Here is a 144,179-nt window from a genome sequence, read left to right as displayed (position 1 = left end):
GGCCTGGTGGCCAGGAGGATTGTATTTCTGGGCCCCAAGGGTCTGAAACAATCAGAGACACAATTTTTGGCAAGCTACCACCCCCTGAGCAGACTGAAACACACCGCCATTCTTCATGTGGAAAAGGCCTATTGCTTGTCCTAGAGATCAGCCTGAGGAGCAGTTTTGTGTTTGCAACACATCCAGAGACTACTAAGCTGCTCCCAGGGAATGTAGGTGGAAACACACCACATTAGCGTCCTCCCATGGTCTCATCACAGCTCACTGATAGCTCCCAGAAAGAGTTTATATATATCTGAAGCTGTAAGTTTTGAAACTGTCACCTAGGGGACACCTTCCATATCTCCTAGTCTGGATGTAAGCCTGGTTTATAATTGCCAACCCACAGGACAGTACATATTTGCATACTTAAAAAGCTGCTGCCTGAGGTTCTAGGTTACAATGAGCCTGAAACTGGGCATTGCCTGTGATCCCTCCCTCTGGAACACTCACAGGTCTTGACACATCCTCAACAACTGGGAACTATCAAGGTCAAATAAGGCTACTGAGACAATAACAAAGGTCCAAGAAACAAACAAAAGCTAAGAAAAGTTTGAATGATAAGTTTCATCTCCTACTTAAGTTCACTCCTTCAAGACTAGGAGAGATAGTTGTGTTGCCTAATACAGAGACATGGAGAGTCAAGCAAAATGAGTAGACAAAAAAAAAAAATGTTCCAAAAGAAAACAAAACTTCAGAAGAAAGACCTTAAAGAAACAGAAATAAGAAATCTACCTGATAGAGGTCAATGTAGTGGTCATAATAATACTCACTGAACTCGGGAGAAGAAAGAATAAACAGTCAGAACTTCAACACAGAGAAAGAAAAGATCAGAGAGTACCAAACAAAAATTACAGAGCTGAAGAATAAATTTCTGAACTGAAATATACAGATTAAAGAGCTGAAGAATATAATTTCTGAACTGAAATATAATTTCTGAACTGAAAACTACAGAAGTTCAATGAAGCAGAAGAATGGATTAGTAACCTGGAAAGCAGGGCAGTGGACATCACCTAAACAGGGCAGCAAAAAGAAAAAAGAACTTTAAAAATAAAGATAGCTTAAGGAATATATATATACACATATATATGTATATAAGGTATACATATATATGATATATAAGGAATACATATATATATAAAGGAATATATATATGTATACCTTATATATCATATATATGATATATTAATATGTGATACATTATCTATAATATTATATTAATTATATATATAATTTATATATTATATATAATATATATATTATATATTATATTATATTATATTATATTATATTATATTGTATATTCATATACATTTATATGAATTATTTCTATATAATTTATAAATATAATATATAATTTATATATTTATAAATAAATATAAATATATATAATTTATATATTTATAAATATATAAAATATATATTTCATATATTATATATAATATATATTTATAAATATATAAAATATATATTTTATATATTATATATAATATATATTTATAAATAAATATAAATAAATAAATAAATATATATTTATATATAAATAAATATACAAATGAATACTGTTATGCTGAAAAAATAAATAAAATGGAAAAAAAAATAAATAAATAAATATACATAAATATTTATAAATAAATATTTATATATTTTATAAATATATAGATATATTATATATTTATATATATTTATAAATATAAATATATTATATATAATTTATATATTTATAAATATATAAATATGTTTTATATTATATATAAATAAATATATAAATATATTATATATTATAATATATAATAATACATAATATTATATAATAATATATATATAATTATATATCTATAGATAAGTATATATAGATAAGAAAGCATATATCTATAGATATATAATTATATATGATTATATATAATAATATTATACATATACTCCAGTTAGAGAGATTATTATAATATAATAATTATATTAATTATATATAATTATATATTTATATATAAATATATAATAATATATTATATATTAATATGTCATATATGTATACACACACACACAATATATGAACCTTATGGTAACCACAAAGCAAAAATCCATAGTAGATACACAAAAGATGGTGAGAAAGAAATCTAAACATAACACTAAAGGAAATCACCAAACCACAAGGGAAGAGAGCAAGAGGAGAAGAAAGGAACAAAGAGGAACAACAATAACAACCAGGAAAAAAACCAAAATGGCAATAAGTACATATCTATCAAAAACAACTTTGAATGTAATGCACTAAATTCTCTAGTCAAAGGATGTAGAATGGCTAAATCGATTAAAAAAAAAAGACTAACCCATATGTTGCCTACAAGAGACTTGCTTCAGATCTAAGGACATACACAGACTGGAAGTTTTACTTTATCCCTTTAGGGATAGAAAAAGATGTTCCATGCAAATGGAAGTGAAAAGAAAGCTGATGTAGAAATAATTATATCAACCAAAATGAACTTTAAAACAAAGGATGTAAGAATAAACAAAGAAGGGAATTATATGATTAGAAAAAGTCATTCCAAAAAATATATATATTACTTGTAAATATATATGCACCCAACATAGAAGCACCTAAATATATAGAATGAATATTAACAGACCTAAAGGGAGAAATTGATAGCAATACAATAATAGTAGGGAACCTTAATACCCTACTTTCATCAATAGATGGATCATCCAGACTGAAAATCAAAAATGAAGCATCAGTCATCTGACACATTAGATCAAATGGACTTAATAGATATATACAGATATATACAGAAAATTTCATCCCAAAGCAGCAGAACACACATTCTTCTCAAATGCACATAGAACATTCTCCAGGATAGATTCCACGTTAGGCCTTAAAACACACTCAACAAATTCAAGAAGATTGAAATTGTATCAAGCATCATTTCTGACCACAATGGTCTAAAACCAGAAATCAATTACAGAAAGTAAATTGGACAAAATGGCAGTTATGTGAAGATTAAACAACACGCTACTGAAGAACCATTAGATCAACAAAAAAACCAATGGAGAAATTTTTTTAAATACCCAGAGACAAACGAAAATGGAAATAAATTCAACAATACAAAATAAATTCAACTGTACAAAAATAAATTCAACAGTACAAAACAGTACCAAATCTATGGCATATAACAAAAGCAGTTTTCTTTTTTTTTAAGATTTTATTTATTTATTTGACAGAGAGAGACACAGCAAGAGAGGGAACACAAGCAGAGGAGAAGCAGAGGGAGAGGGAGAAGCAGGCCTCATGCCAAGCAGGGAGCCGGATGTGTGACTTGATCCCAGGACCCTGGGATCATGACCTAAGCTGAAGACAGACGCTTAACTACTGAGCTACCCAGGTGACCTGCAAAAGCAGTTTTAAGGGAAGTTTAAAACAATACAGGCCTACCTCAAGAAACAAGAAAAATCTCAAATAAACAATCTAACTATAGACCTAAGGGAACAAAAAAAGAAGAAACAAAACTCAACTTTAACAGGAAAGAGGAAATAATAAAGATCAGAGTGACATTAAATGAAATAGAGACTAAAAGACAATTAGAAAAGTCAATGAAACTAAGAGCTCATTCTCTGAGCTCTTAAAAGGAAAATTGACAAAGTTTTAACTAGACTCACCATGGAAAAAGAGAGGGCACAAGTAAATAAAAAATGAGAGAGTAAAAATTATAATTGATATCACAGAAATACAAAGGATCATAAAAGACTACTACAATTATAAGCCAAACAAATTGGACAACCTAGAAGAAATGGACACATACCTAGAAACATACAGTCTTCCAAGACTGATACAGGAAGAAATAGAAAATCTGAATAGACTGATTATTAGTAAAGAGATTGAATCAGTAATCAAAAACATCCCAAAAAACCAAAGTCCAGGACCAGATGGCTTCACTGGTGAATTCTAACAAACATTCAAAGAAGATTTAATACCTACCCTTCTCAAACTCTTCCAAAAAATTAAAGAAGAGGGAATGTTTCCAAAACTCAGTTTATAAGGCCAGCATTACTCTGATATCAAAACCAGATAAGGAGAGCACAAAGAAAGAAAATTATAGGCCAATATCCCTGATGAATATAGATGGAAAAAAATCCTTAACAAAAATATTAGCAAACCAAAATCCACAATACATTAAAAGGATAATATGCCATGATCAAGTGGGATTTATTCCAGAGATGCACGGATGGTTCAACACCCAGAAATTAATCAACATGATATACCACATTAACACAATGAAGGATAAAAACCATATGATCACCTCAATGCATGTAGAAAATGTATTTGGCAAAACTCAACATCGTTTATGATTAAAAAAAAAAAACTCAACAAAGTGGGTATAGAGGGGAATGTTCCCTTAATATAATAAAGGTCATACGTAACTAACCCACAGCTAACATACTCAATGCCTTTAAGGCCAGGAACAAGACAAGAAAGTCCACTTTCACCACTTGTATTTAACATGTATTGGAAGTCCTAGACATAGCAATTAGGCAAGAAAAAGAATAAAAGCCATCTAAGACCCAAAGGAAGAAGTGAAATGTCACTATTTATAGATTACATGATACTATACATAGAATATCTTAGAAACTCTATCCAAAAAAATGATTAGAACTAATAAATGAATTCAGTGAAGTTGCAGGATACAAAATCAATATACAGAAATCTGTTGCATTTCTATACACTAGTAATGAACTATCTGAAAAAGAAATTAAGAAAACAATCTCGGGTGCCTGGGTGGCTCAGTGGGTTAAAACCTCTGTCAGCTCAGGTCATGATCCCAGGGTCCTGGGATTGAGCCCCACATCAGGTTCTCTGCTCAGCAGGGAGCCTGCTTCCTCCTTTCCCTCTCTCTGCCTGCCTCTCTGCCTCCTTGTGAGCTCTGTCTGTCAAATGAATAAATAAAATCTTTAAAAAAAAAAAAGAAAGAAAACAATCTCATTTACAATTGCATCAAAAGGAATAAAATACCTAAAACAAATTTAACCAAGAAGGTAAAAGACCTGTACATTGAAAATTATAAAGCACTGATGAAAGAAATTAAGAAGACAAAAATAAGTGGACAGATCTTCAATTGTTCACGGATTAGAAGACATTATTAAAAATGTCTGTCCTACTACTCAAAGCAACCTACAAATTCAATGTAACTCTATCAATATTCAGGCATTTTTCACAGAATTAGAACAAATAAATCTAAAATTTCTATGGAACTACAAAAGACCCCAAATAGCCAAACTTGAGAAAGAAGAACAAAGTTGGAAGTATCATGCTTCCTGATTTCAAACTATACTATGAAACTATAGTAATCAAAACATTGGCATTGTCATAAAAATAAACAAATAGATCATTGGAATAGTATACAGAGCCCAGAAACAAACCCACACAAACATGGTTAATTAATTTATGACAAAGGAGTCAAGAATATACATTGGGGGAAGGACCATTTCTTCAGTAAATGATGTTGAGGAAACTGGACAGCTACATGCAGAAGAATGAAACTAGACCACTATCCATATACCATACACAAAAATTAATTCAAAATGGATTAAAGACCCAAAGTTAAAACCTCAAACCATAAAATTTGTAGAAGGAAACATAAGTGGTAGGCTCTTTGACATTGGTCTGAACATTGTTTTTTGGATCTGACTCCAAAAGCAAAGGAAATCAAAAGAAAGAATTTAAAAATGAAACTATACCAAACTTAACAGCTCCCGCTCAGTGAAGGAAAGTATCAACAAAACAAAAAGTCAACCTACTGAATGAAGAGAAGTCAGTTGCAAAAAAGAAAACCTACTGAATGAGAGAAGACATTTGCAAGTCATCTATCCAATCAGGGGTTAATATCTAAAATATATAAAGAACTCATACAAGTCAACAACAAAAACAAACAAACAAACCCAATTTAAAAATGGGCAGAGGATCCAAATAGACATTTTTCCAAACAAGACATGTAGATGGCCAATAGGCACATGAAAAGATGTTCAACATCACTCAGGACTATTATCAAAAAGACAAGAAATAAGTGTTGGAGAGGATATGGAGAAAAGGGAATCCTTATATACCATTGGTGGGAATGTAAACTGGTGCAGCCACTATGTAAAACAGTATGGAAATTCCTCAGAAAATTAAGATGAGAAATACCATATGATCCAGCTATCCTACTTTTGGGTATTTATCTGATAAATATGGGAACATTAATTCAAAAAGATACATGCACCCCCATGTTCATCAGCATTGCTTACAATAGGCAGGATATGGAAACAACCTGTGTTGTCCATCAACGGATGAATGGATAAAGAAAATGGATAAAGAAATTGTGGTATATGTACATAATGGCATATTATTCAGCCATTAAAAAGAAGGAAATTTTGCCATTTGTAACAACATGGATGGACCTTGAAAGTATTATGTTAAGCAAAATGAGTCGGTCCAAATACCATATGATTTCACTTATATGTGGAATCTAAAAAAACAAAACATATGAACAAACAAAGCAAAAACTCATAGATGCAGAGAACAGATTGGTGGTTATCAAGGGGGAAGGAGACTGAGAGGGAGAAGGGGCTCAATTATATGATGACGGATGGGAACTATACTTATGGTGATCACTTTGTAGTGTACATGTATATCAAATTATAGTGTTGTACACCTGAACTTATATAATGTTTTATACCAATTTTATTTCAATAAAAATAATTTAAATATAAAACCAAACTTAGGGGAAAAACTATTTGGTATCTAAAAGTTAAACTAGTCAAGGGGTTATAAAAATGTCTATAAAATTTTATGTCAATTATACCTCAATAAACAAACAAACAAAAAATAAAGGAAAACCCCATGTGTCTATAAAATATTAATTTCATTTTATTGTTCCCCAATCATTTGTCTATTGGGTCATTATAAGCAAGAAGATGAGAATGTTTTGAATGTGTTCAATTCCACTGAATTTGAACACTAAACACAAAGTACTAAGATCTTGGTATAAAACTGAGGTCTTCCTTTTCCTAGCTGTACACCCTTGAGTAAGTTTCTTATCCTTTCTGAGCCTCAGTTTCCTCAGCTGTAAAACCCATAACACTTACCACAAAATGTTGTTCTGGAGCTCAAAAAGCAAAATCCCTGTTACATTTAAATGAGATGCTTCTTCTTTCACCGCACTCATGGATTCTTTCCCAGAGAGTACCTTGTTTATTATTTGGAATTGGTAGGGTCCAACGCTCTTGCTTCCTCTGCTAACAAATTATTAAAATAACTATAATTAAAAGGAAATTACATGGGAGATGTATCAAGCCAATAGATATCCACGGTCTTTGAAAATTCCTCTTGCTGCCCCATTCTGCATGTCTTCCACCTGACTCATGGGCTAACAAAGCGAGCACCATCATGCTGCAGCTCCCACTGTCCCAGATGTCCCCAACATATCCACCTTCCCACCAAGCAGAGGGTCTCCTTTCTCCTCCTTTCCGGGACTGTCTGCCCCCAGCTCTTTTTGCTGTATGCTTACCCCTCCCCTTTATCCTGAAATCCACAGACCTTATGGAGAGAAGGGGCCTTGATAACCTTAGCTGTCTTTCTGCAGTCACCTCCTTTTGTCCCTCCTCTGGTGGAAAGGGACTCCTTTTGGCTCTTTTCAATGTCTGGGTCTTAGGAACACCCTGGCCCCAATCAGTTAGCTCATCTTATTCTCTAATGGCAAATTCTCTTCCCCACATTGTCCACCCACCCATTCCCAATGCTATTGTGGCTTCTAGTTCCAGGTTCACCTTCAACTACCTCTCTGAGGGTTAGGTTCTCATTTACATATATTTAAATTGCATGTAAATTGTATGTGTGTGAGTTACATATGTATTATATATAATACATACACATGTGCATATATACATCTAACATAGCACTTGACACTTTGGAGGTCTTTGATTTTGCCTTTGTGTCATATTCTCTATCTACTTGTTCAATACAGTAGCCATCAGTCACATAGGGCTATTTAAAGTTTAATTAATTAATTTTGAATAAAATTTAAAATTCAGGTCTTCAGTCACACGAGCCTCATTTCAAGTGCTCAGTAGCCCCATGTGGCTGGTGGCTCCTATAGGAAGCCACCTCTATTAGGCAGCATTCCTCCACATCATTTCTCCATATCTTTCTGTGTCTGTCCATATTGTTATCACATTTAGGAACCCAGAGGGATCTATTTTCACTTCTAGGAAGTACTCATTCTTGTTCAATTCCATTCAGCAAAACCCAAGACTAAGATGCATCTCAGCACAGACAGGACCTTACCCCAGTTTCTGGATGGGGGCAGAATGGAGAAAACTGCCAGCAGTTAGAAGGAAACACGGGTTCGCTGCTTCCAGTCGCCAAGCTTCAGCCCCTGGCTTCTGCGTGGGTGCTAGGTACTCTGCGTGAGTGGCAGCGATGACATGTTTAATGAAAGGTAAATATTTATGGTCCGTCTCCAGCAGATGTACTCTGTGGGTGGGTGTGGGGGCGGTTGGGTCAGCAAGGCCATTAGCATAGAGGCTGGGATCCCATCGTGGTTGCCCTGTTTCTCACTTGATATGTTGCTGTGTGCCTAAACTTGACCCTGTTGTTCTGAGATCAGACCAGGTAGGGAACCTAGCAATCAAGATGCTGTGAGCAGCCATCCGACTCCAGAGGACAGCAGTGTGCTTGGACCTGGAACAACACGCTTTGTGCTGCTCCTGGAAACTCCCAGAGCTGCACGGCCACCCAGTCTCCTGGGATGCTGCTGGCATCTAGTGGAAAGAGAGGGAAGCCACTGGCACATAAAAGTACTTGGCACTCACACAGGGAGGGTCCCACCCAGACCTCACTCTATACTGTGAGATTTGCCTGGGACACCCTCTGCTCTAACCAGAGCACTGGCCAGCAAATAGAGAAGCCACAGGAATGGAAAGATGTCACTCCAGTTGTACCCACAGCATTTGTTCTCAACACTATTAGACCCAACGCCCTCTTTTTGTAATATATATTTAGTTTTTGCCCCCCTTTACCATCCTATAATTAATTTCATAGGTAATATACCTACCTATGCACATTGTTATAAAAATCAATATGATGTCTTAACTGTAACAGAAAGGTGAAAACATAGTAGCATGTGACTTTTAAAAATGTGTTTCAATATGTATATATTCACACATGAACAAACTAGAACATATAATTGGATCACCTGTTTGCACCTGTGTAAAATGATTGTGAACCTAAGAGAAGTAAGAACATCAGAAGCCACCCTCTGTGAGAAATGCAGCAAAGTGAAAGAAAATACAGGAGCACGCTGGAATAAAATCTTGTACTCCGATAAATCCTAACAGACCAACCTGGTTATTTGTATGTAATAAGATAGAAGGAAGTCACTTTCATGGAAGAGAAAAGGAGATGGGTTTTCCATTGGGATCGGTGAAGAGTGAAATGAGAGAACAGTGTCGGGAGGGAAGACACAAGGCATGATCAAGAATTCAGCAGAAGCTGGAAGTCAGGAAGAACGGGAAAGAGAGGCAGGTGCTAAGAATCCATGGAAGCATGGAGGGGAGGGCTGAGAACTCCCCACTCATGGGGGATGGGAGCTGGAGCAGGCTTATCTGCTCTTTAGTGTTCAAAAGAGGGTGGACCCATGTGACCCGGGTTACACATCACAGCCCAGGCACTGTTGCTGTCACCTCGTGAGCTTTATCGGTGGGATGTGGTACCTAGTTCAACAGAGGTGGGTTGTCAACTGAGTAGCTGTGCCATTTGAAAAAACTGCCATCTGGTTAAGGGAACACTTGAGTGTCCCAAACCAGTAGCCTGCTTAACAGTGAGGCTCCCATTTGCTGAGCACCTATGGTGACAGGTGCTTTACACACATTACCTGATTCTTGTTAACAACCTTGCAAAGTATCTTCTTGTTATCTTCACTTAACAGGGATGAAAACCCAAATTTGGAAAGTTAAGTAAGTAACACAGTCAAGGGGCACCTGAGTGGCTCAGTCAGTGAAAGGGTTAACGTGTCTGCCTTGGGCTCAGGTCACCATCTGGCAGGTATCCTGGGATTGCCCAGTCGGGGACTCTCTGCTCAGTGGGGAGTCTGTTCCTCCCTCCCCCTGCTCTTGTGCACGTGCACACGTGCTCTCTCTTTCTCCCTCAAATAAACAAATAACATCTTAAAAAAATAACAATAACGGCGTCAAGCTTTTGGTAGGATGCGGCAGTCAGGATTTGAATGCAGCTGTTTCTCATTTGAATCTCACACCCATCGTAGCAGGAAAGTGGAGAGAAATGAGAACTATGGTTCCCACTTTGGTTTTGTGTCACCTGACGCCAAGAGAGGTGATGTGACTTCCCAAATGCCACACAGCTGTCTGGCTGTGTCCCCATCCTGAGGCCAGAGTCTGTAGCTTTCACACCATTTATGTTTTGTCTGTGATCTTTACTTCATATCTTATTTTAGGGATCTCAGACATCAGCCGAGATCTCAAACAAATTAGTCAACTCTACTGGCAGGATACGAGCATGGTAAATCATCAACTGTTTCATAACAGACCAGAGATTTAAATGTCATTCAGGGCATTTAATTAAGATCTGTACTTAGTATGGGAACAACTAGCTAACGGACTGCAAATAAATTTCTCTTGATTACTCAGGAATGGGATAGTGACTTGTTGCAAAGGCACCCTTCAGCTGGACGGTGATATGGCTTGAACATCTGTCATCAGATTGGTTGTTGGGTTTGATCCCGGATGCTGGGCTGAGCCCTATCGCCTTCCTCCTTTACTGCTTCTCAGACATCCTTCCTAAATCTGCATGCTGTGTCTAAGGTGCCAGTGACAGGAAAACCCTTTTACTAACAAGGGTACTGAAGCATCTCTTAGGGAAAGAACACTCAGAAATCTGTTCCTGGTACCCAGTGTTCTGTTCTGTTCTAAGTGGTGTTCTAAGTGGTGATTATGCGCTAACAGAACAAACCTACACGAAGACAAAGGACTGAAAATTTTGTAACCTGGGGTTGGGAACGTGAAATGGTATGACCACTTGGAAGGAGTTTTTCTAACGAAGTTAAAAATATACCTACTCTGTGACCTACACTGTGACTGGGCAGTTTTACTTTGGGGCATCCAAAGAGAAATTCGAACGTGTTCACAGAAGGGATAACAGAGTGGGGCACCGGGCTGGCTCAGTGGGAAGATCACACGACTCTTGATCCTGGGTTTCTAGTTCAACCCCCATGTTGGGTGTAGAGATTACTCAAAAATAAAATCTTAAAAAAAAAAGGAATTGTGTAGGAGAGAGTTCATAGCACTTCTATTCATAGTAATCCCCAAACTGATAACAACCCAAGTGCCCACCTATAGGGTAATGAATAAACAAATTTGAGTTATGCTAATATAGTAGAACAATCCTAGGGTTGCCAGGGTGGCTCAGTCAGTTAAGCATCTGCCTTCAGCTCAGGTCATGATCTCGGGGCTCTGAGATTGAGCCCCGTGTCCGGCTTCCTTCTCAGTGGGGAGTCTGCTTCTCTCTCTCAATAGCTCTGCCCCGCTCCACTGTTCATTCTCTCCCTCTCTCTCTCTCAAATAAAGAAAAATCATACAAGCAACAACATAAATGAAACTCAAAAGCATTTTGTTGAGTGAAAGAATCCAAACATGCATAAATAATCACTTAATGGATTCCCATAAACTGAAGTTCTAAAACAGGCAGAACTAAGCCACAGTGACAGAAATCAGAGCAGTGCTCGTTGCTGTAGGTAGGAAGGCACTGACTAGAAAGAAGCAGGAAATTGTCTGTGATGGAAATATCCCACATCTTGATTGTGTCAGTGATTATACCAGTGTTGTCAAAATTCACCAAACTGTACATTTAAAATGAGTTTGTTTTATTATGTGTAAATTATACTAGAACTTAAAAAAGTGAAACCTAAGATGGTTTCAGCGACTGGGAAGCCGGAACCGTGTCTATTTCTGTGCCTGCCTTCTCTTGCATTTCTTTTCTCATGCCTCAGGCTTCAAGTGACCAAGAATCATACAGTAGAAATAATAAGGGGGATCCTGGGGCAATGGGGTCCAATTGTAGCTTAAGGTTTTAAAATTAGAGTCAACCCATGATTCTAGGAAGTCAAGCTGGTTTGTGAATCAAACCGTTTTGAAGCACACCCAATGCTTGCTGCCACCTCCCAGCAGAGTATAAGAACAGCCTGGCAGCATGTTCAAGAGTCTGAATCTCCCTACATCAAGGAATGAACCTTGAGCGCCCACAGAATACTTTCAGGGAAAGAGGACTCACAAATTCAGTGTGTCAAGGGGTAAGGAGAAGGGTAGTTTCAGGCAGCTGCTTTCCAGAGACACCAAAAACTCCTCTTACCCAAAGTGGTATGGCTTAGAGGGTCCATCTGAGCCCAAGGTAGCTCATTCAGCATTCATAATGGCAGACTCCTGGGAGTCAGTGGTGTGTGGGCAAGCAGCTGGGGGGCTGATCGGAATCTTGGGACTTAATAAAGCTATCTTCCAAGAAGCTGATTCAACAGAATGTGTGCTCACTTGAAATTCGCCCCCTGGATCTACTCATGTCATTGCAAGTTCAGAAATGTGAACCTCGGGCAGTGGTCCAGAAACCAAAGCTATCCTGACCTTTCTCTTCCGGTGGGACTCAGAGTAGTAAGGAAAAACGCGGAGGGTAAAGTTGGTAAAAATGGGAAGGAATGATACTGGCTGCATACTATGCCTGTTTCTTTCAGAACTCAGGTTGTAACATCTGTTTCTTAATTCTACAACAAATTATCGTCCTGTGCCTACCATGGGCCAGGCCCTACACTGGGCCATGGGATTCAAGAGTCAACACAACATGGTTTCTGGCCTCAAAGAACTGAAAATCCTGCAAAAGCCGCCACCATAATGGACCACCTGGAGTAGAGTGTGGCGAGTTTCACACACATACACACACACACACACACACACCCCCCACACACTGCCAGTTCTGCCTGGCAGACTGGGGAAGGCTTCATGGATGAACAGACATACCAACTCAGTTTTAAGGGCAAGTAGGAGCAATGAGAATATTCTAGAAAGGAGGAACAGCATGTACAAGGCAGAGGCGTGAAAACAATGTGTTTTGGTGCAAGTAGAGGCAAAAGTTAGTCATCTTGGAAGAGATGATGCTCCTTAGCTCAGTGATCAGATTCAAAATGTCCCCAAAACACTGTATTAGACTCAAATTTGAGAATCTACTTTCAACCAGATTCAAGCTATGAATCTAATTATGGGACCTATATGTTACATCTATTACGAGACCCTTAAAAGCTTCACTCATTTCCTTCTCATTAAAGCGTGGGAGACGTTATAGGAAACTGAAACACAGAGAAATTAAGCGGCCACAGATTTGAGCTCAGGCATTACGCTCCAGTACCTGTGTTCCTAACCACTACACTAATGTCCCCTGAAGAGAAGGGACAGAATCCAAGATTGGAAAATGGCAATGGAAAGTCTGGATCAGGGGACAGTGAGCAGGCCAGGTGTTGGGGGAGCTGACTATGGGCATGGCCTAGAGACTTGACTGCGGAGGAGTGAAAACTGCTGTGGAATTTCCAGATTCCAGAGTATGGGCCCTTTGAAAGCATTTCTGAGGTCACACTGCCATCTAGCCGTAATACCACAGGCAGCAATTACTCTCCAAGCGAATACAGTATGGGGGGGGGGGGCGAGGAGGGGGGATAAAATCCTAAAAGACAGACCGACAGATCCCACTGCCATGGTCCACAGAATTGCCTACAATCTCCACATGCCGCCAAACGGTAGCCGCAAGCTCGAGTCAAATTCCAACTCTGCTCCTTAGGAGGAAAGGGTGTTATATAACTTCATTTTCTTTTCTGAAAAAATGTGGAAACTAATATCCACCCACATGGCTGCTGGCGAGGATGGAGTAAAATAATGCAGGCAATATGCGAGGCACACTGTAAGCACTTAGTGTTGTTATACTACGAAGGAGATGTGACAAGAGCTGGGGCAGGTCCAGAGGGAAGGACCTGGACAAATTGTTTAATTATTGACCTTCGGTGAACCTCCTCAGACAAGCCTTTCCTTTATAGCACCGAGGCTTTTGTAATTCTCCACCGGAGATCACCTGCTCCCTTCCCGAAACCATCTTTGATGAATTGGGAACCTATATGGCTTGGGAGCAAAGAAGCAACTATTTTATTCTGAAGTTTCATTTTGTAATGAACTCGCTCAAATTTGAAGTGACTTTGCAAAACCCACAAAGTTCATTTCAAGATTAACCTTGTGCTGGCCTAGTTGCTCATTTACTTCCAAGCTGGAAAATTATTACCATGAACTCATAGAGTTTGGGGTAGGGATTTAGGTTTCCTGCCACGTCCAGCAGTGAGCCAGGATTTCCACAGCTGCCTCTGGACACCACTCTCCCCAGGGACTGGAAGACATTAACATCAGGTTTGTTCCTGGGCATTTTCTGTGTGCTTGGAAGAGGGGGAGCAGACCAAGTGGCGGGAGTTCTAGAAGAGAGACCGGAGACTGTGGGGGCATCAGAGATGTTGACTGTGAGTTTTCAAGGGGAGAGATGTGGCCAAAGGGGGCTCTATAGAGACAGGTCAAGGGACCCTGAAGGCACTGGCAAAGACAGGCTTTGTTTCAAACACACTACAGAGAAGCTCTTGCCTATCAAAGTTAAGTCTTAGAAACTACTCAATGGAATATTTACGGGTGTCCTTAAGAGGGAAAAGTTCCAGCCCTTGGGGAAGTACACTGTAACTTGACCATTGCTTCCTGACTGCTGGCAGAAGAAACCAGTGACATGGCTGTCACTCCTAAAAGGCAAAGAAGTTAACTTTTCTCAAACAACTGGACTGGGGTTGTTTCTTTGAAAAATAAGCTTGCACGGAACTAGTTAACAATTCTCTCCAGTACAAAGCCTTCTGGGATTGTGACTGGGTCAGACCAAATCTGTAGATCAGTCTGGAGGAAACTGTCCAAGAACGGTGATGGAGTCGGTGCGGTATTGTTAGGTCCGTTATTAAACGAAACGAGACTGAAACAAAGTTAAAGTTATGCAAAGTTCTATTCTATGCCAAGCTAGAAGTCAGACTGACCCGCAAGGGCCATCTCCGAAGAGAGCGATCACCCCCAGCTTACAGGCTCAAGAATCGACTGACTGACCAGTCAGGGCCGTCTCCGAAGAGAGCAACTCCTCCCAGTCTTACAGGCTACCTTTATTGGGTGAAACTGCAACCCATATCTTGGTATCTCAACCCACCAGGTTTGTGTGTCTCTTGTTGATTGGCTAGTTTCATCTGGTCTGGTGACGTGTTATTCAAGATTACTCCATGCTAGGACAGTTACAAACAGTACTTTCTGGGAAGGCTTAGTCAGTTAACATATTCAGTGTGAATAATAAGATCGTCGTCCTTCCCAAGATGGAGTCATTTAGGTTTGGTCCCTGTGGGATAGGCCTTAAAATTCTTCTTTCATGAATCTTTTTTCACACAACCATGGGGAGCAGGTAGCAGAGCTGAGGTTTGAGCCAAGTGGGCCTTAGGAAAGTCTTTCTTCTCCTTCTTCTTCTTCTCCCCCTCCCCCTATTCTTCCTCCCCCCCCCCCTTCTTCTTCTCCTCCTTCTCCTTCTTAAGATTCTGTTTATTTGACTGAGAAAGAGACAAGAGACCGAATATAATAAGGGAGAGGGAGAAGCAGGTTTCCTGCAGAGCAGGGAGCCTGATGTGGGGCTCGATCCCAGGACCCTGGGATCATGACCTGAGCCGAAGGCAGACGCTTAACCGACTGAGCCACCCAGGTGCCCAGAGAGTCTGTCTTCTTGATTCCATGGACTCCCTCAGCTGTTAATGCCTTAGGGAATATCATTAGCCCTGAAGGCAATGGCCTTCAGAAAGACAATCTGGAGTCATTGCCATAGTGAGAGGTGCTAGGAGGAAGGCAAGGAGAGACAGGGTTCCATTCCATAGCTGGTCTTCCTCATTTCCAATGGCTCTCTCCTGCTACCTCGTCCTAGCGACTACCGCTATCTGGCAAAAATGCGCTTACGAGACCTAAAGCCAGTGGAGAAAAGACTAGAGTTCAAAGCTTGTTCTGAGCATTTGCATAGTCTGTGAGGTCTGTTCCACACACGCCATCTGTTTGAGCAAACGCAAAGGCAGGAGGAGTGATCTCCCTCCGGGACACCTTTCCCAATAGGCTGGATTGTGTGGGAATTGGCCAAGCTCACTTTATGCAGTTCCCCCAACCCTGCAAGACAGAGACCCAAAGGTGCCCCAAGGCACCACTCATGCTCTATTCCAGCTCAGCCATACCCACAGCAAGTCAGAAGGATTCCTGGTCAGGCTTCGCTATTCTCATCATGTGTGCATACACATAATTCCCCTGGCTTCTCTGGGTTTTATCTTTTTCCTCTCTAAGATGGGATTGTGGCACATCTGCTTTTTGATCACTGTCTCCCCGGAGGCATCCAATGGCATAATGTATTTAAGAGTGCTTTTAGACTGTTGGGTTGCTTCATCGCTTAACTGGTTGTTGTTTATGACCAGCCAAATAAGGAAATTTTCTTACTTTCTCACGGAGTTGCAGATTGTTGGGGGACATTGGCGAGCAAAGCTACATATGCCCATGGCATTGAAATGCCAACTCTCTCATTCTAGAAACCACACTTGGCTGTATACATTTGCTTTTTTTTTTCATGGTGCTTAAGAACCAGGCCGTGGAAGTCAGCACATATCACCCCATGTGTGATGTGGGGCAAAGTATTAATTAATGAATCTCTCTAAACTGCAGGATTCTCACCTGTGAAATGGGAATAATGACATTTGTGTTTGGGATTTGTTATAAGGGTTGAAGTAGGGATGCACATAAACGATCTACAGAGTTCACGACACATTGTAAAACAATTGATAAATTATTGCAATTTCATTGTCATTTTATTATCAAGGGACCATCATGCTGTCTCCCAGAGTCTTTGTGTAATCAAATTATTTCACTGCTCAATAGAACTGGGAAATCCCCAACCTTTCAAAACGCCATATGAGCACATGTATCAAGGTCTCCCACGATGCCCTCAACAGTCTCCAATGCCCCCAGAGAAAGCACGCAATTTACAACATGGCTGTGCTCCAAGACTCTACTTGGAAGTTATTTGTTTGGAACTCAACACATATTTTCCCATAGAAAGAATGCCATTAAAGTAGTGGTGGGGTTCCCAGGTCACTGGAAATACCCACTTGGTGGACAAAGTAGCAGAAAATTGGCATATTTGCAATGCAAAAGAGTAGAGAGCAATGCAGTTGCATTCCTAGTCACAGGCCGAAACTGAAAACTAAGAAAATTATGTAATACATAACTTCTTTTATTTTTCATGAATGAGGACAATGAGGAAAAGTGGGCTTAATTAGAGGAAGAGAGAATTCAGAGGCCCTTTAAGTAAAGAATCATAACTTTTTTTTTTTTAACATTTGTGTTCTTAACCCAAGAGACTACATAGCACTAATCTCATTCACCACAACGGAGCTATTTTTGGTTTGTAAATGGAAAAGGGAAAAGAAATGGGAAAGATCCTGGAAAGGGAAGCAGAGGGAAGAAAGACTTTCGGTGTGGGGGGGAGAGGGAGGAAGAAAATCAGCCAATGGTTTGGATAAATACTGAGGAAGGAGGAAGAAGCATACACATGTAGTAAGATGGAGTCCCTGGGTCTGGGAGCTGGGAACACACGTTGGGTGAGAGCCCACACCCTCTCGTAGAAGGGAAGCTGTACTGTGACCCGTCAAGCAGTTCCCCACTGAAGCATAAGGTGGCACTATAGGGCCAGAGCAGCTTGTAGAAAGAGAGGCCTCAAGGTTGGGGGGCAAGAGGGAAGGAAAGCTGTGAATACCCAACTACTTGATGTTAGGAAATAAGCCCAAAGGGTATGCTGGTTCCCTGTTCTGAACTTTACTGCCACAAAGTAAATGGTGAACTAGTAACAGCCTCACTTAAATGAGGTCTTTGCATTTAATGGCCAGAGAAGCACAGAATGTGAAGACCACCCCCCCACCAAGGCCCTCAGTCCAAGCTTTAATTTCTGATGGCTTCAAACCTGGTAAAGATTAAAAGGAAGTATATAGAAACCTATAGTTTTCAAATGAGAGACTGAGGCCCAGGGAGAGGAAGTAACTTGCCTGCCCTATCCTCTTGCACCTACTAATGGTCAGTAATCTCCCCGAAGCAGGCTGCCTCCCGGCCTGCTGCCATCACTAGTCCACTGACCAGTTCACTGGTCCCATTTGGGCTCTACCTCCAACCTCAGCCTTTCTGGCTGGTATCCATTAACCGAGTTGGATCAGAAGGAGTAGAGGAGGAACTGGAATGATGAAATCCAGTGTAGATAAAACTCTGGAAGAGTTGGGATTTTTTTTTTTTTAAGATTTTATTTGTAAGTAAGCTCTACACCCAACATGGGGCTCAAACTCACGACCATTCCACCGACTGAGCCACGCACGTGCCCCTGGCAGCCTCATGAGAAGCTAGTCCTCAAATAAGGTGCAGTGAATCCAGGGACCATGGCCAGGCTATCCAGGGGAAGTTGCAAGAGTCACCCATTATGTCAGCAAGAGCACTGAATGTAGAGACAGAAGACCTGGGTTCGTTTTAAATTCTGCTATGTTTTAAGGTGGCACACATCTCTCCCTCTCTTTGATGTCCCTTGCATCTCTTATTGTCTGCTAATCCTCACTGGGCAGGAACTGCAGTCTTGAGGAGGTGGGAGAGTGGGTAGTTCATGACCTTAATTATGGTCACAATGGCTCCAGACAGAGCATATCCCTGTAAAAATGTGCTTCCCCTCAGAACCTCAAAAACACCTTCAACTTGTGATAAACAAAGCTTCTGGAGTAAAACAAAGACACGAGTCATTTCCCATCATTCCTGCAGAAGAGGTTCTGGAAAACCAGAACATTCCCCGTCTCATGGCAGGATATGATGACAGGTCAAGAGAAGTTTAATTCCTGAAAAGGAAAACCAGCTAATGGGAGTAATGGAGGGTTGGTAGGCTGGTAGGTTGGTAGGGTTGGTAGGAGGAGAGATGATTATTACATGAAACAGAATAAAATTTTTTTTAAAATGGCTGTCGTGGCCCAGGAGGCTTCCTGAGTCTTCCATTCATGCCGTGTGAGGGCTAAGGAAAAAGACCAGAACTGACCCTGAGCTGAGAGAAACCTAAGCCCATTCTCATAGCATTTGATGAGGCTGGTGTCTGTCAGACCCACCCTGGGCCCCTTGTTCCCTTGTTCCCACACAGACGTCATCTTTGGTTCCTTAGGCCACCCCAATGTTATGGACACTCTGATATCTGACCAGATGTTTCCAGAAATCCAACTCCTTTACCCTGACCTTTCCTCCCCATTTGGAGGACTCTCTAGGAGCTCATGAGCCTCAGTTATAGGCATTGCCAGTTCATGTCTTCTCTAGTCCTGACACTGACTGTGGTCTCAGCCCTTGGCTCCCCCTCCCTCTGCCACCACACGTTCTACTACCAGGGCCTCCTCCTGCTGTCATGTCTCCCCTCCCAATGCTACAGTTGCTATGGTGATGGCCGTTGGCTTTGCAGCCACTCTCCTTGAGGCTGTCACCCCACATACAGTGATTAAAGCACTTTCTGCCAACCTTGAACAGTGTAATCCCTCAGACAAGGTCCCCAAAGTATAGCCTTGATGTTATCTCTCCCACTCCATTGAGAAATTTGGCAGAAGTTCCCAGGGGACCAGGCCAGAGGGTCTTCAAGGACACCACCTTTCATCATCAAGCACTTGCACCTGGAGCTGGGTCCTCAGAAGCAGCCTTTGCTCCCCCTTGTATCTCAGTGACCTGCCCTGTGATTTCCACCCTGACATTTTTTATAGAACACCTAGGGGTTTCTCACACAAGTGGAAGCTCTGATAACCCAGATTCCTAAAGTGACACCAACATGAATTACGAGTCATTTAAAATCTTCAAAGACAGATAACTTGTTTATCTAGCCTAACTGCATTCGAACAAATGGCAAACTCGAAGAAAAGGTCTGCCTTGAAATGCCCACTGGTCATAGTCTATGTCGTTCTTCTCTCTCAGTCGGAGAAAACTACTTGACCTTCCAGTCATGAGCAATGTGTACCACTGAATATCCTCTGCTCTTATGTTTGAACTTTCTCATCTCCCGTATGCTAATCATACCTCACTGTTTTTAACCAAGAGGCAAAATGCCTGAAGAAAATAAATGGCCGACAATAAGCTAAAGTTCTCGCAAAAGACTTTTACCCTTTCTATCCTTTTCTCCACTTTCTCTTCCTCTTGGGTGGTTGAGATAGAGGAGAAAAGAAGAAAAAATACTGCTGCGGAGATCAATAAAAATGGGAATACAAGAAAACCACTTGATAATTTGGATCCTCCCTTGAATTCCTGGTGGCTTTAAGTCTGGTATGGATCAAACTGAGATCCATAAAAACATATAGTGTTAAGTCTCCCTTCCACATGTGGGGAAGGCTTTGAACAATGAAGTTGCCCTTCTGTTCAACTAGAGGCCTCATATTGGACCTCTGATAAAAATCTACTGGGCTCAGTACTTTATTAAGATATAAAAAGACAAAAATGCATAATTATATTTTCACCCTGTGAAGTTCTTTTAAATTCAATGAAACAAGTGATTAATGTCAACCAACTATTCTGCTCTACACCATGAAATCAAAAGAAGAAAATGCCTGTCTTTAGCGGCTACCAGAAGACGTGACTCTGAGCCTTCCTCTGTCACACTTTACTGCCTGATCTTTCACAAGTTATTCCATATCCTAGGCCACAGTCTCTCCAAATGCAAAATGAAGACACTAATGACTTCTCTGTCTACTTCACAGGGAAGTAGAAAGGAAACTGTAGACAGAAAAAGAAATGGTAAATAGAAACATGGTAATAAAATGTTTGGTGTATACAAAGATTCTGGGCTATTTATTTCCAAGCAGTTTCCAGATGCTTTCATTCTCACTATTCCAGGCAAGTACTTCTGAGTCCATCTGAGCCATTTCTCTTGGACTAGACTTGAGTTTCGTTGAGGTTTTACGCTAGAAATCTGCGGAAAAGCATTTCTGTGAGTGTGTAATATATAGGAGATGGAGATTTGTTGAGACATTGGAAGTAGAAACCTGGTGGAGAATTCTCATCCAACAGGGCAGAAATGACAGATAGGGGAATGCTACATTCAAATAATGAACATTCGTGAACAGCAACTCACTGTCACATACCATCCTAATGCCTGGGGATAGAAAGCATATTGGGGGGCTCTTGGGGTGTTCAGATGGTTAAGCCTCTGCCTTCAGTTCAGGTCATGATCCCAGGGTCCTGGGACTGAGTCCTTCATCGGGCTTCCTGCTAAGAGGGGAGCCTGCTTCTCCCTCTCTCTCTGCCTGCTGCTCTGCCTACTTGTGCTCTTTGTCAAATAAATAAATAAAATCTTAAAACAACAATAACAACAAAAACCAAAATAAAGTGTGTTGAGGGTCCCAATTCAGGGATTCCCTAGGGAGACTCATAGGACATAGCATGTAGTTGAGGCTATGACTAATTACAGAGAAAGAACGAGAAGAAAATTTGCACAGGGAAAAAGCTCATGGGGCAAAATCTAGAGGGACACAGGTACAAGCTTCCAACTGTCCTCTCCCAGTAGAATTAAGCAGGATGCACTTCATCCTTCCAACCATGTGTTGTGACAACACGTGTGAAGCACTGACCACCGTGGAGGCTCATTTTAGAGACTTGTTGCCCTAGGCCTTTTATTGGGGGCTGGTCATATTGACACTCTCTGCCACACCCATGCCCAAATTCTAGACCCTCAGAGGGAAAGCAGGTGTTCAGCATAAACCACGTTGTTTGTACAATTAAGACCAGTGAGCCATGCCATTCTTATCAGGGAGTAGTGGGAACCCTCTTGAAGTCCAAGTTCCCAGACTCCAGCTGAGATTCAGCTTTGCAAGCAGGCCTCTCAAAGGGTGGCATTCTCAAGCCTGGTATGTTAACTCTTAGGCACACAGAGGTTTAAATCAGTGATCACGATACTGATGGGTAACTACAATGAGAAACGCATTTGACCAAAGTCACTGAGACTTGAAGGGTCTGACAGGAATGAGATAAATTAGACATGGTTGCTCTACCTTGTCAAACTCAACTCAGCATCTCAATAACTCCCTGCCTGCTCACTGACAAAGTGCATTGCCTATAAAAGGCTCTGTGGCTGTGCTCCAGATTCCTCACTGCACATCCCAAGGGCTCTGCCATAACTTCTTTCTGCTCAGCCCCTTGGGAAGGTGTTTGGGGTCACTTCTCTGTTGCACTTGACTAGATTCCGGCATGGCCCTGGATTCCCTCCACCAGTTCTGGCCCATCCTTATCCCCACAAAGATCCCCAACACTCCATATTTCATCTGGCTTCCTTGGCCCCTGTGTCCGTTAGAGGAGCCGGCCCATTCACGTTTGAAGCCCTAGACCCTGGAGCTTATCCCTATCCCTCAGTCAATGACTTAAAAGTCATTCCATTTCTACTCACAGCCTCTGGCTAATTTTCACCCCACTGCCTGCTGTCAGGGAGACAGCCAAGACTCTGGACTATAGAGTCTCACCCTTTCCTGCTGGAATCCTCTCCTGCAGGAGCTCCACATGCTGTCCTCAGCTGCAACAAGTGCCTTCCGCATCTCTGTAGTTAGAGTTCCCACTCCCCTGCCCCTACTAGACAGATCTATCCCCAAACCATGCTCTCTTTCGTCTTTAGGTGGGGCGGAGGGCGTACCAAAAGTACCAAGCTCCAGATCTACTTTGGTTTGGGGGTGGGAATGAATGGAGGTCACACATATACTGTTTTCTTGGTCTCAAAGTGAATGTGTTCAATGTCCTTGCCAAGGAGTCAAAGACCGTAAGCTTCTCTCTGATACCAACCAGAGCCCCAAGCAAACCATCCTTCTAGAGATTCCCGGGAACTCTCAGGTAATCATATCAGCCTAGCCCCAATTTTCCCAGCCTGATGATCTCGTCCCGCAAAGGGCGAAGAGGTAGGAAACAGCCCTTGGGAATGTTCAGGAAACACTTGTAGTGCCTTTGGGACTTGTAGTCCCCCAAAAAAAAGGAAAAGCTACCCAGAAATGAAGCTGGTAAGATCATTAGGAGCTGGTCCAGGAAAGCTGTGAATGCCATGAAAGGGGCATTTGATCAGACTTGCATTTTAGAAAGATCCAAGAAGCTGGAGGGAGACAAGCTAGAGAGTGAATATAGAGGCTCAGAGACAGAGAGAAGATGTTTTTGTAATAATCTTACAAGAGGAGGCAGGGCCTCAACTCGATCTGAGGCTGTGAATTGTAGAGATGAGGGGATAAACATGAGGGATATTTAGAAGACCGGTTACTCAGCATTTGGATATGGGGGCAGGAGAATGGAAGCGTGGGGATCAGCATCTTTGGCTCTACCTTCAGAGATAAGGAATGCAGGGGGGTTAATGTTGAATCCAAACAGCTTCAGGACATAGCCCCACATTTACCCTCTCCTCTACATCTGACGTAACCTCAGTGTCTTGTTTGGTTTTGGTTTTTCCTTTGAAGGTCCAGAAATGCCCTTGGTGTGTTTGACAGATTTTCAGGCTTATGCCCAGGAGCATCTATCTAAGTCAACTTGGGATTTTATTCAAGGAGGATCTGATGAATGCTTCACCCGGGATGATAACATCGCAGCATTTAAAAAGTCTGGTCCTCTGTATCCTTTCTATTGTTAAGCTAAGGTGCACTGGGTGAGGGGTCCTTGGAAGGTAGCAGCCTAGCTCTCGGCCTCCAAAGAACACAGAGTACTCAAGATAAATTCTTGGGTTTTGTTGTTATTGTTTTGGGTTTGGTGGATTTGGGGGGCGGGTGGAGGCATGTAGCCAGGGGAGGATGAATGGAAAAAGAGTTTATCTTTGTGCCTCTGCAGAACTGGCATGCGTGAACCTCCCTCTGCATCCTGGCAGCTCTGCCACCTAACAAGACAGGAAAAGAGTCCAGGGTCACCTGGGAGGGGAGGAGAAGTCGGCAGAGTAGGCCTAAATCTCCTGAGTTCCTAAACTTCTGGCTTGAAGGGGATAATGTCTGTTGGGAGAGGGGACACAAGAAATACGGAGACCCAAAGGCTCTTAAGGGTGAAAGGAGGTTGATTTCAAAGAGGAGCTGGCCTGGAAGAGCAGTGAGTACAGCTCAGGGTGGTGAAGGCCTCAGGCCATGGCAGGCCCACGGCCTGTGTTCGGTGGTCCACAAGCTACGAATTTTTGTTTTCTGTTTTTAAATGATTGAAACAAATCAAAAAGCAATAACAAATTGTTATAGGTGAAGATTATATGAAATGCGAACTTCAGTGTTTATAAATAAAGTTTTATTAGAACCAGCCATGGTCAGTCATTCACATACTGTCTCTGGCTGCTTTTGCATCGCAACAGCAGATCTGAGTCAATGTGACAGACTGCACGGTCCACAGAGCCTGAAATATTTACTCTCTGACCCTTTACAGAAAAAGTTTGCTGCCCCTTGTAATAAGAGAGGTGAGGAGAAAACAGAAAAATGGGGATACAAGGTGAACACCATGTTCGGTATTTTCATAGTTGTTCACAATTATACTAGGCCCCTTACTTGCTTTGGCTCATTTTGCCTTCATGAGACAACTGGGAAATTTGGATTATTTCTCCCATTTCACAGATGAAGTCTGCATCTTCCCCAAGTTTGTACAAACAATATATCTAGCAAAACCTTTCCACGTTTGTGTGTAGGAATAATAATATTTTGTGAAAAACAAGCACTTTTGGATCCTGAGACTCTCTACTGGACTTAAAAGTGTGTTTTATATATTTACTATTTGTGACTTTCCCTACCCTTTTCTAAAGCAGTAGTTAAGTCCAATTGTCAAATGAATTAGCCTCTAGCAAAAAACAAAATAACAAACTAAACAAAACAAGCCCCCATCATGATCGTTTTCTGGGATTTGTCCTCCATCAGTGGAGACTTGTTTCTAACCCGTGAGGGAAGAGCCTAGAACTCCTTCCTGCTTATTCTTCTCTTTTCTGATCCCCGTTATGGCAATCAGTCAAAACCTCCAAGCACTGAGAGTCTGCTCAGGAAGGCAAGACTCAAAGACACAGACCTGTGCCAGTGCAAGGCCGGAGGCCGCATGGACCACATGTGCACTGGGGCTTTAGAGAAAGAGGGGTTAATGAGGGCCAGGGTATGGGGAAAGGCTTTCTGAAGGAAAGTCGATCTATATAGCCTAATCAGCCAATTGACCCACCACGGTTTCTCGGGACCTAGTCTGGTGTAGACCTACACCCGAATCTGGAGGCCCTGGTCCTAGGCAGCTGCATGCTGGAGAATAAGCCCACTAATAGAAGATCTTTGTTTCTGAGCGCAGAATCCGCCTTCGCCCCCGGTACCTGAGAGATGTGCGAGAGGTGGACACCCGGACCACAATCCAAGGGGAGGAGATCACGGTTCCCATTTGCATCGCGCCCACGGGTTTCCACTGCCTCGTCTGGCCGGATGGAGAAATGAGCACAGCCAGAGGTATGACCCAGCGGCCCCTCGAGCCTCCCCTCCCAGGGTTCCTGAAAGGTGCTGGTATCCTTCAGAACAATGGCGGGATTTCTCCCAGAAGGAGCTTAGGGATGGCAATCTGGTCAGGCTTGAGGAGGGATATTTGCATAACATTTCATCTGAGATTGAGAAAACATCCATTTCCATCATAACGAATGGTTAGACAGGGCGGCTTCAGAGGAATAGATGTGGAAATCAAGCAGGCCATCCTGCAAAGAAGGGATACGGGCCACTCACTGTCTGTGGGGAAGAGGTTCTCAGGGTAGCTTCAAGGACAGGGCTCTCTTTGACCTGACCCCTCATGGGCCAGGGCTGGGGCTGAATGGTAAGTCTCTGAATTCAGGATGAGGAGAGGGTCGTGGCGTGAAGTCCTAACAAAGCCCCTGGCAGGTGCTCCTGCCCATATGTCACATTTCCGGCCTCCTTGACTGTCACTTTTTTTTTTTTTTTAAGATTTTATTTACTCATTTGAGAGGGAGAGAGACAGGGAGAACACAAGCAAGGCGTCGAGGCAGAGGCAGAGGGAGAAACAGACTCCCTGCTGAGCTGGGAGCCTGATTGTGGGGGCTCAGTCCCAGGACCCTGGAGATCGTGACCTGAGCCGAAGGCAGATGCTTAACCATCTGAGCCCCCCAGGTGCCCTAACTGACTGCTATCTTTTTTTTTTTAAGATTTTATTTATTTATTTGACAAAGAGACAGAGAACACAAGCAGGGGGAATGGGAGGGAGCCCGATGCAGGGCTCGATCCCAGGACCCTGGGATCATGACCTGAGCTGAAGATAGATGCCTGACCAACTAAGCCACCTAGGCGCCCTGACTGTCATCTTACATGACAAAAAGTTTCTTATTGCGTATGTCTCCTTCCAAGTAGCCCGTTATTCTCTTCCCTTATCCCTCTGCTCCAAAAAATAATGAGAAGAGAAGGAAGAGGGGAGGGTCTGAAAATAGTCCTGTGACTCCCTTTATAATCTTTTTTTTTTAAAGATTTTATTTATTTGACAGAGAGACACAGTGAGAGAGGGAACACAAGGAGGGGGAGTGGGAGAGGAGGAAGCAGGCTTCCCACCGAGCAGAGAGCCCAATGTGGGGCTCGATCCCAGGACCCCAGAACCATGACCTGAGCTCAAGGCAGACGCTTAATGACTGAGCCAGCCAGGCACCCCCTCCCTTTATAATCTTCACTCTAGGTCACATCTAGGAAATATATTATTTGCAGGTTCCCCAGGACTTCCCTGGGATCTTTTCCTTTGACTCCGTGATACAGGAAGCAATGAATCCAAGGATTCATTGGCTGGTTAGGAGCCAAGTCTGGCTAGGCTAAAATACGAATATCCTGTAGAACTATGACTGCTTTACTAAATCTTCATGGTGGGACATGTCGTGTTTTTGTAGTGGGTCCGAAGAATAGGGTATCTCCTGTTGATGTTGGAAGTTGAAAATATTAAATCCTGATTAGGCCAGGTTCTCGGCTCATGGTTTGCAGAATGGTAGTGACATTGACCTAGTGGAGAATCTTGCTGAAAACAATGATCACAGTAGGCAGTGAGTGTCAACATCACTGTTGCCATCGTCCTCGGCAACCTCGTTGTCACTAAGCCTTGTGTACAGCACATAACTTAGGAATTTTAAAAACACTTCCAGGGGCGCCTGGGTGGCTTAGTCAGTTGTCAACTCAATCTTTGCTCTGGTCTTGATCTCGGGATCATGAGCTCCCTGCCAGCCCCTACTTTAAGAAAATAATAATAATAAATAAAATACATAACAATGCTTCCAAATCTAGTACCTTGTTTAATCTCTCAGCAACCTTATAAGAGAGGTATTGTCATTTCCCTCCATTTTACAGAAGAAGAAAATGAGACTCAAGGCACACAGCTAAGTAGAATGAGCACTCTTCTAACTCAGATATCATGCTTTCTCCAGTACAGAGTTCAGTCCTCTCCACTGGCATTACAGTTCCTCACCCTTTGTCCTCTTTAGTTCCCTTCTGCATCGTTCACAAGTTCATGAGCAGCCCATTCTCCCATCTGAAAGTGACAGCATGTCCAAGAGCATCCTGGAGACTAAAGGATCCCTCCAGCCGGGAATCTTGACAGAGTCTGGAAGACAGGCTATATAGCAGGGGCCCTCCCAGGCTGACCAAATGCTCCCCTATGCCCGCTGCCCCAGTGGAAAGCAGAATGAGGTCAAGCTTTGTCTTCCCTCCCAGTACAAACAGGTCAGAGGTGGCACAGACTCTGAGGGCATCTCAGCCCAGCCCAGAGCCCCACCCTCCCTCCAACCTGAGCTGTGCCATTTGCTCTGCAGCTGCCCAAGCGGCTGGGATCTGCTACATCATCAGCACCTATGCCAGCTGCGCCCTTGAAGATATTGTGGCTACTGCCCCCAGGGGCCTCAAGTGGTTCCAACTCTATGCAACGTCAGACCGGCAGCTCAACAAACATCTGGTCCAGAGGGCTGAAGCCCTGGGTTTCAAAGCTTTGGTCGTCACTGTGGACACACCCAAAGTGGGCAACAGGAGATGCGACATTCGAAACCAACTGGACTTACAGAGGAACTTACTGCTGAAAGACCTTCGCTCGCCAAAGGAGGTAGGAGAGATAGCAGATCCGATGGGCAGGCATGTCAGAACAGACATCCTCTCCTCCCTCCTCCCTTCCCTCTTGTCACAAAAAGTCACTGAGTGTCTGCTCTTGCCAGACACTGTAGGGGCCATGGTTCAAAAAGCAGAACTGGTCCCTGCTCCCCAGAGCTATCAGGTGAACAGCAGATAACACAGAATGTGCTCACTCCTGGAGCTACCCAACCTGTCACCAGAAGTGCTCTGCCAGAGCTGGGTGCTAAGAAATAGGAAAGCTATGGGAAGGAATTTTCCATGGCATAGGAGAGGAAATTCATCAAGTTTTTCCAATGTTGTCTATGCTGCGGGACACTTAGAAAATGATAATTCTGGATGGCACATTTAAGTAAACTGATCTCCTGAAGAGGATGCTCACAGATCAGGTGACTAGTTCACAGAGCAGTAGCCAGTCCAGGCCCCTCCCCCCGCTGCCTTGAGAACTGAGGGCAGTACCTCTCTACACCTAGAACTCCTCCCTGGAGCTGCACCACCCTTGTTTGGAATCTCTGAAATAGGTGACTGCAAAGGCTACTTCCCCCTTAAAATCCTACAGTCAAATAGGATGGAGTGCCCCAGAGAGAGAAAGTCACGGTAACACTGGGGCCCCTTGGTTAGGCTAGAGATAATGATAACAGCCTTTTCAACCAGTGGGTGGCTATGATACTTAGTCAAGCGACTGCACAGTTCTACTCATTCACCACAAATTAGCCTTGCAGTTTTCTGGAATCCTTATCTCAGATTCCAGAAGCACATTGGGATTTACGGGTATTTGATTCACATGGTGAGCCAAGGTTAGATATAAGGTAGTATCTGATTCAGGATCATCAAGTATTTCTTAGTTCTTCTAACCTTGGGCATATCTCAAGCATAACATGTTATATCAGCCTATAAATGCTTTTGTTTATCCCCTCCACGTATTGAACTCCGAGTTCTTTGGGAATAGGGGCTGAGTCACTGAGTGTTATACACAACTAATGAATCACTGAACCCTACATCAAAAACTTATCATGTACTCTATGTTGGCTAACTGAACTTAATAAAAAATAAATAAAGGAGGGACTCTGTCTTATTTGTCTTTGTGTCCCCAGATCCTGACAGAGCAGGGACACAATTAATGGTTAATGAATGAGCAGTTGAGATAGTTCATTCTTTTTTTTTTTTTTTTTTGAGATAGTTCATTCTTTTTGCACAAATTCTGTTAGGAAAAGGAGCTGGAAGTGTCATTGGTTTTGTTACTCCTCTTTTAAGGCTTATAAAAGGTGGCTATCTGAATGGGTCTCATTTAGGAGTGGATCAAACAATCCTAAAGGAGCTCAGGTCTAAGGTTCTACTTTCTTCCCCACAGAGACATACAACGCCTTATTTCCAGATGTCCCCCATTGACTCATCCTTCTGCTGGAATGATATCACCTGGCTTCAGAGCCTAACTCGATTGCCCATCATCCTTAAAGGGATCCTGACGAAAGAGGATGCAGAGTTAGCTGTGAAACACAATGTCCGTGGCATCATTGTTTCCAACCATGGCGGGAGGCAGCTTGATGACGTTCCTGCTTCTGTGAGTAGGGTAACTTCAGAGGTTGTGCGTGTGTGTGTGTATGTGCACGTGCATGTGCACGTGCTTACAGCATGGTACTCTCTGCGCTTTGGCTCACACTCCCCTCTCCCTGATCACATATGCTGGTAATCGCAAGAACTTTTAATTATTAACAGCCTAGTGTGTATCAGCTCATTTTTACAAACTTCACATATATCATCTCTAAATCTTACAACCGACCTGCAAGACACATATCATCCTCACTCTTCTACAGATGGGGATCCTAGAGCTTAGAGATGTTACATAACCTGTCCAAGTTCACACAGTTGGGAGAGACATTCCAAAGACACTGAGGTCTCCTGCCTTCTGGGGAAAGCATTCAGCTTAAAGATTCCCTGTGTGCATGGAGTGTGACAACATGTTTTCTCATATGACACATCCTGGGAAGGAGCAGTACCTCTCTTAAGCAAATAAATAATCATCTTTCAAAGTAAAACAAACAAAAAAAGTGCCATATAAATCCTTCTTTAAAAATCTATGACAGTCTGTGATTTTCCCCCTATCTTTTTTTTTTAAAGATTTTATTTATTTATTTGACGGACAGAGATCACAAGTAGGCAGAAAGGCAGGCAGAGAGGGAAGCAGGCTCCCCGCTGAGCAGAGAGCCTGATGCAGGGCTCGATCCCAGGTCCCTGAGATCATGACCTGAGCCGAAGGCAGAGGCTTAACCCACTGAGCCACCCAGGTGCCCCATCCCCCTATCTTTTGAATCTGTGTCCATTACAAATGAAGAGGAGGCCGGCAAGGAAAGAATCTTTAAGTGGGAACTAATTGTTGATTTATTTTCCTGGAGATATATAGCTTATATTTTCCAAGAGATTCTTCTATCACTACTTGATTCATTCTAAGAAAAAGGAAGTGTGGGGTGGGGACATTTGGGTGATGCAGTGGGTTGGGCTTCAGATTCTTGTTTTCGGGTCAAGTCGTAGTCTCAGGGTCGTGGGATTGAGCCCCACAGCAGGCTCTGCTATCCCCACAGAGTCTGCTTGGGATTCTCTCTCCCTTTCCCTGTGCCCCTCCCTCTCATGCTCTCTCTCTCTCTCTCCCTCTCTCTCGTTCTCTCTAAAAATAAAAATCAATAAATCTTTTTAAAAAAAGAAAGAGGGGTGCCTGGGTGGCTCAGTGGGTTAAAGCCCCTGCCTTTGGCTCAGGTCATGATCTCGGGGTCCTGGAATCAAGCCCCACTGTGGGTTCTCTGCTCAGCAGGGAGTCTGCTTCCCCCTCTCTCTCTGCCTGCCTCTCTGCCTACTTGTGATCGATGTCAAATAAATAAATAAAATCTTTAAAAAAAAAAAAAGAAAGGGAAGTGGGTTTTTTCTCTCTCAAATTCTTTCTATTATGTAAGTAAAATATGTTCACTGCAGATAAATATAAAATGTACATATGCAAAAAGAAGATAAAAATCATCCCTAATTTTTTGACAATATTTTGGGAATTGTTTTTTGATCAACTTCTTTTTTTTTTAAAGATTTTATTTATTTACTTGACAGAGAAATCACAAGTAGGCAGAGAGGCAGACAGAGAGAGAGAGAGGGAAGCAGGCTCCCTGCTGAGCAGAGAGCCTAATGTGGGGCTCGATCCCAGGTCCCTGGGATCATGACCTGAGCGGAAGGCAGAGGCTTTAATCCACTGAGCCACCCAGGCATCCCTTTTGACCAACTTCTTAATGCAAAGATGACATGTTAGGTTTGAAAAGCTACATACTATTTTGTAACTCTTCTCTTTTCACTTTGTCAATATATTAAGAACATAATTTCATTTCAATGTATACACTTCTCTCATTTTTTAAAGATTTTATTTATTTTCTTTTTGTATGTGCACGCACATGTGCACATGAGAGAGAGAGAACACAGGCAGTGGGGAGAGGCAGAGGGAGAAGCAGACTCCCCACTGAGCAGGGAGCCCAATGCAGGAATTGATCCCAGGCCTCTGGATCAGGACTTGAGCCAAAGGCACAAGCTTCACAGACTAAGTCACCCAGGCACTCTCATTTTTAATAGTGTAGAGCATGAATGGAAAATTTATATAATCAGCTGCCTATTATTGAACATTCGATGACTTCCAAGCCTTCGCTATTTTAAGCAATGCAGCAGTGATCATCCTTAAATCTTTAGCACAGTCTCAATTACTTCTTTAAAATGAACTCCAGGAAGTGGAGAAGATATATCCACTGGTTTGTACATTTCAAGACTTGTGAAGCTTGGAGGTTTAAGGTGCCGATGACTCGCCCCCTCCCCCCCAACCAGGCTCTCACGGAGAGAGAACAGGCACAGAGTAACAAGCCCACTTGGAGGATAAGGGGCACTTTACTGTAGCTCTCCATAAGAACTGATTGAAGGGAACAGTCAGGCATCCTACTTCCCATGCCAAATTTTGACCTGTGACCCCAGGAGAAGGTAGATACACAGAGCACATGCTAGTTCTCTCACCCGACTCCTGCGAGGATGTCCACAGGCCACCTCCACACACCCAGAAATTGGCAGAACAAGATGCAAAAAAGTATAGCAGGCCCTGAGCAGTCCTATGGGTAGGAAGAGAAAGCAAAAAAGAGCCCACCACCAGAAAGTAGCAAAAAGAGTAGAATGCTTGACTCTCAAAATAACTCTAATGAAACATTATGTAATAGGCTCGCTCTCTCTCTCTCTCTCATGAATCAGTTTAGCTAGTTTTGTTCCTTGGGGGGAGGACTGAGTAATACATGGAGAAAGAGGCTGACTAATTGCTCCCCACTGCGTTTCCTCAATAGAGAATGACTGTTGGCAAAGGCAGGATTCAGAGAGAGAATTTCTCCTTCCCCATCATGCTGATCAACATGTCATTCTCCCAAGCCATCTGACTTAACAACCAAACCCACCCAAGGTCATCTGCGGACAGTGCCAAGATTGGTGTGAAGCTAGTGAGGTACCTCTGGCTCATAATTTGAGAAGGTGCCAGAAAAACTTAGTAAGGTAAATAATAGTTAAATGCACTTTTAAAAAAATTTTAAATCAATGCAAAAAATTGCATGGTGAACAAAATATCAACATTTTAAAGAAAGATATGATCTGTCCCTACACTCAAAGAACCCCCCTCACTGTCAACCTGGCCCCAGATCCAATAAAACCTTATTTATAAAAACAAGCACCCACAGCTCTCAGGTCAAAGTTTGACAGTATTAAAATGTTAGTTATCTGAGTGTTTTGGCATTCCTTAAATTTTGTGCCGGAGGCCAGTGCCTCACTCCTCTCACCGCAGCCTCACTCCTCTCACTGCAGACCCCTCCATGTGAGGGGTATGACTCTTTGAAGTTCCCATCTCTAGAAGTTTCCATATACTTCCTGTATTTCTTCCTGGGACCTGGGAAACGGGTCAGCTAGCTGTTGTTTCCAGAAGGCTCTAATGAATGTCCTATCGTGACCTATAGAAATTAACTCTAAAGCAATACTGGACCCTAGGTTAAAATTCACTCCCTAGTCTTTCTCAAATTCCATCAGCCCCATCAACCAGTCTGGCTTACTGCAAGAATTTACACAGATATGTTTATTTCTTTTTTTCAACATTATCGAAATATTCCAAATAATACCATGGTGGGGCTATAAAAATACCCTTATCTGGACATGCATTCTTACCAGTTCTCACATGTACGTCTAAAATGTATTCAGTTCTCTTCCACTTGTAAATTAGAGTACCAAGTTCTTTCCTCCCTGATTTCATATTCTGCTCAAAGGATCTCATTGAGATAGAATTCCCATTGATTCCTTCTGCAGCAGAAGTCCTCCGGGGGCCCAGTTTCGCCTCCTCTCCATTTGTCTGACCAAGAGGCAGAGAACAGGAGCCCTGAGGCAGTTCCAGAACTCTGTCCTCAAGGACCCTGCCCCCAGACTCTGCTGTCACCCCTCCTCTTAGACTTGGAGGCATTCAGGCTTAAGCTCAGTCTGGGGCACTGTGGGTTGGCAAGGCCTCGTAGCTGCAGAGCCTGGAACTGGGGAGGCAAGGTGAGAGACAAAGTCTGGGACGAAACCAGGCCAAGTGGTAAGCTGCTTTTGTTTCACCTTTCAGAGTCTTCAACCCTGCCTCGACAGCACTGATGCTTGCATTCCCAACCCACGTCGTAGATAACCCATACAGGAGTCAGGAACAAGTTGTTCAAATGCGGTGTGTAAGGAACAGTGTGCAACACAGTTACACAAAACAGGCTGTGGTCCAGACACATTTACTTTGCCAAAAAGATTCAGTGCCTTAGCAATGGAGAATATTCCTAGCTGTGCCACCCTGGAAACAGAGAAGGCAGGAGAAAATAAAAGGTCAAAATGTACTTTGAAAAGAACATTAAAGTGAATGCCATAAATGGAAAATATCCCTTTTAGGTGAAGAGGAACCAAGAGTTTCTTCCGAGCTGTAGATAGTCAAAGAAGTGAGTCAGAGAGAAGCTTCACTCTGTCAGGGAAGAAAACGGCATGAGGGAGAGCCTGCAGAAAGTCCCTGGGCTCCCAGAGCACCTGGGGGGCTGTTCAAGCATCTGTCTTCCACTCAGGTCATGATCCCAGTGTCCTGGAATAGACCCCCCCACATCATAGTGGGCTTCCTGCTCAGCGGGGAGCCTGCTTCTCCCTCTCCCTCTGCCCCTCTTCCTGCTCATGTATGCACTTTCTCTCAAATAAATAAATTAATTAAATAGTTTTAAAAATTAAAAAGAAAGTCCTTGGGGCTCGGGAATGTGGCTGCACTGCTCTGGTAGGACAGAGGCATCATAACTCAAGCATGGGAGGGGAAAAAAACTCATAGACATCACCAACATCCGGACTTCCTATTCCTAACCCACACTGAGGGGGCACCTCTGCCCCATGATCCCTGAAAGTGAAAACGCAAGTCCCTCAAGCCATGCATGTCTCTTTCTCAGATTGATGCCTTGACAGAAGTGGTGGCCTCTGTGAAAGGGAAAATGGAAGTGTACCTGGATGGTGGGATCCGAACTGGTAACGACGTGCTCAAGGCTCTGGCCCTTGGGGCTAAGTGTGTGTTTCTAGGGAGACCAATCCTGTGGGGTCTTGCCTATAAGGTGAGAGGTAAACCAGCGGGAAGATACTGGGCTTCTCATTTGCCCCCACGCTTTACTGAGGTTTGCATTCCAAGCTGAGCTGATGTTCCAAGTGCCACCGATCCCTGAGGGACAGCTCCCCACTTGCCCACATCTCCTGCTTCCTTGGCAGCACGCTGCACATTCTCAGGCCCCCTCACCCCCATCTTTTCCTCTTTGTCTCCCTGTCTTCCCAGCATAGTTCCAATTTCACAGACACCCTTGTCCTCCCCGCTGCAGCTGAGAGCACACCTAGAACGATACTCAGCACCTGCGCAGAATGTACTTCATGCTTCTTTTTGTCTCTCCCCAACCCCCATCTTGGGAGCAGGGTGAACATGGCGTTGAGGAAGTTTTGAACCTTATAAAAAATGAATTCCACACTTCCATGAGCCTCACAGGTAAGTTTTCACAATTCTTTTCCTGCCTTGGAGCTGAAGGCATGAGGGCTACAGAAAAGGAGTGGCGGCCCCTCCTTCTAGCTACCCTTCCCCAGCCCAGTGGCTGCCCAGAAGAGAGGCCCCAGACGAAGACTGAACACAAACTTCGAATGTGATTCCTTTGCCATAAAAGCAAATGAAATTTCAGATTATGGGAAAGAGGGTCCTCTTATGCTCCGGCCTGCTCAGATCACATAGGCAGGCTTGTTGGGTGTGGTTCTGTGGGTCATCTTTTCATATTCATGGGCTGTGAGGAGTTGAGAAATTATGGCAAGGAGGGGGCATGAGGAAGTGGGGAGACAGACACAACAGGAGGAGAGAAGCGGGAAGCAGGAGAAGTACCGTCCTGTGTAATCACAGCCAGAGAAATGTGAACATCTGGAAGTTACATGCTGGTGGACTTCAGTCAAAAAGGAAGTTATTATAAAGCAGTGCTCCTAAAAATTTATACATTTTTAGCAAAGTCTGGGATCCTGATGACCTAGAAAATAGTAGTTCTCAACTAAGATCGTCGATGATTTCCTTCTTTAGGAAGATGTGGTTTAGAGTTCCAAGTTTACATTTTTCCAGTTGGTGCAAAGACTGAAGGATGGATGCTTCCAGTACTTAGTGCTCAGAGGCTAGGGACACTAACTGTCCTAACATGCCTGGAGCAGCCTCATAGAAAAGAGCTGCTCTACCCAAATGCCAGTGGCCAATGGCTATCTCTGCTTGTCTTTGTCTGCTGTAGATCTAACTGATCACAACATGAAAGGACAGACAAGATGAACCCCATTGAGACCTCCGTTCCCTCCCCAATTCTAAAATTTGGTAATAACAGACGCCTTCTCCAGAAGTGAGGAAATAATGAATCAAGAGCTCCAATGTGGAATCAAGATTATCTTTATGCCATTAACTTTTCCCCATAAATGTTACAGAGCATTGGTTATGTGCTGAGCCCAAGATAAGATGTTCAGGTTCTTCTCAAGTCTGGCTTCGGTCTGATATTTAGACAAGAGTCTTATACTCAATGTCTAAATTATCTTCATAGTGTCCACTGGGGCCGCAGATTCAAACTTTTGGGCTTGAGTAATACAAGTTAGAAACCTTAGATCAGCATTAGAGCCAGCACCAGCCTCCTTCCCACTGAGCAAATTAATTAAAGAAAAAAAGGGGGAGGTGGATAGATCAAGGCATGGAGGACAAGGGCCATCAACTTTGGACAAGAGCCATAATCTTCAGAGCCTATGAAGATAAGTTAGTAAATGACCTGGTATCCCCAAGGCTCTCCCATAATGGAGAGGATGGCATGAGCATGAACAGATAACATATTGGTGTGTTTTGCCCCTGGGAGAGAGGACGGTGAAGGATAGCTAGACCCATGCACTTCTGCAGATTCCAGGAGGTTGAGATGACTTCTCCTGCTGCCCCAAATATTTTCTCCCATCTTTGAGAAATGATGACTGATCCTCTTTTAACAGAAGCCTGTTGGAGGAATTCACAATAACAAAGCTTTTTTATTTTACCAAAAGTTGACACTTAACAATTGCTGGGGTAGAAATAGTGGTTGGAAAATCTCCTTCCGAAGTCCTTTTTAAAGGGGGCAGAGAAAAAACAGAATTCTGAGCCCATTTAGGGATAACAGTTTATACTCCCCTCCTTCTAACTGTTATACAATGAGAATGTGTTGTTTTAAATGCATGTATGGAAAAATGAGTAATCACAACCAAACATGGGACAGCAATGAGAAAGGATAGGAAACTCAGGCAGCAGGGCATCTGTTGGCATCCTCTGCATAAAAGTCTCTCCCCCAGGCTAGTCCTTGGGAAGAAGGGACTTCTGGCGGTAGGAAGGGGGGCCTGGGCTTTTGGTGGAACTCACTAAAATGCAAAATCAGAGCATGAAAGCCCCAAGATTCTGTCACCCCTTATCCCTTCCGCACACAATGCACGTAAGATGCCTGACACAAAATTAGCACCCAGGAGGAATCAGTTAATATCGTTTCTCTCTCAGAATTCCCATTAAGATGTGTGACATTTTCCACTTATGACCCTGTAACATCACAACCCTAGAGGAACCTCTATTTATACTATTGCTGAAAGCAAAATCAGCTTAAAAAGTCATGGTTTTTCTCACTGTGAGACCAACTGCTGAAATTATACTTAGAGGAAGGCTAAAATCATCAACTGTCTTGAAAAACGTCCACATACAAATCATGCCAACAGAAGCGGCAGGGACCTCACTAAAGTCTTAGCCTTCATAAGGGGAGGAGGCTGAATTAAAAAGTATATGAACCTTCATGAGGTTTATAGTTTGGAATTTCCACTTCACTTGAAAGTAGCCAAAACATGTTAGTGTAAGTATCCTCCTAATTTACAGTAATGAAAAAATTATAAATATGCATTCTCTCTCAAACTTCCACTAAGCCTCTGCCAAGGGCAGGGCAGTGCCCATGGGACTGCAGGAGACCCAGAAGCCAATCTGATGAAAGGCGAGTAAGTACAGAAACATTACCAAGGTTTATGTGTCCAATGGTCTCAAAATGGAGACATAACATAACTTGGATGCAACTGTGAGACATTTTTACATCGTCTAAATATTACTTTTATTACAATATAGAACCCAAAATCGTATTTTGGTCTTCTCTGTGCTCCTTGAATAGGTCTGCCTCCTGTGAAGGCCTCCTATTCTCTGCCCTAGGGCAAACCAAAGTTTTTAAGACCACTGTCCATTCTGAGGAAAGCTGTCTCTGGCACCAAATTCTTTCTTCTGCTGAATGAGTTTGGTCTGTGCATTACTTATATATCCCATGCTTGCCATTTCTATCCCTTGCAATGGACCCAGGTGTGGTTTTTAGAGGGGGAAAGAACCCTCTCATTAGTTATATTTTGGCGAGTAATACATTTTGCTAAAGTTGTGTTTGGGGATGTGCAGGTGCACACATCATATATGTGGAATAAACTTTGAATTAATCATTACACATTCTGGCACTCAAGTCTTTCTGACTCATCACCGGGGATTTCCCATCGACTCAAGGTCACAACTCTCCAGTCTGTACCAACGGACTACCCCCTCTTTCTCCTTCTTTTTCGTGCTTCTTATCCGACGTCGCTCTCTTTAATCCCTGCTTCTAATCTCAGCTACAGTTCTAATTTTGCATTTTAATTAAGATCCTCCACGAAAAAATGTTACCTTTTGCAGCACTTTCCCTTAGAAGGCAACCGCTGTATGAAATACCCATCCCATCTTTTATTCCTGACACATATTTTTCCCTGACACATACTTCCTAGATCCCTGAGCTTTATCAGCACTCAGATAAAGGCCAAGTATATCTACGGCACATATGAATTGATTTTTCAAATGCTAAAATAATGTTTCTATATTTTTACTATGCCATTTTGGCATGGCTGTGTTGATAGAGGACTCAGGCACAGACTCACAAAGTAATTCTCAAGGCAGTCAGAATCACATATTCATCTGCTATCCATAATGTTTTTTCAGGGTGAGTACCTCAAGTCAGGCTTATTCCCATTGGATCATCCCCTTATCCGTGAATGAGTGGGTTACTGGTGTTTTAAAGAAATAAACTCTTTAACTATTCTTTTAGGTTGCCGGTCGGTTGCCGAAATCAATCAGGACCTGGTCCAGTTCTCCAGGTTGTAAAGAAAAATGGCTAATGATCAGACTGCTGAGGTTGCCCAGGGGGAAAGACATGCCCAAAGCATGGTGTGTGATGTCTTCCTGCCTTGGCCCCATCCTGTCCAGAGGCTCATCCCCCTACATCTTCGATCATTCTACCCCTTGTGCTTCAGGCCCTCCAAACCCCTCCTCTTCCTCAAATGTGACATGCTCTTCTTTGCCTCACTACTTGTTAGATGCTCTTGCTGAAAACCGTGTTCTGAAAGCAAAAATGTTAAAAATGTGGATCAACAATGACTAAAAGAGTGGATTAATTTTTTTTTTTTGCCTATCCTATGTATCTCTATGAACCAACTAATGGAATTTACACCCTGCACAGAAGGGCTATATATATAAATATTCTCCTAGTAAAATAATACTCCAATCTGTAGATAATAGGGAAATAATACAGTTGAAACATGGGCTTTGGAGTCATATACATCCTCTATACCTCTATGAAATAACTATGGGAATTTGTACTCTCAACAGAAGAGCTATTCATATAAAATATTCCTCAACAAAAATCATACTCGAGAGCTGTCTATCAAACAGGACAAGACAGACCAACCAGATGAAAGATGGAAAATAAATCAACTGTAGTTAGAACATTTAAAACAGTACTAGATACCTCACGGAATCGTGGTCTTTGAAAAGAGGCTCAGGACCCTGTTTTAGACGGGGCTTGGTGCTGATGGCTAGGTCATCTCTTCAACCCTGAAATCACCAGCTGGGGTGCTTAACTGTGTCATTCCAGATTGGTCTGGGGTAAGAGTGAGACAATCACAATAGCATATGGCATTAAGGCAATCTGGTCTACAGATAAGGATGTTAGCTTACTTGTACTAGATTCTCTAATTGTACTTCTCTAGTACTAGATTCTCTCTTACTTGTACTAGATTCTCTAGTACAAGTTCTCCCTGCACATATCTCTTGGTAATAACTGTACACACATGTGTGTGCTATTTTTTTAAGTTGCTTTTCCTGCAGACTCAGAGAACTAGATGCAAGATTCCAAGGGAAACGTGCAAAAATATCATAAAATAGTAACAAAGTGCTGCTCTCATTGCCTCAGAAGTGTGGACAGAGGAATTTCTACCATCACCTTAAGAGATACATATTAAATCTCAGAAAGTACTTTTTGACCCCTAGGAATGTCCTACATTAGAATGGATGGGTAAAGAAGGCAAAGAAAGCTTCTCCACAATTGGAGAATTTCAACAATTGGACAGAATATTGGGTACCTAAGAGATAAGCATTGTGTTCTAATAAAGACAATCAGCTTTAGAGTCGTCCCAGGGTTAGGATGCTTGGACTCAGACTACAGTTCCGCTCAAGCTGTTTGGCAAGACTCAAAACATCTTTGTCTTTATCTATCAAATAATAATAATGATAATTTTCTTGGATTCTCACTGTGAAAATAAATGATTTGGGGGACTTCCGATTCCCAGTCTAGGGTGTAGGAGCTTGGAAGTCACCAGTCCATCCCAGCAAAATAAAAAGCTGAACAAACTGAAAAATCAACAATTCCTCTCGATACCTCAGAAGAGTGAAGTCAGAGGGAAAAACCACTGCCCCCAAAATTGGAGAGACAGGCAAATACACAGAAGCAGAAATCTTGAAAACCAGCACCAGGGTCAGAACACCTAAACTGTAATTGATGAGATGCTGGAGGCTCTATGTGGGCAAGTCTGAAAGTTAAAATGGGGGCCCACTCATAGGAGGTCCCTACCCTCATACTTTTGTTTTATCTCTAGGAACTCTACCAGAATCTCATGGTGAATAGCAGAGAATAATTCCCTAGAGCTTCCAGCAGGAGGAGGGAAAGGTAACCATTTTGAAATACACCAGAACATTCTGTTCTCAACAAGGCTAACCTCAAGAGAAACCTCTTTACCAGATGCCAACCTGCTAGGGTTTTACCAGAACCTAACTGACCTAGGAGGTGCAAGATAACCAACTCTAGGACCCTGTAGTCACCCTGTCCCAGAAATATTGGTAAATGTCACAGTCGAAGGGTGCAGGCTTACCAAAGACTGTGACTTAATCATAGAACTACACAACATTCCTCCATACACACACCTTACCATCACATCACCATTACAAGCCTATTTACCAGAGCTTGTTTTACCCATTACATCATATCTGGCTTTAAACAAAAAAATTTCAAGGCATACTGAAAGGCAAAAGATAATCATTTGAAGAGACAGAACAAGCATTAGAACAAGACTCAGATGTGGCAGGGATGTTGGACCTATCAGACCAGGAATTTAAAACAACTATGGTTAATATACTAAGAGCTCTAATGGACAAAGTAGACAACATGCAAGAACAGAGGGTTATTTAAGCAGAGAGACAAAAATTCTAAGAAAGAATAAAAAAGAAATTGTAGAGCTCAAAAACACTAACAGATCTGGAGAATGTCTTTGATGGGTTAATCAACAGACTGGACATGATAAATATTTCAGGCTTTGTGGGCCATACAGTCTTGTATCTACTTACGTCTGCTGCTGCAGCATGAAGGCAGCCATAGACAGCTCATACACAAATGGGTGTGGCTATGTGCCAATAAAACTTTACTCACAGAAGCAGATGGTGGGCTGGACTTACTTGCAGTTTATAGTTTGCAACCCAGTTTAGACCAATAACACGAATAATATCAAATATTAAGCATAATGTACAAAACATTTGTTCTCATACTCTTTCTCCTCTTTGCCTATCTGGTATCCCTCTAAAATGAAGTAATTGCTCCCATCCTCCTTATTATTATTATCATTTAGAATATTAATACATGGGCATTGTGTTGAGCTATGGGTACTGCATTTTAAAAGGTTAGTGCATTCTTTTAAGGGCATTGTGTATTTCATGTAACTGTTTATGGAAAGTTCTGGCTGGTCGATTGATTGATTGATTGATTGATTGATTTACAGTTCTTTTGACACATGGGAAGAAGGGCTGCTTAGCTAGGCTAATTAAGCTTCCAAGTTTGGTAGGTTATTAAACAAGGGACTATGTGGAGCAAGTGAGCCTTTCCCCTTACACTTGTGGCCTGCTGCCTGTCAACATTCCTCCCACCACCGGTCATTTGCCATCTCCCGAAGGTAAAGTATACATATTGCAACATATCATAAACTGTTTTTCTCCTGCCTCTTATGAAATCAACTGAGCACCAGATAGAGTGTGAATTTGAACCAGAAAGTTCCATTATAGCTAATAATCATGGACTTTGGGGGGTACCATACATTAGACAGTGGCTGTACTCAGATGGTCCATGGTATGTGTGCCTGGGATATGGTCTGGAAAGAGGGCAATATGATGTTTCCTTTTATTTCTCATGAGCCCTTTATCTTCCCTCCATTTCCATACCATGACTTAAATGAGAGTTACCATCCTTTCTATCAGATTTTCAACATTCTTTCTTAATAGGTTTCTCTGAGTCTTCTAATCTAATCTAATCTAATCTGTTCATACGGTACCCAGAGCAGTCTTCTAAAAATGAAATTCTCATCATGCCACTGTGTGACTAAATTCCTTTTTGGGCTTCACTCTGCTCTTAGGAGAAAACCAAAGTCATTGCCATGAATTTTTCTCAAGTCTATGCATGTTCTGGCACCACTTCACCTCTGCAAGTTCATCTAACTCCACTCTGCACGCTTTGGCATTTCAGCCACACTTGCACAGTTTACTTACATAAACGAATTCTCCATATTGGCTCCCACCTAGGAACCTTTACTTCTTTTGACATGCTATTTTACTATAGAACTTCTGCTTCCAGTTTTGATTTCTTAATCCCCCCCTTTTTTTTAACTGTTAATCCCTTCTTCCATTTCTCCTACCCCCACTTCTGGCAAACACTAGTCTGTTCTCTGTATCTATGAGCTTGGTTGTTTCATTTTTGTTTTTTAGATTCCACATATAAGAGAAATTGTACAGTATTCGTCTCTCTCTATCTGACTTATTTCATTTAGATAATGCTTTTGAGGTCCAGCCATGGTATTACAAATGGCAAGACTTCCTTCCTTTTTATGGCTGAATAATATTCAGTGTGTGTGTGTGCATCACAGTGTCTTTATCAATTCTTCCATCAGTGGATGTTTAAGTTTTTTTCATATATTGACTTTTGCAAATAATGCTGTGTGAACATGGGACACATACATCTTTTCAATTTAGTGTTTTCATTTTCTTCAGATAAATACTCAGAAGTAGAACTGCTGGATCGTATGGTAGTTCTACTTTTAATTTTTTAAGGGGTCTCCATACTGTTTTCCATAGTGGTTGCACCAACATTAGAGTCCCACCAACAGCACACAACAGTTCACTTTTCTTCACATCCTTGCCAATACTTTAGATTTATTGTAATACGGTAGACATTAATCCAACTATTACCAATACTATCCTTAAACAGAAATGATCTAAGGCAATAAAAAAACAGAGATTGCAAGAGTGAATCAAAAAATAAGACCCGACTAAATGTTATCTACAAGAAACCTACAAGATTAAAAGTAAAATCCTGGACACACTTTCTCCCATGGACATACCAAAGCAAAAGCTACATGTATTGCAAATCACTCTGGAAATAATCTGAAGATTGGCAGAACAGATCTTCCACAACTCAAGTCATAAAAGGAATGCCACACTGAGAAGGGTAAAAGTGACAGAGACAGTCAGAAACCAAAGCCCCAGTGCAGTGATCCACAAGTGGGAGGGACATCACAGGCAGGAGGAGCAAGGGGATCAAGCCTCATGCTGGGCACCCTGGCCCTGGGGACTCACATTGGGAAGACATGACCCCATAGAGTCTGGCTTTGAAAATCCTGACTCCTGGAGAGAAGGAGGGCTATAGGGAACTGAATCTCCACCCTTAAAAACTCCACCCTCTATCACTCAGTCCAACATTCAGCACAGAACTGCGGTTTGAAAAGTGCCTGGGTTATACATGAAGAAGATCTACTGAGCAATTTTAGGATGCGTGTCAGAATCTCAACGATCTGTATATTTCTCTGGCAACTGAGGTGCCAGCAGGTGCCGTTTTTCTTGCCCTCCCTTGGTCCAGATGGCTTGTGGAAGGCAGTTCTGACACTCCCCCATCTACTTGCTTGTACCACCTGCCCCACCCCAGTGGATTCACTCCATCCAGCACACTCACCTTGGCATGTGCCTCTCCAAAACAGCTCCTATTCTGGCATGCTGAGTCAGGACGAACATTCCCCCCAAAGTGACTACTGTCCCATCATACCAAATAGGCATCTCTAGCCAGGACTGGTGTCCCTCCAAAGCATCACCTGCACCAAGCATGCCTGTTGTAGCTGCTGTTAGGCCTCTTAGCCAGTCACCCCAGGAGCAAACCCTGCCCACAAGTACACCCACAGCAGTTGCAGAGAGTCACTGCAGACAGCTGGCTTGAGGCCTAGCCCACCCACCAGTTTACCTGCAGTAGTCACAGCTCAGCCATAATAGGAGGGAATGTGCAGCTCATACAGAGGATAACTTGTTCCGGTGACCAGGAGTATTACACTACAGAGCACCACAGGGCCTCTTCTACCTAAGGCTATTCCTTTAAGATCAGGAGCTATAGCTGACCTACCTAATACATAGAAAAAAACATAAAGAGACAGACAAAATGAGAAGACAGATATGCTCCAAATAATATATTCCAAAGGAACAGAATAAAACCACATAAAAAGCTAAGTGAAATAGAGATAAGCAATCAGCCTGACAAAAAGTTCAAAGCAATGGTCATAAAGATGCTCACTGAACTTGACTGAAGAGCAGATAAAGTCTGTGACAACTTCAATAAAAAGACAAAGAATATAAAAAAAGATCTAGTTAGAGACGAAGGATACAATAATTGAAATGAAAAAATACACTAGAGGGAATAAAAAACAGATTATAGGATGCAGAAGAATGGACCAATAATCTGGGAGAGAGGGTAAAAGAAAGCAACCAAGCTGAACAGCAAAATTTTTAAAATGAGGATAGGTTAAGGGATTTCTGTGACAATTGCAAGCATACTAACATCCATATTATAAAGTTCCCAGAGAAAAAGAGAGATAAAAGGGCAGAAAACTTATTTGAAGAAATAATAGCAGAAAACTTCCCTAACCTGGAAAAGGAAACAGACCAGGAAAGACAAGGAACCACAGAAACAAGATGAACCCAAAGAGGTCCACACCAAGATATGTAATTAAAATGTCAAACCTAGAAATAAAGAGAGAAACCTAAAAGCTGCAAGAGAAAAGCAAACAGTTTTGTACAGAGGAAATCCCTTAAGACTGTCAGCTGAGTTTTTAAAAAAGATTTTATTTGTTTATTTGACAGGCAGAGATCACAAGTAGGCAGAGAGGCAGGCAGAGAGAGAGAATGGAAGCAGGCTCCCTGCTGAGCAGAGAGCCTGATGCGGGGCTCGATCCCAGGACCCTGGGATCATGACCCGAGCTGAAGGCAGAGGCTTTAACCCACTGAGCCACTCAGGCGCCCCGTCAGCTGATTTTTTAATAGAAACTTTGCAAGCCAGAAGGAAGTAGTATCATATATCCAAAGTGCTGAAAGGAAAAAACCTACAACCAAGAATACCCTACCTCATAAGGTTATTATTTAGAATTAAAAGAGAAATAAAGAACTTCCAAAACAAACAAAAGTTAATGGAACTTATCACCAATAAAGCAGCCTTATAAGAAATATTAAATAGACTTCTTTAAGTGGAAAAGAAAAGGCCATAACTAGAAGCAAGAAAATTATGAGGGGAAAAAAATTCACTGATAAAAGGAAACATATAGAAATAGAGCAATCATTTATAAAACTAGTATGAAGATTAAAACACAAAAGTAGTAAAATCAATTATATCTACAAAAATTAGTCAAGAGATACACAAAATTAAAAAATGTAAAGTGTGACATCATATATATAAACATATGTATATAACAGGGAGTGGAGAGTAAAAATGTGTCTTTAGAATGCATTCGAGAACTTAAGCAAATATCAACTTAAAATAAACTGCTATGTGGGTTAAAGCCTCTGCCTTCGGCTCAGGTCATGATCTCAGGGTCCTAGGATCAAGCTCCGCATTGGGCTCTCTGCTCAGCAGGGAGCCTGCTTCCTCTTCTCGCTCTGCCTGCCTCTCTGCCTACTTGAGATCTCTGTCTGTAAAATAAATAAATAAAATCTTTTAAAAATAAATAAATAAATAAATAAATAAATAATAAACTGCTATATATATAGGGTGTTATATGTGAACTTCATGGTAACTACAAACTAAAAACCTATAATAGATGCACAAAAAATAAAGAGAAAGGAATGCCAGCATAACAGTAAAGAAAGTTATCAAACCACAAGGGAAGAAATCAATAGTAAAGAAAGAAACAGAATAACCACAAAAACAATCATAAAACAATGAACAAAAAGATAATACATACCTATCGATAATTACTTTAAATACAAATTCCCCAGGGCGCCTGGGTGGCTCAGTGGGTTAAGCCGCTGCCTTCGGCTCAGGTCATGATCTCAGGGTCCTGGGATCGAGCCCCACATCGGGCTCTCTGCTCAGCAGGAAGCCTGCTTCCTCCTCTCTCTCTCTGCCTGCCTCTCTGCCTACTTGTGATCTCTCTCTGTGTGTCAAATAAATAAATAAAATCTTTTAAAAAAAAAATAAATAAATAAATACAAATTCCCCAATTAAAAGACACAAGGTGACCAAATGAATAAAAAAATAAGACCCATCCATATGTTGCCTACAAGAGATTCACTTCAGACCTAAAGACACAGACTGACTTTAAGTGAAGGGATGGCAGAAGACATTCCATGCAAAACAAAACAAAGCTTTTGGGGTTTAGCAATATTTGGATAAAATAAGGTTTAAAGCAGACTGTAACAAGGGAAAAAAGGGCAATATGTAACAACAAAGGAATCAATTCACCCAGAGGATATTTTAAAAAATTATAAATATCTATGTATCCAACATAGGAGCACCTAAATGTGTAAAACAAATACTAACAGATATAAAGGGGAAAACTGACAGTAATATAATAAGAGTAGGGGATTCCAACACCCCATTTAACATTGATGGATAGATAATTCGGACAGAAAATTAATAAGGAAACAGTTGTCCAATCAGAAAGTCAATAAAGAAACAATGGCTTTGAATAATGCACTAGACCAGATGGACTTAACAGATATATACAGAAAAGTCCATCCAAAAGTAGCAGAATACTCATTCTTTTCAAAAGCATGTGGAACATTGTACAGGTTAGATAGATCATATGTCAGGCCACAAAACAAGTCTCAATAAACTTTAAAAGACTGAAATCATGCCAAGCATCTTTTCTAATCACAATGGAATAAAACTAGATATTAATTGTAAGAAAGAACTAATAGAAATGTAAACACACAGAGGCCAGATATGTTATAAAACAAACCAATGGGTCAATTAAAAAATCAAAGAGAAAATTTAAAAATACCTTGAGACAAATGAAAATGGAAACACAACATTTCAAAATCTTTGGGGGCACAGAGCAAGCAGTTTTAAGAGGGTAGTTTACAGTGATACAGGCCTAACTCATGAAACAAGAAAAATCTCAAACAATCTAACCTTACACCTAAAGGAAATAGAAAAAGAAGAGCAAACAAAGCCCAAAGTTAGTAGAAAGAAGGAAATAATACATACAAGAGCAGAAACAAATAGAATGGAAACTAGGGATGCCTGGGTGGCTCAACTATTAAGTATCTTGATTTCTGTTTTCCAACTTTTAAGACTCTTGATTTCGGCTCAGGTCATGGTCTTGGGGTTGAGATCCACATCCACAATGGATGTGGAGCCTGCTTGGGATTCTCTCTCTCTCTTGCCCTCTGTCCCTCCCCTCCCAAAAAGAAACTGAAAAAAAAAAAAAAAGAAAGAAAGTGAAGAAAAGATTGATGAAACGAGGAGCTAGTCTTTTGAAAATATAAATAAGTCAATAAAACTTTACTTTGACTAATCAAGAACAAAGAAAGGACCCAAATAAAATAGGAATGAAGAGGGGAAGTTACAAAAAACACCACAGTAATACAAAGGATTAGAAGAGAACAGTATGAAAATTATATGCCAACAAATTGGAGTACTTGGGGAAAAAATCTATAAATTCCAAGAAACATGCATTCTTCCAAAACTGAATCAAGAAAAAAATGGAAAATCAGAACAAACTGACTACTAACAACAAAATTGAATCAGTGATCAAAAAAACTCCTGACAAACAAAAGTCCAGGATCAGATGGTTTCACAGGTAAATTCCATCAAACATTTAAAGAAGAGTTAATACCTATCCTTCTCAAAATATTTAAAAAAAGAAAGAGGAAGGAATACTTCCAAATTCATTTTATGAGGTCAGCATTACTTTGATACTAAAAGCAGACAAAGACACTACAAAAAAGATTACAGACCAATATCCCTGATGAGCATAGATGCAAAAAATCTTCAACAAAATGTTAGCAAACTGAATTCAAAAATACATGAAGTGGCGCCTGGGTGGCTCAGTGAGTTAAGCCTCTGCCTTCAGCTCAGGTCATGATCCCAGAGTCCTGGGATCAAGCCCCACATCGGGCTCTCTGCTCAGCAGGGAGCCTGTTTCCTCCTCTCTCTCTGCCTGCCTCTCCACCTACTTGTGATCTCTGTCTGTCAAATAAATAAATAAAATAAAATAAAAATACATGAAAAGAATCATCCACCATGATCAAGGGGGATTTATTCCAAGAGTGGAAATATGGTTCAATATACACAAATCAATCAAGGTGATAGATCACATTAGTAAAATAGTAAAATAAAAGATAAAATCATGTGATTATCTCAATAGATGCAGAAAAAGCATTTGAAAATATTCAACATCCATCTATGATTAAAAACAACAAAGTAGCTATAAAAGAAACATACCTCACATACAAAGGCCATATAGAGAAACCCACAGCTAACATCATACTCAATGTTGAAAAACTTTCAATTTTTCCTCTAAGATAAGGAAAAAGATAAGGATGTCCACTTTCACCACTTTTATTCAACATAGTACTGGAAGTCTCAGCCACAAAAATCAGATAAGAAAAGACCAAAAGTCATCCAAAGTGGTAAGGAAGAGGTAAAACTGTCATTATTTGCAGATGACATGATAGTATATATAAAAAACTTTAAAGACTCTACCAAAAAAAATTATGACTAAAAAATGAATTCAGTAAAGTATCAGGATACAAAATCAATATACAGAAATCTTTTGCATTTTGATATACTAACAACAAAATAGCAGAAAAGGAAATTAAGAAAACAATCTTATTTACAATTGCATCAAAAAGAATAAAATACCTAGGAATAAATGTAAACAAAGCAATGAAAGACTTGTACTCTGAAAACTGTAAGACAATGATGAAAGAAATTGAAGGCAACACAAGTAAATGGCTAGATATACCATGCTCATGGACTGGAAGAATTAATATTGTTTAAATGTCCATACTACCCAAAGTAATCTGTAGATTCAATGCAATCCCTATCAAAATACCACTATTTTTCACAGCACTAAAGCAAAAAAATCCTAAAATTTGTATGGGACCACAGAAGACCCCAAATGGCCAAAACAATCTTGAGAAAGAAAAACAAGGCTTGGAACAATCCCAGATTTCCAATTATACTACAAAGCTATAGTAATCAAAACAGTATGGCACTGGCCCAAAAATAGACACATAGACCAATGGAACAAAATGAGAGGCCAGATATAAAGCCTTCTATGGTCAATTAATCTATGACAAAGAAGGCAAAAATATGCAATGAGAGAGCCTGTTCAATAAATAGTTCTGAGAAGACTATACAGCTACATGTAAAAGAATGGAATTGGCCACTTTCTTACACAAAAATAAACTCAAAAGATTAAACAAAAGCAAAAATAACCAAATGGGACTATATTAAGCTAAAAATCTTTTTGCACAGTGATGGAAACCATCAACAAAACAAAAAGGCCATTCCTACAGGATGGGAGAAGGTATTTGCCAATGATAAATAAAATAATGGGTTAATAACCAAAATGTATAAAGAACACAGACAACCCAACACCAAAAAACCATATAATCTGATTTGAAGAATGGGCAGGGGACATGAATAGATACTTTTCCCAAAGAAGACATATAGGAAAGAAAAAATGCTCAACATCACCAGTCACTAGGGAAATACAAATTAAAACCATAATGAGCTATTACCTCATACCAGTAAGAAAGGCTAGTCTCAAAAAGACAAGAAATAATAAGTGTTGACAAGGATGTGGAAAAAGGAACCCTTGTACACTTTTGGTGGGAATGTAAATTGGTGCAGTCACTATGGAAAACAATATGGAGTTTCCTCAAAAAATTAAAAATAGAAGTATATTATCCAATAATCCCACTACTGAGTATTTACCCAAAGAAAATAAAAGTACTAATTCGAGAAGATATGTGCATCTCTATGTTTACTGCAGCATTATTTACAGAAGCAAGCTATGTGTTTATTGATAGGTGAATGCATAAGGAAGATGTAGTACATACACAAAATGGAATATTACTCAGTGATAAAAAAAGAAAAATCTTGCTATTCATAACATGGAAACCTAGAGGTTATTATGCTAAGTGAAATAAGTCAGACAAAGAAAGACAAATACTGTATGATTTCACCTATATGTGGAATCTAAAAAACAAAACAAATAAAAACAGAAACAGACTCATAAATACAGAGAACAAACTGGTAGTTGCCAGAGGGGAGGGAGTTGGGGGACAGATGTAATAGGTGAAGGAGAGTAAGTGGGGCAAACTTCCAGTTATAAAATAAATAAGTCACCATGTAAAGTGCAGCATAAGGAATATAGTCAATAATATTATAATAATTTTGTACAGTAACAGATGGTAACTACACTTACTGTGATGACCATTACATAATGTACAGAATTGTCAAATCACCCTGTTATACACCTAATACTAATATAACATTGTATATCAACTACACGTCAATAAAAATGGCAATATGTCAAACCTCACACAAGAAGAAACAGACAATCTGAATAAGCTTATGTCTATTGAAGAAATTGAATCAATAATTAATAACCTGCCAAAACAAAAACCACCAGGTCCAGATGGGTTCACTGGTAATTCTACCAAACATTTAAGGAAGAAATTAAACTAATTTTCTACAGTTTTTTCCAGAAGATAGATGCAAAAGGAATATGTCCTAAGTCAATCTGAGATCAGTATTACCCCAATAGCAGAACCAGACAACGACATTAGAAGAAAAGGAAACTATAGACCAATAATATATCTCTCAAAACATAGATGCAAAATCCTCAACAAAATATTAGCAAATCAAATTCAGCAATATATAAAAATTATTATACACCACAACCAAGTGGGATTTATCCCAGGTGTGCAAGACTGGTTCAATATTCAAAAATCATTTAACATAATCCATCATATTTACAGGCTAAAGAAGAAAAAAATCACATGATTATGTCAATAGATGCAAAAAAAAAAAAAGCATCTGATAACGTGAAATACCCATCCATAACCAAAACTCTCAGCAAACTAGGAATAGAGGGGAAATTCCTCAACTTGATAAAGAACATCTACAAAGAACCTACAACTATCATCATAATTAATGGTGAGAAATTCAAAGTTGTCTCACTAAGATCAGGGTCAGGGAAAGGATGTCCCCTTTCACCATCCTTTTTCAACATCATGTTGAAAGTCCTGACTAATAAGACAAGAAAAGGAAATAAAACATGTACAGATTAGGAAGGAGTAAATAAAACTGTCTTTGTTTGCAAATGACATGATTACCTAAGTAGAAAATCCAAAAAAAATCCACCAAAAAAAAAAAAAATCTTCCTAGAACTAATAAGCAATTACAATAAGGCTGCTAGATATAAGGTTAACAACAAAAGTCAACCATCTTCTTATATACCAGTAATGAACAAGTGGAATTTGGAAATAAAACACAATTCCATTCATATTAGCATCCAAGAAAAGTAAATACTTCGGCTCAGGTCATGGTCTCAGGGTCCTGGGATCGAGTCCCGCGTCAGGCTCTCTGCTCGGCGGGGAGCCTGCTTCCCTCTCTCTCTCTCTGCCTGACTCTCTGCCTACTTGTGATCTCTCTCTCTCACTGTCAAATAAATAAATAAAATTTAAAAAAAAATACTTGGGCATAAATCTAACAAAATGTGTACAGAATCTACAAGACTCTGAATAAAGAAATCAAAGAGGAACTAAATAAATGGAGAGATGTTCCAGACCCAACATGTCAAGACGTCAGGTCTTTCCAACTTGACCTATAGACTGAATACAATCCCAATAAAAATCACAGCAAGTTATTTTGTGGATACTGACAAACTGATTCCAAAGTTTATATGGATATTCAAAAGACTTGGAATACCAACATAATATCAAAGGAGAAGAAAAAGTTGTAGGACTGTCACTACCCAAGTTCAAGACTTACTATAAGTCTACAATAATCAAGACAGTGTGTATGCATGAAAGAAAAGGTAAATAGATTATCATGGAACAGAATAGAGAGCTCAGAAATAAACCCATGTAAATATAGCCAACTGATCTTTGACAAAGGAGCAAAGGCAACACAATGGAGAAAAGATCATCTTTTAAACAAATAGTGCTAGAACAACTGAACACTCACATGCAAAAACAAAAAGTAATCTGGACACTGACTTTCCACCCTTCACAAAAATATTTTTTTTTAAGATTTTATTTATTTATTTGACAGAGAGAGAGATCACAAGTAGGCAGAGAGGCAGGCAGAGAGAGAGGAGGAAGCAGGCTCCCCGCAGAGCAGAGAGCCCGATGCGGGGCTCGATCCCAGGACCCTGAGGTCATGACCTGAGCCCGAAGGCAGCGGCCCAATCCACCGAGCCACCCAGGAGCCCCCACCCTTCACAAAAATATTAACTCAAAATGGATCACAGACCTAAATGTAAAATGCAAAACCAAAAACTCTTAGAACATAATGGACAAGGAAATCTAGGCAGCCTTGGGTATGGCAACGACTTTTTAGATACAACACCAAAGACACAATCCATAAAAGAAATCATTGATAATGTGGACTTAATTAAAATTTAAAAATTCTCTGAGAAAGAAATTGTCAAGAGAATAAGAAGACAAGTCACAGACTGGGAGAAAAATTTATAAAATCAGGATCTAATAAGGAATGTTGTCCAAAATTTACAAAGAACTCTTAAAACTCAACAATAAGAAAGAGAATAACCTAATTTTAAAATGAGTAAAAGACCGGAACAAACCCCTCACCAAAGAAGACATAGAGATAGTGAATAAGCATATGAAATGATGCCCCATATCATAAGTCATTAGGGAGCCACAAATTAAAATGAAGAGATACTACTTCATACTAATTAGCTCAGCAAAAAAATCCAAAACCCTGACAAGACCAAATGTTGATGAGGATGTAGAGCAACAGGAATGCTCCATGTTAGTAGTAGGAATGTGAAATTATACAACCATTTTGGAAGACAGTTTGGTAGTTTCTTATAAAACCAAACATATTCATACCATCAGATCCAGCAATTGCATTCCTTGGTATTTACTCAAATAAGTAGAAAACTTTGTCCCCACAAAAACCTTCATGTGCAGGTCTGTAAGAGCTTCATTAATGATCAACAAAATTTGGGAGCAACCAACAGTTAGTAGGTAAATGGATAAAATGGGGTACATCCACTCAGTAAAATACTGTTCAGAGTTAAAAAGAAATGAGCTACCAAGAAGGGCCATCTGTATCCCAATGTGGCAATGGCCACCGTCGCCAAACTGTGGAAAGAACCAAGATGCCCTTCAACGGACAAAAGGATAAAGAAGATGTGGTCATATACACGATGGAGTATTATGCCTCCATCAGAAAGGACGAATACCCAACTTTTGTAGCAACATGGATGGGACTCGAAGAGATTATGCTGAGTGAAATAAGTCAAGCAGAGAGAGTCAATTATCATATGGTTTCACTTATTTGCAGAGCATAACAAATATCATGGAGGATATGGGGAGATGGAGAGGAGAAGGGAGTTGAGGGAAATTGGAGGGGGAGGTGAATCATGAGAGACTATGGACTCTGAAAAACAACCTGAGGGTTTTGAAGGGGCGGGGGGTGGGAGGTTGGGAGAGCCAGGTGGTGGGTATTAAGGAGGGCATGTATTGCATGGAGCACTGGGTGTGGTGCAAAAACAATGGATACTGTTACGCTGAAAAGAAATTAAAAAAAGAAAGAAAGAAGGAAATAAAGAAAGAAAGAAAGAAAGAAAGAAAGAAAGAAAGAAAGAAAGAAAGAAAGAAAGAAAGACAGAAAGAAAGGAGCTACCAAGCCATGAAAAGACATGGAGAAACCTTAAATGCATATTACTGAGTGAATGAAGCCAATGCAAAAAGGTGCATACTCTATTATTCCAACGATATGACATTCTGGGAAAGGCAAAACTATAAACACAGTGGTAAAAAGATCAGTGGTTGTTAAGCATTAGGGGAGAGGAAAGGATGACTAGGTGGAGCACAAAGAATTTCTAGGGCAGTAAAACTCTTCTATATGATATTGTAATAGTAGAAGCATGTCATTTTGCATTTGCTATAAGCTATAGAATGGACAACACCAAGTGTGAACTCTAATATAAACTATGGACTTCCAGTGATAGTACAAAATGCGGCTTCAATGATTGTAACAAATATACCACTCTGATGTAGGATGTTGACAATGGGTCAGGCTGTGCATGTATACATGGGAATTCTTTGTCTTTCTGCCTGATTTTGCTGTGAACTTAAATGTTCTAAAAATAAAATTTATTTGAAAATGAAATGAGATAATACACGGAGGTTCCACATATAAGGGGCTTGGAAGTCACCACTCCATCCTAACAAGAGGTGAAAACCTGAACAGATTGAAAATTCAGTAACTCTTCTTGGATCTGTAAGAGAGGGGACATTACAGGGCAAATAGCTGCCCCCACGACTGGAGAGACAGATAGACAGGTATGGAGAGTCCCATTAATAGGGGAAGCTTTCTAGTACCCTTATTTCTGTGGTCTCTGTTCTCTTCTATTTCCTTCTATGTGTTAGTCTATAAGGTTTTTAAAAACGTTAAGACATTTTGAAGACCTTGATTTGACTATCCATGTATCCTTTCATTCATTCAGCAAACATTAATTAAGGGCCTATATGTGTCTATTTCTTATGGGAATATAAAGGTGTATAGACGTAGACACTTCATTCAGTCAAACATTCAATGGTTTTTGAACAACTACTATGTGCCATGCACTGCGCTAAGTGTTAAGGATTCAGCAATAAAGGGAGCATCCCATTTCAAAAACGGTGTGACAACCACAACAACAAACTCTTGTCCCCGCTGGCTTTAACATATCTCTAGTGAGATCTTCATGGTACAACTCCTCGAACAGGTGAGGGTTTTGTTTGTTTGTTTGTTGGATTTTTTGGTAGTGACTCTCTTAACTTCTTTTGGACTCAATGCACTCCAATCGGATTTTCAATCCAACATATTCCAAGAGGACTTGCAACACAACTTTTCATGGAAATCACTCTTATCAAGTTAATTATTAAGTCTATGTTGCCAAAATCGAAGGTCAATTCTTTTTGTCATTGCATCTGATGCCCCAGCACCATTCAACATGGTTGGCCACACTTCCCTTCTTGAAATACTTTCTTCACTTGACTTTCATAATGGCACACTCTTCCAGTTTCCTCCTGTCCCACAATGCTCCTGCTCAGGCTCTTCAGCTGGACCCTCTTCCTCTGTTCAACCTCTAAACGTTGTTATCTGTCCCAGGATTTAGTCCTGAGGCCTTTCCTTCTATCCCTGAATACTCTTGCCCTATATTTCATCTAATCCTGTGACTTTAAAAAATTATTGTATACTTCCATTTCTCAAACTTACTTCTCTAGATGGCATAAGGGTCATAATTGTCCCAAAGTGATCCAGGAGTTTAACAAGGTACCAAGAAGTGGGATCCACTCTCCCCATCATGAAGGACCAGATCCTGAATGGCTCTCTGTGGAACCAGTGGCTTTCTGCCCCAAGGAGAGGGAAACATTTCCGTGAGCTCCACTGACTCCAGGTGTTGGGCAATTGATTTTTCTTACAACTTTTATAAACAGCTGGATTTCCAAACCCAGACTGTCTGGCACCAACACCACATGCGTTGTTCCTTCGATAAAGCTGCTTTCTGTGTTTATATGATACAAACATGATATACAGTGTTATACTGTATACAGTATAACCCATGTAAATATAGCCAACTGGTTTTTATTGTCAAGAGAGTAAGAAGACAAGTCACAGACGGGGAGGAAAATTTACAAAATCGGTATCCAATAAGGAATGTTATCCAAAATTTACAAAGAACTCTTAAAACTCAACAATAAGAAAGTGAATAACCTAATTTTAAAATGAGTAAAAGACCTGAACAGACTCTTCACCAAAGAAGACATAGACATAGAGATCTTTTTATAATATAATAGTCTCCTTTATAATAAAGGAGGTAGTGGCCCTACACTGGAATGTGGACCCACACACCACTTAGGCATCAGTGTAGAATGAAAGGATGGGGAAATCATGCCTTCTGTTTCTTTGCCAAGACTTGGCCTTTGTGAGTTTTCCTAATACAGCATATTGGTAACCCATGCTTTGGCATTTTGGGGAGTTCTTGTCAAACTCTGATGTCGATTGGTAAAGATGCAGATAGACCACATCTTACATGGCATGCCCTGATCTTCCTTGAGCACCTGTCTCAGCACTATTTGCTTAAAAAAAAAAATCCTCTTCTTCCATTGAATTTACTTGGCATCTTTGTCAAAACCAAGTGGTCATATGAATTTAAGTATTAACTCACACCACAGGCAAAAATTCTCTCAAAATATAAAGGCTATATATTATAGCCTTTATATATAAATAATATATATAATACATATATTATGTATATAATATTAGGCCTAAATGTAAAGGCTAAAACAATACACCCCTTGGAACAAAACATAGGTGAAAATCCTTATGACCTTGGTTTAGATAAAAACATGAGTGATAAAAGAAAAACAATTTAGAGGCACCTGGGTGGCTCAGTGGGTTAAAGCCTCTGCTTTCAGCTCAGGTCATGATCCCAGCGTCCTGGGATCAAGCCCCACATCAGGCTCTCTGCCCAGCGGAGAGCCTGCTTCCTCCTCTCTCTCTCTCTCTCTCTGCCTCTCTGCATACTTGTGATCTCTGTCAAATAAATAAATAAAATCTTTTTAAAAATCTAAAGATTTATTTATCCATTTTAGAGAGAGAGTGCACCTGAGAGCAGGGAGAGGGGCATAGGGAGAGAATCTCCAAGTAGATCCCCTACTGAGGGTGAAGCCCAGTGCAGGGCTCAGTGTCACGACCCATGATATCATGACCTCAGCCAAAACCAAGCGCCCACGTTTAACTAACTAAGCCACCCAGGCACCCCCAAAGGAAAGAACTTTTAAATGGGAATTCACCAAAATTAAAAATGTTTGTGCTTCAAAAGACACTACTAAGGAAATGAAAAGATAAGTCATAGATTAGACAAAATGCTTTCAAATCATTTATCTGTGGAAATAAATAAAAAGAAGTTTCATTTAGGATGAAGTTAGTAGGCCAGGAGGGAGAGGGCTTATGCCAACCACTCACTGTCAATTGCATACCAAACCGGGAGATGTACCTTGCAAGTAGATACCACTTTACTACCCGAAAAGGCTTTCCTCCTCCCCAGAAGGAGCCCAACCAAAGAGGCTCAATCAATGAAAAGTTACTATCCTTCAAAATGGCATTTCACCCCAATGGACTTTCTGTTAACAGAGTCCCAGCTTGCCCTTTTCCTCTATAAAAAAAGCATTCCTATTCTTTGTTCGGTGCACTAGTCTACGGCTTCTGTCCTAGCTTGCTTATCTGGGATTGCAATTCTCTGCTTTTCCTGAATAAACCCATTTTTTCTGGTAAAATAATTGGCAGTTTTATTTTATTTTTATTTTAACTTATTTTAACTTATCTATTAAAGAACTTGTACCCAGAATATGAAGTACTCTTACAACCCACCAATAAGAACATAAATAACCCAATTTAAAATGGGCAAAATATTTCAATAGATATTTCACCTAAAAGGTACAGGTATATCCAATAAACACATGAAAAGCATCACTAGTCATTAAGGAAATGCAAATCAAAAGCATGATGAGACACCACTTCTCACCCACTGGGACAGCTATAATTTTTTAAAAGGTGTATATTGATTGGAGATGTCAAGAAACAATGTGGAAAAAATTGAAACATTCACTCAATACTGGTGGGAAGTGTAGCCATTTTGAAAAAAGTTTGGCACCTTCTTAAGTTAAAGATAAATTTACCGTATGTCTCAGGAATTTCAATCCTACCTATCTACTTGAGAGAAATGAAAATATAGGTCTACACAAACACTTTATGTGGGTATTCACAGCAGCTTTATCTGTAGTTGTCCAAAAAGTGGGAAAATCCCAATTATCCATCAACTGGCCAACCAATAAACCAAATATGGTGTATCCATACAATGGAAGAGTATTCAGCCCCTAAATGGAATGAAATACAGATACACGCTACAGCAGAGATGAATCTCAAAAGTAGAGTATGCTAAGCAAAATGAACCAAATACAAAAGACCAAATATTGTTTGACTCCAATCATATGACGTCCTGAAAAGGCAAGTTCGCAGAGTCAGAAAGGCAGTTGGAAGTTGCCTAGAGCTGAGGAGTGGAAATGAGGAGTGACCACTAGTGAGCATAAGAGATCTGGGGATGACAGAAATGTTCCAAAACAAGATTGTGATTGTTACACAAGCCCATAATTTTATTTAAAATGGTTGAATTACACACTTAAAACAAGTGGATTTTATGGCATGTAAATTATATCTCAATAAATTTATTTGGAAATAAAAGAAATGTGATTTTGTGGCTCCCATCTGCCTTGCCCTTCATTTATTCCTCATTTTCTATAGAATTTATAGTTATTGGTTCCACTCAGAGACTCTAAACCCTTGTTTTATGGGCTCTTAGGCTGAAAGCGATTCCCAGAGGGACACTGGCTGAATTCTATCAGCCTCCAACACTCCCGACAGCTAGGGTAGTGAGTACCCTAGTGCTAAACCAGATAGGGGACGTGTGTGATTCACTGACAGCAGGACTCTAGCAGGCAAAGCTGTATGACACACATTGGTGGCCCCAGGTAAGGCTCCACAGGTCTCAGCAAGACCGAAGGCCTTTAGCTAGTGCCTTCAGAGAACACGCTCCTACAACTCAGGGACTACAGCCAAAGTTCCCTAGGCAAGTGTGTTGGCAGCACGAGGAGTCAAGTTTCAAGTGGGAAGAAGAGATTGTCCACAACACAAGGAAAGGAGAAAGAGAGGCCCGGAGGAGGGTGTCAAACCCAATCTTTGTAGGGCATTTCTCCCAAAAATTGAAGAAAACATTCTTCTTGAATGTCGTGTTTTTGCCAGGACCACAGGCTAAACTTCGAAACAGGTCTCCATAATTATCTAAGAGTCAAAAGCATACAGAGTGTATGTTCTGACCCCGAGTATTAAATTAGAAATCAATAACAACAGGATATTTAGAAAACTCCCAATTTTAGAAATTAAACAACATATTTTGGGATAACTCATGTATTAAAAAGGAAATCACAGGTAAGTTAGAAAACATTTTTACCTGAATGGTGATAAAATCCAATACATCAAAATTGTCTGATGTGGCTAACCCAGTGCTGAGAGAGACATTTATAGCTTTACATGTCAATAGTCACAAAAGAAAAGGGATAAAATCAATAATCTAAGCTTTAACCCTAAGAACCTTGAAAAGCAAGACTAAATTGAAGCCAAAGGAAATAAAAGGAAGCAGTTAAGTAAAAGAAGCTGATGAAAGAGAAAAGGGACAAACAATAGAGAAATACAACTGTTAACTTTTCTGTAATCCACACAGAAAATTTAATTTCATATGTGTTCTATATTTAAATGTATATCTGGAACCATAAAGACTTCAGGAGAAAAAAATCAAAGAGCATCTATTGAGACTAAAAATCAGAAAGTCATTGTTTCTGGGGTAGATTGGTCGGGGGAGGTGGGAATTGCCTGGAAAAGGTCAGGAAAGAGCTTTTTCATGTGAAGGAAATGTTCCATATGTTGTCCTAGGTGGTAGTTACAATGATTATGTAATTGCCAAGGGTCACTGAACTAACACTTAAGATTTGGATGTCTTCATCCATGTAAATCACACTTCAATTTTTTTAAAGTAGAAAAAAGAGCTTATGGAGTTGGTATTTGGACAGCTCTGGGGCTCCCAAAGCATTCACAGCATCCTCTGAGACTCTGCTGAGAATGGTTTTATAACCAAGATGTCCATAAGATCCACTGTGGCACAACTCCTTATCCAAGCCATAGAGCTAAAGTTATCACTAGAGAGCTTCCCTTCAGTGGTAATCTTCCTCCTCAACTCCGGAGGTCTCCAAGGAGAAACGAAAATTGAGGTTCTGGATATATGGTATTGGAAGGAAAGTCACTGCCCATAGAACTTCAAGGGTGACTGAAGCTGCCGCCAATGCCAATGTCTACACTTTGCAAGATAGTAATATTTCCAACGACACTCTGAGAGAGGAGCTAATGGAGTACACTGTGGATTTTCTCCCCAAATGTATTTACTTCACAAGGCGAACATTCCCATCGTGCTGGCAGATTTCGTCTTTTCATTGAAATCCGCAGGTCTTGGCCTCCCAGACAGCTGGCACTGACTCCCGGATGTCTTGTTGCGAGGAGAACCAAAGCTTTATCACACTGTGGCCCTGAAACTTGTTTCCTGTGCCTCAGAGGAATGAGAGATATATTAAAGGTCACTACTCATGCGGGGAGGAGGGAACCTGGAAAATGCGTGAGCAATGAGTATGTGGTAAGAGTTCAAGGTGAAGAGGCTGAGCCAGGAACAAGGGTGGATAAAACTCCAGGCCTGCCTTTGGGAAATAAGGAGACCAGAACCCAGGCTTTTCCAAGTGGCTTCCAACAGTCTAACAGGTTAGCAATTTTCATTTTCTTTCAACTATTCCTGAGCATGGGAGTTTTGCAAAAATGGAGTAGGGGGAACAAAATAAGCCTATAACCACCTGACTTCTCTTTCTGGCCATCCCAGGGTCACCCTGTAATCTAATCTCCTCGCCAGTTTTTCCATTCCTGGAGAGTGCTTCTTGGCAACCCTATTTGACCATGGCTGGGTGGAGCTGTCTTGTGACAGGTGCAGGAGGGTTTCTGGGTCAGAGGATTGTTCGCTTGTTGGCGGAGGAGAAGGAGCTGCAGGAGATCCGGGCACTGGACAAAGTCTTCAGACCAGAACAGCGGGAGGAATTTTCTAGTAAGTGAACATGAGTTCATGGGTGGGTTGCTCCATCTTAACCTCTACACAAGTATGGGGAGGGGGTTCTTGTCTAGCTGATCAAGGAAAGTTGTAGCCAAATCAAGGATGATTCCCTGTCCAAAGTCATCAGAAAGGAAACCACAGGTGGTGTAACGTAAGACATACAGGACTGTCAGGAGACGGAGTCTGACCCTGATCCAGAACTCGAGATCTGGATGACTGCAGGCCCACCACTCTGGCCTCTAGGTCTCTCTTATTCTCATTTATAAAATCACGTATCTCTCCCTTGTCAACAACCCTAATGTTCTGAAGATTGTGAACTTGGCAATGGCTGTGCAATGCCTCCAAAGGGCAGGCAAGCGCCATTACCTGGAGACCCTACAAGTAGGTCCCTGCCCCTCTTAATTACCCTGGTCTTTCTGTACTGTCCTTTAGCATCTCCAGTGAAGGTGAAGCTGAGTGTGTGTGTGTCTGTGTGCGTGCTCGTGCATGTGTGTGTGTGTGACAGGATTGGGGGAGGAAGGTGGAGAGGACACACAGCGAACAGCATGGGAGAGAGCCAGAGACAAACTGTGAGGCTCCAGAGCATGGATTCCTCATGGGTATTCCTTATACATCTCTTCTTCCCATTTGTCCCTCCTTATCACCATAAGAAAAGTGACAGCAGAATCTGTTCACCACTCTGCTGCTTTCCCCAGACTACTGCCCCGGGTGCAAATGCAAACCTAGACTGCTAAAAACCTGTTTCACCCCCCAAATCCTCAAAACAGCTCTTTGAGGAAGGTAGGAAGGGGCTCTCACCCAACAGGATGTTGAGGAAATCAAGGTACATGAAGGTAAAGCAACTTGCCAAGGCACTCTGATTAATGGACTGCGGGGCTCAGAGTAGAGCCTCATCACAGACGTCCTGGTCATATGGCTCTAAGGTTGTCTCTTGGCAAAGGGAGTCTTCAGTCTCTCCCATTTCCCCACTGTGTGTCCCCCAAAGCAATCCCTCCCGTTCCCAGCCCCTGCGGACTGGGTGTCAACATGCAAGCCCCTGGTGCCCGGAAGACCCTACCTCCCCACACGGAACCTCCCACACCACAAGCCGCCCTCCAGGACTGCGCCCATCACTCTTCTCTTCCTCATTTCTGTGCTCTGAACATCTCACACGTCCTATTTCCTCTACCCTTTTCTTCAACAGGGCCTCTGATGAACACACATGAACATACACGATCAGCATCAATTGTTTGCGATCTTTTCGTCTCAGTAATACTCACAGTCTGACAGCCGATGCGGGGAAAGGCAAGGTTCAACCCAGAAGACGGTTCCCCGGTGTGACCAGTCAGGCTGTGTCCGGGGCAGGCAGTCCCAGTAGAGTCCCAGTCTGCACTAGGCACTGCGCTCCGTGTTCTAGGCCTGTTGATTCATTTGCTCCTTGCACCATCCCTGGAGGATAGGTAATGTTATCCTCCTCTTTTTAAAGATGAGAAAGCAGGCACAGAAGGGTGTCTTAGTCTGCTAAGGCTGCTGCAAAAAGATACCCCAGACTGGGTGGCTTAAACCCATTAGGTATTTTATTTCTCACAGCTCTGAGGGCAGAAGTCCAAGAGCGAAGCAGAGTCACGTTCTGGTGAGAGCCCCCTTCGGGGTTCAGAGCCTGTGTCTTCTTGCTGTAGAGGGCTCTCTCTGGGATCTCTTCTCTATGACCCCCTCATGAGGTCAAACCCTCCAGACCTGATCACCTTCCAAAGGCCCCATCTCCTGACAGCAGCACACCGGCATTAGGATTTCGACACATGAATTTGGCGGGATACAAACTCTCAGACCATAGCAAAGGCTAACTTGTTCAAGGTCCCCCAGCTGAAAAATGGCAACGCTGGAACTGGACCCAGAAGGTCTAAGTGCAGCGGCTGTGCTCTTAGCCACTAATTCGTCTAGTAGCTTCTCTCAGGGCCTCCCTACAAGGCAGCCCACACCGTGTAAGCAAGGGAGTGTTCAGGCTGCGCAGATTACAGGAGTCCGCAGAGCCTTGGGGAGGGCGGGAGCTGCACCTCTACCTCCGACACATCGGCAGCGCCCTCTTCTGGTCTCTCTGCACCCCTGCAAACTAATAGGTTGATCTGAGCCAGCCTGCGGAAGTCAGCGGACGTGGACGGACAAAGGGACAAAGGGAAGAATGGAGCGGGGCAGGGGACGGGGAGGCAGAGATGGGGACACAATCAGAGAAAATTCTACTGACTCCCAGCAGCTTTCCCCCTGCCTTTCTCCCCCTTCGGGGACTTCTTGGAGCTGCCCAACAACAGGAACTTGCCCAGGGCGGAGCAAACTTGGCAGAAGCGTAGGGAGAAGCAAATGGGTCTTCCACGTTGTAACCCAGGAAGGAAATTTCCCTGCCCTGAATTTTTCACTCTGAGTTTCTCTCACTGTTCTCGGGCCTCCATTGCCTATTTCAGTTAAACCGTCTTATCCTTTAAATACATACACACATAACATACATAGACTTATCCTTAATCTGCCCCGATTAGGGAAAGAAAAAGCCGAGTCCTGCCCTTGGGTAACTAACAGGGGAAAGAGAACCAGGCTTGAAGGCAGGGGGCAGGCCTGAGTCTTCCTGGAACTGTGACTTAACCTGCCCCTTAACCTGTCTCCGCCTCAGTTTCCTTGCCTGTATAGTGGAAGTCGGAATACCTATGTCATGAGTAGCCGTGAAAGAAAAATCAGGACACTGTGGTTGTGTGGGCAAAGCTGAAAGCACAAAATACGTGGAGGGTATTTATCCAAACTATCCGTGGCACCGTGTTTAGTTCACCAGCCAGTGTGAAGTGAGGGCGTTACCCGAAGTGCCCCTTCCTGTGGATTTCCAAGGAGCTGACGTCCCTGAGGTTGAATCCACTGCCCTTGGCTCAATGGCCAGAATGTTAGTCCCTTGGTGGCTGACTTATTTTCAGCACTGATATCTGCTTTAGATGATATCTAATCAGGTTTTATTTTTCAGTTAAACTTCTCATTTGGGCCCATCCTAAATTCCCTGTTACTGGCTCCATTATCCTTCTGGTCACCTAAGCAGGAAATATTTGGGTTGACATGGATTCTACCTCTTCCTCTAGGACTCCCTCCAGTAAGAACCAAGAGCCCGCTGGATAGGTTCTGAGAAGTCGAGCCTGTGTATCCCTCCCCTTCCCTGCTGCTGCTGGGGGAGCCCTGGCTCTGTCCTCCTCCTCTGAACTCTATTGCATTCTCTTGATTTCTCTCTCAATTAATGTCTCCATGCTTTGCTCTCTCTTAGATGCCCACATGGACCCATTTCACATACTGCAGCCCGGGTTGACTACACCAACCTCACAACTATATTTATGTTTCTCTTCTTGTTCCAAATCCATGTGGGAGTCCTCATTCCCTACAGAATTAAATTCAAATTCTTTCCTCTTATATCCACCCTCCATAATCACCCTAACTCTCCTTTATGAATTTTATGAACTTCCCATGAATCTCTTTAACAATTTTCATCCCAGCCATACTTGACTCCTCACTGCACGAATTCCTTCCATCTTTCCTTCCTTCCTTTAGAATAAAATGAGTTGGAAACGGATGTTCACTCTTTCCCAATAAATGCTACACATTCTGACTTGTGTGCCTCTGTTTAACTTGTTCCTTCCATGGATTTGTCCCCCATCCCCACCCTCTCCCCCATGTACCTGTCCTTGAAGACCTGGGGAAATGCCACCTTTATCAGGAAACTTCCAGATCCAGAAAACCTTCCAGTGACCTGACTTGTGTTCACACAGAGCTCCAGAGCAAGACCAATTTGATGATGGTGGAAGGAGACATTCTGGATGAGCAGTGCCTGAAGAGAGCTTGCCAGGGCATCTCGGTTGTCATTCACACTGCCTCTGTCATTGACGTCATGAATGTCCTTCACCGAGAGACCATCATGAATGTCAATCTGAAGGGTATAGTATCCCAGAGAGGCTATGGAGTGAGGTGGGTGAATGAGGCTCAGAAAACAGAATGGGAAGGGAGGAGAGGCTCCCATCCCCAAACACCCGCTGAGTCTGCTCCAGCTGCTTTTTCTTACCACTCCTGAGAGATTCAAGGCTGCTAGGCTCAGTTTTTTAGAGGAGGAAACCGGGGCTGAGCAAAGCTAACTAACTTGTTCAAGTAAGAAAGCTGGAATTTAAGCCCACACCTATGTGTCTCCAAAGGCCACAAAAACTCTTTCTACTGAAGCTCCAATCAAGGGTCGACTCCAATCCAACCTTGAACTCTGGCTATCCAACTCTCTTCTGCCTCTCCTGGGCAAGGACCAGACCTCACAAGTGCCTCGCTGCTCATCATATTAGCCTTTCTGTGCCCCTCTGAGTCGGTAATCACACAGTAAGGCCGAGAGCTAGGAGCTCTGTGATAGGAAGGGTCCCTGTGTCCACTATGAGTGAAGGGCCATAGCTCCCAGCCAGTTTCCTTCCAGCAGGACTCCTGTGTGAGATCCCCCAGACTAATGAGAACATATAGCTCGTTCCTGCTCACCCCAAAGAAGGATTCATCTCAAGAGACCTGCAAAGCTAGTTCACAGCCATCTGGCAGGACAGAATTACCCAGGCCTGGCCTTCCCCATGGTATCTTCTTAACAATAATAGCTTCCCCATATCCATAAAAGTACTTCTTCAGCTCGCTGCTGGGTCTTTTATAAAAGGGTCCTTTCTAGCTAGGTGTCCAAAGTATACCCCCCTAGATCCTCTTCGGTAAATGGCTGGTGGCTCTTTCTGGTTTGCGACTTTCCAATCTACTTTTTAAACGAGACTCAGTTGTTTAAGGGATTAGCTTAAATCCCTTACTAGTTTCACATGCAAAGTCATCCTTCCGAGCCCTGGGGGCCAGTCCCTCTAGGACCACAGAGCCCCAACCCCCAGTCCCATCTGGTTTTCATGCCCTGCTCTACAAAGTTAGTCCTTAGACAGAGGCTTCTTTCCTAAAGCAACTCGTTGCTTTAGGGTCTCCAGCCTAAAGTAGTACAATCTCAAGAAAGACCCTTTCTAATTTCTACTTAGCCATACGCTCACCACTCCCACACTGCAAGGAGGGTGCTAGATTAACCGAGTTTTCCTTTTCAGCCCCCTCTGCTAATTCCTGCTCTCCAGGACTCCCAACAACAGGGGATTTGAAATCCCTGAGTAGTGGTCAGTTCCAGGTTTAAAAGATACTTCAAATAATGGTCATTTCCCTCTCTGCAGGTTGATTAGCCCCACATTTTCTCAGCCTCTAGATTTGATTTTTTTTAATGAGTTTGTCTCTCTGGGAAATCAAATTGCACAAATAAAAAAGAAAGAGAGAGAGAAATAAAAACGAAACTTCGCCGGGGGTGTACTTAAGGGGAAGGTGCTCTGCTTGACCTCCCTCAGCTAAAGGGATTCTGCAAGATTATCCCATTATAGGTATCAACCACCAGAGGGCACACTCCCCCTTCTGGTTCTCCAGCAAGCTCAGCCTAGAAGGCCAATGTCAGGCTCCAGAATACTAAGTAAAAGGAAGGTTTCTCACCCCCACTTTTCAGACCTGGGTAAAAGGAGTCACAGTCAGAATTAGGAGTGGCCTTTGTATGGGACTAGGTAAAATTCTAGTTCATATTCTGAATATGGCCTCCTAATTATATTTTATTTAAAATAAACTGTTTTTAACGAGGTGGTAGGGATAAGTGAAAATTTTCTAATGTCTTCACTCAGCAAAACATAAAATGGCAACCCTCTGTCCTTTTCCAAAATTCAAAGTACATACACAGGTCCAGGAAATTTAAAAAAAAACCTAGAAATTCTTGCTCTCCAGAACCCAAATTTCGGTTTCTTCTCACTTTTGCCTTTTTGCATTTTTCCTATGGCTGCAGCATGTTCAGATCTTAGCTGGAGACACAGAGGAATGCACTCCTGATCTGCAGTAACCATCTCACTTGGGGGAGGGGGTGGACATGGTCTGCAGTCATGGTTGGCCCTTTGGGTTATTTGTTGACGCTGATGTTGTACTCCCCATGGGCAGGTACTCAGCTCCTGTTGGAAGCCTGTGCCCAGGCTAGCGTGCCGATCTTCATCTATACCAGCACCATTGAGGTGGCTGGGCCCAACTCCTACAGGGAGATCATCCAGAATGGCCACGAAGAAGAGCATCTAGAATCAAGATGGTCTGCTCCATACCCCTACAGCAAAAAGCTTGCAGAGAAGGCGGTGCTAGCTGCTAATGGGTGGGCCCTTAAAAATGGCGGCACCTTGCACACCTGTGCCTTAAGGCCCATGTATATCTATGGGGAAGGAAGTGTATTCCTTTATGACTATATATACAAGGCCCTGAAGAACAATGGGGTCCTGACGCATCACAGCAAGTTCTCCATCGTCAACCCTGTCTATGTTGGCAATGTGGCCTGGGCTCACATTCTGGCCTTGAGGGCCCTACAGGACCCCAAGAAAGCCCCAAGCGTCGGAGGACAGTTCTATTACATCTCTGATGACACACCTCACCAAAGCTATGATGACCTCAACTACACTTTGAGCAAGGAATGGGGCTTCTCCCTTGATTCTGGAATGAGCCTTCCCATATGTCTGAAGTACTGGCTTGCCTTCCTACTGGAAATCGTGAGCTTTCTGCTCCGTCCAATTTACAAATATCCACCCCCCTTCAACCGCCACACAGTGACATTGTTAAATAGTGTATTTACTTTCTCCTATAAGAAAGCTCAGCAGGATCTGGGCTATAAGCCGCTCTTCAGCTGGGAGGAAGCCAAGCAGAAAACCATGGAGTGGATTGGTTCCCTGGTGAAACAGCACAAAGAGACTCTAAAAACAAAGACTCACTAATCTGGGGGTGACAAGTAGATACAGAGGTTGTTGGGAGACATCTATCGAGCTCTCCCCCTCTGGCTTCATACAGGAAGAAACAAGGCCACAGGCCTTGTCTGTCTTCCTTTTACAAGATGGCTGCCTTACTGTTTTCCTCCTACCACCGGAAACCTTCCCAGTCCCTGGCCCAACTGGAAGCTTTCTGTCCTGCCCACACTGCAGAGGACAGACAGGGAGATTTGCTGTAGCTGCTCATACGAAAGCTTCCACTCCTGGCTCTGAGCTATTCGGGCCTCTTCCATGTAGAGTGTTGTCTATTAGTTCCATTTCCTTTGTTACATGCAAAGCATTTCTTATCTTTTACAAATTCCTAGTCCCACGCACAGCTCAGTGGAAAGAGTAATAAATGTTTTAATGCCTAATCTGGAAGACGCTATGGTTGACGTGAATACATACCTTCCTCCTTCCCCCTCCATTTCTAGGGATCATTATCTCCATTTAGAAAAGCAGCATGGAATGGAGGTGGGCAGAAGCGTTGCGGGGGGGGCGGGGATTAAGACCAACGAAGCATTTGCTATGTTTCAGGCAAATATCACTTCATTTAACCCTCTCTAGAAACCTCTGAGAGGTTTAGAAACCTTCTAGTAAGGTTTAGAAAGCAGTAAGATCTTCCAGTAAGGTCTAGAAACCTTACTGCCTTTTATGGCTAAGGAAACTTGATCATCAGATACCACTCACTAAATGCTAAGTGACCAAGACATTTAGACTGACTAGAAAGCCCCTATCTGTCCACTGAATCTTGCAACCTGAACTGCCTAAATTTATAGCACAATGGGGGTGGGGTAGAGGGCTTGGTCAGCGGTGCAACAGAGCATAGACAGGAGGAGTGTGCCCATGTTGCTCCTTGGGAGAGGTTCCTTTGGGTCACTTCCTCCTTGCTCAGCCCTGGGTAGGAGACCCAGGAGAACCCCTGAAGCGTAACTGGGAGGCCTTCAAGCCCTTGCCAGAGGGCCTGGGAAGGGGAAGGAGAAGCAGAGATGCCACCAGCCTCTATCGCCAATGTCAATATCCTTGAAGACCCCTAGGACATAGGACGCACTGGGGCCACCTTGGCAGTTCACAACCTGTATCTAAACTTTCAGATCACATCATGAAACCTCACCATGAAAACCACACCAGGAAAATAAAGGGAACAGGTGTGAAGGCCCCTAAAACTTTGTCTCCTACCTGGTTCAAGAGGTAGAGAGGTCTACTATCCCCACTTCCCCTGCAGAATCAATTCATCCCTACTCCTTTCTCCTCTCCCCATCTCTCTCTCAGAGAGAGTGAGGGATAAAGCCTGATGGAATGAGGCTTTATCCCTCTACCTCCTTAGCCTCTGTCCTTTCCTTCCATCTTCCCCTTCATCACTGGCCTTTGCAACCAACATCCTTCTCTGTTGCCCTGAGGAGAGGAGGCCAACCAAGGCAGGTTTGGGGACTTGAATGATGACACGGTCTTCAATTGAGTAGAGGACCAACAGCTGAAAGAAACACAGTCCGGGCCAGCAGAGCCTGCGTGGCTTGGAGCTGGTGAGGAGGTGGCTGTTGGGCTCAGAGTATGGGAGGTGAGAGCTGCCTATCTCGAGACTGGGCTGTTGCCTGTCTCTATGAACCAGAGCCACGGAAGGGTCACACCAAGCATCCAGATGGCTTCTTCCTTACCCAGGGAATGTACAGATTATGAATTCAGTTGAGTTTGATTACCCCGAAGGAGATAGTTTATGCTTTCATTCTAAGGAGAAAGGGGGAAAAAATTCTGGTGGGGATGAGGGTTTCTATCACTTTTAAAACCCCAAGGGCCAGAGGATCCACAGTGGGCATCGGGCATCAGAGCAGGGTGGCCCCATCCTGTGGGGATAGGGGAGAATGACACATTCCCTCCTGCCTCCCTCCAGGGCACAGAACACAAGGGGCAGCACCTGTCCTCTCCTGGGCAATGCACGCACCTTGACACGTGCATGCCGGGAGGCAGGAAAGGGAAGAAAGGTGGCGAAATCTGGGACAAGGGCCCTTCAACTGAGTTTTTAACCTGGTGAGATTCCATATCTATGAACCCACCAGGGATTCTCACAAGGAAGAGAAGGAGCTCTGTGGCCAGAGGGCAAGGGAGAGCAGTGGGAGCAGAGACAGAGAAGAGGGGAAGGGATGAGCTGGCGGTCTAGTTGAATAAGCCTAAACACCTTGGAATGTTTGGGCCCATGAAATTGGCCCTTCTTACTTACACTGGGCACAGAACTGAGGGCTCCTGACCTTTAGAGCTAATGCACTGAAGCTCTCTTCCCTCCTCTCCTCTCCTCCCTCCCTCTTTCCCCCTCCATTCTCCTCCCCTTTCCTTCCATCTCCATCTCCACCCTTCTCCCCCATGTCCTTTCCTGGCCCCCTCCCCACCTGCAGGGGGGTGAATGAGTGAATGAAAATGCCGGTAAGGGCTCAGTCACCCTGTTAAGCCCTAAGGGCGAGTCCAGGGAACAGAGCTCACTGGATGTTGGGAGGGCAGTGAGGAAGCCCCATAGAACAGTGGGGCCTCAGCGAGGTCTTTAGGGGGTGATGGGACTTGGGTAGAAGAGGGAGATGTTCCAGACAGGTGAGGAGCCTGAGCAGTGGTGCCCAGGAGAGGGTGAAGTGTGGAGGTGGGAGGCAAGGAGGGTGAAGGGGAGTGAGGAGGCCGGCCTGCCTGGTGGGAAGTGTTTAGCCCAGGGGAGATTAGATAGTTTACGGTGTCAGAGGAGACAATGAGGCTGGCCTCAGAGCAGAGGTGGGTCAGGCAGGCTGGTGAATGGCTGAGTGAAGGGCCCACAAGAAGGTGGCGGGGACCTGAAGGGGTGAGAGGGGGTGAGGCAGACCTGAAGGCCAGCCAGACAAGCTGTTGTAGAAACCCAGAGACCCTGTCTTTCACTCCACGTATAAAATTCTCAATTACTTTATTAACATGCAAAGAGCAATACTGACCTCTCATTAGTAAACAAGAAAGAGCCGAATATAGTCTAGGATGAGGGCAGGGCAGCTCTGGGGTTAGGATGGGCCCCCTCATCCCTGGCACCCCGATAGCTCCAGGCAGTCTGGCCCACCCTGAAACGGATGATGCTATCAGGGGAGGTCCTCCAGGAGATGTGACCCCCAATTGACCCTCAGGCTGGACCAGGGCTCTCAGAAGCTCCCCAGGCCCTCCCCTGTCCTTGGAATGCAGGCCCTTGCTTGTCTTTCCCATTCCCAGAGGCCACTCCAAAGACAGGTCTTGAGATAACGATGTGGCCGTTGAGAACACCCACCCAGTATCCCTGACCGAGCCCAGGGAAGGCCTCTACATAAACTTTTTAAGATCTGGCAGATGGGCACAAGGATCCATTCATCTCGGGGCCACCCAAGATAAGCCTCGTTAGTAAGGTCCCTTTGCTTATTACAATTTAGCTGCTGCCTACCAATCCGGAGCAGCCTCTTAAGTCTCTCCCGCCCTCTGATTGTAGGAAGCGGTTGCAGATTACACCCTGACACATAGGAAGCTTCCACGAGGACAGCGAGCCAAGTCTATATCACAGGTCATGTGAATATCTGTGCTTCAATTTCAATGTGTTGCAATTACAAAGTGCTGGCCCAGAGCCTCCTCAGGGTATTACTTAAAATATGATATTACCTTATTACCTCATGAAAATCTGAAAGAAATCTGAATTTCAAAACACAGCTAGCCCCGAGAGTTTCAGACAAAAGTTCACACACCACGGGCAGCAGAATTACGTACCAGGTATTCCCTTCCACGTTTCAAACAATGGTCCTAATTGGACATTGGCGGAAAGGGCGGCACAGAGAGGTAAGTAATTTGCTCGAGGTCATCCAGTGAGTTCGTGGTTCAGGTCAAGGAATCAAAGGGCTTCCAAGGGTCTATACGAAGATGTGAAACTCACACACCTGCGGGAGCCAGTCACCCAGACTGTAAGTGAGGAGGGCTAGAGCCGAGAGGCCTGGCCGGGGAGTGATGGGAGACTGTGGTGTGCGGGAGACCACACGCTCTGCTCCTGGGAGCTGGCGGCCACCAAGGTCCCCCCGCCGCCGGTTCAGGCCTGGAATGCACCCCAAGTTCCCAGATCTTTGGACTCTCCGCGGAAAGCAAAAACTTCCCAAGTTTTATATGAAATCTCTCGATTTCTAAATATTGGCACCTAATTCTAAATTTCGAAAACAGTGTGAGGGTCAGCTCTGGGAACATGTGGGTGGATGCTGCAATCATATGTGTAATATCTTATCTCTTAAAGAGTGGGCAGCCCGCCGTGTTCATTCTTGATGGTAGGTCCTGGGTAAAGGTTACAGCATATTCTGTACTTTTCTGTATGTTTGATATTGGTTGTAATTTTGTGAATAAATTAATTTTGGTTTAAAAGAAAAAGAGTAAAAACTAATGAAACACATCTGCGGGCCAGACCCACAGCTAAGGCTTCCAGGGTTCCATCTCTGTTCCCAGGCGGCACATACCATACACAGTAAAATGTACAAAGGCCATTAGAAAGAGGATCCCATCGGGGTAGGGACTTCATAAAGCGCTGGCATTTGGGCTGAATACTAAGAGATGGGTAGGATTTCAACAGGAAGAAGTGGCAGGGGGTATGTATCCCAGGCAAAGGCAAGGAAGTCTGCCAGGGAACAGGTGGGAGAAGGGAGTCACTTTCAGGTGGTATGGACAGACCAGAGAGCATAGATGTCAGGGAGATTGGAAGACACACCTGGAAAGATACATGGGAAAAGACCAGGGTCACCTGGGGTCACCGCTAGGAGATACTCGGACTCCTTCCTTCTTTCCCCTCAGAGCACAACTCGGTTGCCCTTCTAAAGACCTTTTGACATTTAGCTACTTTACATGTAATATGCCTCAGTTTCTGTGGAAAATTATACTTGTTAAGGGCAAAGAGCACGTCTCCATGTCCCCACTAGCAACAAATCTTAACAGTCAGTGTTAAGATTATTCAATATGCAGTCAGCAACCTGTTCAGCTGTCCCTGGAAGGTTACTTTGGCACCGATGTGTAGGATGGATTGGAAGAGATTAAGAGGATACTTCAAGAATCTCAGCAAGAAATAAGGCCTCATTTATGTAGTGTTGGCAAAACGGGACACAGAGGGCAACTGGGGCCAGCCTGAGGCAGAACGGACACGACTATGTCAGGAAATACCCAAATAGGGTCACAGCACCCCCGACGCACCCATTCTCCCAAGCCAGAAACCTGGGAAGTCCTTCGCCCACTCTCCCTCCAGCCTATCAGTCAGTCCCACCCATTTCCCCTCCAAAGTGCCTGCTGTCGGTGTCCCCTCCCTCCCTAGGAACACGGCCTTGTTCCGGCCATCATTGTCTCTTGCCTGGCCTCCCTGCCTCAGAGAGTCAGCACGAAATCTCCTCGCATCCTTGTTGCAAGAGTTGTCGACCCAACATCAAATCTGACCACGTCTGCGCCCTACTGAGAAATCATCCAGGACCCTTAGGAGAGCCCTGAGTGTCTTAGGATACCAGGTAAGTCCCTTGGAGAGTTAGTCCCTGCCCACCTCTCTGGACTGCATTGCCACCAGTTCCTGCCCTATCTCCGGATTCCCCAACTTTACGCTCTGCTCCAGGGATAGGCCAGGGTTTGGCACTTCCTGCAAACATTATGCTTTTACATATGCCCCGTGCTTAAGCACTGTGTCCCTCCTGCTCAGGCCTTGCCCGCCGCTCCTGTCAGCACATCCCTCCAAAGCACTTATCCACCATCCAAAGCTTCCATCTGATCATCTGTGTGCCATGTGCATGTCTAATTGCACGGTGATTATTCTGCACGCCCCCCCCCCCCCGCCATGCTGTCTCGTTCTTGAGGGCAGCAATTAGCCATTTCACCTCTGTGTCCCTAGTACCTGGGCCAGTGCCTGACACAAAGCAGGCACACAGATGGAGAGCGCACTGACAGGTAAACGGATGGATGGGTGGTTGGTTGGACAGACGGATGGATGGAGAGAAAGGCAGACAAAACGCAAACAAATGGAATTGCTGGGATGGGGAGGGAAGGGAGTCAGGGAGGCTAAAGGAATGACAAAGCAAGAAGGAATTTAAAAATAAGGTCAGGAAATCAATGAACCTAAAGAAGAGGCGGGGGGGGGGGGGGCAGGAGCAATTCATCTGCACTGAATGAAGAGTGAGCAATTGAAAGAAATGTGAGAGGGAAAGACATTTATGAAGGCAGAGCGCAACCGGTAAGATTTTTAAGGGGATTGGAAATTAGATGTACAATCTGAAACAATGTAATGCCCAGAGAGTTTTTAGACTGCAAAAATAAGGATGTTCTAGGTTTAAAAACTGAATTCAGAGAAAATCTCATCAGAAGAAAAAGAAGAAGATGCTTCTTAAAGCATCAAGGACTCTGAAGGAAGTTTGAAGGGAGTCCTCCTTTATCATGGGATCCCACACAAGGGTACTGAGTTGGGGGGGAATGGGAGCTAGTGTTTCCAGGCATGAAAGAGACTCATTATGATGGAGTGGAAGGGGAGGGGAGGACTAACAAAAAGTGGATTGGCCACTCTGTCCCCAAGGGCAGGCGACCCTGGGGTCAGTTGCAAACTCTGGAACAGTCACCAGTCTGTTCTAGAAACCTGAAGCTCCTCACTAATTAAGAGTGCAGTCTTTCCTCAAGAAACAAAAGAACTTGCACGAGCAAAGTCAGTCCTTCTCCCAAAATAGGGGCCGGCCACAGATAGGGCTGGCACGTGGGCTCCCGGCTCTGTCATCACCTGAGCATGGTCCCTGCCCTTATCGAGGCAGGAATATCCTTTACACGTGGCAGGACCAAAACTCCCCCTTGCACCAGCTGGAATCTGTAAAGTCATGGTCTCAGTTACAAGGAAGCAGGGAGGATGTGTGGGTATGGAGCTGGTGTAGTCCTGGCGGGGCCCCACATTTGATTTTGCGCTAAGCTTTGGGAACTAAGTGGCTAGTCTTGATTATAAGCATTTCTTTCATCAGTAGGTAAAACAACTCCCTCCTAATCACAAGTAAACCAGGGAGTCTCCCTATCCCCTCCAGGACAGATCAAATTGTTTGCAGGGTTCACATTTAAGAGTTAAAATGAGCCCTCAAATAAACTCTAAATTTTTAGAGTTAAAATAAGCTGATCTAGGGCCATAGTCCCATAGCCCATTTAGCTATGGGTTCCTTCCCTTCCTCCTTTCATAAACAAGGAAACTGAGGCCTGAGATGTAAAGTGACTTTCCCAAGGTCATAAATCAGGAGCAGAGCTGGCCTAGGGTGCAGTCTGTTGAGAACACACTAGAATCCCCGTGGTAAAGGAAAGAGGAACGTTTATAGCAGAGGCACCTGAGGCCAGGCAACACAGGGTTTGAGCAGCATAGGATATGCGGGGGGGGGGGGGGGGGATTATTATAGCTTCTGACACCTCTCAACCCCCACCTGAACACACTCCAGCCACACACACCACACTCCCACCATGGCCTCTCCTGCCTAACACATGCCTGTTTCCTGGCTCCCGTCCCTCAGCCAACTTGTCCTCGTGCTTCAGGCTGTGCCTCCCCTAGAGAGTCTCCAGCCTTCCAGGGAAGGGTGAAGTGTGTCTCTCCACTAGACACTAGTCACAGTCCAGGTGGCTGCTTATGAACTCGTCTGTCTCCCTAACTAGACTGTGGACTCTGGAAGGCACTGCGAGGAGCCTGTGCTGGCGACCTATGCACAGCTGTATTCCCACATCTGGCCCCAAGTGAGCACCCATTGAACATGTAAGGAGTGAAGGAAGGAAGATGATGTTCTTAAAGAAAGAGATTCTGGGAGCGCCTGGGTAGTTCAGTTGGTTAAGCCACTGGCTTTTGATTTTGGCTCAGGTCATGAGCTCTGGGTCCTAGGATCAAGGATCCCCCCACTTCACCATCCCCCACCCCTGCCCATGTCTGGTTCCATGCATGGAATCTACTTGGGATCTCTCTCCCTCTCCCTCAGTCCCTCCCCCTGCTCGCGCACGCACACACACACACACACACTCTGTCTCTCTAAAATAAATAAATCTTTAGGGACGCCTGAGTGACTCAGTCATTAAGTGTCTGCCTTCAGCTCAGGTCATGATCCCAGGGTCCTGGGATTGAGCTCCGCATTGGGCTCCCTGCTCAGTGGGAAGCCTGCTTCTCCCTCTCCCACTCCCCCTGCCTGTGTTCCTTCTCTCGCTGTCTCTCTCTCTGTCAAATAAATAAACAAAATCTTTAAATAAATAAATAAATACATCTTTAAAGAAAAGCAAATAAGTGAAAGGTAAAGAAAGGGGAAAGGAAAAAGAAAGGGAAGGGGGAAGGCAAGGGGGAAAGGAAGGGGAAGGAGGAAGAGGAGGGGAAGGGGGAAGGGGAGGGGAAAGAGAGGGAAGAGGGGGAAGGGAAGGAAAGGAAAGAAAATAGAACAGAAAAGGAAAAGAAAAGGACTCTGGACCAGAATAAACGGGATTGGAGGAAGTAGAGTGAAGATTGACCAAGACTGAAAGGAACTCATGAAAAAAAAAAAAAGATTGACCAAGACAAGCCTAGAGACTCTATACCCACCCGTACTGGTGACCTTGTATTTGCTGCCCTGAGTTTGGCCCGAGAGTACAATGCTCAGAATAGGCAGGAGAGGCACAGCCTCCTGGAGGCCAAGAAGGCACAGGGCCAGCATATTTGCTAAAGAAAAAGAGATGGAGAGACTATTTGGAAAGAGGGCAGGGGGCAGGCTCCACCGGCACCCCAGCTGCCTGATCCTTCTGTGGAGCCCATGCAGCCCGACCCAGCTTGTGGAATGCTGGTCTGGCTAGAACAGAGACAAGCAGGGGCTTCCCAGGACAGGAACAAAAGTAGCCAGGGCCAGGGAGGGCTGGGGAGGACGAGCGCAAAAGAGAAGAGACTCTTCCGTCTCTGCAAACCAGAGTGAGTACCTGGGCTCTCTTTCAATTTGGCCCTTTTCAGAGTGACTCAACTCTCTGGGCCTTTACCGGCACACTGGAGCCCGTGGCCCACTTCTAGGTCCAGTCCCAATGATACACGACACTAGTGAGTGGTCGCCCCCACCCCACCCCGGCACCACTGTGCTTCTGCAGCGACCAGCCACCGTAACACCATCCTCCAGCTGTGCGTTTGCGCAGAGCCGAAGCGGACCGAGTGGCTCCCTAGCCCTTCCCCAGCTCTGTTGGGATCTGGCTTCTCCTCTCTACAAGGCACAACACCCCTCCCGATTGTGGACGACCAAAGCCAGACCGAGCAGGAGCCCACCAGAGTGTTCCCTCCCTCCTTGGCGGTGCGGTCACAGCTGAGTCCCAGAAACTAATGCAGACTTAGATGAGCTTTCGTGTCATTCTTATATTGAGATATGGATGTCTCCCAAGTTTTAAGCTCTCCGACCACCACCAGACACTAGAGTAGGGAGGGTCCATAGAGATGGTGTCACTTGAAGAGGAAAACAGGCCCAGAGAAATCGGAACCTTGCTGCTCAAGAACACAGCCAGTGAATGCCGGAGCTCTGTCCTACACTCTTCCCTCCAAGAACGGCAGGACCGACTCCTCTATTCTTCCTCTGTCCCCGGGAAAGGAGTGAAGGCCATGGCCTCCCATCCCCTCATTCTCCACTGTCCCCCTCACCCACCTGCCTCAGGAGCTGGAAATTGGAAAGGATGCAGTCCCACAGGCAAGCAACTGCTTTTCTTCTCCTTCTAGGCCCCCAGCAGCCAGGCTATGAGACAACGGTGTGCAACTGCCTTGTTTCCTAATATTTGCACAGCCCCTAAACCTTCCGGAAGCTTCACATTTGTGATTCTGTTCGATCTTCTCCCCACACCTCACACCGACATCTTTCCATTGGACTGACGAGGCCAAGACTGAGCCCACCTGAGGTGCCCAGCCTAGGCTGCGGCAACATGAGGCAGTGGCTCCCTTGGTCCAGCAGCTGTCTGGCTGTGAAGTCATGTCCATGACCTCTACTGTGTCCATCGACGTTAACCCAGAGAGCAGTAGAGCTGCTTCAGTGGAAACCTGGAGGTGGTCCATGTGCATCGAAGTCCTGGCTTTACTCAGTCACCTTCGAACACTAGACCTGATTAAGTGTCTAGTCAGGTCCCTAAGCAGCCCCTTGCTTCATTAACTCCTCCAAGATCACACTGCCTCTTTCCCCCACCTCCAAAGCCAGATAAAACGGACACTGCCTGATTTGCTGCAGCAGTGACCCAGGCACACGTCCTCCGCAGAGTCTGCTTTACCCCAAGCCTTTGCTGGAGGCCCCATCTCACCCAGGTATTAACACCCGCCGCCTTGGCATTACGGAGTTCTTCCTTCTCCCACCAGGGGCCAAATCCAAAAAGTCACACTTGCAGTTTGCAAAATGATTCACCACCAGGAACCTGGGTTTGATGTTAGGCAGAGAGCAAAACCAGCCTTCCCCTGCCCTGTTCTGGAGTGTTTGAACATGTGAACATCTCTGTCTCTAACTACACCCCCCAGCAGCAAGCACCACCCAGCCCAGGGTCACTCCACGTCCTTATGGAGTGACCTTCTCTGGGTCTCTGCTTTTAATGAGCCAGCGCCTCGGGACACCTGCTCATACACAGGAAATGTGTCTGGGACATTCTGGGAACATCTCGGCAGAAGAACCCTTCCAGTCCTTGTGGGTCAAGGGAGGCATCTCAGGGGAGCCTCTTCTGTGAATAAATGACGTCAAACCACTTCCAGGGAGTCCCTAGTTTCCAGCAGCTGTGAGGCCTTGGACCGTTCAGTCCTTTCACTTAGCATGAAACCCCTGGAAATATAGACGTGTGGAAGCCAGCTAGGTACATGAAACACCTTGCCATCCGACTCTGGTTGCGGTGATGAAGCAGGTCACCAACGGGATTCAGACGAGTCTGGGAACAGTTGCCTGGATCCCACTGGAGCCACTGGAGACTGAAAACCATGGGAATGGGCTTTGGGTGAGCAGGGGTGACCTTGGAAACACAGGCAGGCAGCAGGGAACTGTAATCTGCAGACACTTGAGGCTCTGGCCAGGAAAGAGCGGAACCCAGGGCTAGTGTGTTCAAGCTGGAGACCTGATGCGTGAGCTCCTCCCCTTTCCCTCCAGGAGCAAAATTCAGAAAACAACTCTATTGCCAAGGGCAGCTCAGAACGGGAGTAATGCATGGAATTTTGCTTTGTTAAGTGAGCTGAGTTGGAATGAAGATCAGAAAGAAGGGAAGGCAGGAAGTCTATGATTGGCAAAGACAAAGGCAGGCCAGCAGCAGCCTGTGACGCCCATCTGGCATTATCTGATGAATGGCGAAAACAGGCACTTCTCCTGGCCCTTACTTATTATCTACATGGGGAAGATGTATGCGAAAAGTAGGCCTAGCAGGCGTGGGCAGGCAGCAAAGCCTGACTTGCTGCAGCAGTGACCCTGGCATTGTCAGGCTTTGCTGTCTGCCCACACCCTTTACCTCTATACTCTTAGCAGGGGAGAGGATGTGAGGCTTATTAGTTTTACTTACTGTAATCCCCAAGAGAGCACAAAGGCGCCTGACTGGTCCTATAGAATTCTCATTCCGGGTTGCACATAAAAGTTGCCTAGGAGGTCTATGTAAAATTACTGGTACTTGGACTTCACCCCAAACCAACCAACTACCATCTGGTACAATTTTTTGGTTGTGGTCAGATTTTGTTGTTGGTGGTGGGGTGGTGTTTAGGGGCAGAAAGGGGAAGAGGGAGAGGGAGAGAGAGAATCTTATGCAGGCTTCACTCCCACCGTGGAGCTTATGTGGGGCCTAATCTCACCACCCTGAGACCATGACCTGTGCTGAAATCAAGAGTTGGATGCTTGGGGAGCCTGGGTGGCTCAGTGGGTTGAGCCTCTGCCTTTGGCTCAGGTCATGATCTCAGGGCCCTGGGATTGGGCCCACATCAGGCTCTCTGCTCAGCAGGGAGTCTGTTTCCCCCTCTCTCTGCCTACTTGTGATCTCTCTGTCAAGTGGATAAATAAAATCTTTAAAAAAAAGAAAAAAGAGTTGGATGCTTAACTGACTGAGACACCCCGGTGCCCCGGGTTTTTGGGGGAGGGGGGCTTGTTTTTAAAGCTCTCCAGGGGGGCACCTGAGTGGCTCAGTTGGTTGGGCGACTGCCTTCGGCTCAGGTCACGACCTCAGAGTCCCAGGATCAAGTCCGGCATTGGGATCCCAGCTCCATGGGGAGTCCGCGTCTCCCTCTGACCTTCTCAGCTCTCATGCTCTCTCTCACACTCGATAAATAAATAAAATCTTTAGAAAAGAAAAAAAAAAGCTCTCCAGGTAATTCTGCTATATATAGTTAAGTTAGATTAACGAAATCTTGATCTCAAACTAATTCAGCCAAAAAAATCCCAAGTTGACCAGATACATCTTCTCTACCTGGAAGGCAGACAGAGCCCTGCTCCAACAGCATGTTCAGGCCCAGCATCCTCTCATGGCATAGCCCAGAAGTCCAGGTTCACTGCCATGTCCCCACAGAGCACTGAACAAATATTTCAAATACTTGATTCAGTAGTTTTCCTAGGGACCAGGAGCTAGACTGGTGGTTGCTTCAGACCTGAATAGTCAAGCTTAGGGGGGAATGTTGATAAATCCTGGACTGAGTGCCTCCTTCCATGACCAGGACCCAAAATCCACTGGCCCTGCCAGGCAAGACAGGGTGGGTGGACACTCACACAAGCAGGTGGTTGTGATCATCACAAGAACATAAAGTGCCTTTCATGCTGCATCTTTTCTATTTCTTGTGAATCCCTTCCTTACAAACTGCCTGTCTCATTGTTTCCCTGAGGTTGGGCACAGAGCAGCTAAAAAACATTTTAAGTAAAAGGCCAGTCTAGCTGGTAAGTTCCATCCAGTATTATCAACAGCCATTAAATTATCTTTCTGAGAACTGAGGGAAAGAAAATACTTTTTGATGTGATTCAGGAATACATTTTTTTTTTAATAGATTAGGGGTGAGACCTAAGACTACCTCCCCTCCCCATATCGGCTTTCCCCACTGCCTTTCAAATTGCCCCACAGAAAGGTTCCTCCAAGGAAGGAAGAAATCGGTACCAGTGGCATAGCATTCACACATTTCCCACATCCCAAAGCTACAAGAATACGGAAGTGCCCCGCTGAATTACTGGTTAAAATAGGCAGAGTATGTAGACATCAGCCAGTTCCAGGATGATCTAGGATCCACCAGAACATTCAAACACAGGAGTCAGCAACCTTTGTTTGTAAAATATCCAGAGAGTAAACATTTTAGGACTGCGGGCCATGTAGCCTCTGTCACAAAGACTCAGCCTTGCTGTGGTAGAGCAAAACCAACCACAGACAACATGTAAGCAAGGCTGTGTGGAGAGGACCACAGTCCAGAACATTTTACTTGCAAAGGGAGGTAGGCTAAACTCAGTAGTTTGCTGACCCCTGTTCTACCAGACAGTAAGCTTCCATATATGGATCTCCGTGCCATTTAATGGATGACAAAGAAGAAAGAATGACATGGAAAAAGACTGATATGGATTTAATGATAAATATTCCATATGGGTTGCTGAACACCAGAACGCTGTCCGAGGAACCATCATTAAATAAAACAACCTGAAAATAAGGCAATTCTCACATATACAAGCACACACTCACACAAAACCTGTTACTTTTAGGATCATTAAATTATTCACTATTTTAACAAACAGCTGTAAAATAACATTATACTGAAGGGAAATGTGCACAAACTTCAGAAACACAGTCCAGATTGTCTATGAACACAGGTTCTTCATCTGTACTTTCTCATATATGTACAGCCTCTTGATCCTGAAGAAACCACATGGCTCAAGGGGTTAACTTCTCATCTTCTCTTTCCAACTCAGAGCTCAAGATCGAATCAAGCCATTTAACCTACCGAAACTGCTCCAGCTTTTGCTAAGCCAAGAGCAGCCTGCACTTGACCAAACTCCCCAGGAAACAAATGATACACTTGCCTCCACCAGCATGAATGAGTTGATGGAAGGAGTCTTGAAATTAGCATTTTTAAAGTTGCATCACACTTAGTGGGGCTTGCTGAAGAAAAACTATTATTCTTGAACTAGATACAAGAACCAGCCTCCTGACTGCATTTAAATTCACTTAATGCAGCTACGTTCCCTGAAGAAGTGTAGGAAAAATGGAATCACATTTTAAATGCACCAAGAGAGTGGGGATTTTGGTGGTTGGGCTGTTTTCTTCTGCTGAGGGATCTGCTCCTCAAAGGGATACTAAAGTGGTAGCTGACTCTCTTACCCATGGTACTTGAAAGAAGAGAGGTCAATGAAATCCAAACATTTCTACTGCCACCAAATTATTTCATATGAGCTTCAATCTCCCTTCCCTCTTGAACCTTCTTGAAAGCTGCCCATATGTAACACAGCTGATGCAGACAAGACCGTACAGAGTACAATGGCAGTCAAAGGCCAAATTACCCATAAAGTGGATAATCAAAAGTTGCATGAGATTTCATAGGCACAGACTTGAGAGAACATAAAATGGCTGGAAGAGGTAGATGTGCATAAAAAAACACACAAAGGAATAAGGTCACCTACGAATTGGCTATATTATTTTCAAAGGAGTCCTATACACTTAGTATTCAGGGTAAAGAGTCAGAATAAATAATGGACATTGATTTTGCTCAGATTACTCAACTAAAAGAAAATAAAGAATTAGTGTCTTGTAAAATTATCTATCTTTTGAAAATCTATTTGCATTTGTAAATAACAATAAACTGATTAAGAGGGCAAGATCAACAGGCATTGTACGAGCCCAAAATTCTCAGGATTTTTTTTTTTTTTTGGAAGGTGTTTTTATAAGGACAAAAACATGCCTCCCTACAGTCCCCAAGGAGGCTCTTTGCTAAAATACAATTGATCAAGTATAAATTACCAGCATCCACAGAAAGTTTGCTAAAACTGTAAAAACAATCTTGCGGTTTTTCCTTCTTTGCTTTCAAGTGTGTTCAACAGTTTGTGAAGATGCTTCCATGAAAAGTACAGAACAACTAACAATCACTAGTGAAGAAAACAAGACTGCTTTCCACAACTCTAATTTCTAAAGGCTAACCTGGGGGAGGAATTTTCAGTATAGGTAACCGAAATCTGTACAAGAGTCATCTAACTACAGCCCCCTACTAGAAATGGAACAATCCTAAGATACCCTAATTATGTGACAAAGACCAGCTTTGTCAATAAGGACATCTTTGGCCCTTCTAGACTAGCCTTAAGATTTCCATGAAGCGTTAAGAATTTTCAGTGTCTTCATTTTATTATATAAATCATGACAGGTTAAGTTAGCAGCTGACAGGAGAACACAAAATGTTCGACCGCACCTATCCCCACGGTCATCAGCCTGTCTTCCAAACAGCCTGCTGTACTCCTGTCCCTACGACAGGGGTCATAATACTGATCTACCTCACAAAGGTGTGAGAAACAATTAATGATCGTTAAAAAGCATAAAGCACTTTAGAAATATAAAAGTGCTATTTTGGCATTTATATAACAACCAAAAAACATTCATTGCTTGTGCTATTTGGCAATTTTGCACTTACACCTTTCCCTGCTTGGGCCTTCCTTGTGTAAAGCCTTGAGCTTTCTACTGTGCCTCCTTGTGTACATAAAAGATATCTCTATTCAGACCAAAAGCCCCTATCGATATGGATGGAGGTGGCTGTTCGATTATCTCCCCATTACTACCAAGAGGGAGGGGGGCATTGGATACAGAGCGAAGGCAAATGAGACAAAGAAGCTTTGCACTCCAACATGTGATCATTTGCTCTCCTGGATTTCTCACATAAGGCCAGCAAAACTCTGAGCTAGATGACTTTTGTAGTAGGTCACTGGGGCAATGGTTGCTGATCTGAGATTCACTTCAAACAAGCAACATGCTGACCTGGAAAAGGGAAAGTCAGACATAGCTGGGACTGTTTCATTCCCCTGCACTTAGAAGATCACAAGTGAGATGTGAAATACCACGTTTGGCACACACCTAACACTTCCCATCCACACAGACCACCTTGACCCAGCATGAAGCTAGACTACTTTAAAGGAAGTAGCAAAGAACCAGGGGGGCAGAACCAAGATTTTCCAGGTGATTTTAAAGCCAGTTATGAATTTCCAAACTTCAATTTTGCCCTTGAAATCAGAGTGCCTAAGTTTTCCTGCCCAGTTTCCTCTGGATGCCTCAAAATAGCAGCTAACTGTGGCTCAGAAAAATGAAGGGAAAATATACTAAATATCTTCTCCCATAGCATCGACAAGGTTCCTCTACTTTTCATGAGACTACAGCTGATGTGGGGTGACAGGGCAAACAGTGTTAGCTTAACACCTGGTGAGACCAGGACAGAATGATTCATACCAGCCTTTTATTTTACCCCATAAGCCTCTCCGGACACCCACAGGCCCGGAAGCCTGACCTATTCTATTGCCTGCCAACCTGTTCACTCCTCTAACCCCCTAACTCCCCTTCTTCAAGGTCCTCAAAGTGCCTGCTCCTCCGTGCTCTTCAGCCTCTACTGCATGTATCTGAAGACGTCATGGCTCAAGCACATCTCCCAAACACGTCCCGTTGGGGAGGCAGACAAAATAGAACACCCCAAAAGAATCACACTGACTCGACCCTCCCCTTCAAAACCCCCTAATACCAAGACTCCCCGGTCACTCAGATTGTCCCTCCCGCCCCTTCCCCATTTCTCTCCACAAGCTCTATCCCCAGAACTGCTCCTCCCCACATGCTCCCCCCAAGGGCAGCCTCCCCGCGGCCAGCCCCTAGCACAGGTGCAGCTTCTGGTGCTGCGCCAGGTGCGTTTTGTAGCGGAAGCCCTTGCCGCAGCCCGCACACTTGTGCGGCTTGTTGCCGGTGTGGATGCGGCGGTGGCGGATCAGGTGCGAGCTCTGGATGAAGCTCTTGCCGCACTCGATGCACGTGTAGGGCTTCTCGCCCGTGTGCGTGCGCTGATGCTGCGTCAGCGTGGAGAAGTCGCTGAAGCGCTTCTCGCACTGGCCGCAGCAGAAGGGCTTCTCGCCCGTGTGCACGCGCAGGTGGTTCACCAGGTGCGAGTTGCGCCCGAAGCCCTTGCCGCACTCGCGGCACACGTAGGGGCGCTCGCCTGAGTGCGTGCGCTTGTGCGTGAAGAGGTGCGAGCTGACGCTGAAGGTCTCGCCACACTCGGAGCACATGTAGGGCTTCTCGCCCGTGTGCACGCGCTGGTGCTTCACCAGGTCCGAGCGCCAGCTGAAGCGCTTGCCACACTCGCCGCAGCCGTGAGGCTTCTCGCCTGTGTGGATGCGCTGGTGGTTGGCCAGGTGCGAGCGGCGCACGAAACCCTTGCCGCACTCGCCGCAGGCGAAGGGCCGCAGCGCCGCGGCCCCCGCGCCGCTGGCCGCCGCGTGCGCCCGCCGGTGGCTCAGCAGGTGCGAGCTGAGGCTGAAGGCCTCGCCGCACTCGGGGCACGGGTAGGGCTTCTCGCCCGTGTGCAGGCGCCGGTGCTTGAGCAGGTCCGCGCGCCAGCTGAAGCTCTTGCCGCAGTCGGCGCACAGGTTGGGCCGCTCGCCCGTGTGCAAGCGCAAGTGGTTGGTCAGGTAGGTGTTGCGGCTGAAGCCCTTGCCGCACTCCCCGCAGCGGAAGGGCTTCTCGCGCGGGGGCCGGGCCAGCGCGGGCCCCGCCCCGAAGCCCCCCGCCACGCCCACCATGGCGCCGCACTCGCCCGCGAATCCAAAGGACTCCAGGCTGGCGGCGGCGGCGGCCTCCGCCAGGCGGTGGATACGCTGGTGCTGCAAGAAGGCGGCGCCCGGGCTGAAACTCTCCCCGCAGTCCGGGCAGATGGTGGGCGCGTCCATGATGCTGGCCATCAGGCTGTCGAGCTCCCCGAGGTCCATGGCCATGGGGTGATGGAGCCGGCGGAAGCGGCGGTGGGCGGGCTTGTCGCCCCGGTGCCGACTCCCCAGGGAGAGATGCCGCCTCCAGGGGAGCATGGGAGGGGGCGGCTGCTCCTCTTCGTCCAGCCGGTTCTCCCCAGCGCTCTCCTCATCCTCCTCCTCCTCTTCCCGGGGGCTCCGGGAAATGCTGTCGGACTCTGAGAGTCCCGGGAACATGGCCATCTCGGCTACGCCAGATTGGTAATCATCATCTTCGCGGAAAGCAGCCCCTTCTTCCTCACTCAGCAGTTCCTCTGCAACAGAAAAGGTGGCAGTGGTAGTGACTATACTTGGCACTCAAGAAGCAAACCCGGAGTACATCAGTCTCAGTAAAAGTGCAGGCCACCCTCCAGGGAGTATTCTCAACCCCTCCCCCCAAGACCACCTCGATTCCTGCCTTCTTCCCACCTGGTGCCTCCTGAAGAAGGTCTACAGGAGAGTGTGCTCTGAAACCCAAGCAAAGGTCACTCAACGACCCCTTGGCTAGCCAGTTCTTACAGCAACTGTCTCTGGGGCCCAGGCCCCACCCAGGGTACCTGAGGCTCCGCTCAGCAGAGTCATCTGAAGGCTTGACAGTCTGCTTGAAATGGGCTGGGTGGGACTCAGGGATCTCAGGAGACATTAGCTTACTCTCACAGCTCCTAATGCATTTCAGGGCCCTGGCCTCAAAAGATAAGGCCACTCCAGCCAACCACAAGAAAAGATCACCCGTCCTAACGAGGTAATGGGCTGATTTTTAAAATAAAACTTGTTAGGGGTGGAACAACACACCCCAACTTAAGGGCTTTACTATGTAAGCCAGGCAGGAGGAATGAGCACAGGACCTAGAGCTGGGGATCCCAGCTTAGAGACTTCCAGAACACACACCTGTCTCTGGCTGCTTAACATGGAACAGAGGGCACTCCAGAAAGTTACTAAGATATTAAAGACTAGGTGTTGTGTACACTGCAGGGGAGAGCAGGAGGAAGTCTGGGATGTGTCACAGGGGAGGGAATGTAACCTCATTAGTCTTGACCGCAAGGTATTTCAGTTCATTTCTGTCCCCAAGCCATGCACAGAGCAGTATAAAGCAACAAATGCCCAGAGAAAGGACCAAGGATGTGGATGGAGGCGCAGGGCCAGCGCTTCCGCTTTCCAAGTCAGGAATAGCAAGGGATTTGGCAGAGGCCTTGAGCACTTTGGGCGTTAGCCACATAAACCTGGGCAGGTCACTTAGCACTGAGTTTACTTATCTGCAAACAAAGATGATGATGATTGTAACTGCAAACATCTGGACACTTCATTAGTTCAATGCTGACATAAGTCTTCAAATGCAGTAACTCATCTAAACTCCCCCAACAACCTGATGAGGTAGGTTCTGATATTAGCTGTGCTCCCTCTCATGTTACTGCAAGTGTTAATTTACAGCAGTGTTCTGTACACTGTAGTGTGACACTAATGAGTTACCCTCTTCATCCACGTTTACCAGAACAGCCCACCTCAGACTAGATTGAAGAAAAGGATGTTCCTCAGGCTCACGGTTCCGCGTAATGGTCTCCAATAGAGGGCTCTCCCACAAACAATGCTGTTCTTGAGTTCTAACTCTAGAGGAGCTAGAAATAACTGTGAGTGGGGGCAACTTCCATGGAAATGCCAGCTTTTTCTCACCTGGGCAGATGTCAGATACCAGTTCCCTCTCCTCTGGGTCCCCTCCCAGAGCTTCATGGTGTGGGTTGGAGTCCAGCTCCTGCTCTGGGGGGCCTTCTCTCTTGTCTGCATCCTGTGGGTGAGAACCCATTCCTCTTTCTTCTGGGTCCTGTTCTCTGTCTTCAGAGTTCTCAAAATCAGAGCCCATCCCTTTGTTTGCTGAGTCCTGGGCTTCACACACACTCTGTTTATTTTCTTGTTCCATCCAGAAGAACAGCACAAGGGAGGTGACCGGGGACCCCTGTTCCAGACAAAACACAGATATAGGTCAGGTCAGTCTGGCCTCACCCCCTCACTATATCTGGCTTTGATTTCCATGAAAATCAGTGGCTCAGTCCAAGAAAATGTGTCGAGGTTCAAGACCCAGATGACAAATTTCTGCTCCACGTCACATTTTAAGACGCAGAGAACCAAGCACAAAAGAGGCTGGTCTGGGTGGCATGGGAACAGTGGCAACTCCTTCTGAGATCACATGCCAACTCCCACTGGATTGGATGCAGATCATCTCCTCCCATCTCTGAAGTGGATTCTCCATTAACCTGGCTTTTTAAAAAAATTTATTTATTTTTTTTTATAAACATGTAGTGTATTTTTATCCCCAGGGGTACAGGTCTGTGAATCGCCAGGTTTATACACTTCACAGCACTCACCATAGCACATACCCTCCCCAATGTCCATAACATTGTCCCTCTCCCCCTCCCCCCAGCAACCCTCAGTTTGTTTTGTGACATTAAGAGTCTCTTATGGTTTGTCTCCCTCCCGATCCCATCTTGTTTCATTTATTCTTCTCCTACCCCCCCCACCCCCATGTTGCATCTCCACTTCTTCCTATCAGGGAGATCATATGATAGTTGTCTTTCTCCGATTGACTTATTTCACTAAGCATGATACCCTCTAGTTCCATCCATGTCGTTGCAAATGGCAAGAGTTCATTTCTTCTGATGGCTGCATAGTATTCCATTGTGTATATATACCACATCTTCTTTATCCATTCATCTGTTTATGGACATCTAGGTTCTTTCCATAGTTTGGCTATTGTAGACATTGCTGTTATAAACATTCGGGTGCACGTGCCCCTTCGGATCACTACGTTTGTATCTTTAGGGTAAATACCCAGTAGTGCAATTGCTGGTTCATAGGGTAGCTCTATTTTCAACTTTTTGAGGAAACTCCATGCTGTTTTCCAGAGTTAACCTGGCTTTTTAGCCTTAACAGTGGTTGTTCCCATTAGGCTGAGAAAACATAAAGCTCAAAAAGAAGGACCCCGTCAGCCTCAGACTAACCTATAAGCAGTAAGATGGGTATTAAACCAACGAGGGCCTGCTGCTTTCCTGCACCCAGTGAGTCAAGAGACTGAAGCTCTAGCCAGTCTGCTGAGGTGTGGAAGAGGATGCAGGGGCGTTCTCTGTTAGAGGCCATCTCTATAGGGAGCCCCAAACAGGAACGTGACCCTCACATAACAGGTCACCCCATCTACAGCACAGGCCAACATGTGAATTGTAGGAAGAAAATGAAATCAGATTCCAAAACCCTTTGGAGATGTCAGGTTTACATGTAAAGGCCCCTTGCCAAGACAGAGCAGCCGAGCCAAAAATAATCGACTTCTGCCATCCATCACTCTTAGGGCTTAGCTCAAGGCAGCAAAGCAGATTAACGGTCAAGGATCTTGAACTATGACTCTGAAGTGTCCAGCACTCTCTGGCTCAGCAGCCCCCAGACAGGACTTACATGAATACCGCTGAGCAAAATGCTCTTTCCTTGGCTGGGAGCTTTTCCTGCCTCTGCAAGCTCTTGCCAGCCTTATTTCAGGGTCCAAGGCAAGGAAATTCACCTGTCCTTGTCTCCACCTCCTCTTCAGTAGTACAAGGAGGACAATGCTACTTAACCTTTCTCCCAGGGAGGATATCAGAAGGGAACATTAAAATGGGCTTTAGAAAACACTGTAGCAAGGAACTGATACTTGGAGCCTTACAAACGTGGAATACATAGACCATTTCTCCGTCCAATATGGAATATGAATTATTTCTCTTTTTAAGTCCTGATGCCATGCCAGCACACCTCAGACATACAATCGCCACCGTAATTTTCACAGACCCGTTGCCCTAACTAGCATATTCTACCCTCTCTCAGAGATGAGGATGTAAATTACAGTGAAATTACAGATTACAGTGAAAAGCCAAGCCTGGCCCTTAACCAACATCAGAAAATGGCCATGTTGGGGTGCCTGCGTGGCTCAGTGGGTTGAGCCTCTGCCTTCGGCTCAGGTCATGATCTCAGGATCCAGGGATGGAGCCCCACATCAGGCTCTCTGCTCGGTGGGGAGCCTGCTCCCCCTCCTCTTTCTGCCTGCCTCTCTGCCTACTTGTGATCTCTCTCTGTCAAATAAATAAATAAAATCTTAAAAAAAAAAAAAAAGAAAGAAAGATAGTGGGGCGCCTGGGTGGTTCAGTGGGTTAAGCCGCTGCCTTCAACTCAGGTCATGATCTCAGGGTCCTGGGATGGAGCCCCACATCAGGCTCTCTGCTCCACATCAGGCTCTCTGCTCAGCAGGGAGCCTGCTTCTCTCTCTCCCTCTCTCTCTCTCTCTCTCTGCCTACTTGTGATCTCTGTCAAATAAATAAATGAAAATCTTTAAAAAAAAATTCTAAAAAAAAAAGAAAGAAAGAAAAGAAAAAAAGAAAATGGCCCTGTCTGAGGCTGTTTAGTCAACAGTGTCCTGGAATGTAGCTAAGTTTCTTTAGACTCAATACAGTTTAAAATGACAGGTTCCAAACACTCAGGATTAGGCTCCAGGAGAAAATCTCTAAGTAAAGTCATAAACTTTTTAAGAGGAATATTACGTGAGATACTACTGACCCCAAGTCACTTCCACCCATAACTGTCTTTGTCTTCTGGAGCTCAGACTCTACAGACAACTACATCCCTAGAGTCTGCATATATGACACACCCGGAAGGCTGGGGTGGAGAGGGCAGAGCAGGATTTTCAAAACATGTGACTTAGTGGTTTGTTAGAGGCTAAAAGCAGGGAAGGGGCGGGGCCGCATCCAGAGAAACCTAATCTCAGACCAGCAAGTAGAATTCTACTTCAATAAAATCATCAAATAAGCATGTCACCAGAATTGCATAAAACTAAAATGGCAGGGACGCCTGAGTGGCTCAGTCACTTAAGTGGCTGCCTATGACTCAGGTCATGATCCCAGGGTCCTGGATTGAGGCCCACATCCAGCTCCTTGCTCAGCAGGGAGCCTGCTTCTTCCTCTGCCTCTACCTGCCACTCCCCTGCTTGTTCTCTCCCTCTCTGACTAATAAAGTCTTTAATAAAATAAAATAAATACTAAAATGGCAGGGCATGGTGCCTGGAATGGTACAGAAGTGACTACAGCTCACCCAGAAGGGTGGGCATTAGGGGTCCACCCTGGAAAACAGAGATGCTTACGGTTTCTCCTTTTTTTCTTTTAAAAAGGACACCACACCTTCTTCATACCTCAGGTACAGAGAAACAGAATGAGAGTACTTTCTGATTTGTGATTTCTCAGGAACCAAGAGATACCAGATACCAGAGATATTAAACAAAGAAACATAGCTTTTATAGATTTAAGGGAGGGGTAGGAAAAGAGGCAGAGCCTGAGTTCCCCAGATGGGGCTGGAATATAGAAGTTCACAGGTGCCACACTCAGAAGCTTCTGAGCTCCCAAAGGGAAATGCTCAGATCCTCATTCACACCAGGAGAGAGAAGATTAGGTATGTTCTACAAAGAGTGGGGAGCTCCTGTCACCTAGAGGAACACCATTCATGGTACAACATCTGAGATTTCTTTGAGTGTACTATGTGGGCGCCTGGGTGGCTCAGTGGGTTAAGCCGCTGCCTTCAGCTCAGGTCATGGTCTCAGGGTCCTGGGATCGAGTCCCGCATTGGGCTCTCTGCTCCGCAGGGAGCCTGCTTCCCCCTCTCTCTCTCTCTGCTGCTCTACTTGTGATCTCTCTCTCTCTGTGTCAAATAAATAAATAAAATATTTAAAAAAAAAAAAAAGAGTGTACTATGTTAGAGCAGACCTGGAAATCTTCATGACCCACAATAATGGATTCAGTTCCATTCACGCCAACCCATCAGGAGGTTCCAGGCAGCTACCAAGTACTAGAGAAGACTATTTAGAAGTAAGGAAAGGCAGTTATGATATATCGTTAGATGAAAACTAGCTGGCTTAAAAAAAAATCTCATTTATTAGTATATGCATACAATATAATACACACACACACACATATATATATTTACACCTGTATATACAGATTCAGAGAGGAAAATTAGAACATTATTGAGGTATTAATCAAACATCTCTTGGTCACATCTAAGGATTTTGTATCATTTAATCTAAACAACTCAATGATGCAGGGTCTAATTTTCAACTTCAGAGACACATGAAGGAATAGGCAAAGAAGCTGTGACTAGCTCAAGGTCACACATATCGCGGGTGGCACAGCGGGGATTCAAACCCCTACAGGATAGTTCCAGTGCTCACAGTCTTAGCCAAAAGCTGCTGTATTGCTTGGGATCGCTTTTCCTTTTTGTGAACATCTCTATTTTCTACAATAAAGATATATTTTTTTATCAGCAGAAAAGCCAACTTTGTTTTTAATGTGATAAAGTACACTGAAGGAATAGCTACATTATTTTAGAAACAATAAGAAGACAAGGACACACGTTGTGCTTATCTCAATCTATGGAAGACAATTTTCAGAAACATTATCTAAACACTGTGGTGTAACTGACGTGTCAGTCGGTAGATCTGTAAGCACATTTTGTTCCAACTCCTTTCCCATTCATTCTCAAAACAAAAACTAGCAACATGCCTTCTTGGGCAAGGCCGGGGTGGATAATGAATGGGTGGCCAGGCACTGTGCCAGATGTGCAGCGACACTGACCTAGGTTCAAATCCTGTCAGCTATGTGACCTTGTGCAAGTTACTTAACATTGCTCATCTTCAGAGCTTGCATGGAAAAAACCAACTATACTGCCACCTATGAGAGTTGTTGCTTATCCTATAAGATTAGGAAAAGCAATAGGCATAGTGACACAGTAAACAGTAGTTATAATGTTAGGAAACTTACGCGAACTTCTTGATTTAAAAAATTATATACACACATATACCCCTCCCAAACTGAAGGTCACAGCTATTCACCAAGAATGGCCTTTGGCAAGTACATTGCAGTTTCCTGTGGCCTCACTACTAAAGACTGTGTAATGAACAACCCACCCTGCGGACACAAGAGCCAGCAAAGGGTGAGGGAAGAAGGTGCAGTTCCATAGTGGTTTGGAGATGTGGATAATACAGCCTGCACTCAGAAAGTACAAGCAAGCTGAATGAGGTGTTCAATAAACCCAGACTCCACTGTAGGGGATATCCCCCTGCCCACCCCTGCAGAAGAGACAGAAATTTGGGGGTGGGGGCAGAAAACCAAACAGGTAATGGTGGAGGCTGTCAGACAGACCAATGAATCCTGCATCTAGCTCTAATCATTGAGCTAGCAGCAATGGGGAGGAAGGAGCCCCTGTTTCTGACAGCGCAGCCCCTGGGCCGTGTGACTTTGAATATTTTCCCCCTCTGGGCTTCTGTTCCATGAGGAGGTTCGGTCTGAACGGACCTGAGACCTCTTCTGGCTTGTCACATGACATGCAGGAGAAAGGTAATCCAAGGGGACATCACTGTCAGTGTCATTAGACATCTTCATGTTTACTCAACTAGCACAGCAAAGCTATTAACGCCCCAAGTGTCCACCCCCATCTCCCTGCCCCCCCACCACACCTTTTTCCTTGGGTGCAGATCACTCCAGGGTGGGATCAGTTATCTCTGAGAAGACTGCTTAAATCCTAGTTTCTAGAATTTGCAATATTTTCATGTCCCCTCTTTCCACCATGTTCATTACCCTAGAAAGTCACTAGGAAAATGCTCAAGTGCCTTCTAGACAAATTCAACCCCACGGGAACAATTAATCAGATCAATGTGAAGACAATGCCACAGAGTAGAAGTAAATGGGATAAAGTATGCTGGAAGGAGGTACTGAGGGAATGAGGTGGGGGAAGAGGAAGTGAAGCCAGGAGCAGGGCCAGAATTAGCATTTAACCATAGTGTACTGGTACATTTCCACAGTGGCTTTGCAGCTACGTGCAAAACCTAGCTCTTTTCCAAAAGTGAGAGCCCCACCAATTTATGGAGCCAGCCGCACTTCCTGGGAGCAGGCTGGGGCAGACAAACCCAGGTCACTCCCCCACCTTCTTGAAAGAGAGAGCGCTGGCCGTGGTTTTCCAGGGCATCTGGCGCAGGACCCTATATGGTCATTCCACCTCTGGCCAGGATAGGTGGAGTAGCACGAGGTGCTCCCAGGCCCCTGCTGTGAGACGGTCTCCTCCTGGGCGCTGCAGCTCATTTGACTCCAATAATCCAGTAATTCGGGGAGGTAAACATGGAGCGCCATCCACCCAGGTCTACACATAACGAACACCACAGCTCACAGGGCTCAGCAGATGAGCTCCCAGTGACACAGCTCCTAGGTATCCTAAGGATTCCGGCCAGCGTGTCTGGGCCCCTTGCCTGGGCACTGCTGCCCAGGAAGGGCACGCTGAGCTCTGGGAGCCAGAGGAGCGGAGCATGGCCCACCCAGGGCCCTGGCAGGTGGAGGGGCTAGCCAGCGCACAGCCCTCTGCCGACAGACTCCTGGCCGGCTGTGGGGGAGTCACGTGCCACGGCCATTGCCAGGTAGCCAGGAGCCAGGCCGACGGGGCTGTCATGTCACGGGAAGGAAGAAGCTGGGCAGAGGGCCAGGAGCAGCTCCCACTCCGCCTCCTCCAGGCTGCAGTGCCTTTCCTGTCTCCCCGACCTCTCCAGAGTGCCTTCCTTACCTCAGCTAGGGACAGCCGGCCTCCCTGCCTCCCCCGCAGCAGCCGACTGAGACCTCCAGCCTTCACTTCCCACGCCCCCCGGGCGCACCACTTGCTCCCTGGGGAGGGTTTCCATAGCAAAGGCTGGGCAGGAACGGGCAGGGATGTCCACTGGGGAGACCGCTGGAAAAACAATTTCAGTCTGCAGTTCAAAAGGCTGAACTCATGACCATAACTGGGGTCTAACCAGGGATTCCATGGGGTTAATCATTTATCAGTCCTCAGCACCAACTGAGTAAACAGTCAACCAGCACTAGCCTCTCTGGGGAGATGCCCATCAGGGTCCTGCCTCCTCACGATGAGCCTGTGGTCGGAAAGAACCCCAGAGGCAAAGAAATCTACCCCACCATTATTTGCCTGGATGCCTCCAGTGATCAAGGAGAGTGTGTCCACATCCAAAGGGGGCAGCTGATTTCCCCAGTCACACACCCAGACTGTCCAACCCAAAATGCCAACCTGACCAGTGGCAGGCTGCCACACAAGGTGAACATTAATTTCTCAGAAAGCCAAAATATTACTGCAGCTAAATACTGAGTACTCACCAGACAGGAGAAGCTAAAATAATATGGTTTCCTCCTTGTGGTTACCGCTTTTTTACCTGGAGGGGAAAGCCCAAATTGAAAAAAAGAGACAGGCTCAAACCAAGGCAACAGAGAAATCAATAGACAATCCCACTGGCCAGAGCTAGTCTGAGATACCTTCCAATCTCTTGGGTCAAGAATTGCACAGATGTCCTTGGGGTCAGGCATTTCCTGTCTGTTGGTTGTGCTAGGGGCCCCTCAGTTTGGCGGGAGGGCCTCAGCTTGTCACAGCTGTCAAGCCTTCACCACCACCCTACTCTGCTGGAAAAAAAAAAAAAAAAGGCACATTCCTCCAATTCAGAGACAGATTCTGGGTGCCCTCAAAGTGAGACCATCTGCCCTTCGAGGAGAAGGCACAGAAGCTACAGGTTCTCATGTGGACATTTACTCATCCATGTTTTACACTGAACCAATTGGAATGTTCTACCTTATGTGCAGAGCACCCCTTCTTTTCATGATTTTATTTGTCACTGTGCTTGGCCTTGTACCACCACCACTATTGTATACATCCTCGGCTTTTTTTCTGATGTAGCCCTTGGGCAGTCCTCGGGAGAACTGCCTTCAGATGCCTCCTCTGTAGCTCACTCAAATGTTCAACATTTGTTATTTCATGGAATCATTGAGCTAGATATCCCTTAGCTCAAACTCCTACAGATGGGAAAGTGAGGCTCGGAAAGGGAAAATGTAGGGTCAGGAACCGAAAGACAGCTTGCTAGAAGACATAGGGTCAAAATCTCAATTTTCTCATGGCCTCTCCAATGGTCTTTCCATCTCTTTAATAGAAAACACCACTTCAAAAACAGGCAGCCAGGGCGCCTGGATGGCTCAGTTGGTTAAGCGACTGCCTTCAGCTCAGGTCATGATCCTGGAATCCCTTGATCAAGTCTCATATTCAGCTCCCTGCTTGGCGGGGAGTCTGCTTCTCCCTCTGACCTTCTCCCCTCTCATGTACTCTCTCTCTCTCATTCTCTCTCTCAAATAAATAAATGATTCTGTGATCATACTTCCTCTGGAATGAACAGTCCTCAAGGGAATGCTCACCACACCCTCAAAGGGAGAGAGGAGGGTTGGGACCAAAGGGTTTGATGCATACATTCAGTCACCCCCGTTTTCCTCTACAGATTCAACAGGCAAAAATGCTCTTCCATTTCTCTGCCCAAAATAACTGTTTGGCGTTGTTGATGAAGGATGGCTGGCATTCCCGCCCAGTTCATTTCAGCAGTGGGTAAGTAACACCTCTGCATGTAAGAGGCCAAAATAAAATGTAGAGACATCTCCTGATGCTTCCATTTCCCTGCCTAGTTAAACTGTAAACTCTAGAGCTAGGCTGTTTTTCAGCACAAAGTGAAACATTTATATACACGAAAAACTGCCTTTTAAAAAATTACGTACTTGTGTTATTCTTATTTCCTTGAAAATAACATTATCAGCAAAACCCAGATCACAGGAACTACAGGAGAACTATAGGAGACACATCAACAGCGATGAGAAAAGTAGCAAGAAAGATAAAGAGAAAGGAAGGAAAATGGTATGTCAAAAAACTTGAGATGTATCCACCAACATCAACGCATAGTATTGAATCCCAGTTCAACTGAAGTACAAAAACAAATTATAAGGCAGTCAGGAAATTGCAAATGCTGATTAGATATTGGATAGTAAGAAACTTGTTCATTTTTTTAAGGTGTTGGTAATCAATTCACAAAGGTAAAGGTATACATAATGAAATTTACAGGTGAAATGGCATGTCTGGAATTTGCCTTATTTGAAACGAAATGTCTGGAATTCTAGGACAAAGGAGAGTGAGCAGGGATGCGGAAGAAACACGATGGCCAGCCACTGATTACTGTTGAAGCTGAGCGGTGTTCGGGGTTCTCCTCTACTCCTGTGTTTGCTAGAAAAGTTACTAATAAAAAATTTTAAAATAGAAAACATACATTTTTGTTTCTGAAACTGAGGTTGATTAGATTCACTTAAATTCTGAACAGGCTATGATCGACGGTCAGTGACTTCCACCAAAGAACTAGCTCGCTTTTAGAGTACACCAAATCAAGACTGATGACAATGCTTGATACTGAGTAGAGCCCATGAGAACTGGGGGCAGAGGCAGTGGGGTGAAGAGATTAAAGACCTTAACTTCAATCCTTTTGAGACATTTTTTCTTTTCATGAGACAGAACAATAGCTGTTACATGCAAAAAAAGAATCAGAAACCAGTTTCCACTTTCATCTACTTTTGTATTCCCAAAGAACTCAAAAAAGGATCGTGCCACAGCTGGTGCTTATTTATTTCCACTATTAGTTCGGCAACTTTATACCCAAGACAAAGGGGGAAATAAACCTGGCTAGGGGTTGAGGTCCTGACCAGTAGTGAGAGGAATGCTTTATCCCCAGGAGAGTCACACCGACGAAATAACGTGAGGTATCCAACAGATTGAATACACTGATAATCGGTTATCCCCAGAATGATCTTCTAAAGGCATGAAAAATGTTAGGGTGTGTGCTGGTGAACAGGAAGTTAATACAGTAACTAGTGATTTATGAAAACTAGTGATTTATGAAAACAGTAATTAGTGATCTCCATGCGATGAACATGAATTACTTTACTAGCCCAAACTGACAACTTTTAAATTTAGAGAGTGTCCTTCTCAGAGAAATGCCACCCAAATCTACTCACCCCACATTACAAAGAGAGCAGCAAGAAGGTAGCATGTTTCCACTTTAGGTTGGAAACCGGAAGCTCACAGATACCATCTGTTTTAGCAAAGGATGCAGAGAACTCGTCACGGGTCACAGCTTCATCCAGGAAGTGGCACACTTGTCTCAAGGAGACTCTGGTGTCCAGGCCTCATTCGCTGCTCGAATACCATAGTTCCTAAGCCATTCGTGAGGCTCCGGCCCTTTGGGTTCCTTATGTCCCCTTTACCTCCAGCTCCTAGGGTTCACTGGAGAGAGCGGCAATCCTGTACAAGCTCAGAAACAGAATAATGGTATTTTCCTTGCGCGTGGGTTCTTAGCCTGAGGGCGTTCAGAGTCCACGAGCTCTCTGAAACCTTACGTGAAGGTGTCTAAAGAAACTGTCTTCTGATGAGAAGACCCACAGCTTTCTTTCCCTTGGACTCTGAAAGGATTCATGGCATACAAACAAAACAAAAACCCGGCAATTCCCCTGTTGCTACAGAGGACTCCCAATACATTCCCTAGCACAGTATTTCAGAAATTCACAGTGGCTTTCGGGAAGAGGGATAAGAGCCCACTGCACCACTATATGCCACGAAATCTTCTGGTGGGTTGTAGAGAAGAGAAGATACTGACAGTAGATCCAAATGAGGTGGCAGCAGAGACAAAAACAGCAGTTAATTTCAAATAGGGGTTAGAGCAGAATGAGGGGTGCAGCAACCTGCCTGATTGGTTTTCTCATCCAGGACCCTATTTCATAGATGCATCAGGCAACAGAGACTCAGAAAGGTTAAGTGAATTACCCATGAATGTGCCAGTTAAGGGCAGACTCGAGCTGAAATCACTGACATCGAGAAACTTCTGTCCCAATCCCCTTTTTTTTTTTAAGATTTTATTTATTTATTTATTTGACAGACAGAGATCATAAGTAGGCAGAGAGGCAGGCAGAGAGAGAGAGGAGGAAGCAGGCTCCCTGCTGAGCAGAGAGCCCGATGTGGGGCTTGATCCCAGGACCCAGGATCATGACCTGAGCCGAAGGCAGAGGCTTTAACCCACTGAGCCACACAGGTGCCCCCCCCAATCCCCTTTCTATTCAACCCCGCGCTCCTCTGGTGCTTGGCTGAAGCACTCCTGCTGCCCCCATGGCCGATCATTACCTCACCTGCTTTTCACTTCTAATCACCTGTGTCACACGGCAGGGGCACTAAGAGGGCCTTAAGTAGCTCTTCAAGCTTCTAACACACTGCGTCTCTGGAATGAAGCTAATTTATACAAGTTTGACCCTGGGTTTATGGCTCCCATCAGCTGCTTACTTGGGCAGTGAGTCAAAGCACATTAATCAAGCCATTACCTTTCCAGGACACAAAATGCTTTGTTAGCTAATCCTCCTTTTCTCAAAGGAAAAAGAACTAAAATCTGGCCGAAGTCACCAACTCATTCCTAACCAATCTTCAAAGTGTTCGCATAGTCATCCAACCTACAAATAATAACTTGGAAATTCCCAGGTGAGAAAGGGGATTCTGGGATTATCAAAAAACCTCACAATGTAAGGAGCCCTGGTTCACACCTAATGACAAGTAAAAAAAAACCTACCCCGCCATCCACCTTCAACACGACCCACTACAATGAATAGTTTCTCCGATTCACCCTTTTTTCTATTACATCTTCTTGCTCCTGCATAGCTCTGCATTCCCTGTGTGGGAGGTGAGCAGAAGCAGGCCAGGTACCAACCACAAGCTAAATTTTGCTGAAGAGACAATATCCACAGATCCTGAGACAATCTCACGGTATTTTTTTGTTGTTGTTGAAAATATCTTTAAAGAATCCTTCAGCTTTTGTTTTATTTTTAAAGATTTTTTTACTTATTTATTTGACAGAGAGACCAAGAGAGCACAAGCAGGGGGAGCAGCAGAGGGAGAGGGAGAAGCAGGCTGGGAGCCCAATGTGGGGCTCGATCCCAGGACCCTGAGATCATGACCTGAGTCAAAGGCAGAGCCCAACCGACTGAGCCACTCAGACATCCCCCCACTTTTTTAAGATCTTATTTATTTATTCAACAGCGCATGGAGGGGGAGAATAAGCAGGGGAATGGCAGGCAGAGGAAGAAGGAGAAGCAGGGTCCCCACCGAGGAAGGGGCCCGATGCAGAGCTCGATCCCAGGACCCTGGGATCATGACCTGGACCAAAGGCAGACGCTCAACCAACTGAGCCACCTAGGCACCCCTAAAGGATCCCTCATTTCACCAGTAAGGAAAATGAGGACTAGGGGAAAATCAGTAGCTTATTTGAATTCACAAAGGTAGTCAGCTGGTGGTAGAACTGTGACTACCATCCAGGTTATGTGATTGCTTTAAAGTTCAATCTCCCCTGCATGGAACTCTCCCAGCCAGCTCTGTCGTATTTATGGGTTTAGTGCTCTGGATTTACTGATAAACCATTTCAAGGACGCTACCCTCTTTCTTCCTATTTTCCTTGTTCCCTCCCAGACTCCTATTTTTTCTCTCTATTTTAATTATCTTTTCTCTTAAAAAACACAGAAAATGTTCTTCAAACTTATCTTCATGGGATGCTTTGAAATGGTCTCAGATTTAACTGTTTTTCTTAGACAAAACAGACATCTTGTTGGCCAGAACAAAGCAGTCGTTTGAATTAGCTTTGACTTAATGGAGTTATGGTAAACAGTCAATAAGTCCAAGTCCTTGTACCGCATTTGAAAGAAAAGTCTTCATAAGAGAGAGAGAGAGAGAGAGAGGGTTAGAGAGAAAAGAAAGCCCAGGAAGCCATCAACCCGAAAAATTAGTATTGGTTATGCCATTTTAAAAGAATTTTAGAAGACATTTTTCTATCAAACTATGAAATTCTAAGAAGGGACACTTTCCCCTCACATTACCATCTTTTAAATGCCCCAAACCAATGATCAAACTATATTACATTCCCTTCTGCAGTGCCATTTTTTGGCCAACAAGTCTCACAGACTCCTGGGAAAAGGAGGGATCAATGCCACTGAGCCCTGATAAACTGCTTCATCATCACCACACCTATCAGTTTCCCAGTTAACTGTGGGCTTCCCAGGTGTTCGCCGTCTCAGCACACAGTATTCATCGCTAACATTTCTGGAGTCAGGCTCACATCAGTACCAGCTATAATTTTCAAACTTCCAAATCCACCCAGTCTCTTCTCCTCCGATCTTGCCATTGTGAAAATTAGTAAAGGGAAACCTTGCTAAAGTAGAGTCTGGAGGGCAGAAGGGCAGGCTCAAAGAGACAGGCATGCTACTCAGGTCAGTCAAAGGAAGCACTGTCAATTTCAGACCCCAACAGAGAAAGATGAACACTGCATCTCCTGCAAGAAATCAACTACCCTGTAACTCAGCCAGTAAGAAACAGTCATCACCCTAGACTTGGGCTGTTCTGCTGCTTATGGCATTCAAAACAACCTTTCTCCACTTCCTTTTTCTCTATAAAATAATGTTCCTCTCCCTTGTTGCTTGGACTTGCCTATGGTTTTGCCATATCTTTCGTGTCTCAAATTACAGTTCTCTACTTTTCCCAAATAAACCCATTTTGCTAGTAAAATAAGTGACTTTCATTTTTAAAGTTAACACTATCAACACTGTAAAATGCTTGGCATACAAAACAGGGGATTTGGTAAGTGACGGCAGAAATCCTATTGAGACACTTTGCTTGGAAATTCTTTCCTTCCTGAGCATCCATGTTAGTACACTGTGCCAGTCCTTCTCATGGTCACCTACCACTCTGCCTTCTCTTAGCTCCTAAAACAAGTCAACCCCCAAGATTCTTGTTTACATTTTCTTCTTTCTCACCCCGCATTGTCCAGCCACTTTCCCTAGTTTTGAATAAACACCTCTATCCAGAGACCTCAGTAATCTGAACTCCTTCCCCCCAGCCCCGATACACACCCCACGTCCCTGTTTCTAATGATGCACCAAACACCACAATGAGGAGCTTTAATACCCCTCCTCATCCTGACGTGCTACCCTGCACATCACATGGGACACAGGACAGGAGGCATCAATAGACCCGGGTTCAAGTAGAAGTTTACCACCTACATGTCATATGCCCCAGGACAGTTATTTAGCTCTGTAGCTAGTTTTAGCTAAATTAATAGCTAATTTAGCTCTTTAGGCATAGTTTTCTCATCAATGCAATGAGAAAAACAAGTGACCTTCAAAGACCATTGTGAAGACTAAATGAACTTCCATTTGTCATTTCCAATTGTAATCTGACCCGTATCGCACCCAAAAAACCCAGTAGTTCTTTTCTGAATCTCTATTACAAATCAGCTCCTCACGGTGCCCACTTCTGTTAATGCCTCTTTGTCCTTACTCATGGGGAGGCTCAAAACCCTTGAGTCTGACTGACCCTTCCTCACCCCTTTCAATAAAATCAGCTGCCCAGGCCTTCCTTTTACTTCCTTCCTTTTTCTGTGGCCACTATCACTGCCACAGACACTCTTGCCAGTTACAGGCATCTTCGCACCACTGTTGGATCCATCTTAAAACACAGCGAGGATCCATCTTAAAACACAGCTGATGGGGCGCCTGGGTGGCTCAGTTGGTTAAGCGGCTGCCTTCGGCTCAGGTCATGATCCCAGCGTCCTGGGATCGAATCCCACATTGGGCTCCTTGCTCTGCAAGGAGCCTGCTTCGCCCTCTGCCTCTGCCTGCAACTCTGTCTGCCTGTGCTCGCACGCGCTCTCTCTCTCTCTAATAAATAAATAAAATCTTAAAAAAAAAACAAACACAGCTGACCCTCCATTAATTCCTCTTGTTCAGAAACCTCTGATTGACAGCCAGAGCCTTCAAAGCAGCACAAACTCAACAATGTAACCCAAGACTCTCTTAGCTCTCCCTAACCTCCAATCAGCTAACCCAGGCCAAACGGACTGCTTTATGACCCCCAAGAAGGTACCCAGGGTTTTTCCTCTTAACCGTGCTCTTCCTCCTCAGAACCGCATGAGGCAGTCTGTCCTTTCCTGGAGGGAAGCAACACCTGGAGTGGTAAAAACTCGGATTCTGGAGCCACACCACCTGCATGAATCCAGCCTCTAACTCTATAATCTTAAGCAAGTTCCTCAATCTCTTCGAGCCTTGGTGGTTTTGTTTTTTTTTTTTTGTAAAATGGGTCACAACTGTATGTACTCTATAGGATTACTGTTAGGTGCTCAGAGAGAATTATTACTGTTTCACTTCATATGACTTCTTTGAGGTACTTTTCCTTATCTTATTCTGTCTGATATTAGATTTTTAAAGTATAATCAGAGTTACAATAATTTGTATCTTGTTTGTCCTCTCTCTCTCCCACCTCCCAACTGTCAGCTCCTGTTGGGAACATACTGATTTACTCACTTTGGTCATCACATAATGAGCCCTCAAATATTCCTTGAAATGGGTAAAATTAGGTGTACTTATTTCTCTCCCTCAGTCTCAACAGGAAGAGCTAATAAGATCAGGAAATGTAGTGATGTGGCCAAGATCACACCAGGTAAGGCAGAGCCCTGGAAACAACCTAGCTCTCCTAAAAGGATCCAATAACCTGTCAGCACCAAGAGCCAAGCATGCTTAATTATCCTGCTAAATAAGTAGATATGATAGAAAGTGGTGATTAGCTTCAGAAGTTAGACAGAATGTTCTCGAAAAAGGATCCTGCATCCCTTGGCCCAATGCCAGCACCCCTTATTTGCATCCAATTGTCCTGCTGGAATCCTCCCCTCCACTTGAAGATTTTAACACTCAGTTTAGCTCTGCAAAGAACAGAGGTGGCGCAGAGCTGTGTTTGTGTTTAAGTTAGGAAATGCCACTAGACTCTGCCAGCCTGACAGGACAGCTGCTTCTCTCTCATCCATGGAGGAAAGACAGGACTAGAACTAACAGAAATTAAACCATGAACGAAAAAGAGACTAACAACTTCAGAAGTTGTGTGGTTGGGGAGGGGGTCGGTGGGGAGGTAGAACAGGAAGCACAATCAAACATAGGAGAAACTGATACTCAACACTGAAAGTGTCCACTCAGACCAAAGCTTATCCTCTGGCAGTTTTCAAGAGTTTTGTGTTTTGGCTTGGTTTTCTTACTAGTATAATAGGAAGTGCATGCATGTCTTGATTTCTCTTCTCACCTATAAGCAATCAGCCTAAAAAAACCCTTTTCCCAAGGGTCCAGAATAAAGCTATGAGACACACATAGGCTCTTGAAGGAATTTATAAAAAGGGTACATGCTCTATAGAAAATAGGTGACCAGAAATAGTCACCAAACCACCAATTCAATCAATACACACAATACCTAGTAATGAGTAGGGAAAGAGAAATTAAAGAGTTCCTATAGCAACTGCCCCCAAGCTAATCCAGACTGAAGCCACAGTCTGGTAGAATTCAACTGACATTTACCTTATTTAAAAAAAAAGGAAAAAAGCAGGGGAGCATTTCTTCAGGTTTATTTCACATGTGATTTCTCTTTTCTGGGGTTAGCTGGTTTTACATTAAAATAGGTCTGGCAGGGGCGCCTGGGTGGCTCAGTGGGTTAAGGCCTCTGCCTTCAGCTCAGGTCATGATCCCAGGGTCCTGGGATCAAGCCCTGAATCGGGCTCTCTGCTCAGCGGGGAGCCTGCTTCCCTCTCTCTCTCTCTGACTACTTGTGATCTCTGTCTGTCAAATAAATGAATGAAAATCTTAAAAAAAAAAAAAAAAGAACTGGCATACAAAAGAAAAAAAAAGAGGAAAAATTCATATATATATTTAAAAAAAAGTATCAAGAGAATGAGAAGACAAACCACAGATTGTGAGAAAATATTTACAAAGACACATCTGATACAGAACTGTTATCCAAAATATGTTAAGAACCCTTAACATTTAACAGTAAGAAAATGAACGACTTGACTTAAAAAAGGGCAACAGATCTAAACAGACAGCCCACCAAAGATTAATAGATGGCAAATAAGCCCTATGAAAAGATGTTCAATGTGATATGTCATTAGGGATCTACACATTAAAACAACAATGACATACTACCACGCAGTTATCAGAATAGCAAAAAAACTTAGAACACTGACAATACCAAATGCTGGCGAGGATGTGAAGGAAGAGGAACTCTTACTCCTGCTGAGAACGCAAAATGGGACAGCCACTTCGGAAGAGAGACTGGCAGTTTCTTTTAAAACTAAATAAGCATTTTACCCCCTATAATCCAATATTCTCACTCCTTGGTATTTATAGAAATGAGTTGAAAAGTCTACACTTAAAATCAGCATGTGGAGGTTTACAGCAGCTTGATGCATCATCACCAAAACTTGGAAGCAATCCAGATGTCCTTCAACAGATCAATGGACAAATTGCCATACCTCTAGAAAACAGAATATTATTCAGAGCTAATTAATAAGAGATGAGCTATCAAGTCATGACAAGCCATGGGGGGACCTTAAATGTCTCTTACTAAGTGAAAGAAGCCAATCTGAAAAGGCTACATACACTATGATTCCAACTACATGACCTTCTGGAAAAGGTCAACTATGGAGATGGTAAAAAAGAACAGTGTTTGCCAGGAGTTAGAGGGAGAGAAGGATGAACAGGTGGAGCACAGGGGATGTTTTAGGGCCATGAAACTATTCTGTATGATACTAGGGTGGTGGACACATGTCATTACACATTTTTCAAAACCCTCATGGAATGTACAACCCCAAGAATGAACACTAAAATACACTACGGACTTTGGGTGATAATGATGTGTCAACATGGGCTCACGGATTTAACACACCACTCTGATATGGGAGGTTGGTAAAGGGGCAGGCTGTGCATTTGTAGGGCCATAGGCCATACTGGGACTCTATGTACTTTGTGCCCAACCTTGCTGTGGACCTAAAACTGCTCTACTAATAAAGGCTACCTTTTACAAAATTATATCTATTTCCTTTGCTTATAGAGCACATAAGCATGCACCCTGTGCCACACCTCACTGTAGAAAACTGGCAATGCCGCACTATTGGGAAAAAAAAATCAAAATGAAATATTTTAAAAATATAACTTCATTTGCTCAACAGTTACTGAACATTTACCATGGGCCACTACCCATTATTCTGGGTTCTGCTCTGTGGAGGTTATGTTCTAATGAAATAATCTTAAAAATCCACTTTTTAAAAAATATTTTATTTATTTGAGAGAGAGAGCATGAGCAGAGGGAGGGACAAAGAGAGAGGAAGAAGCAGGCTCCCCACTGAGCAGGGAGCCCCGCTGGGGGCTTGATCCCGGGACTCTGAGAGCATGACCTGAGCCAAAGACAGACGCTTAACTGAGCCACCCAGGTACCCCCAAAATCCACTGCTCTCAAAACCACCTACTGCTAACAGAAATCACTGCCAATACTTGCCTAAGAAATTATCAAAAAAAGAGAAAAAAGACTAGGAAAGAAAAAAACAGTGATTCTTTGAAATAGACAAAGGTTCCTAGGTATGTGTTTGAGGGTGGGGGGACAGACAACAAAGGGCAGTATGTTCTTTCAGTGGTGCCCCGCCTAACTGTTATCAGGCATCAGAGTTGTGCTAACCACTTGAATATGCACAGCACTGAAATGATAAAAGTGACACATTTATTATTACTAAGATCCAGGTAGAATGGTTCCTGTTTTCTAACTTAGGATATGACCCTAAGAAAAGTTCTCAGAAGGCAATACATATCTAAAATGCCTCTCAGGGGGCACCGGATGGCTCAGTGGGTTAGAGCCTCTGCCTTGGGCTCAGGTCATGATCCCAGGGTCCTGGGATCGAGCCCCACATCGGGCTCTCTGCTTGTCAGAGAGCCTGCCTCCCCCTCTCTCTGTGCCTGCCTCTCTGCCTACTTGTGATTTCTGTCTGTCAAATAAATAAATAAAATCTTTAAAATGCCTCTCAGAATACAAGTAGGCCCTTCCCCTCTAACTACATACATTTTGGCAAATTAAAGCTGCACCTATAGGGCTATATATAAGATGCACACTTCACCCTTTGCAGGAAGGGACACGAAGACTTGCACATGTCCTTCCCCACACCCAGCTGGAACACTGTTGCCAGGCTATGCATACACAGTGAATGGCTGAACAAATGCAGGAATGGCAACAACTATCCTATTTGCCTTTAAAATGACTCCTGAGCTTAACAACAACCCACAGCACACTGTGTTTGAGTGGAGGCTTCCAAAGTGCTATGTTGCCTTGAGGTTAGGGGAAAAGGTGGCACAGTCAACCTCTGGAGTTGGATTCAGTCTTGTGGTGGGTAACATCTGTTCCACTGGAAAAGGAGAAGCCGGCTGACCTTTCTACCATCCCCATTAATACATGATACAATAAAGCCCAAACCCATATCCCACCCAAGTGATGCTACTCTCCCAGAGGTAAAAAAAGGAATGAATTCCTTCCTCACCTTAGCCTTACCTCTTGCCTTCCCAAACTGTTTCTGCAGAAGCAAGGAAACTTCTGATTTTCTCAGATGTGCAACAAAAGGCCCTTCCTAGAAGATTATGGAGAGGTGAGCACGACATCAAGGGGGCAGGCATTGAAGCCAGCCTCCCCCTCCCCCCCCCCCGCCGCAAACTACCCAATATCAATAAAACACCATAATCACTTAACAGTGATGTCTGAGTCAACCTCAAGCTCATGAAACTCAGCAACACACAGGTCTGCTTTGGCATATTTCCAAAAGGTGCTTTTTATTTTTTAATTTTTTTTAATTTTTAAAGTGGGCATGGAGTCGAACATGGGGCTTAAACTCACAACCCCAAGATCAAGACCTGAGCTGAGATCAAGAGTTGGACGCTCAACTGACTGAGCCACTCAGGCTCCCAGAAGGTGCTTATTTCTTATGGCAGTCACATGAAAAAGATGAAAATTAACTAAGAAAACGATCCCTCTGACCTGTCTCCCAAACTGTCAACATGCAAATGATGTTTCATGCCTACATTTCTGCACTGTCAGTCATTATCAATTTATGGTCAACTCAACTCAGTTCCCGAAGGTCCACTGTATGCCAGGCTGTGTTCTGGACACATGATTCCTGCCATGAGCAGGGAATATGCAAATGTTCCCACATGGGGCGCAGGCTTATTTAGGTTTGCGTTCATTGGGAAGACACTGAGCTCCAGGTATTTCAGACAATGCAAAAAATTAGAGAGGCTGCATGTGACCTGGAGTGTCAAGAAAGGTGGCTTAGAAAGGGTTAAGACTTGGCTGGGAGGGAATAACGGAAAGAATTCAGATAGGCTGGGAGAGAAAGAAAAGGATTCAGACAAACAGTTCTGTGCGAGCTTTCTAACTGACACCCATGGGAGCGTAAGGGCATAAGAATAACGAATTTATGAAAAACCAGTGCCTCTAAGAATGAGATCTAGTAGGATGAATTTAAAAACCCAATGTTCCCAGTAGGAAATGTGGAAAGTGAGGGATCTCAGAGGAAGAAGGAAGGGAGACCTGGCAATATTCTCCCAGGGTAAGCAAAGATCCATCTACTCTGAACAGGACTGGGAGTCAACAGACCCAAATTTCCAGCCTATTTCTAGATCAGAAACTGGGTCTTATAGTAAGTTTCTTAACTTCCCTCTGACCCTCCATTTCCTCAATTTTTGAATGGAGGGAATAATACATAAGTCATCAGATTAGCGCAATGTATGGAAATTACCCAGTTCAATAGCTGATACATAGATGTTCAATAAACAGTTAACTGTTGCTGTCATCACGTGCAAAAAGCAGCACAAAAAGCTGTCCGGTTAGGGTTAAGTGAGGGACTACAAAACAGCAGCAACTTTGGGGAAAATCTGAGAGTCTGATCTGCCTGGCACTTTTACATACAACATTTTAATCCTGGTAGATGGCTTGGACTATAAAAATCAAAGCAACATGACAGATGTCAGTTGTGGCTTCACGGCCAAATACGAGGACGGCCTTTGTTGGTGCTGCTTTCTAGAAAGTACATCTCACCTGCACAACTGAGAGAGAACAGTCACCTTCTTCAGGCCAGGAGCCAGGCAAAAACTCACTAATTACCCACCTGGGATTAACCCATTCCGTACCCTGTCTATAAGAGTTCGAAAATGTAGGCTGCCAAAGAACCTATTCAACAAACTTTTAATGAGTGTCTTTGTATTAGACACTGAGATGGATCCTTTTAGGGCCTCTTAATCCAGGAGCACAAGGAAAAGCACCAGAGACTCTCATGACCCAGACGACTTTGATTCACAACTGCTAGGAATCCTCAGAAGTCTGAGAAAGGCTTCACCCCTTTTTTTATAGAAAAGGAAAGAGATAATTTAAGACATATGCATTCTTTCACTCATTCCTCATTTACTCATGCATTTCAAAGAAACATCTGTTCTGCACTGCTAGGTATAAAGCACCAGCTAGAGAGAGCCATTGCCCTCAAGGGGTTTACAGTCCCAAAGGGCATAAAATTAACATCTAGCTATCACAAGGCCGACCAGAGGTAGGAGTCATCCCAAGCATACAAAGTACCACCGGGATGGGATGAATTCTCACTGGGAGGTCTGGGAAGCCTTCTAGAAGGGTGCTACATCAAATAGGCAAGGATTTGCAGAAACTAATCAGAGGCCATGCAGGGATGCCAAACAAGCATGGAATTCAGCGTGGTGGAGACACTGTGGGAAGTCTATCTGTGGCGTCTGGAAATGGGGAGCTGTTTGTTGCAAGAATGGGTAGGTATATTGGGGTGCCCTGGATCCAATGGAGGTAGGTGGGCCCAGAACCATGAAAGGTTTTGCATGCCCAGCTAAGGAGGTAACTATACTGAGTACATTAACATTACATAGTGCTAAGAAACCTGTTCAGGAGGGGTGGGGGGGAAGAAGGAAAAGAAATCAGATCTTAGATCCAAAGAAAAGCCCACATATCACTGGCATAGCTTCAGGCTTCAGACCTCTTAAAACGGCACTGCAGTTTTGGGGGAAGGGGGTTCCCACCCTCCATGAGCAGGCAGTATCTTTCTTGTCTTAATTTATCCTCTTTATCATCAATTTTTGCCCTTTCTCTTTCCCTTAGCCGGATGCTAGAAATAAGGCAAACATGTAGATTCTGAGGAAATCCAAGGAGCTTTTTTGGGGGTGGGGTGGGGGAGGAAATGTGGTGCAACTCCATCGGCCTTAGTCATACAACCTTTGGTGAGGTCAGCTTCATACCACTGCCTCACTCCAGCTGCACCAGCTCCTTTGCCCCAGTCTGATTTGTTTCCATTCACCTCCTTAATCCCAATGGTTTTTGAAGGCCATCAATGTTTTCCTTTGTGTGTAATGTAAAGGGTGGCCTGACTTCCCCTTTATGACTCTGCTTCACTCTGGTGCCATCTTATTCTCTTTGGGGGCCCAGCTGGAATTCTGACATCAAATTCTCCCCCAACAACAACCTCCACCTCCAACATTTGCACGCGCACACGCACGCACACATGCACATGCACACACAGCCAAAATGTTCCAACTCGAAATCATCTTCCAAACTGACAGAGCTTTTCCTCTTTATTTTGCCATCTTCATGCCCTCAGCCTGGACACCTGGGTCTCTCCCCCACCCCCCATTCTTACCTTACCTTCAGATGCTTCATTTCTCCTACAGAAATCAGTGTAAATAGTGTGTTTCTCCCTACAAATCCTTTATACAAGGTGCAGGGCTCTGTGCCCTACCACATCCTCCTTAACCATGAGCCTTGGGTGCTCCTGCCTCACCACCCAAGTGGCATTTTTAAAGGTCTATTTGGCTCTTAAAATATATTCCACATCAACTAATATCCATGTATTGCCTTGTTAAGAGAAAGAGGTAACCATCTGAGTACAGAGTTAAAAAAAAAAAAAAGACAGGGGAAGGAGAAAAGGAGAAACAAAGGCCCCTTGGTCAAGTGAGTTCAGATACAGCAATTACACTTGGGCCGTATTCAAAGTTGCCCACTCATCCATCACAGCTCCTCGAGGACTATTAACTTGCTAGCCATTATCCAACCACCTTCACCACACCCTCAGTCCCCCAGGGAAGAACATAAGGCCAGAGGGGATGCGGCGTATTCATGTCACCCCCAACCCCAGGTAAAAGACAAATAAGTCCGCTATAAAAGCGGGGATACAACAAGCCCAAATTGAACCCAGCCTAGCGCTCATTGTAGCAAGGGGTGGGTGATTCACTCCTGGGGCGGGGGGCAGTTAGGAAAAAGGAAAATCGTGGAAAGTCCCAGAGGAAGTGGTAACCCTATTCTCGAAGCCTGGCCGGAATGCACACTGGCTCATAGGTACACTCCGCGCCCCTGCTGCCGCTGCTCTCCCACCTCAACCTCTTCTCACTCGCCCTCTCCTCCCAACACGCGCCTCACCCCCACGCCTCCACTCACAGCATTATCCTTGGGTGAAAGTATCAGCTGTGCCCCGCTACCCACCCACCGGCAGACATGGACATCTGGGGTTGGGAAGTCTACCACAGCTAAACGGGGCGACGAGCTGCTTCCCATCTCCCCACCCACTCATCCTTATTGTGCCATTTGCCCAGTCTGATGGCAGCCCAAGCCGCTGATGTGAGTCGGCTAGAACGCAGCGGAGAGGGCAAAGGAGGAACACATCGCACAGGGACCCAAGAGGACCCGCTGCCCCTCCCTGAAGTGCCCCACCCCCACCCCTCCAGCCTCCAGTCGGGCTGGGGGCGCAGACAGACAAGGGAAGGGAAGCACACTCGGTCCCTGTCCGCAGCTGCACACAAAGCCCTTCACCTTCTGTTTGCCTTCCAAGCTCCTCCCTGGGCTTCGTTTTTCCGAGGGTCTCGGATGCCCCCTTCGGTGGTCTGCGGGACGGTCCCACCCGCTATCGCCGCTCAGCCTCCTCCTCCCTCGCGTCTCAGCCGCCTCCTCCCCGCACCTCGCCACAGACCCCGGAGGGAGCTCAGCCCGGGTTCGGGGGCCGCAAGAGCACCCCACGCGCGCGGGGCCCCTGCGCCCCGGGGGAGCGGACAGCGGTCCAGCGCGCGCCGCACAACTTCGCCCAGCCGCTCCGCCACCCGCTCGCGGGCGCACAGCCCATCCCCGCAGCGGTCGGGTCGGGTGCCCGACCAACCCCAGCCGGTCGAGAGCCCCGCCGCAGCCACACTCCTACCTGCGCCGCGGCGAGAAGCGAGGGCAGCGCGCGCCCCTGCCGGAGCCCCGCGCCGCGTCTGCCCTTGTGCTGCTGCGGCGGCGTCGGCGTCTGCAGCCGCCGCGGACTAGCTGGCTGGCTGGCTGGCTGGCTGGCTGGCTGACCGGCTGGCTGGCTGGCTGCCCGGCTGACTCCTCACTGGGGCTTCCTGTAGGGCTGGACAAAGGACATTTCCTGGGAGGAGCAGGGGAATGTTCCCAGCATGCCTCGATTTGTAGTTCCCGGGGACTTCCTGCCACCAGGGCACCGGGCGTGGAAGCTTCCCCCGCCAGACGCGCACGCGGCACGTGAGGACACGCGCTCGCTCCTCTCGCGCTCCAGGGCTGGGAGCGGCAGGGGCGCCTAGCCCTGGGCCCTGCCCCGCCCCACGGCCCCGCTTCGCCCCGCGGCCCCGCCGAGCGCGACTCAGCGCTCATACTGAACGCGGCCGCCCCCGCAGCTGGTGGCCTGTCGCCGAGCTGTCGCGGGTTGCGGGAGGACTTTGCGGTGAGAGCTGCCTTTTCTTCGGATAGGGGGAAGTTTGGGGTGGGTTCTTTTTGAGTTGACTTGTTTTTTCAATAGATTTCTTTTTCTTTTTCCTTGTCTTTTTTAAAACGGCCGGAATCCTGCTGGGGGAGGTTTAAAGAACTTGAGTGCTCACCAGGAATTCAGGTTCCTTAAGATTTGGGCGCTTCATCCTTAAAACCTAAGACCTGTTTTGCTTCCAGATCCTGACCCGGTGACATTGCTCTCTCCCATGTTGGCCTTGTCCCGGGCGTGTTTTCAAGAAAAGTAATTAAATTAAGAGATTGAAAACAAACTGCATGAATTAACTCCAAGACACGTAAAACAACAACAACAACAACAACAACAAAACAACCTGTGCTGCAGACTTAGGAGCATGCTGGCATTTCTGTTTCTCTTCCTCTTGTTCGCCTTTAGGATTTGGTTTCGTCCGCCTTGCAAACAGACGCAATGGCCACTGTATGGCCATCTGTATCAGGGGTTTAGGAACATTGGGCATTGGCTGTAAGAGAGAACTCCACTTCCAGCCCAGCCTATCAGGAGTCCTCCACAAATTCCTGTCTAATTCTGGAACTGCATATCCGGGACACTCATGGGAAAAATCAAGGAAGGGCCACATGGAGACTTAGGAAAAGCAGTGCTCTCTCCCTAAGGAGGGTGATCAGAACGTAATGAACAGAGCTAGGAAAGGAAGAGTTCCAACATGCTCTAAAATGTGTTTGAAAAGTAACCAGAGAGAGGGTCATAATGACCATGCCTATCCATCTGGCTTCTCACGTTTCAAATGCGCATGTGCACATTTAATGTGCATTTAAGAAAAGTTCATCCACATTGAGGCTCTAGTTCTTTCTCTTGAGATACTTAACCACAGGGAAAAGATGGGCTGGATCCATTTAAGGTGTAGCGATGGTGAGAATTGTGCAGATGGCATCACCTCCCCAAAGTTCCTATTGCATGTCTCCCTGTTGACTGTCCACCTAAGTTAATTTTGGTGTCATCTTTGCATTTGGGGGACCCTGCAAATCACTGCTTCCTAAGGGTTTGCAGTCTGGTAACATTCTAATAAAACTGCCCCTCCCTCCACCACCACCAAGAAAAAAAAAAAAAAAAGGTAATTGATAATCATTTGGCAAACCCAGGGACCTCTTGTAGTGTTCAGTTTGAAAAGAGGAAACACTTGCTATAGCATTTAACATGGCCTGCTATGCCCTCAGCAGAGCTATTTTCTGCCTTCCAATATAGCGCACTCTCCTCATTCTCCTCCTACGTTTCTAAGTTAGCTCAAGATGCCTAAAATTTCACTCACCTCCCTCCCATACCAAAACTGTCTCTCTGGGGGGTATAGCTCAGTGGTAGATCATTTGACTGCAAAACTGTCTCTCTCTTTTGTTGCCAACCCTGGTTAACTGGTGACTTCAGTAGAGATCTGTTTAACACTTACTACACGTTAGTCACCATGCCTGGAGTAGACATATGTTAACGTTCCACTGTAAGACATTTACTGAGTAAGCTCTGTCTTAACCCCCAAGAAGTTCATACTCCATGCTGGGTGTAGAGCCTACTTAAAAAAAAAAGTTCATACTCCAGCTGACATCACACAGACAATTACCACATAATATTTAAGTGCTATAACAGAGCCGTACATAGAGGTTTGTGTTCTCAGAGGGTCTCACCCTTTGCATAAACTCTTTTGTTCAGGCAAAATCAGGAATGGGAACAAGAGAGGCGGGGAAATGCAAGTAGGGCATAGGGACACTCAGGTGTGTGAAATTTGGTTGTGAAGGGGGTGGTAACTGGGAAGGAAATAGGGTCTAAGGGGAAGACGATTTCTGTTTGTGGGCTTTCTGTTTGTTTAGTTTTTAAGATGAGAGCTCCTTGGGGATGCTTAAAAGCTGATGGGAAAGGTCTAGGAGAGAGGCAGAGGGTGAAGGCAGAGGAGAGAGAAAGGAGAAGAGATCAGGCATTCAACAAATACTTGTTGAATTAACTAATTCCTGTTACATATCATTGCTGAAGATGTTCAGATCCACATTAATAAATTGCATGTTCCCAGCTAATATCAGCAAAGCCTGAGACCAGACAAAAATGACATTCCTTTCTCCCACGTCATGCATCCTCCCCCGCCCTTCAAGCCCTCAGGGGAGGGAGTAGGGAGTGAGGGGAGGGAAACAAGGGCTCCCTGATGTTACAGGATGGATTTCAAGTTTTCCAATTCTACAGCAGTTTCCAAAGGCACACCTCAACTTCAGAAAAGTCTTAACTTCCCAGCCTATGTGTTTAAAAAATTAAATTTTTTAATTAAGTGAATTTTTTAAATTATTATTTTTATTTTTTTATAAAATTTTATTTAATTATATATATATAAATAAAATAAAATTTTATTTAATTAATTTTTTAATTAAGTGAATATTTGGGATGCCTGGGTGGCTCAGTCAGTTAAGCGGCTGCTTTTGGCTCAGGTCATGATCCCAGGGTCCTGGGATCCAGTCCCACACTGGGCTCCCTGCTCAGTGGGAAGCCTGCTTCTCCCTTTCCTGCTGCTCCCACTGCTTGTGTGTGCTCTCTCTTTCTCTCTCTGTTAAATAAATAAATAATTTTTTTAAAAAAAATAAGCAAATATTTTACCCTTGCCTTTTTCCCCCTTCACTTTGAGATAGAATAGGTAACTATACTCATCCTTACGTTTCAAAATGGAAATTGAGCCTGGAGAGATTTGCCTCCATGTTTTAACAAGCATGATGTGGACACCTGTTGTTTCCTTACCCTCACAAGCATCCATCCTCCCCCCCTTTTGTGGTAACAACATCTTTGGGGAAACAATCCCCTTTCCAGCTTAGCCCTTACTGTTTTGAGAGGGGCTCTGCTTCAGTGGTGGGTACATAATCATCGCCTACCAACTACCTTGTTCCATTGCTGTACAAAGGATCAGCTACTAAAAGAAGCAAAGCTGAGAAAGGTGGGCATGTGCACACACACATGCACACACGCACAACATACAGACATACAAAGACGGAGATGGAGAACACACGCACCAGCAAATCCTTATGATACTGTTTGGTCACTCCTGAAGGCAAGGTAACCCTAGATTTTTTGCTAGATGAGCCAGGAAATTTCCTTTTGGGCTTAAGCTATTTTGACTTCAGTTCCATCTCTTGCAGCCAAGAGAGTGCTCTACAGCTGAGTATGGGGTGTTAAGGTGCAGATCCTTCAATGGGCAGCTAGTTAAGCTGAAGAAGGGTAAGAGGTGAAAGGATCCCTCTGTCCCAGGCTGGGGAATTGGAAATCTTTGTGATAGGGGTCATCAAAAATGCCGAATAAAAGGTCTCCAGGTCCCAGCATTTCAAAGGTGGAGTTTTAAAGGTCTGTCTTGATTGACAAATGTCAGCATTTGGACTGCTTGCAGTGTTTATAAATATTCAAAAGAAAGAGACATGCTAATGTTGAAACAGGCCTCTTCAGAAGCAGGAAGGAAGAAATTACAGCCTGGCTAAAAGATGCTCTTTTTGACTCTAGCCAGCAGACCCAAATGGTCAAGAGTCAGATATATTGAGCCATGCCAGGATGAAAAAAGGAAATTCTCTGCCCTTTCAAGAGTAATAGCAAAGGCAGGAAGGTTAAAAAAAACAAAACAAAAACTCATCATGGAAAGACTGTCTCCAGGGTCTGCATCAGACTCCTGCTGTACCATCCCTGTCCAAGAAAGGGAAGAATTAACCCCATTTTAAGTAGGGTGACCATATAATTTATAATCCAAAATGGGACAATTTGGAGTGTGGGGAGGGGTGCTATTAATAATTACACCTGAATGACAGCTCTAAAGCAGGTCACCCTAATTAAAAGAGCTCACCACTTGCATCACCACTTGCACCAGCCTTGCATCAAGAGGCTGATCTGTCTGTCCTCCTCCATCCCAGTTCATTGTTCTGGTTGCCCCTAGGCAGAGGTCAGGATGGTGGCCATTAAACTGAAGACTGGAAAGTGAAGCAACCATCAGGCTTTTCCTTAACAGACAGAAAGTTCTGGGCCAGGGTCTAGAGTGTAGATGAACCCCAATACTGCTGAGTTACAAGAGCAAGTGGGTGGGAAAGCAGTTCAGTCCTGAGAACAGAAACCCTCCCCAATTCCCACTGAGGTTGTGCTCAGCAATGAGAATAATGAATAAGAGTCTTTCTCAAGAGTTCGAGTGGAAACAGCTCCCTTGGCTGTCACTGGCAACTCAGTTCTTTTCGCGGCGGGTAATTCTTGCTATCTCTAATTAGCAGACTTGAACGCATCCTATAGGACAGTCCCGCTGCTGATTATTTTCCCTTTCCTTTGCTACAAGTGGAGTTGCTCTATTTTTCCTTCTACCACTTTACATGGACTGTGTGGGGGCATCACTAGATCTGTAGTTTCGCCATGAGCTATCAGAACAGAAATCACTTAAAGGTCAAGGACCAGGAACTAGACCCAAAGTAAAGTTCTCTCCCTTTGGAGTGTGCATGAGTACCTTTTCATGTATGCATAGAATCATTACAGGCTATTAGGTGGGGACATTTTTAAAATCAAGTGTATGGAAGAAAGCAAGCCAAGAGATGGACCGTAGGACCCAGCTCTTATTTTTGGCTGGCTCAGCTTGCATTTCCCTTCTTAGAATAAATGCCCTAATTTTCCTTCAGAGAAACTGTCCGTCTCTCAGCTTTAGTCTTGTCTAGAAGAGCCTTTCACCTTCCCCACCTCTACCTCTTAATCATGCAGCTCCAGAGCCAGGTCTGTAACCCAGCTAGCCAGTTGGCACTCCCACAGAGCAGGGAGGGATCCAGAAGGGGCAAATGGCCCAGAAGCTAAGGTTAAAGAAACCCTCTTTCTCTGTTGGAGCTGCTAATGGAAAAGACCACAAAAACCTGAAGATGCTGGAGAAGGGAGGGTAGAGGTTGGAACCTGAATGCGGCATCAAAACAGAAAAGAGTGGAGAAGAGGGAAAGACAGAGAAAGAAAGAGAAGTTTATTTGAGGTCTTCAATTCACCCTATCCCTGTACTTGTCAGTTATGTGAACGATTAAATATCCCTAACCATTACAGTGTTTGTTTATTTATTTATCTAATTGAATTGGATGTCTACCCACTTCAACAGCAATAGTTCTAACTCAAGTCCTCCGAGAATGTGTTTTAGTGTTTCTCATGGTGAAAATTCTCAGGCAAGAGGGAGGGGAGTGGGAGGCAAGAATGAGCTCACCTGGGCAGCTTATCAGTGAAATGTTCTTTTTCTCAGTAGACACCGTACTGGCTCCCTAATTCCATCATCCAGGCTGGTTAGGACTGTGTGTGGGAAACTGACCACCTTCTAGGGTTGGATTGACACAGAACACAAGGATCAGTCAGTGCCCAACTTGGAAGAGACATGTTCTCATCCCTGTATTGGTATGTTTGCTGAAAAATAAATAACAAAAACAAAAGATTTTCAACCCTTACAGTTATTGTGTAACTTGGTTTGTTTATTATTAGGTAACATACAGCTCTGTTTTGTTTTGTTTTCTGGTGGCATTTATCTTATTCTTCTCAAGCCCTAACAAAAACTTGTATTCCCACAGCCAGGCCTTTCTTTCTCCTCTGCCCAAAGCCGGCTGGCTCTCCACTGTCAGTCCTAATCTTTTTGTGGATGACTACTTCCCACCCTAAACCTAACTGTCCCTTCCTTATAGAGACCTTCTCAGACCACTCTGTCTACAGGAGACTCCCCTTCTTTCTCTCAGTCCTTTGTTTTCTTCATGTTTGAAACACTTTAATAAACTTTGTTTTCCTGTGTTTTGTCTCTCTCCTGCAGCTAGCATGGAAACTTCCAGAGTGTGGTCTGTGTCTCTCTGATTCATACTTTTGTCCCAAGAGCCTAGCACGGTGCTCAGCTCCTACAACAGGAACTCAAAAGGTATTTGGTGAATGCATTTAATGAAGAAATATTTTTTAAGCACCTGTGAGTAGCATTACTGTTCACTGTGGGCAACTTCTCTTAGGTCCATTTATTTATTTATTTATTTATTTTAAAAGATTTTATCCATTTATTTGTCAGAGAGAGGGAGGGAGAGCACAAGCAGTGGGAGCAGCAGGCAGAGGAAGAAACAGTCTCCCCACTGAATAGGGAGCTCGATGTGGGACTTGATCCCAGGACCCCAGGATCATGACCTGAGCTGAAGGCAGGTTCTTTTTTTTTTTTTTTAAGATTTTTTTTTAATTTATTTATTTTTTCAGCGTAACAGTATTCATTGTTTTTGCACAACACCCAGTGCTCCATGCAAAACGTGCCCTCCCTATTACCCACCACCTGTTCCCCCAACCTCCCACCCCTGACCCTTCAAAACCCTCAGGTTGTTTTTCAGAGTCCATAGTCTCTTATGGTTCTGAAGGCAGGTTCTTAACCAACTGACTCACCCAGGCATTCCCAGATCCACTTTTTTAAAGTAAACTTTTTATTAAAGTATAATGTATAAAAAAATGAAGAGTTCATTAAAGTAAAGTATGCAGATATCAAAGACTATCTTATTTCCTAGAGCAGAATTTGGGGATGGGATAAGCGAAAGTATTTTCCATCTGATCAAAGGAAATAGAGGGAGGAGAAGGGGATGTTTTTGCTGGGATTTACTTGGCTGAGGGTTAGGTCTTGAACAATCTGCTTCCTACATATGTTTCTCCCAGCATGAGCCCAAGACTTTGTTTCCTTGCTGGGCTCCAAATAGCCTAGAACCTCTTATCCCTCAAGGATGGGGAGGCGAGGAAAATAAATTGTGAGTACTGGGAAAAATTAGGTTAAGGTAGGCCAAGGTATATCTTTCAGTCATCTCTGTACTTCAGAAACTAGAAAGATATTTAGTTCACTAAGTTTTTTTAAAAATTTATTTATTTGACAGACAGAGATCACAAGTAGGCAGAGAGGCGGGCAGAAGGCTCCCTGCTGAGCAGAGAGCCCGATGCGGGCTCCATCCCAGGGTCCTGGGATCATGACTTGAACTGAAGGCGGAGGCTTTAACCCACGGAGCCACCCAGGCATCCCAGGTTCACTAAGTTCTTAAAACAAATCTGTATCTGATTTAATGGAGAAACTTTAGACTCCCCCTCCCTAAGATTAGAAGCAGGATAAGAATGGCCAGTATCACTGCTACTCTTCAAAATGGTACTGGAAATCTATGCCAATGCAAATGACAAGAAAATCAAAGGCATAAACATTAAAGAAGAAGCGGCAAAGCTGTTATTTGCAGATGATCTGATCATCTACATGGAATTCATCATAAACAAGGAACCATCTATTTATTTTATATTCACTAATAGGCTCTATTTCACAAATAAGGAGGCTCTGGGTGGCTACATTAGACCAAGGTTATTCAGAAGTAAGCCTCAGGGGCTGACTTTAAGCCCACGAGGCAAGCATGAGAACATCCAGTGTGGGATAGTAAAGGGCAGAGCCGGGAAGCTCCACCCAGCAGACCGCCAGCCATGCCTGTACCCACTGTGCACAGCGCTCAGCATCAGGGACACCAAAATGTCAGCCATAGGTAGTAATAGCAAATCTGGTGAAAGAACAATAACCGCACGGGGAGAGAACTCTGTGACTGGGCTTACGTGGCAAGCAATTGGGGCCCAGAAGACTCTGGGCTTGTCAGAGGTTTGCTTTCCCATGGGTGGTGACACCACAGCTGAGTCTTGGAGAAGAGAAGTAGGTTTTTTGGGCGCTCCCAGTGAGGACAAACACCAAGGCGCGGTACTGGAGAGAGTGGGGCAGGATGGTCCTACAGGGAGACAGAGGCCAGAGAATCAGGCACAGACCTGGCTCCTGAATGTCACTGTGAGTCATGTGGAAGAGTGTGGACAGTGGACGCAGCACTGGGGTAATGAGCCAGTCTTAAAAAAGAAGCATCCAGGGGCACCTGGGTGGCTCAGTGGGTTAAAGCCTCTGCCTTCGGCTCAGGTCATGATCCCAGGGTCCTGGGATCGAGCCCCGCATCGGGCTCTCTGCTCCGCGGGGTCCTGCTTCCTCCTCTCTCTCTGCCTGCCTCTCTGCCTAGTTGTAATTTCTCTCTGTCAAATAAATAAAATATTATAAAAAAAAAAAAAAGAAGCATCCATAAGGGTAGACAGACTGGAAAGAACATGGCTCAGCCCTCACAGGTTGAAGGAGGACGTGGGGTTACTGTCTTTGTGTCTGCCAACTCCACAGCCAGCAATGATCACTTCCATTGTCATGCCCTTTTTCCTGTCTTTTACCACCAGACACAGCTTTTTAAAGGGTGTTACCAAAACTTTATCCTATGCTGAATAAGGTTGTGTTAAGCCTCCCGCCCACTTGGCCAGTACCCCCCACCCACTCATCGTCTTTTCTCTTTGATCCTTGTGGCTTCATCTCCAGTCAAGCAAGAGGGTCCCCCAGTATAGCTTCAATGAAACAGAAAAGAAAAATCCATTCATTCAACAAATGTTCACAGAGTGTTTATGGTGCTGGGATACCACAGTAAATAAAATATGGTCTCTGCTCTGAAGGAGCTTATGGGCTTGCGTTGACCAAACAGATAATAACGCCAGAATCAGAAATCATCATATGATACTGTGTGCCAAGCTGTGTTCTCCCACACCGGAATCTGTCAGTCATTTAATTCTCTGGACAACCCTATGAGGCAGGTTGTATGAGGCATCCCTGCCATCTGACCTGACTAGTGGGCTTGGGACACCCAACAGCATAGCTCCAGTGTCTGTCACTTTAACAGCTTAATGACGATCTAATGTGATAAATGACATGATGCAGACACGTTGCATTAGAGAAACATTCAGGGTACTACTGGTGCCTGATCCAGCCTTTGGGGTCAGGAGCCATTTTCTGGAAAACTTTCAAGCCAAACCTGAAAGGGACAGTAGGAGCTAGCCAGGTGACAGAGAAAAGGAGGGAGGTGACTCTGGGTCAAAGAAATCCTAAGTGTAAAGTCTCAGGGCCCGGAAACAGCTTGGCACCCGTCACAGAGCATCCTGAAAGGCCAAATGAGGCCTGGATGAGGGAATGACAGTGGGGGTGGGGAGGAATAAAAGTTCAGTTGATTGACTTAGATCTTAACATTTGGTGCTAGAAGAAAACATGTAGGCAGGACATCGGAACAGATTCTGGACAAGGTCCAGAAAATCCGGAGTTCAAATATCATATCTCTTTCAAGACACAATGACTTTTTTTCCGAAGCCAAAATTCAAATCATGTTTTTGGATTTGTGGATTCATTTAATGTTTTAGAAAAATATTTCTTACTGACCACATGGAGTTATGTATTTAACCATTCATCTTTGTTGAGAGGAATAGAATTGCATTAAAATACATGTAAAATTACCCCCAGAAGTCAGTTATTACCATGACTGAACCATCATTCTTAAATTCAACATGAATTTTTTGAGCACCTACTAGATGTCAGGCCTAGTATATAACACCAGAGGACACCTCAGTGAAGAAGACAGGTCCATGAGCTTGCACTATGCATACTTCAGCATATCCCGAGTATCTTAGAAGTCTGAAACCATGGTTTTCTTATTTGTAGAATATATAAAGTTTTTGGTCCAGGCATCTCATTTTACAGACAAAGAAACTAAAGAGGTTAAGTGATTTACCCACATTCATACAACTCAGTATAATGCAGTGTTGGGGACTTGACCCAGAATCACATACTTCCCAGCCAGTGCTCTTTCCAATAGCACCCCACTCGCTTAGATCTCCTGAATCACGGGTTCAAGTGGAGTGTTTGTCGAGAAGCCAAGCAGAGCTGTAAGTCAGGATTCTCACTGGACTATTTCACAAGCAATCTAACATTCTCTCCCTCGCACAACATAACAGCCTAGAAAAAGCCAACACTGTCCAATTTACAAAAATGTTTTCATGTTCATTATCTCACCCAAGCTTCAAGTGACCCTGTGAGGTAGACTCCGTAGATATTAATCTCCACGCAGATGAGGAAATGGAGCTTTAGCATTTCAGTGACATGAGCATGGTGACAAACAGCCAGGAAGACATGGCTAGTGGCCCCAGCCACAATCCATAGAAGCACTGAAACTACCCGGGAATTGGGATGCTTGGGTGGCTCAGTTGGTTAAGCGGCTGCCTTCGACTCAGGTCATGATCCTAGCGTCCTGGGATCAAGTCCCATATCAAGTCCCATATCGGGCTTCTTGCTCTGCAGGGAGCCTGCTTCTCCCTCTGCCTCTGCCTACCTCTCTGCCTACTTGTGATCTTTCTCTCTCTGTCTCTCTCTCTCTGACAAATAAATAAATAAAATCTTAAAAAAAAAAGAAAAAGAAAGAAACTACCCGGGAATTAATCAGAGACTCCACACCATTTAACTCAGATTTCCACCAACACTCTCAACACAAGTGATGAGATGTGAATTATTTCTATTCTCACTCAAGGAGTAAGTGTCCTTGGATAAAAATATAAAAACACTCTCAGGTCTGTGGATATACCTTAGTGGAGATTTTCTATGCTACACACACGCATGTTTCTTGGTGTAACTAGAGTCTTGTCCCAATCCCGAGAAAACCTGAAGCTGGCAGCTGAATTCTAAAGCCAGTGTATGACAAAGCATAGAGAATGAGAGCTTTTTTTTAAGTATAAATTTTAATCCCTTCCTTATACCTCCCATGGAGTCATGTAATTGGAAATGGAAATGGAAGAGAAAACAAAGATTGCAGAAATGCGGTGTTTCATGAGTGTCAAAGCCAATGAATTAGTAACAGAAAAGAAATGTACAAAAATATGTTTGGGTTATAGATGATAGAAGAGAAGTGTGAATCCATCCTTGCTGTTAAGGAATTAGAACAATAAGGTATTCAGATGAAAAATGAAAAGTCAGTCTTCACATACCACAGGCGGTCTTGCTAATCCCACAGTGATTTGAGAAAAATATTTTTTTAGGAAATATATCTTGAACAAGACTGTGCAGTTATATCCAAGTAAGTTATCTCTGCCTTTGGTGAGTGTGAGTGACTAATGCTTTCCAGTTACAGGTGCTGGGAAAACTGCACCGCAAAAGATAATTCCAAACAAGTAAAATAGTCTGCTGTAGTTTGCACATATAATAAATCCCTTTATGTGAGCATAAAGAGAGATTTGATTTTTCTTAATGGAGCTAATCATCAGGGTTCACCAGCCCTCCCTATTAAAGACTACAAATTTGAAGGGATGCCAAATAATCCAGGGTCTAGATCTGCCCTCCGGGCCTCAAGTCTGTAGGCTGAGGCTCCATTCTTTAACCCTTACCGTCTGTTTTTTCCTTGAAATTCTTTGCTCCTTCCCTTCCCGTATTTCCCACCCCAGATGCCCAGAGACCTGACTGACTGAGCCACAGAACACTCGTGCTCTATGGCATTCAGATTTTTAAAATTGAAATACAATCAATACACAATGCTATATTAGTTTCAGGTGTACAACCTGTTGGTTCGACAATTCTGTACGTTACTCAATGTCCACCTCGATGAGTGTTGTCACCGTCTGTTACCATATGACACTATTACAAATTTTAGACTATGTTCCCAGGGCTGTGCTCTTCATCCATCTTTATTTATAACTGAAAGTTTGTACCTCTCAATCCACCTCACCTATTTTGCCTATCAACCCACCCACTTCCCCTCCGGTAACAACCAGTTTGTTCTCTGTGTTTTAGACTCTGGTTTTTGTTGTTGTTGTTGTTTTTCATTTGTTTTGCTTCTTAGATGCCACGTATAAGTGAAATTATATGGTATTTGTCTTTCTCTGACTGACGTATTTCACTGAGCCTAATACCCTCTAAGTCCATCCCTGATGTTGCCAACTGCAAGCTCTCATTCCTTTTATGGCTGAGTGACATTCCATCGTGTGTACACATGCCACATCTTCATTATCCATTCACCTACTGACAGACTGCGGTCTATTTCACACTGTTTCCATTGGTTCGTGAGATGTTTCGTGCAAGTTCTTGATTCTGTCTCCCCAGCTAGCTTCGAAGCTTCTTGGGGCAGGAATCTCGCCTCGGGCTTATCCTCGCCTGCCTCCCCCACTGAGTGCCAGCACTGCCCTGTGCACAGAGTAGGTTCAGAAGCACAAGGAGTTGTGTAACCCTCCCCTCTCCCTTCCACAGAACTCAGAGTAACTGGTCAGCAGCCACACGGACACCGCCCAGAGCAGACAGAGAGCTCATGTCTTCCCAGCATGGCAGTCAGTCTCGGTCAGCCCTCGGCTCTGTGGGCTCTCTTCCGTAAACTCACTCATCTTTCCTGGTCCTGCTTCCCTAAGTAGATTTTCCTTGGTCCGATAGTCAGTACTCCAGCTGTACTTAGTTCCTGGCTTAACTTTCTAGTCACTCTCAAGTCAGAAATCCCTTCTGGTGCAGGACTTCAAAGACACTCTTCTCTCTTATTCTGCTAACTTTGTTTCCTCTTCCTACTCCAGGATTCGCTGTATGACCTTCTGTTTCTTCTGGCTGCTCCCGGGGGCCCTTAATCTGTTAAGAATGGACTCTTGAATAGTTGCTTTAATCATTAACACTTATAATTATTTATACCAATTACTCACACCAGCCCACAAGGAAGAATGGGAAATTCTTTCCTGGCATGGTTGTGCCTTACGTGTTTTGATTACACCTCTGTGTTCTCCTGCCTGGAAGAGAATCTGTAACTCCAGAGATAAATAGTGCACTCCCCCCTCACCCCCCTCCCCGTGAGATTTTTACTCATGGTCATTTGCTTTGGCTGTTGAATATAAACAAACCAGTTTAACAGCTCTAAAAGGTCAGCTGAAAAAGGACACACTCCATCTGTGGACTCATTAAAAATTAATGGAAGAAAAAAAAATGAATGGAAGAGTTATGGAGAGTTATTATATCTTATGTCAAGACTTTTTTTTTTTTTTTTCCTTTGGAGGGCGAGTGGAAGGCAGTGCCAGGTGGGAGGTGGATAGTTCACTGGGATTGTGCCCTGAGACACATCTGTTGGGATATTTGGGTTGATTCCATTTAGAGATGCCACAAAATCAGAACAAGGGTGTGTGCCAGGCTGGGGTCTCAAAGTTAAGGATTATGTGAAAGATTTTGAAGGCACAGAAACCAGGGGAATAACTATTCTTTTTCTTTTTTTTTTTAAGATTTTATTTATTTATTTGACAGAGGGACAGAGACATTGAGAGAGAGAATACAAACAGGAGGAGTGGGAGAGGAAGAAGCAGGCTTCCCACTCAGCAGGGAGCCCGATGTAGGGCTTGATTCCAGGACCCCAGGATCATGACCTGAACCAAGGCAGACACTTAACGATTGAGCCACCCAGGCGCCCTGGGAATAACTATCTAAGAATTCAGACAGCTCCCTATAGAATGCAGTCTTAACTAGAAGCCAGGGATAAAACCTCACAGTCACCAGAAAACACCAGATGGTTCCAAGGACCATATTGAATTGTCTCACCCAATACAGAGGGAAAAGAGACAGGAGCTGTGAACCCAATTCCTCATTCTACAGTAGAGTCAGTTTTTAAATCTGAAATCTCAAGTGTGTTCTGGACTGACAAAGAGCTGCGGAAGTATGGGGAAGAAAGGAATAGCTGGGAGGGGACTAACCTCCAGCCCCAAGGTAACCATAGATTAAAAATGAGTTGCAGATTCTCTTGGAGATGGCAGATGAAGGAACCTGTTGTTACCCAAGAGAGTTTCCTACCAAGAGACCCCGAGGCATTACACCAGCAGACTAGGACTCGGGATTGTTTCTCAACTCTGTCTCCAGTTTGAAACCACATGTCTGCTGTAAATGGTGTTTGGAGAAAAGGGGATGAGAAGAAATATCTGTTTTTCTGCTTCATGCGTTGCTATTAAAATACAGGTGCTGTGCGCAGGGGATCCATCATCTACTTTCTTGGTAACCCCTCAAATCACTGTGGGCCACTTTGTGGTATTGATGACACAGTCAGGAAGGATGGTTCATGCACAGCCGTGGGAAGACAGGGTCCAGTCGGTCCTAAATGTTTAGAACTGGTGCCCACCTAGGGACAGAGCTTTGGAAAAATAATAGCTGGTGATTATTATGAGCTTCATATGGGCCAGAGACTGAGCTAAGATGTATCTTTAAATGTATCTCCTCGTTTACTCCTCACAACAAACCAACTAGGCATGACTACTTTTTCTATTGTAAATTTGAGGACACAGAAGCTCAGAGAGGCTGAGTAACTTGCCCAAGGTCACAGAGCTGGTAAGTGATAGAGTTAGATTTCGAACCCGGGTCTGACTCTAGATCTCAGGCTGTTAATCACTGTGTTGTCCTAGGAAAAGCACCTGAAGGGAAATCTAATAATGCAGTCCTTGATTTAAAAAATAAGGGAAGGATGCTTATTTCTTTGCAACTTTTCCCTAGTTTTCTTCATCTGATCCCATTTTAACACCCCATATCCAGATGGGCCAGGATTGTGCTTTCAGTGATGTGCTGAGTTGTGGAGAAGGGTGAACAGAGTTTCTTTCCATGCAAGAATGCTCATCAGTCAAATGGACCTGCCATTACATAGTACCAACGTGGATGACACAGTCCCCCCCCGCCCCCCCGCTACCCTCCCTGGTGTGGAGCGGGGTATGGACAGTCCTCGAGCTCAGAGCTCAGGAAGTTTATAACCTCCCATAGAAGATAAGACGTGCATATCTAAAAGATCGTCCAAGGCAGCATATGATAAATGCTAAATCAACAGGAAGGAGAACTGCTCTCCAGGATCGAGGAGGGAGAGATCCTGCCTGAATGTGCAGTCCAGCCAGGATTCCCGGAGACAGGAGCTGAAGGAGGGGGAGGGTATTTACCTGGAGGCAGTGGAATCAAAAAAGGGAGGCCTGGAGTGAAGAAGCGACAGGTGTGTTTGGAAGCAGTGGGAGCACCTGCTCCACTCTCGTGACACTCTCCAGGGTAGGAGCAGGAGGAAGACAGGAATGGCAAGCTGCAATTAGATTGTGCAGTCCCAGAAACACTGCAAAGTAGTCTGGGTTTATGATAAGAAACGAGATCCACAAGATAAAACACCAAGCCCATGTGGGCACTGGATAAACTGGGAGGTTGTTGTACACTTAGGGCAGTAAAAGCAAGGGATCTGGAAAGAAAGTTGCCTCTGAGTCAAGGTCTAGGTGTGCCATTTACTAACGGGAGACTTTGGCTAGTTACTTAATTCTTCTGAGTTTCCGTTTATTCATCAGTGAAATGCAAATAGTTCCCATCTCACATGGTTATAGAGCAGGAGTCAGCAAACCCTTTCTGTTGTGAGCCAGATTGTAAATCCCCGAGACAACATATGCCATATGGTCACCACTGTTGTCTGGTGAAGGCACATAGCAATACGTAGACAAATGAGTGTGGCCATATTCCAGTAAAATTTTACTTACAAAAACAATCAGTCAAATCTGACATGTGGGTCATAGCTTGCCAGCCCGTTATCGAGGACTAAGTGAAGTAATATCTGTAAAACATCTAGAACAAGATAGACTTTAAATAACCGTTCCCGCATCTGCCAATGACTTTGCCCCCCCCAAAGTGTCTCTCCCCCCATTACCACACTCTGATGTAGTTGATACATATGCATATATTCTTTATCATTTCTTTTTCTGCAGTGCTGACCATAAAATTTTCCCATAAAAATGGACTTCAAAACTAATCGATTACATAGGGCATTATTTGCTAAGAGCATAAAGGAAAGGGATCTTTCTGGTCCTAATCATAAATGATAGCCATGTCCAGTCTCAAGCCTGAGAGTACCCTCCCTTTTCTTGCCACTCAAGGCTAAGAAAAAAAGCTTGGGAATTCCACCTGCTGAATCCGGACTAGAACTGCATGGAGAATTTGGAATGAACGGGTGCCCCCTGGTGGAGATTTACAGAACTTGGTGGATTCTGTTTGACTATTTCAACTATTCAACATTCCAAGACGAAGTACCTTGTTAACTGTCTACTCTTTTTTTCTTTTCTTTTATTTTTCAAGATTTTATTTATTTATTTGACAAAGAGAGAGATCACAATTAGGCAGAGAGGCAGGCAGAGAGAGAGAGGGGGAAAGCAGGGTCCCCGCTGAGCAGAGAGCCCAATGTGGAGCTCGATTCCAGGATCCTGAGATCATGAGCTGAGCGGAAGGCAGAGGCTTAACCCACTGAGCCACCCAGGTGCCCCATAAAGTGTCTGCTCTTAACATGTCCCCTCACATATGACTTCATCTGATCAGCAACTGTGTTGTGGGATGATTCTGCTCTGGAGGAAACTAAAAAAACAAACAAACAAACAACAACAACAACAACAAAACGGTTAAGGACTGGGTTAAGGTCACACTCCATGAGGCGAAACAGTAGAGAGAGAGGATAGGTGCTGCAGGTGGACCCAGAGGAGGCTTACCAGAGCACATAGTGGGAGATATGCCCATCCCCACAGCTGTACCAACTGCTAACACTGAGACAAATTAAACTACAGTTAGAAACCATCAGCCCACCTCCATGAAACCCATCCCACTGCAGAAGAGTTCTAATCAAGCTTGAGAGGCTGTAGGCTAAGGAGCTGTGCAGCTGATAAGCTCAACTACACCACAGGGATGACCTTGGGGTTCTTTACCTAAGTCATCCAAGTCAAGAGACACTCTTTTGCAGCTGGCTCATTATACCCTTCCCTCCTTGATGATAAGTCACTTGCTTAGTAGCTGAGTGAGGTCTGTTGACTATGGGATAAAGTCTGGGCATTACAGAGTATATACGGCCAGTCCCAAGTCCTCAGGTTGTCATCCAGGAAAGAACTAGAAGCACAAGGGGCAAGAAGTAAGCAGGACCATGTTAAAGGGAGAGAAACCAGCTCTGTTCCCTGCAGTAAAATCTCAGTAAACTGCACATCTGATTCATCTTTAAACTATTTGAATAACAGGATTTGCAAGGTAAATGAAGGGCATGACCAAGACTGTGATAGGAAATGTTTAACTTAAGAGGTCTGGAACAAAAACGAGAAAAAGAAAACAGGTCTGAAGCAAGTTGAGTACAAATCCCAGAGTCTTACTCATTCCTTAAGGTAGTGGTTCTCAAATTCAGCTCCTACTTTTTCCATGAACAGGAAGGTTTTGTGAACTGACTTTGAACCAAACGGTGTCATTTCCCCAGAAAAAGATTAATGGTGAAATTCTCAATTCTATCCATAAGTGTTTATCTTTCACTTATACTAGACTCTAGTATCAGCACAAAAGTATTCCAGAAGCAAATATTTCCTATGGCAGTATTTTGTTATTTTTTTTGTGGGGGGGGGGGCGGGGGAGAGGGTGGTTTTTCACTGTTATTGGCTTTGTTTGTTTTGGTGAAGAGTATTTTGACTTCAGGCTGTTCCTGTCTGGGTGTATTTAAGGATCACTGCTTAAAATCAACATGCTCCCAGTGTGTTATCTGAGAACAACGAGCTAGTTACTGTTTTATTAATCTTTAGCTTTGTCTAATGACAAGGAGAGTCCCAACTGAATGTACTTTAGCCAATTCAACCTCTTGTTTACTTCACCCTGCAGCTAATGGGAGGAGAATTTTCTCAGCTTCATTGATACCCGTTGTAAATTGGGTCTTTCATCTGATGCCAGGATCTTTCCTGATGGATCATCAGGAAGCTCAAGCTGTCCACAGCCAATGTCCAATCACCTCTCTTTGGTGATGCCCTGTGGCTCACTTTCTGATCATCTGGATCACTTCCTGGGAGTCTTGCCTTTATGAATGTGACCTGGTGTGGAAAGTCAACTGACTCTCCGGCTTTCTACTCTTCAAGAGCTGGCTAGCTGTGTTTCCTGTTGGCTGGGAAGAATCAGGTCTGCCAGGTTTAGGACAGTCTTTTCAGTTGACTGTGGGTCCAAGTTTCTTTTAAGTCTCAATTTCTCAATTTTCTTGTCAAGCTGTAGCCAATAGGTTTGCTTGTAGAGATAAGCAAAAGTGTTCTCTAAAGGTCCTGTGTGTGCACTGGGTGGATCATCATAACTGCCATGGAAAATTGGGGGAAAATTAAGACGGATATCCAGCTTTCTCTGGTGGAGCCCATTCTGAGTCCCTGAAGCCAGGTTGGTAGGGTGACCAATCATCCTGGTTTGTCTGGGACTGAGGAGGCTTTGGGGACGTGGGACTTTCTGTGCTAAAACTGGGAAAATCTTGGGCACATTGGGATGAGTTGGTTACCCTACTGGTTGGAAGGAACTGGAAGCTTGTCTGTAATTGGGGTTCAGAAACAAACACGCTACCTAGTGAACTGGAGAACCCTGAGGGAGGCAGAACAGTGGAGACTCTCATCCAGCCCCTAGAGAACAAATGACCTAGAATAAGGAAGTATGTCTAGGATGGGGTCTGAGCAGAAGCATCTGGAGTTAGAAGGAGTAGCTGTTCCAGCCATCATGTAGCACAGTTATTTCTACCTCTCCTCCCAGACCCTCATCATTCCCGGGTACCTGTGAGTCCTAGGAGGGTAGACACTCTAGAGAGCAACTGTGGGGGTCTTCCTAAAAGAACTGGACATGTGAATGTCCTAGCCAAAGAGACAAGAGCATAGAAGACCGGAAGAGAGAGACTCTGATGTCCAGAGAAGGACAGCAGTGGCAAGACCAGGACCCAGATGAGATCAAAGTGACATTAGACAACAGAGGAGAGGGTCGGCAGGGGCTCTGATGATATATGAGGTGATGGTCTGACTTCTGGAAATCTCAGAGGGATCAGCCACCAAAACCAGGTGATTCCACTAAAGTTCTACATTTCTGGGGAATTCTCAGAAAGAGCTGGAGAAATGAACAGTGAGAAAAACAAAAGACTTCCAGCTAGTCAGCAGTGGTGGGCATGAAGAATCAAGATTTTGATTATTATTATAAAGGGGACCATGGGCTATAATTACATAAATCTGCCTAATAAAGCTTGGGGGATACAGACTATAATTACATTATATTTCTTTTTAAAGTAAACTTTCCATTTAAGTGCATGTACTTATAGAAAACACGCTAATCACAGGGGTACAGCCCTGTGAATTTTCCCGGAGAGAACACATGTGTGCAGTCAAAATCCAGATTCAGAACAAAATGTTACTACCATCCCAGAAGCCCACTTGTGCCCCCTCCCAGTCACTGCCCCCCTCCTGAGAGTAACCGCCATCTTGACTTCTAACACCATACATTAATTCTGTGTGTCCTTGAATTTTTTTTGTAATTGGAAGTGCCCTTAACCCTTTGGTTTTCCTTCTTCCACCCAATGTTACATTTACGAAGTCCACCCATGTTTTGTGGAGGTTGTAATGCACTTATTGTCACTGCTGTGTAGAATTTTGTTACCAATGTACTGCTATTTATTTATCCGTTCTACCTCTGTTGGGCATCTGGGTTATTCCCAGTTTGAGGCTCTTATGAACAGGGCTGCCACGGTCTTTCTACCTCATGCGCTTTGGTAAATACGTGACGCATTTCCGCTGAGCATTCACCTCAGAGGGGCTGCTAGGTCATAGGGCATATATGTACGCTCAGCCTTCCACGATAGTCTCAAAACAGTTTCCCAAAGTGTTCATGCAACTGATACTCTCCCAAACAATGTTTGAGAGCTCTAGTCGATTTATATACTTGGCCTCCCCCTGTTTGTTCTTTCTTTTTGTTTTGTTTCATTATGGCCATTCTGGTGGGTGTAAAATATACATAAAACTCTTAGTTTCAATTTCAGATCTGGCAGATTCCCTGGACTGCGCCTCCCAATTATCAAGATTTTTTTCTGGAATTTGGCCAAATGGAGTCCTCACTATAAATATCCAAATGAATCTCTGAGATAAATTCTCTTTCTGCATATGTTTGTAAAAGATTTAGCTTATAGGAAATGCACGTCCTTGTTTTCAAGGCTCTTGGTCCTTTCACTTTCTGAATGCGAGAGCAAAACCAGAAGAGAACAAAACCAGGGGCAGATGGAAGGGCAGTCTTGGAAGAACTTTTCCTGTTCTTCCTGAGCTGGTTTTTTAATAAGACACCTGCAGGAAGGCTCCATGCTAATACTTTCACTGGAGTACACATCATCTTTTTAGATGTTTGGCTACTGTGACATAACATATGGGCCTTTCATTTAGTCTACACATTTCAGAGAGGCGAAGATTTTTGCTGGAGACCTACAGCCAGTATGAATAGAAGAGTTGCAAGGTTTTCCTTGTAATTGATCTTGAAAGGAAAGACTGTTTTCTCATAGACCTTTTCTCTAAGGGCAGCTGTGTTAATTTAAGTGGAACGCATCTGTTAGGACCAAATTGCAGACAACAAAACAAGTCTGAGGTGGCCTGGGGGTTTCACGAGTCTCTACTCTAGAGATCAATATATAAAATGTGGATGTTTGGCTTTCTGTGTTTGTTTCCACCTTTGGCCTAGGCAGCTTGAATTCTGCCAAACTGTTTTCCCCTTTACATTAATCATTGACTGAGTTTGCTCTAAAATATTACTGTACTTGGGCTTGTATATCAGAGCATGGACAAAGATTGAAAGGGAATGTGGCCTAAAAATAACGTGTGGGTTTTTTAATAAACTGAAACCGGATTTATGCGTTTGTGCAAAACGGGCTTCACTCTTCAGGCTAGTAACAAGGACAGTTAAGAAACTATAAATGAGGGGTGTCTGGGTGGCTCAGTTGGTTAAGCGGCTGGCTCTTGATTTTGTCTCAGGCCATGATTTCTGGGTCATGAGATCGAGCCTGACGTCAGGCCCCTGCCTGCTTAAGATTCTCTCTCTCTCTCTCCCCCTGTCCATCCCCCCATTAAAAAAATGCAAGCAAGAATAAGTATTATAGAGGATGTGGAGAAAGGGGAACCCTTTTGCACTGTTGGGAATGCAAATGGGTATTGAGGTTCCTCAAAAAGTTAAATATAGATCTACCCTCTGACAAAGGTAATTCCACTACCAGCAGTTTCACTACTAGGTGTTTACCCTCAAAATACAAAAACAGTAATTCAAAGGGATACATGCTCCCTGACGTTTATAGCAGCATTACCTACAATTACCTACAATAGCCAAATTCTGGAAGTAGCCCAAACATCCATCCGTAGATGACTGGATGAAGGAGATGTGGTATATATGCTCAATGCAATATTATTCACCCATAAAAACAATGAAATCTTGCCATTTGTAACGACATGGATGGAGCTAGAGAGTATAATGCTAAGTGAAATGTGAGCCGGAGAAAAATAAGTTACTATATGATTTCACTCATATGTGGAATTTAAGAAATAAAACTAACCAGCTAAGGGTTGGCGTAGAGAAAGGGACAAACCAAGACACAGACTCTTAACTCTAGAGAACATACAGATGGTTACCAGCAGGGAGCCAGGTAGGAGGAATGGCTGAAGTCAATGACGGGGATGAAGGAGGACACTTGTGATGAGCACTGGGTGGGGCATGGGAGCGGTGAATAACTATATTGTATACTTGGAACTAATACAATATTGTACATTAATATACTGGAAATAAAATTTAAAAAAGAAACTGTAAGCAAAAACCCATGAGCATGTTAATGAGGAAGCACGTGAAATGAAAAGGGAAAGAGGTTACCTGAAAAACATTTACGAGTTATGTTGTCATTAGTATTTAACTCAAGATCACATAGGTATCATAAAGTCTGTTGGGAAAGTCTGGGTTTGGCTGCAGGGAGCAAACTAGGGACACGGTTACCCAGTGGTCATCTGAGGAACTGCCTCTTCCCACCTGTTAATGTTACAGATTATGTACGATTGACCCCAGTCAGACTACATGCCTCTGGAAGGCAGGGACTAGTTATTCACTCGGAAAAACGCACTAAGCACCTGCCAGATGCTGGGAATGACAAGATGCTTCCCACTGTCAGACCTTCCTAGTAACCCTTGTGGGAATCCTTGACTAGTCCCACTCTCAGACCCCTGGCAACTCTTCTCCTCTGGAGACACCTTATACATTCTGCTGAGGCCTCATGATGTCCATCATGGATGGATGTGTGGGGTACACCCCCAGTGGGGCACCAAGGAGTAGGTGATCAGTACTTCATGAGGTTAGGGGTAGGCAGGCAAGATTTCCAAGGGTAAGCGTTAAGTATATTAGCTTTAACCAGACTTCTGCTCCTACAATAGTTCTTGACATTCTGTCCTGACCAGATTGTACTGCTGGTCAGATCTCTGGCCATGGTGGGCCGAAGGGAGAGCAAATAGATATTACCTAAAGGCGCATCAGCCTTGTATCCCAGGGAATCCTAGGTCATGGTGTGTAATTATTCTTACGTATTCTAGATTCAACTCGCTAGTATTTCATTGAGGGTTTTTGTGTCTAGATTCATAAAGGATATTGGTCTCCAGTTTTTTATGTCTTTGGTTTTGGTATCGGGGTACTACCCCATAGAAAGATGTGGGAAGTACTCCCTCCCCTTCCATTGTCATTGCTATTCTCGTTGTTGTTTTGGAAGAATTGCAAGTAATTGGTATCAATTCTTTTTTTTTTTTTCAATGTTTGCCGGAACCATATTCTTTGAACCTGAAAGGGACAAACTAATTGTTTGTCAGAAAAAGAATTTTTTAATAGAAAGAAGGCTGGCTCAAATGTTTGCAAAGGCTTTTCATGATCTGATGAGACAGAACACAATAAAAATTTATAGTCTGATCCATTTATGAACTTTCATACGAAAATCTTCACCAAAAATACCAATGAATCAAAGGTGACGCTACCACTAATTGAAAAATCATGAGGACAAAACAGTTTCATTATCAAGGAGGTAAGGACGAAGTACTATGAAAAAGTCCATTAATATCAATAGTAGGTCAAAAATGAAAATCATACCAACTCAGTTGAGGCTAAAACAACATTTGATAAAATATCCATTCTCGAGAAAGGTCTTAAAGAAAGATGTCATTCATAGGTGGTACAACAGGAAGAATGAAGTTTAATGTTAACTTCCGGTGATAATGATGTGCCAGTGAAGGTCCAAAGATTGTAACAAATATACCACTTTGGTGCGGGGTGTGGAGTGTTGATAGTGGGAGAGGTTGTGTGTGCTGGGGAGCAGGGTCTATGGGAACTCTTTGTACTTTCTGCTCAGTTTTTCTGTGAATCTAAAACTTCCCTAAAAAATAAAATGTATTTCAAAAAGGAACTACACATAAAAGAATCCTTCTTTAAAAATGATTTTTAAAAAATGTAACTTCAGACCAAAAGTCAACAATGTATTCACTGGTGAATTACTGAAGGTCATCCCATTGTAATATCTATTATCTCCTGGATTATTATCATCATTTGAAAGGTTCTGGCCAACACAGAACACAAAAATAAATTTCCTTTTAGAAAGGTGAACACAAAGAATTACTATTTACAAATGATAATATCCATTAAAGAACTCAAAGAAATAAGCTGGAAAAAAAAAAAGTCAAAATGAGTAAGAAAACAGCAAATACAATGACCAAACTCAAGGTAAATAGAATTCAATAGTTTCTTTTTTTTTAATATTTTATTTATTTGACAAAAAGAAATCACAACTAGGCAGAGAGGCAGGCAGAGAGGAGGAAGCAGGCTTCCTGCGGAGCAGAGAGCCGGACGTGGGGTTCGATCCCAGGACCCTGGGATCATGACCTGAGCCGAAGGCAGAGGCTTTAACCCACTGAGCCACCCAGGCGCCCCAATTCAATAGTTTCTTTTGATAATAATCATAATACCCATATTAGGTGAATGCATGTTACATAGTAGGTACTGCGTAAGTGCTTCTCAATCTTCTTAAAATCCTTCAGCCATTAATTAATTACATTTCATAACAACTTTTATGAGGCATGTACTATGATTATCTTCACTGTATAGAGGAGGGAGCCAGGACTTAGAAAACAAATTAACTTACCCAAGGTCACAAATCTAGTCTGAAGTAAAGATACAATCAATTAAGTTTCACTCTGTATCAGTATTGTTATTATTATGATGATTATTGTAGAATGTAAGAGATCAGATATTCCAAAATGGAAAGGTGACTAAGATGTGCTTATTAAGTTTTTTGTTTGTTTGTTTTAAAGATTTTATTTATTTATTTGACAGAGAGCAAGAGAGGGAACACAAGCAGGGGGAGTGGGAGAGGGAGAAGCAGCCTTCTCCACCCCCTAGCAGGGAGCCGGGCACAATCCAGGACCCTGGGAGCATGACCTGAGTTGAAGACAGACACTTCACGACTGAGGCACCCAGGCGTCCCTACTACCCCCCTCTCCCTTTTTTTTTTTTTAAAGCAAGTTGCATGTATAGTATGAAACCATGTTGCAATGACTGGATATATTTGGGCGGGGGTGGGGGTGGGTGGGGGGATTCACTGCTGACATTCAGTGGTTAGAAGCCAGGGATGCTGCTGAATGTGCTACAATGCACAGAGCAATCCTCCAAACAAAGAATTTTCTGGCCCCAAATACCAGTAGTGCCAAGGTTAAGAAACCCTGTTCTAGACGAATATATGCCTAACTCTTCACAGTGAGTATCTCCAAGAGTTTAATTGTGTGTACTGGAATTATACCCTTTCTAAATCATTCATTTCTCTCTTTGCCTTTCTTTTAATGAACTTATTATCATCAGAAAAAGTGTTTTGAAAAGCTCTAAGCAGTCAGAATAGATGACACATTTAAAATACCAATATATTTAATCCAATGACACAGCAGATGAACAGCCAGGAACCAAGACCAGAGCAGCTATGAGAAGAGAGACCTGGCTTGTTCCCAAAGGACGCTGCCGAACTGGTTAAAGAACTCAGGTAAGAAACAGCCTTCCATCCAAAAGGAGGTGTTTGCTCTGGAAAGCAGTTCTCTCCTAGTCTCACTTGGAAGGGCTCCCCTTTCAGAATAGAATTGACAGGGCACCGGGCGGTGTGGGAGCGGGAGTTCCTCCCTGTCCGAACATCTCACCTAGAGTCCTGGAGGTTGGGGAAGGCAACAGCTGCAGGTTTGATAGGATATAAGCGTGCATGTGAAATAGAAGTCACGGGGCAATGTCCTTCCGCAGGGTACATTTTGCTCCTTCTCCCGCCCCCCCAGCCCGCCCATTCGCGTTATGGTTTTTGTTACACTGGACTCTCCTCAGCGCCATCTGGTGGACAGATTTCTTTTAACACGTCAAACGTGGCTCCCGTTCTCCCTACAAAGATCTCCAGTTCCATTAGCCACAGGTCTACACTTTAAGCTCCTCTGGCAGTGGCACTATGTCTTGTCTTCAATTCCTCAGCACCTTGTGGAACTGACAGATTATAGGCAACCAGAAATTGTTGAAAGAGTAAATACTGGTGCAGTATAAGCTGAGAGAGGATACTGGAGTCAAGTTGGAACCGTTGGTGAGAGAAGAAGCTGCAAATCGGGAAGGAGGAGTCTGAGTTGTAAAGGGTGAGTATGTGGCCTGCCATAGAGGAACAAAACCAACTCCAGGCCAGGGAGACTCCGCGGCCCACACAGGGAGCCAGCAGAGTTCTCAGGGACTCTAGGCAACTTCTGAGGGAGGGGACTCAGGCCCTCCCTGGATAAGAGGTCACGAGGGGCTCAGCTGTACCGTGTGTGATTTAACTCACCCCACCTTTTCAGCTCTGCCCTACCCCCCCCCCCCCAGACAGTGGGCCCCAGGGGAACCAATGGGCACGTTCCCTTGTATCAGGGACAGCTGCCAATAGTGTGTCCGGGGGTATGCATGGCCAGTGATGCAACATTTTCAGATTTCTCAAAAGAAATGCAAATCTTGATTATCACGTGAACTCTCCAAATTGTCCAACACTGGCTCAAGTTACTTTTGAAACACTCCACGAGCCAAAAAACAAAGATGTTTTTGACCAGTGTTAGTAACCCATCAACTAGAAGATCTCTAACCTTCTCTCCACTCTTTTGACTTGCCATGCCCGCATAGATGCATGACTGGTTTTTAAATAGGGTCAGTTGATAATCCTAGCTCAGTGTGAACCTCAAGGTCAGGAGTGCTCTTTCTTTGAAGTCTCAGGACGATGAACTTCTCTTTAAGGAAAACAACAGGTCATTTCTCTTTGGGTACGGTATTTCCCAGAGCAACCCTTCCCTACCCCTTAACCCCACCCTATCCAAACCCAGCTGTGTCTTGTGCTTCTTTCTGCTGCACATCTCTGCAGTATGTTGTGTGTTGTGTATCTGAACTAGATCCAGCCTCTGCATTCTGATCTTTTTCCCAGGGTGCAGTCTTTCAGACTTTCTGTTTTCATTTACTTAGAAGCCTATGATGCTGTCAAATTAATCAAATTAATTTCAATCAAGCACTTATGCTAAAGCTAATGAATCATTTTGCCAATTGGTCTTTAAAAAGAGCAGGGTTGGGGCACCTGGGTGGCTCAGTGGGTTGGGCCTCAGCCTTCTGCCTGGGTCATGATCCCAGGGTCCTGGGGTTGAGTCCCACGTCGGGCTCTCTGCTCAGTGGGGAGCCTGCTCCCCCGCCCCCGGCCTGCCTCTCTGCCTACTTTGGATCTCTCTGTCAAATAAATAAGTAAATAAATAATCTAAAAGAAAAAAATAAAAATAAAATATATGTAGACCCCAAGACACACACACACACACGCGCGCGCGCGGACACACACACATAATATAATACACGTATAGTTATATGTGTATGCACATTATAGATTACGTGTAACGAACGTATATAATTGTTTATGTTTTACTTAAACTACATTTTTCCACCTTATTCACAGCTTGAAAGTTCTAGAGAACTCAATGTGGAAAGAAAAAGTTGATGAAAAATGCCTGACCCCTTAACTCACCCTGACCTCTAACTCACAATTACGTTGCTGATAATTGTGGGAAAATTTCTCGAGTTTTCGGGCACAAGTCCCTAAGAGAATCTGACCAAAGCAACTGAGTCTTCCCTCAAAAAAAAACCACTCATAGGCATACATTTCCCAATGCCTGCACATAGCTCCCTAGGAATATATAGACCCCGGGTCAAGAACCCCAGCTAGATGGACGAGGAGTAAGGCAACTGCACAGAGCCTATAGATCTAATTTAATTTGAAACCTGTTGACCATAAACTCTCCCTAAGTACATCCCACCTTTCAGCAAAACTGAAGCAGGATTCCAAGACACACTTTTTATACTGTCTTAAGAACTTGGGGTCCTGTACCATACAAAGCTTCCCTGTGCCATTATAGCCTATTAAGATCATCTCTGACCACTAAGAACTCCTACTTCTAACTTTATGCTTGGGTCCTGTCTCCTCCATTTACTGTATCTCTCTTCCTTCTGCTGGATTAGGATGGGGTTGGGTCAGAACCAGAGATCTGTTAGCATCGGTGATGGGCTAACCATGAGAAGGCTGAAACCCCCAAACCTGACCATCCTACCATGATGGGATAAGCTTCAGTAATAGGGTAATGTGAGGATATCCTGGAAATAGTATCAGGAAAGTAACCAGGCAGGTGAGCGGTGCCTTGAGAAAGCCTGACAGGATATCTGGTGGGATCAGGAATTTAGCCAGGGAACCAAGGGGCTGGCCAGGACTATACTCTCTAGGATTTGGAGAAGGGAGGCAGGAACTAGTATTCAAAGCTGGAGCCAAGGCAGAAAATTAGACACAGGGGAACAAAACAGACACCTAGTCACCAGTATTACACTAGAAAGTGGTGATTTGGAAATTAAGCACATTTTCCACAAACCAAAGGATAAATTCCCAGCAGGGCTAGCAGGAGATTGACTTGATTCTAAGTCAGTGAGCTTTGGGTCTATAGCTCCTTACATCCTTCCTGGGTATCAGTTCATCTCTGAGTTAAGGATGGGGCTGACTCTAAATGTGGGGACCAAATGGATCTACTAGAGGGTCTCAGAGGTCTTGAGGGGACAGAGAGCCAGGCAAAAACCAAAGGAATATCACCAGCATTCCCATCTTTGGTAGTAATTTATGTAATAATCAGAGTGGGAAGTCAGCATGGAACATACCCTAAACCAGAAGTATTTAGGCTGGGGATTTTTTTCGTTTTGTTTTATGTAATTTTTGTTTTCCATACAGTAAGTAGAAAGATAGTAGTGTTGTGGTTATCAATATAAACTTTGGAGGTGGAATCCCTGACTTAAATCTCAACTCTGCCACGAGTTTAGCTGTGAGACATTGGCATGTGTTAAAAATCTCTAGATTCCTCATAGTGAGGTTAATAGAGTCTCTATTATAAGATAGAATGTAATATTAGTACCCCTCTCATGGCATTGTTATGAGTAATGGATGAATGTGCTTATAACAGTGTCTGGCACATAATAAATACAATATATGTTGAAATATAATAAAGAAACTGAACACATTTATGACTCAGGCCACCTCAATATGAATTCTGAGATTCAAATGAAATCTCTTAGACAAGGAGGTGCTCAAGAAATGGTCCACCATGGTGACAGTATTGGGTTGGATTTTGGTGGTAGACATAGGACTCCAGGGACCTACTGAGATTTGGCCCTAGTATAGCTGGGTCTTGGTTTCTGGAATGTGAAGCGTCTGCCTAAGAATGAAGACTAAGAATTAATCCAGCAGAGGAGAGAAGCAACTGGGAAAATTCACAAGGTAATGGAATAAAACATTATTTTTCTCACACCATACAAACCCATTGGACTTGTCAAATTTTAAGGAGGTAAAAAAAGGAACACTTGGCTTCTCCAAATATCATTTAATCCTAGTTTGAGTTTTTCAACATCAAGAGCCATGTTCAATTCTTGTTTGTATCCTTTGGTCAGCAATGTTGGGTGGTGCGAGGCGGGGGTGGTGGGTATGTTCTGTCCCACTTATTCACTAAAGACCCTGGGTGATGGAGCTTTACTATTGTCAACACATGACTTCCAAAGCCTCTCTGATCTCATCTGGCAAATGAGTAGGGGAGAGAGGTTCATGTATCATAAAATAAAATTCACCCTCTAAATGATATATTTGGTGGAGCTTTCGGTAATTGTGTTCCATTGTATAACCACTGTGACAATCAAAATATAGACTTTCCAACACTCTGAAAAGTTCCTGGTGCCCCTTTATATCTGGTCCCTTCTCCCAACCCTTAGCCCCAGTCAACTTTCTGCCAATAAAGATAAATTTTGCCCTTTCTTCGATTCCACATAAATGGAATAACACATGTAGTATCTTGTGGCGTGCTTCCTTTCCTCAGCATAACCCATGTTGAGAATTGTATTAGTTGTTCACTTCTTTCTATTACTGAGCAGTGTCTCATTTTATGGATATACCATGATTTGCTAATCCATTCATAGTGGATGGACATTAGAATGAGTTCCAGTTTTTAGTTATTAGGAATAATGCTGCCATGATTGCATACATCTTTATGTGTACATATTATTTTCATTTCTCTTGTGTAAGTACCTCAGATGGGACCCACTGGGTCCAAGTAGTTTTGTAAGACATTGCTGTAGGGTTTACTAAAATGGCGGTGCCATCTTGCATTCCCACCAGTAATGTCTGAGACTTTAAGTTATTCCACGTCCTTACCGATACTTGAAACTGTCAGTGTTTTTAATTCTAGCCATTCTAGTGGGTGTGAAGTTTTCCAGCAATCAAACAAAGACCAGCAATCTTGGTCTTTGTTTGCATGTTGCTAACAGCTAGGAGCTGAGCATCCTTTCACATGCTTTTTTACTTTTTGTAAGTTTTGTTTTATGAACTATCAGTTCAAATCTTTTGCCCATTTTTTAAAAAGATTTTATTTATTTATTTGATAGACAGAGATCACAAGTAGGCAGAGAAGCAGGCAGAGAGACAGAGAGGAGAAAGCAGTCTCCCGGCCGAGCAGAGAGCCCAATGCGGGGCTTGATCCCAGGACCCTGAGATCATAACCATGACCAGGCAGAGCCTTAACCCATTAGGTTTCTCATTATCCTCATTGAGTTGTAGGAGTTCTTTATATATTCTGGATACAAGCAAAGAGTGCCCTCCTCATTATCCAGTACTTTCTAGTATCTTCAGATAGCCGTGAAATGTTCAGACTTGATAGATGTTTTGTGGGTGGGGGTGGGGGAGAGGTCCTGTAGCATCTTCATTTCTCGTTACAAGAAGTGGACACTATGAAGATTTTAAGGACCAGGACTGAAATGGGGTCTCATAGCTTCTGTTTGCCTTCTGTGGCTGGAATTCAGTCACGTGAGAATGCCTAACTCCCACAAGGCTGGAAAATGTGGTCTGTCTGTGTACCTATAGGATAGTGTGTCCTAGAGAAGAACAAGATTGATGATCAGCTAACAGGGCCTCAACAGGGAACTGAGAAGGAACATGTAGTAGCAGGAATTCTATCTAGCCTAGGAGCATGGTAAGTTTATTTCTAGATCCTTCCACAATAAATCATCATGCCATGTATCTACTATACACTAGACACTGGGCTATAATAACTGAGACTTTATTGGGCATTACTGAGTGCCAGACATGTATGGACTCTGTCAATGTTTCTTGATTGGTGAGTGGACCTCACTTCCCTAGGCTGATCTGAGGAATACTATCCTCAGCTTTCACTGCTACTACTGCGTGAAGACGGTGTGTCTAACGATGCCTCCCAAACTTGCCAGCCCCAGCAGAAGCAGGATTGTGAGTAATGAGGCTGCTTGCCAAGCACTCTAGTTCCCCCAAGGGGAAAGGATCACTGGAGAAACAGAGCATTATTAATATCCCCCGAACTTCAACAAGCTAGTTTTTCCACTCTCTGAGGTTAATTATTTGTGGGTTTCTGTTGAGCCTCAGGGGTTTGGGTAAGCTTCCAGTTTACAAGCTGTCCCTTTGGTCTCTACTATATACCTGTATCAAACTCATGACTACCCATGGCACTCATTCTAGAACATTCACAGCCCTATAGCTGCTCTTTCAGAAGATTTCCTGTCTTGCCTCACGGTTTTGCCAGACTTACTTATAATACCCCTTTGATTTTTCAAATGGATTGGAGATACTGCCTGTTATCACCTCTGTAAGAAGTATCTAGACACAAAATGTGTATTATAATAATAGCTAACCCTTGGTGGGCACTGTTGCTCACAAGCTGCTTCCATTTTATTCTATTCAGTCCACCCTCAACACATGAGTCATTTGGATGACCAGTGGTACAGTTACTCCCTTATTCACAGGCTGAATTTATCTTTTTCCTCACCCCACTCTCTTGTCCCGAAGGTTATCCACATTGAAATAGTCCAGAGACGTTCGGTAACAACAGCCAGTGAGAGAAGCAAAGGGACCAGACAATACAAAGGTGATCTAAGACTCCATAATAATTCATACCTGAATGCTGTCCACACCTAGAGTCCCTCTTACATATTCCAGATAAAACCCACCACCGAATCAACTCTCTACCCCTTCCCTGCTTCCCTATCTCTTTTGGGATAATATGCACACTCCTTGATTGCAGGGCTATTCCTGACCTGGCCAGTGTCCGTCCTCCTGGCCTGTTACAAATCACTTTCCCCTCCCATCCTACGCTCTGATATTACAGATCCATTTGCCCTCTCCAGAACACATCATAGTTTCTCACACACTGGTACATTTAGGCAGCC

At 44.0% G+C, this 144,179-nt stretch overlaps 3 protein-coding genes and 1 long non-coding RNA gene across 8 annotated transcripts; 3 read left to right on the top strand and 1 right to left on the bottom strand.

The window, feature by feature from the left end:
• The first annotated feature begins 14,413 nt into the window (after positions 1-14,413).
• Positions 14,414-39,296, top strand: HAO2 (hydroxyacid oxidase 2). 3 transcript variants are annotated; one of them, XM_045978667.1, is made up of 8 exons: positions 14,414-14,505; positions 23,658-23,796; positions 25,483-25,634; positions 27,971-28,254; positions 29,629-29,838; positions 34,757-34,915; positions 35,265-35,334; positions 38,960-39,296. In XM_045978667.1, exons 2-8 carry the CDS (start codon positions 23,666-23,668, stop codon positions 39,013-39,015), a joined length of 1,062 nt encoding a protein of 353 aa, XP_045834623.1. In that variant the 5' UTR covers positions 14,414-14,505; positions 23,658-23,665; the 3' UTR covers positions 39,016-39,296. The 3 variants fall into 3 exon arrangements, with proteins under 3 accessions (XP_045834623.1, XP_045834612.1, XP_045834634.1); XM_045978678.1 differs by lacking the exon at positions 14,414-14,505 and adding an exon at positions 14,561-14,612; XM_045978656.1 differs by lacking the exons at positions 34,757-34,915; positions 35,265-35,334; positions 38,960-39,296 and adding an exon at positions 32,624-32,861 and having other exon boundaries at positions 14,490-14,505.
• Positions 39,297-61,027: 21,731 nt separating this feature from the next.
• LOC123953096 (3 beta-hydroxysteroid dehydrogenase/Delta 5-->4-isomerase) lies at positions 61,028-68,628 on the top strand. Of its 2 annotated transcripts, XM_046023037.1 has the most exons (4): positions 61,028-61,096; positions 61,212-61,430; positions 65,204-65,368; positions 67,443-68,628. In XM_046023037.1, exons 2-4 carry the CDS (start codon positions 61,286-61,288, stop codon positions 68,252-68,254), a joined length of 1,122 nt encoding a protein of 373 aa, XP_045878993.1. In that variant the 5' UTR covers positions 61,028-61,096; positions 61,212-61,285; the 3' UTR covers positions 68,255-68,628. The 2 variants fall into 2 exon arrangements, with proteins under 2 accessions (XP_045878993.1, XP_045878983.1); XM_046023027.1 differs by lacking the exon at positions 61,028-61,096 and having other exon boundaries at positions 61,164-61,430.
• A 13,125-nt stretch (positions 68,629-81,753) lies between these two features.
• ZNF697 (zinc finger protein 697) lies at positions 81,754-112,299 on the bottom strand. 2 transcript variants are annotated; one of them, XM_045978702.1, is made up of 3 exons: positions 112,175-112,299; positions 87,841-88,120; positions 81,754-86,447 (listed from the first exon to the last, which is right to left on the bottom strand). In XM_045978702.1, the coding sequence occupies exons 2-3, from the start codon at positions 88,082-88,084 to the stop codon at positions 85,045-85,047; spliced, it is 1,647 nt and encodes a 548-aa protein (XP_045834658.1). In that variant the 5' UTR covers positions 88,085-88,120; positions 112,175-112,299; the 3' UTR covers positions 81,754-85,044. The 2 variants fall into 2 exon arrangements, with proteins under 2 accessions (XP_045834658.1, XP_045834664.1); XM_045978708.1 differs by lacking the exon at positions 112,175-112,299 and adding an exon at positions 94,774-94,818.
• Positions 112,300-112,486: 187 nt separating this feature from the next.
• On the top strand, positions 112,487-143,863 carry LOC123950051. Its single transcript, XR_006820119.1, has 5 exons — positions 112,487-112,699; positions 118,521-118,622; positions 137,327-137,421; positions 137,889-138,043; positions 143,800-143,863. It is a non-coding gene; the product is annotated as an uncharacterized LOC123950051 (long non-coding RNA).
• Positions 143,864-144,179: the final 316 nt, after the last annotated feature.

The sequence above is a fragment of the Meles meles genome, chromosome 1 (genome assembly GCF_922984935.1).
Source record: "Meles meles chromosome 1, mMelMel3.1 paternal haplotype, whole genome shotgun sequence".
Classification (NCBI taxonomy): domain Eukaryota; kingdom Metazoa; phylum Chordata; class Mammalia; order Carnivora; family Mustelidae; genus Meles; species Meles meles.
This window is presented reverse-complemented; position numbering and strand designations above follow the sequence as displayed.

Excerpts from the sequence above, each read along its gene's own strand:
- HAO2 (XM_045978667.1), top strand. The coding sequence starts at position 23,666 with ATGCCCTTGGTGTGTTTGACAGATTTTCAGGCTTATGCCCAGGAGCAT. Across the intron at positions 25,635-27,970 it reads AGAAATGAGCACAGCCAGAG|CTGCCCAAGCGGCTGGGATC; the intron begins GTATGACCCAGC and ends TTTGCTCTGCAG. Across the intron at positions 35,335-38,959 it reads CACTTCCATGAGCCTCACAG|GTTGCCGGTCGGTTGCCGAA; the intron begins GTAAGTTTTCAC and ends CTATTCTTTTAG.
- LOC123953096 (XM_046023037.1), top strand. The coding sequence starts at position 61,286 with ATGGCTGGGTGGAGCTGTCTTGTGACAGGTGCAGGAGGGTTTCTGGGT. Across the intron at positions 61,431-65,203 it reads ACAGCGGGAGGAATTTTCTA|AGCTCCAGAGCAAGACCAAT; the intron begins GTAAGTGAACAT and ends GTGTTCACACAG. Across the intron at positions 65,369-67,442 it reads CATGAATGTCAATCTGAAGG|GTACTCAGCTCCTGTTGGAA; the intron begins GTATAGTATCCC and ends CCCCATGGGCAG.
- ZNF697 (XM_045978702.1), bottom strand. The coding sequence starts at position 88,084 with ATGGAACAAGAAAATAAACAGAGTGTGTGTGAAGCCCAGGACTCAGCA. Across the intron at positions 86,448-87,840 it reads GGTATCTGACATCTGCCCAG|AGGAACTGCTGAGTGAGGAA; the intron begins GTGAGAAAAAGC and ends TTTCTGTTGCAG.